At 43.1% G+C, this 143,321-nt stretch overlaps 4 protein-coding genes across 5 annotated transcripts; 1 reads left to right on the forward strand and 3 right to left on the reverse strand.

Moving 5' to 3' along the window:
* The first annotated feature begins 1,283 nt into the window (after positions 1–1,283).
* Positions 1,284–74,401, forward strand: USP24 (ubiquitin specific peptidase 24). The gene is made up of 67 exons (XM_028733354.2): positions 1,284–1,773; positions 13,129–13,294; positions 17,820–17,887; positions 18,536–18,679; positions 20,139–20,261; positions 21,049–21,084; positions 22,087–22,152; positions 22,527–22,592; positions 23,780–23,854; positions 24,821–24,979; positions 25,696–25,810; positions 26,582–26,685; positions 29,984–30,091; positions 30,256–30,351; positions 30,445–30,606; positions 31,057–31,164; positions 32,969–33,118; positions 33,293–33,424; positions 33,768–33,879; positions 34,093–34,169; positions 34,836–34,976; positions 35,915–35,968; positions 36,581–36,696; positions 38,593–38,659; positions 40,098–40,208; positions 40,763–40,861; positions 40,937–41,107; positions 41,866–41,951; positions 42,087–42,180; positions 43,226–43,381; positions 44,659–44,756; positions 45,932–46,027; positions 46,138–46,366; positions 46,589–46,748; positions 46,906–47,061; positions 47,338–47,408; positions 47,926–48,086; positions 48,869–48,930; positions 49,745–49,936; positions 50,721–50,838; positions 51,801–51,945; positions 52,187–52,306; positions 53,353–53,478; positions 53,938–54,036; positions 54,144–54,226; positions 55,673–55,814; positions 56,289–56,408; positions 56,842–57,062; positions 57,916–58,040; positions 58,695–58,836; positions 59,778–59,928; positions 60,738–60,833; positions 62,068–62,171; positions 62,271–62,384; positions 62,989–63,085; positions 63,852–63,968; positions 64,474–64,566; positions 65,393–65,495; positions 66,938–67,059; positions 67,218–67,331; positions 68,280–68,345; positions 68,717–68,783; positions 69,314–69,395; positions 70,013–70,088; positions 70,179–70,265; positions 71,145–71,255; positions 72,624–74,401. Exons 1-67 carry the CDS (start codon positions 1,423–1,425, stop codon positions 72,684–72,686), a joined length of 7,842 nt encoding a protein of 2,613 aa, XP_028589187.2. The 5' UTR covers positions 1,284–1,422; the 3' UTR covers positions 72,687–74,401.
* A 932-nt stretch (positions 74,402–75,333) lies between these two features.
* On the reverse strand, positions 75,334–99,741 carry PCSK9 (proprotein convertase subtilisin/kexin type 9). Its single transcript, XM_028733355.2, has 12 exons — positions 99,064–99,741; positions 95,426–95,617; positions 90,378–90,501; positions 89,244–89,377; positions 86,520–86,661; positions 85,611–85,807; positions 83,994–84,177; positions 80,453–80,623; positions 80,036–80,184; positions 79,725–79,905; positions 78,349–78,530; positions 75,334–77,887 (listed from the first exon to the last, which is right to left on the reverse strand). The coding sequence occupies exons 1-12, from the start codon at positions 99,259–99,261 to the stop codon at positions 77,690–77,692; spliced, it is 2,052 nt and encodes a 683-aa protein (XP_028589188.2). The 5' UTR covers positions 99,262–99,741; the 3' UTR covers positions 75,334–77,689.
* Positions 99,742–114,848: 15,107 nt separating this feature from the next.
* On the reverse strand, positions 114,849–119,688 carry BSND (barttin CLCNK type accessory subunit beta). Its single transcript, XM_028732019.2, has 4 exons — positions 119,206–119,688; positions 118,440–118,534; positions 116,640–116,894; positions 114,849–115,553 (listed from the first exon to the last, which is right to left on the reverse strand). The coding sequence occupies exons 1-4, from the start codon at positions 119,380–119,382 to the stop codon at positions 115,130–115,132; spliced, it is 951 nt and encodes a 316-aa protein (XP_028587852.2). The 5' UTR covers positions 119,383–119,688; the 3' UTR covers positions 114,849–115,129.
* Positions 119,689–129,925: 10,237 nt separating this feature from the next.
* On the reverse strand, positions 129,926–141,184 carry TMEM61 (transmembrane protein 61). Of its 2 annotated transcripts, none has more exons than XM_028733356.2 (3): positions 141,021–141,184; positions 132,066–132,494; positions 129,926–130,648 (listed from the first exon to the last, which is right to left on the reverse strand). In XM_028733356.2, the coding sequence occupies exons 2-3, from the start codon at positions 132,419–132,421 to the stop codon at positions 130,357–130,359; spliced, it is 648 nt and encodes a 215-aa protein (XP_028589189.2). In that variant the 5' UTR covers positions 132,422–132,494; positions 141,021–141,184; the 3' UTR covers positions 129,926–130,356. The 2 variants fall into 2 exon arrangements, with proteins under 2 accessions (XP_028589189.2, XP_028589190.2); XM_028733357.2 differs by lacking the exon at positions 141,021–141,184 and adding an exon at positions 140,814–140,928.
* Between the last annotated feature and the right edge of the window lie 2,137 nt (positions 141,185–143,321).

Here is a 143,321-nt window from a genome sequence, read left to right on the forward strand (position 1 = left end):
GCCTCTAAGAGCAGCACTTTAAGCAGAATTTGAGCAGGTGCAGGTTTTTCCATGGAGTGGTGAAGAAGTGATGGGGAATCTGCACTAGTAGCAGAGGATGAAATACCTGATAGAAACCAGTATTTGATTATAAATTTGAAAAATTGTCCAGTAGCACATTGGAGACCAAGAATATGAAGAAGTGTGCATGCACACAAAAGCTCATACTCAGAACAAACTTAGTCGGTCTCCAAGGTGCTACTGGACAATTTTTTTATTTATTTTGACTGTGTCAGACCAACATGGCTAACTACCTGAATCCAATATTTCATTTTCTGCCTTTAGAAATGTCACATGGACCAAAGAAATATGGAAAAGCAAAATATGTCCAAAAGCTTCTGATGACCAGGGAGGTAATTTATGCCTCTTTAGGAGGGGAGACTCGTCCTTACATGCCTTAAAGGCATCTCCAAACAAGTTCAGGACCTGCATTGTCTTTCCAGGTACTGATGGAACAAAAAGACAAAGCTTGGCGTTGTTTTTTGAGACTTTGGCTCATGGGGATTTATTTAAATATATTTACTACCTGCCCTTCACCAAAAGGTCCCAGGGCAAGTTACAAAACAGAAAAGAACAATGCCACAATATATTATATACCGGTATATGGCATACATATAAATGAAACAACCCAGCCACAAAGTCACCGAACCCGAAGGCAATATTTTTTTATTTATACGGGGAGCTTTTCTCCAAAACGGTGAGATCGAGGTCTGGAAAATAACAACACCAGCAAGAAGTAAATAAGCACGTGGTGGTAGATCCACCCATGGGCGCAGCCAGGATTTTCGTTCGGGGGTGCGGTGGGCGAGCAGCCAAGGTTGTTGAGCTTCTTTTAGGAAATCAAAGTTGAGCTTTTCTTGGTAAAAATACCCCGTAAATAGGACATTGCGCGCGGGGAGGGAGCAACAGGCTTCTTCGGGGGGGGGGGGTGAAGAACCCCAGATAAATGAATACTTTCAATGCTTTTCAAGCTTGGCGGGTGACTGGGGCTCAGTATAGTAGCTGCTGCTTCGCCCGAAGCGGCATTTGCGGGATTCCACCGCCTGTTGCCTCTGACGTTTCCATGACAACCACACCCCTCCTCCCCTCCATTCACGTTCGGGCATTGGCCTCGCCTCGCCTCCCTCCGCACGTGATCGCGGCGGCGCTCTCCCCCCCCCCCCTCTTTCCCAACGCTCATCCGGGCTTCAGCAGGCCGCTTCCGGGTGGGTGTGGGGCTCGGCGTTGTCCTGCCCTGAGGCGGCGGCGGCGGGAGGCGGGCCAAAGGAGGAGGAGGAGGAGGTTCCCGTCAACATGGCGGCGCGCAGAGCGGGCGGCGGCGGTGGCGGCGGCCGCCGGAGCGGGAGCAGCGGCAGCGCCTGAGGCGTCGCGGAGCGAGGCGCCATGGAGAGCGAGGAGGAGCAGCACATGACCACGCTGCTCTGCATGGGCTTCTCGGACGCGGCCGCCATCCGCAGGGCCCTCCGCCTGGCCAAGAACGACATCAACGAGGCCGTGGCGCTGCTCACCAACGAGCGGCCCGGCCTGCACTATGAGCCCATGGACAGCGGAGGGGGAGGCGGCGGCGGCGGACAGGGAGGCCCCCAGCAAAGCGGCGGCGGCGGCGGAGTCTCCCGCGGCGGAGGGGACGGCGAAGGCACCGGTGGTGGAGGAGGAGGCCAAGGTGGAGGCGGCGGCGGCAGCACTACCGGCTTCGACCCGCCCCCTGCCTACCATGAGGTGGTGGAGAACGAGGTAACGGTCTCGGGGCGGAGGATGGGAGCGGGCGAGGCTCGCCTGTGCTTCGCGCCGCCGTATAGCGGGATCCCAGCCTGACCTTTGGCCCCACCGGCCCGTTGGAAACGCATCGAAAGGGGGACGGGATCGCCTTAAAATACCGCTTTGGTTTTGAGAGAGAGAGAGAGAGAGAGAGATTGCAAGGATAGGAACCGCGCAGCCCTGGATCCTCACCTCGATTTCTTCTCAAGGGGCCCCCCTCCCCCAGTTTCCACCAGTTAATAGGGACCCCGCCAAGCGCGCCTTGGGGGTCTTGGTGGAATTGACCCCCCCCCCCAAAAGCAGGCGGGTTGTCCTGGGCGTCTTGTGCATGAGCTGTCAGGTGCATAACTCGAGCTTCAAATGCGATCTGCGTTTGGGTGCCCTGGTTTGTCACCGGAAGAGGAATGTAGCCTGGAGCCTAGGAAAAGGGATTGCTGTGTTATGCCTAGGTTGCAGTGGTGGAGGGTTTGGAAGCTGGTCACTTGTGTGTGTGCAGACTCATTCTTTCATTATGAGGTGCCCATACTAATACTTTCCATGTCTACTCCGATGTAGGCCATATTGCTTTCCGTTGAGTTTGCTCCCATGTGTGTATAGTTTTGCAGCTTTTGTTAACCAAGGAGTTCTTTGAGCACCCATGCAATTCTTTATTGCAATTCTGCCCTGATTGTCTTACTTGAAAGAGTCTGGGTGGCTTACAAGCAACGAAATCGGTAAAATGATCCAATTAGGTAGGAAGTTTAAAAACTATTGCATCATTAGTGGTTGAGGTAGAACTGGATTTGATGCTTATCTAAAAGTGATATTGATAGGCCCAGGTGCACTTATTTTGGGAAGCTATTCCAAATCTTAGGCACCACATCTGAAAATACTATATCTCTGGTACTATCCTGCTATACTTCCGATGGTAGAGAGACCCAGCAAAGAGTCTCATTAAGAAAACAAAGTTCTCAGTTATGTTCATCTGGGAGAAGGAGATTTTTGAAATATTCTTGTCCCAGATTGCTTAGAGCTATAAAGCTCAATAATTCTGTGCACTATATCACATAGGTAGCTATGTTGCATGAGCAGCAAGTCATAACATATTCAAACATGGGCAAAAAATAAATAGAGGTATAAAATACACATTCTGACAAAACCTCATAAAAGCATATTGTGTCAGGAACTTAAGAGTTATAGTGAGTTAACTTTTACTCAGAGTGGACCCATTTAAATGAATGGCCGTTTAGGTCTGTTAATTCCAGTGGATCTTCGCTGAATGCAATAATGAATGTTTGGATCGTGTAAGCTGATCCAGACATTCAGTAGCAACTTGCCTGGTGAGCAGTGTAGAGGTTGGGGCTGTCTGGGCACATCCAGGTCTGCCAGTACACCTGCACAGTCTCTGCCACCTTGCCCCTCTTCCTCTTGGTAGTGATGCGACTCCCCACTGGGTGCGCTGCTTCTGACTATGTTGCAATAGGTAAGAAAATGAATAGCCTTCCTACAATTGAATGGGTTTGGGGATAGGAATGAAAGGTAGGCGGCTTCCTCAGCTGCTTCTTGGTGGAGTCACTCTGAGCACTTCTACCAAGTGCATATTCTCTGCTGCCTACAGGAAAGGTGATGGGGGCTTCCTGGGGAGATACACTACCAAATATTGGCCAAGGACAGCATGGACTCCTTTGACTTCTGTACAAGATAGGAATTCAGAATGCATCTGGGACATCATCCAAGCTGTCAGTGGAGAAGCAGCATGGCAACATTGTAGACCTCTGATACAATCTTATTCTGATCCATCATACACTGAAAGAACTAACTTATACTCTACTTTTTCTTCCATACTTTCTGCTCATTCCAACCTGCAATGCTTATTAGATAACATTCAGGTTTGAATTTGTGGTTTGTCTCCAGTAACGTACCAGCACGGTTCACCTAGCATAATGGGATTGTTTCTTCTAACCCCCCCCCCCAAACCTCTGAAGCTGAATTTGACAGCAGGCAATGGCCTGAAGGGGACAGAAGAGGAAGCTCCATTGCTTGCACGGAAGCACATTGCACTGGTGAAGCTGCAGTGTTGGGTACAGCCCTATGTTTCTAGTTGTATTTTGTAACAAGAGCAAGTGCCTGAGTTTGTTTTTGGCTCCTCCAAGGCCACTTTCCTTTTGAGTCAAGTAAGATTGTAAGCTTTAGGTCAACGACTGTCTTATTACTTGCTTTTCTAAGTAGCAGCCCCCCCTTTTTTGGCTGAGGAGTGAGATAAAAATCCTTCAAACAAACAAATACTACTTACATTCCTTATAATATTCCCACCCCAAGACTCCAGAAGTGATGTTATTGTATGAAGCATTTTAACAGATAAATAAAAAGTTTTCAAATTTGAAAAGCTGGTTTTTGTTGTGAAGAAAGAAACAGATGCATGGGGTATAGAACTTGGACCTGTCTGCTATAGAGCTGAGAACTTTGGCTGGGAGGTCTTTTGGCAGGCTTGGCTGTGTACGAACTCCTTCCTTTCCTTGCTCCCAGTTCTCCTAAATTACATGCTGACAACTGAATCATGACTGAAAAGGTAAATAAACATAGGAATCCATGAGCATATTCTTGTAGTAAGTTGGGAATTTTAATTATGTTGGGAACCAGCACAGAAGTCTTGTTTTGATTCTTAAGCATTTACTATTCTTTGCAGTTGTCATTACTGTAGTGCCACATCAGTGATTAGTGCCGCATAACCACCAAATATTTACCTACTCAGTTTTTGGTGTGCCATGTAAGAGCCAAACTATCTATCTATTTATTTATTTATTTCACAATGTTTATATACTGCTTGAGTGTAATGAAACCTCAAAGCAGTTTACAAAAAAACAACAACAATAAAACCACCTACGTAGGACATTGGTGACTGGATTAGCCAACATTTTGATTCTTTCTTTAAAAGCTGTCACAGGAATCACACAATTAGATCTGATCAGTAGTGCTGAGGAAAAGAAGAGACTTTCTCTCCTGTGTCCATTTCTGTTCTGTTTGACTCTCTTGGGAAAATACAGATATCTAAATATTTGGTCCTAACAGAGATAAGCTGCCTTTACAGTTTCCTGTACCTAGTTTTGTTCAGCAGCTATGCAGTGCCAGTACTAATAATCTAAAATAACACATTGGCCAAAAAATAACGGGACTATTCTTTTTCACAAAGAGTCCACTACTAGTACTTCTGCACTGTACACCTGTTCATCACAGATGAGTTGCTATAACAGGCATATTCAGAGTACGCTTCCCATCCATCCCATCTTGGGTGATGGAAGACTTGAGAGTAGCAGAACACTTCACCGTAACGTGTGTTCCACTGTAATCATGTTCTTTATTTTTGTGTGTGTTCACACATGTACAGTTGCTGTGGCAAACTATGCTTATGCATAGCTTCATATATTTAAGAGCATTGCATCATTCACTAAACATTCTGAATCATTTTATGAATGCTTAATCCTTGTCAATAAACTAATAATTTAAGATATAGTGTGTTTAGAGTGCAGAAGTGATATTTTTTATCCGTGAGACAGAAAGTTGCTATCTTAATTTTAAGTTGAAGGGACTTGAGTATTTTAACCAGAGTTGGGCGAGCTTCTCTTCCCCCACTCCTGTGGCTTACATTGGCTTAAAGGTTAGAGCTAGGGGGCTGCTTCAGAGGACTACTCTTAGGGTAACTGGGATGGGCAGGTGACAGAAGCTTACCATACAGGTGGCTCTGGGAACAAGAGGGTCTCTTTATGGGAGTAACTGTCGTAGGGCAGTCTTTCAGGGCAAGTTGTAAAATGGAAAGTCCTTTCTGGCTTGATTTTTAATCTGGGCTGGGGAAGAGTTTGGGAGCTTCTAATGGTCACCTCTCCTTCCAGTTATAGTGTGATGTAGTGCTAGAATTTAGTTGTCTGTGTTCATGTTGCATAGCTTAGTACTACATCCTGAAGTGCAACAAGTTAACTTAGAAAGTTTGAACAGCTATTGTATAGAATAAATATATACCCCACAGATTCAGATGTTATATTTTCAAAAACAGGATTGGATTGGATTGATCTTTATTACGGCCATTGGCCCGTCACACGACAGTTTCCCATACCAACATAATGTACTTGAACCTCCAAATTTAAAACCGTCAAAACTTACAAAAAACAGACAAGAACCAAAGCAGAACAAAAACAAAAGACCAACATCATACATTACAATAAACTTGTAACATAAACATCACCCTCTGCTCATAAATTAATAGAAGACATCAGTGGTGATATCACCTAGTTTCCAAAAACAGGTATATTCAGTTATGTGGTACCTTCTCTGAAGGTAAAGGTCTGACCACAGCGTATCAAATTTCAGAACTCATTGGGAAACGCCGAAACAATTTTCATATTCCTATCAGGCCAAGCACCTGATACATAGTGGTCTGACACATGTTTGCCAAGTGCAAATTTTTACTTGTGCACAGCTCTTAAGAGTGTTTGTTTTTTATGGTTTGGCTTTTACCTAGTTGCTCCTCTGTTTTCCTGTATTTTATTACTCAGATTTCTTAACTTGCCCTTCAAGTTGCAACAGTTTAAAAATATAGTATTAAAAACAGTTGAAGCAGATTACAATCAAGAATAGGATGAGTTCTAGTTGTATATATATTAATGGTTTTGTCTTTTGGTTATAAATCAAGTGGGGGAGCTGAAGCCTGAAAAATAGTGTAAAAGCTTAAGAATACAGTACTTTCTTCACATTCTCCATAGATATGTTCATTATCACTTTTGTGCCAACTTCATAGCTTTCTGAAATTACGGGTTGCAGTTAAGTCAAGTGATAGCATTGATTTCATTGTTTAACTTTGTCATGCCTGTGTTCTGTTGATTTTTAAAGGAGGAGTTCTTAAAATCTTAGATATGGAAGGACTGTGCCACCAGCATGTTAACCCTTTTGTGTAAATTATAAAATACGGCCATATGCATTTTGTGTATAACACGTTTCAGGATTAAAGCATTTTTCTATGTGGTATTCTTGGGTTCCTGGTTCTGCAAAACTGGAATCTCAATATGCTTTCAGCACTTTTATTTCTTGAATAAAAAATATTTATGGACTTTGTCTTTTTAACCTTCTCCGCAGCTGTTATAGTCTTTAGTATATTTCTTACTGTTAACTTCCACCTTTAAAGGGTTTCCAAATCCCATGTGAAATATTTTTCTGTTTACTGAAGCAACCTCCAGGCGAAGATTAACACTTGATGTGATCTAAATGTTTATCATTGGTGGAAGTGGGAGGCCATTTATGCATGGAACAAACAGCAGCTCAGCTGGGCAGGAAGTGTCTTTCAGATAATGTTCAGTAAAGACATTTTCTGGTCATCTTCCCAGTCAGAAGTTCTATTCAATGACAGCTGCTTAATAAGGAAGTGAAATGCTGAAGGAAAATGAGGCCAGTGTTAGAAGTTAATTCTACCAAACACATTTTGAATGTTTCTGGATAAGAACAGGAGTCTCTTATAAGAAAAGGCCTGGGAGGATCCTAATCTTTTATAGGTTTTATTTGAAAACAACTTACTTATACAAAAAAGTTTGTCTGGGATAGCGGAGGCAGAGGTCTGACAGTTTATAACAGATCCTCATTTGGTGTCAACTCTTTTTCACCTGTTTTTTGCATGTATTGTTTGCTTTCCTTTGCTTAATATCAAAAACTGTCTAGATGAACTTTTCAAATTCAGTATTAACTGACAAATATAAAAGGGAGCTATAAAATTGTAACTAAGTAGATCTATGCGCTCTGAGTTATTGTGTGAATCATTCGATGCACCTATGTTTCAAATCATTTTCCCAATGGCTGTCAGGTATGGAATAAAATGTCCTGTCTATGGCAGCATCCTGATCTGGATGCTAGCACCTGACAGAAGGACAGGGGGAGGCATTCCTATTACCATGCCATGGAAAATTATCCTTGTTTCACTATGAATGTATTTAGCTGGTATTATAGGATTTAAATTCTGAATGTGTTATCTTTGTGAATGTACAATCCTGGGCACCCCAAAGGAAAAGACAGTGGTGATTAGCACTTTTCCCGTGGGAGTGGGAAAAAGAAGTAATGCTAGAGAGAGCTGCTAAAGTACCCATAGCTTATATAATCCTGCAGCAATATAGATGAACTAAAAGAAATAGGCAAGTTGTGGTTTAATGTTCAATGAAAACTGTGCTGTAGAAAATGAATCGCACTGTTGTGTTTTCCTAGGCTTCCATTAAAGAACTATACCTGCATTTGCATTAAGAAATGCAGGCAACAATAATTCATTCTATAGAGGAAAGCATAACTTGCAGGGCTGAGCTACATCCAAATATCCCTCAAATTTCACACTTCGTTTGTGCAGAATCGGAATACAGTGGTACCTCTGGTTACGAACCTAATTCGTTCCGGAGGTCCGTTCTGAAACTTCTCAACATGAGGCACCACTTTAGCTATTGGGGCCTCCCGCTGCCGCCACACCGCCAGCGCACGATTTCTGTTCTCCTCCTGGGGCAAAGTTCTTAACCCGAGGTACTACTTCCGGGTTAGCGGAGTCTGTAACCCGAAGTGTTTGTAACCCGAGGTACCACTGTATCACTTGCATGTACATGCTTGCTACTTTGCTGACTAGGTTACTTACTTACATGATTTTCTTCTAGGATAGTGAGATGTTATTTTGCAGTTGCTGTAGTCGTCCACACACTGGCTACTTCCAGGCTAGGCTGCTGTAATGCTTTTTATGTAGAGCTACATTTGAAGGCAGCTCAGAAATTTCAATTGGTACAGAATCCAGCCGCCAGGTTGCTTGGAGAGCAAAGAAGTCTGTATATAACACCCATTCTGCTTCAGTTACTTTCGTTGCCTGTTTCTTCTAAGCTCAATTCAAACTGCTGCTAAGTTTAACATTTAAGGCCTTTAATGGTTTTGGAATAGGTTGTTTGAAGGACTGCCCATGCTCTTATGAGTGAACTCTAGGTGCAAGATAATCCTTGGGGACTGTGTTGTCTGGCCTACCATAAAGAACAATCAAGTTTGCAGATACCAGGGACAGGGTTTTGGGGGATGAGATGGGACACCACATCTCTGAAAGTCTTTCCCCCAAAATGTGTTTGAACCCTCCACTTGAGTAAAAAACTTTATTTTGTTCTGTCAGGCTTTTTGTGATCTTGTTGCTGGGTTTTTGTGCTATTTTTTCAGTAATTATGTAGTTTTATTGTACTAAAAAAACCACACCTTGGGAGGGCACACCTTGAAAGGTGACTTATAAATGATTCAGATAAATAAATGATGTGTAGTTTTGTGCTCTGTGATTTTGCTGTCATGTGTAGCATTGTTTGGTATGCTAGTTTTGCAAATAATGTGTGTATGATGGATAGTGTGGAGACTGCTGCTCTGCTCTGAGCAGCAACCTCTGACCCTGTACTTCTCCTACTTGCTCTACAGTCTAACCTCAGGAGGCTCTTCTGCAAAACCTCAGAGGTTTATGCACTGTGCCGGAGGTCATGGGTAGTGGCTCTGTCAAAGATTGGCTGTATCTTGTTTTAGCCTAGTTAAGTAGATGGAGCTCGGGACATAAATGGGGATATATGAAGGGATTGGAATCTGTGTTGAAACTGCGTTAGGGCACTTCTGAGCTTGTGCAGTCTTTTTTCCTCTTGAAGGGAATATCCCTTTGCAAATATTAAGTGTTCTCTTTGTTATCATCAGGATGCCACTATCACCACGCTAAAAAAAGCATTCCTCCCTACATGTATTCCATAACCCACAGTATATGTATTGCATCACTTAGCCCAATAATAGCATCATTTCATGAAATGAATTTTCTAGCCTTTACTCAGTTGAAATGATTGTCTTTATTTTGCCTCTTCTCCTGTGCACATCATTGAGCTAGGCCAAGGGGCAGACAACTGCTAGGGAATTTCCTAAAGGGTCTACAAAAACATCAGAATATATGAACCTATGGATGGCATTATGGTTCAAGAACATCACTCCCCCTCTACATATATAGTGTAGGACCTCTATAGTCTAGGAGGGGTTCAGTGGTGTCATTTTTATAGAATTTCCCTTCATAGTCAAAGCTCCCCCTGTGTTTTAGGTTAATTGATAGAGGCATTGCCATACCACGAGCCCAGATGCTCTCATGGAAACCCAGATGAAAGCTTGATCAATATGAGCAATCATCACTTGATCTCTATGGGAATCAGTTGAACCACCATACTTAGGATGCATAATTGTGTATTTGCAAGTGCATGTTCTGAGAGTATAAATGTTGAGAGATTATGTAGCGTGTGGTATCACAAGATAAAGATATCTAAGAGTTTTCCTTGCTTTTCTAGCTGTTATCTTGAATAAAAGGGCTATTTTCATGTGATGCACTTTGGGGCGGGGAATCCTAAATGGTGACTGGTCAGAAACACAATTTTGAGGTTTTGACGGATAGCACAATGAAAATTTGACCCTGCGTGTGGATATTGTAATGCTGAAAAGGGTTCAATAAGAGGAGGGGTGTGAGGGAAGGTTCCAACATTTGCTTAGAAAAAAAATGTGAAGAAGGGGAACATGATAGAGATGCATTCATGCTGCAGGGTTTTTCTCAGAATATCAGAGCCCATGGCTGTCCAATGAAGCTGGGTAACAGAAAATTCAAGACGGACAAAGGGAATACCGTATTTTTCGCTCTATAAGACGCACTAGACCACAAGACGCACCTAGTTTTTGGAGGAGGAAAACAAGAAAAAAAATATTCTGAATCTCAGAAGCCAGAACAGCAAGAGGGATCGCTGCGCAGGGAAAGTAGCAATCCCTCTTACTGTTCTGGCTCCTGTGATAGCTGCGCAGCCTGCATTCACTCCATAAGACGCACACACATTTCCCCTTACTTTTTAGGAGGGAAAAAGTAAGTCTTATAGAGCAAAAAATACGGTATTTATTTACGTAGCACACTGTTAAACTAGCGATGGCCACTTATGAACTGCTCCTGAATTTCCCATAGACCTCTAGCTGACCACTGTGAGAAAATGCAGCAGGACTCTTCTTACATTCTTACTGCAATGCTCACCATTCTCAAATGCTGTTCTATAACCACAATGTTGTTTTCTATATTTCAATCCATTGAAAAGATAGTATTTAATGTCCGTGCTTTCAGTTTGTTGTTGCTTTCCTAGATAATAGTTTCCTGTTCCACAGCACTTAATGTTCATTCTCAGATAGGAAGCATTATTTTATGAATGTGCAGTTGTTTTTAATACAGAGAGTGTGCTTGTTAGACCAGGAAATGAAAGCAATAAATGAGACAGTGGAGTGGTACTGGAAAAGCAACCTGTGACTACTAGTTCACAAGTTTTGAATCTTGTCCAAGTACATACAATGATCGAAAATAGCCTGCTCACTGACTAGCCAGTGTGCAGTGAGTCATGGTTTTGGTCTTTTTGTGGTAGCTATGTGTGTCCATGAGAGTTTTATTGTTAGATCCATGCTTGGCATCAATTTGCATCCTGTTGGCACTTTTAAAAAAGGTTAAATCTCAAGCTGAACAATGGTCAGTGCTTACTACCCAATCTTGTACATGGTGAAGGATTTCATAGGCTCCACTGCTTTGAGCAGCATTGAATGCCTTTAGACCTAGGGTGTTCAAACTATTTGTTTGCAATAATAATAAAAAAGTTAAAGCCTCTCTTCATTAATTGTAACAAATGATTTGAATTGTTAGGCCTGCTAGATGGAAGTAGGTAAATTTAAGTGGTGTTTGGGGAATGGGGAGAGAGCAGGGATTTATAAAATGAAATGTGGGTTATGTGCTTTCTGTTTGTAGAAATGGTGCCATAGGAAATGAAACTGATGAGAAAGTGGCATAAATGACCTTATTTGCTTTACTATAAATAAGTTGAATAAATGTGCTGTCCACATGGGCTACATTAGTTGGGGTGGGTCAGATACCATCTTGCTCTTTGTTTGCTTTTATTTCCCCTTATGGGAATCCACCTTAGCCTTGTAGATCTGTACCTATGGATTTCAGAATCTTTTGCTGAAAATGTGAAAAATAATTAGAGAGTAACTATAGTAGAATGGTTTATAAACTAGATAAGGCACTCCTACGGTAACCTAAAGAAAAAATAGATGCCTGTAAAGATTCTAAACCAAACTTTGTTTTGAGATTATGGTGTACTCTGTTTCCTTATTCACTGCAGTAGTGATGATTTGGTTATTTAGATATAAAGGAGAAGATAAGTTCAAGGCCAAATAGATCAATATTGATTTGTTTGATATGATTGTCATATCCCTATGTAGATGCAGATGAGATAGCTGTAAGCCTTTCAGCGTGGAAAAAGCTCTTCACAAAGTTGTAGGTCTAGCTGCTCTGCTGCTGGTCATGCTTTTCTTTCTTACCTCAGAAGTGGTGCACTCACTTCTTGTATGCATTATGATCTTGGACAGGTGAGTAGTCCAGTAAAGGCAAAAAAGAGAGGCACAGTCAGTGTACACATCCACTGTAATGCAGAACTATGGTAGCTGTATATTCTACATCTCCTCCTGCCATAAAGCAGAGGTTGATACCAAGGTAAAACTATTAGTAGTTGCTCGTTATAATCGCTGTATAGTTATTGTCTCCTGTATGATTGGCAGTATGCCTCTGAATACCAGTTGCTTTGGGTCATAAACCGGAAAATGCTCTTGTGCTCATGTTCTGCTTGGGGGTTTCCATAGGTATCTGATGGGTCACTGTAGGGACAGAATGTTGGCATAGATTGACTTGCGCTCTTATATTATTAGAAGCTGCATTTTTGTTGCATAGTGGGGCAGCAGAACCTTGCTAGAGTGGCTGGCTTGTGGGTCTGGTATGATCAGATCTGTGGATGGGTAATTAATACTTCATTGTTAGCATGTTGGATCAATTATGTGATTATCAGAAGTTGTATTCTATATCTTTTAAATAATTAGGTGATTTCTTTTTGGTTTGAAAATGATTGGAATAATGTCCTTCAATCCTTTCCAGACTTTTGATTCAGTAATCTAGGAAAACTTAAGTCAATGATGGTAGTACATCTGTCTCACCACTGTGCATATATATATGTCACAGTGCTAGATTCTGCATTAATCCTCCCTACTTTTTCTGGCAATTCCTTATTTTTCTGCTGGGTGCAGAAATGGTGGGAAAAGAGGACAGCAAATAGGCTTTGTTTTCTGAGTTAAGAAGTAGACTTTCTGTTGCACAGGAGTTGCTTTGTAGTTGGAATGTCAGGTTTTCTGGTATGGGTCTGCTACAATCCCTTTTTATAACAGCCAGGAACTAGAACAACTAACTGTGGCTTCTTCACACAGCTAACTGTGGCTTCTTTTCAACAGAAAAATGATGAAAATGGGAACTGCTCTGGAGAAGGTATCGAGTTTCCTACAACAAATCTTTATGAACTGGAGAGCAGAGTATTAACAGATCATTGGTCCATTCCATATAAGCGGGAAGAATCTCTTGGCAAGTGTTTAATTGCATCCACTTATCTTGCAAGGCTGGGTAAGTTGCAACCTTTTTTTTAAAAGTAGCATCATAGAAATGTTGACTTTTATGTTAATAATGATGACTTGACAGTAAAAACTTGTCTACTCAAATAGCTTTTGGCTTCACCTTTTTCCACGTTGCATGTTGCTAACAGGTGTTTAATTAACAAAATATTTTCTTGTTGGAAGTAGTATGAATCTCTTGGCTTCAGTAGAGTGCTGTGCATTTTTAAGTTGATGCTTTCACCTTTAATAGAATGTTTCAGAATCACTTTTGAATTATAGGTGATCTTTAGAACATGTGAAGACAGGCACAGATATATCCCTTCTTAAATATTATTTTGTTTGGTGGTTAACAAACTGTTGAATAGGCTGGTATGCTCAAATATTGGGGTGAAAATGAAATTTTATTTTCTAAACCTGCTTAAAGATATTGCCAAGAGCAGGGCTCTTCAGGCAATTATAGAAAATTAACTGTGTTGTTTTGTTGCAGCAAGAACAAATGAGCTGCTAATTTAAAAAGGCTAGTAGTAATGCTTTTTTATATGGAAATGCTTGTAGTATAATTGCAGTATAATTACATGGCGGAAACACTAGTCTGCAATATTTCAGTGGAACTTTTGCACACTTGGAATAATGTATACATGTAATGCTAAAGGTGATTATTTGGTGTTAGTTAAGTTGCGGTGGGGGTGTGGAAAGAGATTGGTCTTTTCTCATTATGAAAAAAATCACAAAGTCTTCCGAAAACCAATTTCTCAAACTGTGGAATACCCAGCAATTAAAAAAGGTAAAGGACCCCTGACAGTTAAGTCCAGTCATGAACGACTCTGGGGTTGTGGCGCTCATCTCGCTTTACTGGCCGAGGGAGCCGACGTTTGTCCACAGACAAACACAGTCACAGTCCACAGTCATCTGGCCAGCATGACTAAACCACTTCTGGTGAAACCAGAGCAGCGCACGGTACCAGCCCAAGCGGTACCAGTTTATCTACTTACACTTTGACATGCTTTCAAACTGCTAGGTTGGCAGGAGCAGGAACTGAGCAATGGGAGCTCACCCCGTCGCAGGGATTTGAACCGCCGACCTTCTGATCAGCAACCCCTAGGCTCAGTGGTTTAGACCACAACGCCACTTGTGTCCCTTAACCACTTCTTGAAGGGAACCGTGCCCAGCAATTATTTCCTAGTTATTTCTGCTCGGCACATAGAAAGGGAACTTGGAAAGGTATTTGCAAAGGGAGGCACAAAAATGGTTCCAGTGGCATCACTGATAACTGTGGCTTAGATCTGTATATGCGTGCACACCTTCTTTTTCCTCATTTCAGGAATCTAAATCCTTACTGGGGTCTTTATTTTATTGGAGCTTCCAAACTCGTAGAGCCCCTGCCTCGTAACTTAGGTCTCCAATGAAGTCTTGGGAATCACTTTGCTTAGCTGGTGTGGAGGGTCTAATTGACTACACTTCTGGGGTGGTATGCAACAAATTAGATTGTGCAACAGAGCTTCTCTGCCTGTGTGCCCCTTAAATGTGTTCTGGGGATAGCCTGAACCCTCTGGAGCAGATTTGGGGAGATAACATGGGGAGACAAGTTCCCTTGAAAAGAGGAAATCTTTTGTGTCAGCAGAACTGCTTATTTGGATTTCACCCCTGAGCTTTTGATGATGCTGAAAGTTAAAGGGGGTGGGTGAGGAAGTAGCATGGCATCCTTACATAAGGGAAGGACCAAAAGTTATTGGTAGAGTATGTGCTTTGCATGCAAAAGACCCCAAAATCAATATCTGGCACCTTTCAGGTAGGCTGAGGAAAGACTCCTGTAACCCTGTAGAACCACTGCCAGACAATGTAGACGTTACTGAGCTTAGAGTGTTGTTGCATATGGTCAGAAACAGGCAACGAAAGCTGAGAAAACTTGTTTTATTGTTGACAGAGGATAACGTGGCTTTTTGGCTTTTTGTGTGTGTGGTGCACAGTTGGGGGTGATACAGCTGTATAGAATGAGCCAATGACTGTATAAGCTATCTCCCCACACTAAACTGAACATGTTTGGAGACTGCCTGCAAGCACTTAAGGGTGAGTGGAAGGCTCACTCAGATTCCTTTTATTGCATCACAGGAGAGTAAAGGTGTTGAGCCTTCTTTGTAGAAGTGGAAGTGAAGAGGGAGAGAATAAAGTGAACCTTGTATGACGAGGAATGCATGTTATCCAGCCTTACAGAGTGTGCCAAGAGCAGTGGGGCCCTGCTGAGGTTCAGACCTATATAGGACTGGAGTTGTGTGCCCTAGATTTCCCCCCTCCCACTGATCACATACATTCTTAATGAAATGTGCCTTAGTTAAGGGATAAGGGAAATTAACTGTTCATGTACTCAGAGGCACTTTCCTTTATTATTAAATCAGAGCAAATGCAAATTGTTGGGATAAAAAAAATATTTCATCTGAAATGGGGTCTCAGAAAGAGGAATACATTGAGGAGGGTGCAAGTGGACAGATTAAGAATTACTGTCTTACAGATATGGGAGCAATCAGCTGTCTGCATTGAATTACAGCAGGGCCCCTAGCTTTCATGGGCCCATGGGCATATTTGGCATTTTCAAAAGGTGTTGTGAATAACACCACAAAATTGCTGCTGTGGAGCGGGCAGGGCAGAGAAGGCTGCAGGTCATAACATGACTGCTGTGAGTGTCATGCCTAGTCACAAATTTTGGAAAGTACGTCTCTTGCCCCCAACCCCACCCTGCGACTTACTTACATTGTATGTCTCCTGGGAAGGAGGTAGGCAGGCCTGGAGGAAGAAAAAACAAGTAAAGGCTCACAAACCCCGGAGAACAGGGGGAAACAAACAGTCAAATGCAGACACCGGTGGCCAGGAAAGTATGGGAAACAAACAAACAAAAAGGTAGATGACCAGAGAGGAAAAGGTTGGGAAGGGGAGAATGACAAATACAGACTGCTTCAGAGAGGAAAGAAGTTGAAACAAGAATTTAAAAATAAAAATGCAGAACCGCCCCCCCACCCCCCCGAGAGAAGGACAAAACCTACACACAGTGTTCTGTTCCTTCCCTTCTCTCCCTCACTAGGTCCCTCTTTTCTTAGCCCCCTCTTACTTCTTTTTTACAAAACACTTTTTCTCCTGGTCACTCTGTGTTCTCCTTGGATAGTGATTTCAGGCTAGAAAACAAAAGAGTTTGAAGAGGAAGTGGGAATGGCACTCCTCCCACTTCCTCTCTCAGCTTTCTTTTCCAAGCAGAAACCACTCTCTTCTTACTTCTGAAGGGGCAGGGAGTGAAGTCATAGCATGGTATGGGGTATGGGGAGTGCAGAGGCTTTCACTGACGTTGAGAGAGGCTTTCACAGGTGCGATTGCACACAAAAACCACATTGAGGACACTGGCATTACAGCCGAAGCTTTATAAATAAATACATTCTATGCATGCCTGCACATATTGGCTCTTCTGATTTTACATGCTGTGGAAAATCACCAAGTCACAGGATATGCATTGGGCCTCCATTTGAAAGGAAGTTCTTATAGATGCTGGTTGAATGTGTAATCTTTTGTTTACGGTGCAGATGTGTACCTCGGTCTAGTGCGGCCCTGTAAATATAAGCATTTGCACCCTTCAGGTTTACAGCATGTACTTTGTGCAATGATGCTTACTCAGGATGATAAGTGATGCTGCAAGACCTATGCTTCAGGGAACTATTTAAGTTGTCTGTGCATAATCAGTATCATCATGAAATTATAGCTAAATTGCAGCTGTTTCAGCGCGAAGCATTGCCTGCTTACTTCTGCCGCAGATGGTGTGTGGCACATCTGATGTGCTCAGAAATGTCTGTATCCTTTCCCAAGGGTTTGACAGTAAACACCATTAAAGAAACAAAATAGTTCCTAGGTTGGGGATTGAGTCTTCTGCTCTTGAGTATGATCTCTCCCCCTTCCTCGTTTTTCATCTTGATGCTTCAGATGAAGTGAAGAGCATTTATGTCACTGATAACTGCATGCACTCCAGCTGGAAGCATCTGCATCCACAGAGAAAACAGAGCAATGCTTACCTTTTATTACCTTTGCTGTAATGTTCTACTGTTCCAGCCAGCAAACTCTGCCTGGGATCCATAGAGCTGTTCTGTCTCATGTGAACTACCCTCATAGCATTTCTGACTCCAGTGCCATATCATAAACTACTTTTGAAAGTCCCTCAGTTGAATAAGAAAATATCTAAAGTCTCCTTTGTTCATAGTATTCTGGATCCTGGCCTTTGTGAGCAATACCTTGCCCCTTCCTTTTAAGCACAAAAATATGGAGCTTTAGAAAGGATTGTTGTTTCTGTGTTGACTTTTAGAAATCTGCACTGTTTTATTTCATTCATTTCTCCTTATTAAAACTATAACTTCTTTGAGTTTCTTCATTATTAAAAGAATTGGTATGCAGTAGTGGTGTTTGTGTGAACCAACAAAAATCTTGTTTGGGTAGCCCTGTGAGCTTCAGTCCGTAGCTTGCAAAACTTTGCAGGATCCTAACTCCTCCTTTTTTCCCTAAATAAGGGCTTTCGGATTCTGATGAAAACTGCAGGAGGTTTATGGACAGATGTATGCCTGAAGCATTTAAAAAGGTAGGTGTAAGAGAACATTACAGTGGATTCTATCTAGTACTGTAGATAGGAGAGTAGGTGGTATATAACTCATAAAGTGGCAGCTTGCTACATTCTGATACTGTAGCAAGTAAGGAGGAAGAGGGCAAGTTACAATAATGGACATGGTTGACAAATACTATTGTGCTATTCCACTTCAAATTTGCAGAGTTAAGAGCTGCATTTGATTTTTCTTTTGCATGTTGCAGCAATTTTGTGGTGTTCTACAAAATAGGTCACTTTTTATTGGGACAGCAAATGGGGACAGGAGAATGGGGCTATTGAGAAAAGTTTGTAGGAATAAGGACAGGAGTTTGTTTGGGGTTTTTAAAAGTTGATTAGTGAGGTTATGCCAAGTGAAGATGTTCTCCTAGCCGCCTCTGGTCTTGGAATGTATTGAAGATATTGTGTTCTCTAAATATTCTATGCCTAAAAATGGAATCTTCTTAAAACTGGGATGGGGAGCTAAGGTAGATGCCGGCTGTTCTTTCCAGGTTTAAAATCTGCCTTCAGAAGTTGTTTGTTGCTAAATAGATAGCTCCAAAAGCATTTCAAGGCTAGCAAAAAGGTACTCTTTTCCCCCTTGTAGATCCATGTCAGCATTTTAACACATACTGTGCTCCTTTGCAGCTGTTGACATCGAGCGCTGTTCATAAATGGGGTACCGAAATCCATGAGGGAATCTACAACATGTTGATGCTACTAGTAGATCTGGCTGCAGAGAGGATAAAGCAAGATCCTATCCCTGTTGGTCTTCTCGCTGTACTCACAATGGTATTGCAGTTACTTGATCTCAAGGCTATTCAGCATGAAAATCTTACAACTGAATATCTGTTCATCCTAAACGCATGGCTTATTAAAATGTAAACTCTAGAAAAGACATTTCTTGGTTATATTTGCATACTGAATACATTCCGCCAAATCATGATTAAGGAAGCTTTTAGCTATGACTTAATGTGATGTTTGAATTGACAAGGCATATTGAATTAACAAGACATACTGAATTGACAAGACATCACCCGTTGAATCAGAATAAGAAACCTGGTTTGAAGTGGTTTTTTAAACCATGGCTTGTACTATTCTGGTTTGCCATGTCTGAACTGACAAACCACAGTTATGGCTGTTGTGTCATTTTCCAAGAACTGCTCCAAGCCTTGGCTTTCCTGTATATTTGGAAATTCAAACCACTTAGGTTCTAAACTATAGAGAATGTAATTAATTACTTAGCAAGATGTATGTTCGTACTTTGCTTTGACACTTGGTATTCTACTGTCTGCAATGACTTTAAACTTGTCAATTTACTGTTTTTAAGAAATGTGAAGAGGGAGTGACCATATCTCAGTGGTAGAGCACATAGTCTGCAATCTGAAGATCCCAGGTTCAATTTCTGGCATCTTCAGTTAGAATGATCAGGTGGTAGGCAATGGGAAAGATCTCCCTCTGTCTGGGACCCTGAAGAGCTGGTCCTTGTCAGAATAGACCATACTAGAGCAGTTGAGCAAACAGTCTAACCTGGTATAGGGCTGGTTTTTGAGGTTTCACTCACAATATTTCACTTTTCATTTTAAAAGCCAAAGTTAAGCATCCATGTTAATATCTACATAAACATAATCCGAAGCAATGCATTTCGCCAGTCTAGGCTCCAATAGCCACCCAGTGTTTTGTCAAAGAAAATTGGTTTTGAGATACAGTGGTGCCTCGCAAGACGAAATTAATTCGTTCCGCGAGTTTTGTCATCTTGCGATTTTTTTCGTCTTGCGAAGCACGGTGTCGGGAAAGTTTTGGAAAAGCTTCAAAAATCACCAATGTCTTTAAAAACCCCAAAAAAGGCTACCACACCGCGTTCTATGAGTTGCTCCTTGAAGTCGTCGCAACTGTATTAACGGTGTTAAGAAAAAGGAAATAAACTTGCAAGATGTTTCCGTCTTGCGAAGCAAGCCCATAAGGAAAATCGTCTTGCGAAGCAGCTCAAAAAACCCTTTCGTCTAGCGAGTTTTTTGTCTTGCAAGGCATTCGTCTTGCGAGGTACCACTGTACTAAAACCATGTCTTCTATTTCTTCACTCTGAAGTTCTGGTCCTGCTTCTGCAAAAGTGTGTGTACTTCTTGATGTTCAAACACTTCTCTTTCCTAGGAAGGAAAACCTGATGAAAAGCCACTTGATCCAAATGTGTTTTACATTGGAAAATTGCTAATCCTATATGTCTGCTTTCTTGTCACACCTTTCACTGTAGGCTCTTAATCCTGATAATGAGTACCATTTCAAGAACCGAATGAAAGTATGCCAAAGGAACTGGGCAGAAGTATTTGGAGAGGGCAATATGTATGCTGTCTCACCCATATCTACTTTCCAGAAGGTAAATGTGTACACTTCAGGTCTCTTACTAGAAGTCAGACAGAATTTAAGTTGTGTTTTAGTGCAGTATGTGTGTCACTTGAAATAAACATTGCCATTTCCTCCCCACCCCCTTTCCCATATCTAACAATTTATCAATCTGTCTCATTGACAGTAGCCTTTCGTGTGCTATTATTTCTGCTACTTTGACTATAATAAGGGTTTAATTACCACTCCAACCACAGTGCTCTCTTCTAGATCTTAGTGGTGACCACACTGTAGCTGTGGTTTAGACTGTCGTATGGGTGTGATAATTTCCAGTCCTTTTAGATCTGAATAGTGGCTAAGGAAGTGATAAATGGATAAATAAAAATTCGGTCATGAGACTTTTTAGACACTTTTGCAGCATTGAGCTTATTGGTGCCAAAATCTTGCTTCTAATTTCATTCCTTTTTTAAAAAAAAACACAACCCCTTCTACTCCATTATGGGTTATAAATATACATGATTCTGTGTCACCAACTCCATATCCTAATCTTGCCATAGAATCATAGACTCATAGACCATAATACATTATAATAGGTTAGGCAATGTTTGGGAAGTGGATAGTGCTAACAATCTCATCCAGAAATGTTATGTGCCTTATCTGAACAGTTGTTGGCAGGCAGTGCCTGTGTTGTATTTGCAGTGACCGGTCATGCATGAAGTAATCTCGAGCTCTAAATGAAACACACAATTAAAACACCATTATTTTAGAAAGTATCCTTGAGGGGGAAATGCTACTAATTTGTTAACATCTCTGTTGGCTAGGAACCACATGGATGGCTAGTGGACTTAGTGAACAGGGTAAGTAAATGATAAAGCATTATTTATTCTGAACCATCTGCACATGTAAGAAACTATAAAGACTTTCACTAAACAAAAATAAAACCAGTTCCTGGGGTGGGGTGGGGGACGACAAGAATGACTGTGAAGAAATACAGTTACAAATATTTAAGCTGGGATTAAGTTGGAAATAAGTGTTGGTCAAAAGACATATGGGAAAATAAGATACATTTGAGGAAGGATCTGAAGTGGAAGAGTTAGCACCATGTCTATATTCAGATAGATCACAAAAGAGAATGAATGGGTTGTAATTTAAAGCAAGAGGACTTCTGTCAATGAAGGATGTTAGCACTGGAAGAATGAGGATCATATATAGGCATATATTTTTAAATGAGATCCAGTGGATGAATTTATAGTGGTACTGAAGGGAATGGGAAGTATTTGAAGGGAAATGAAGAGCGGTCATCACTTGTACAATGGGAGAGGTGAATGTTTTTGTCAGCAGGATGAGTATTTTTAGCACCAAATATGAGGCTAGAGTTCTGTGGAGAGGCTTCCAAGGCTCATTTTGTATGTGTGCGCACACATGTTCATGTATGCAGCATTATTCTTGCAAAATGTTCATGTGGGAGTTTTCATCATTTATCTGGAGCTGTAATAGAGTAAGAAGAAATGGATGATGCATATGGAAAAATAGTTTTACCTCTTAAAGGGATTTGTCATCAATTTCCCTGTGAAATGCCATTGAACTGAGTTTTCTAGGTGAACTTCAGAAAAATATGAGTCTTTGACAGAGAGAACTGCAATAGTAGTTTTCCTATTCTCCTATGAGAATTGTTGTACCTTTACCTCCATCACTGAAGTAGTAAAATCCTTAGACTCAGCATACCTTACTGATACACTTTCCTGTGGTGGACAACTGAAAGAAATGTTCATCTATTCATGCCTGTTTCTGAGATCTATCACACTACTTTTATTTATATAGTCCATGTCTTTGACGGTGTTGTTTGTATATTTTTTTAGTTTGCAGAATTAGGTGGATTTTCTGCAATTCAGTCTAAGCTTCATTCAGAAGATATTGAACTTGGGGTAAGTTAAAATCCCGATCATTTCCCTTTGTTTTATGAATCTTTTACAGTAGATGGCTCTTGTTCAATACTTACAAATTTTCTGTTGTTGTGGAACGGAAGTAATATTTTAGTCTTGAGATGTGCTGGGTGAAGCAAACACAACTTCTAAAACTGTAGTGTGAATTGGCGTGCTTCATTGCATTACCTTTAGGCTGTATTTGCTGCTGCTGTCATCAAGCAAAACTATACTAGCCATGTTCATCTGTCTGTTTTATCAAATACCATTCTCTTGTCTTAGCCTCATATGCTAGGGACCAGTTTGGGCATCCTTCTTGTGGCATTTGCCTCGGGTCTGTTCTGTGTATGTTCTTAAATGCTTTCTCTTTCTTCTAGGCAGTATCTTCTTTAGTTCAGCCTTTGGGGGTTTGTGCAGAGTATCTCAATTCTTCGGTAGTACAGGTAACAAGCAGCACTTTCTCTTTAAAATTATGTACAATTAGTAACTTGCTCTGAGATTTTTTTAAATAAGTGAAACAAGTGTGGTTCATTGCCCTATGCCTTATGTTTGTTTTTCAGGTAATGCATTTGCAAAATACTTGTTTTGAAACTCATAATATTATAATAATATAATAACACCAAATGATGCTCACATTAACATTGATGCTATTATTGTTAAAAACAACAGTCAGTTTGGGATAACTCTAGATAATCTGTGAGATACCTTTATAGGACAGATTGGAGGTGGGCGGTCTGTGAGATCCAATTTGTATACTTAGAATTAAATAATTCTGAACCCTGGAATTTGTGTTTAGTGACAGAACCAAACTGAGTTTGCAGTCCTTTGACATAAAAGCCTACTCCTCCAGCAGTTGAATGGGGGGGGGGGAGTCATTTTGCTGCCATTGTTAAACAATTGGGAGTTGGAAATCCTTGTTCTACTTTACCCACCCAGAGCTCAATCAGTAGGTCCTAATCTAACATTTGCCACCCCAATATAGACTTGTATTTATTTTTACATTGGGAAGTATCTAACAGTCACATGTGAAAGTTGCTTGTGCAACTGATCTTTCTCCTCCTCCCTACAGACACTTAAAAAGCCTTTCTGGAGGACTTCATTGAACAGCGTGGGCTGTTTACCTGGAAGGCGGGTGTTGTCTGAAACTGGACACAAAAACCTTGCTTCCTTTGCCCATTTTAGGGAGAGTTGCCTATGCCACAGCCCATAATGTTTGATGTTTTATTGTTCAGGGGTCTACGGGGGGCGGGGGTGAAAAGATTGGTTGAGTGAGCAGTTTACCACTCAGGCAAGCAGTGGATACAACACTTCCAAATTAATTTGTTTGTTTCCTTACTTCACATATACTCACATCAAATTGGCTTACATCTATTTTAATTGTACCTAGTTTGTGTCAAATAATGGAACACTAGCATAAGTCTTAGGTTCTGAGCATAAGTGGAATATACTTTTACTCAGGGGAGAGTGGTTGCAATTTTTCTTTCCTGCACCACATTAAATCTCACTTGGGGAAACTTCCCTGATCTTCAGAAGGGTGCAGGAATAAAAGTTTTCCATTTCAAGAAAGCCCTTGGAGCAGGGAGATACATTTTCTCTTTAACATACAGATTGCCTGTTTCTTGTTTTATAGCCCATGCTGGATCCAGTAATTCATAATATGATTAAATATGTACAGAATGTTGAAGAGAAGGACCTGAAAGACAAGGTAAAACCTGATTTTTTGGATATGACCTACAACTTGAACTGCAATTTGAAAGTGTAAAACTGACATTCCGTTAGCTAATGCTGCTGCTCCCATGCTTAAAAGCATGTGTGTACTTAACTAATGCTTGGTGAAACACTTGTAATGACACTTGACAAATAATCAGCCTTAGAAGATTTAGCCATTAATGCTGTCAGCTGCAGTGTGCTTAGTACACACTTTCCTTTATAAAGTAATTTGTTCTATATTTATGATTTATTTAGAACATGTTTACCCAGCTCTTCAGCTGGGTTACTTACATGCAGTCAGTTAATACAGGAAAGTGCCTTCCTACAGACTTACAGTCTATAACACATGATGCACAAGAAAGAAGGGCTTGGAAAGGAAGAAGAAACTCAGGATACCCATTTAAAAAATAAATGATAATTTCTATAATGACAGCATGGAATAGAATTGTTCAGGGACAGGAAGAGCTTGATAAAGCAAGTATTTTAGTGGAGCTGGTAGAGTGGCCCTGCTAGAATGGTTGCTTCCGTGTAGCAGTCTACATCAGGCATAGGCATCCAGATGTTTTGGGCTACAACTCCCATCATCCCTGACTACTGGTCCTGTTAGCTAGGGATGATGGGAGTTGTAGTCCGAAAACATCTGGAGGGCGAAGTTTGCCTGTGCCTGGTCTAGATCCACAATAGTTGCAAATCTGCACTCTTTGTTTTAGGAGGCTAGAATCTTGTATAGCTATTGCTTTTTCAAAGCTTGTTTGATAGACAATGCAAAACTTTAAAAAGCTTAATAACTTTTGCCCAAAAAATGCTCAACAACTTTTGTGTCCGGATTTTCACCTTTTGAAATATGGGAGCCCTACCTGTACAGTTTCAAAGGCTGCCTGAACTTAGGTGGTATCTTCCTTGCTGCTTGAATTCTTCTCTGAGATCTCTAAAAAGCGCTCATAATTCTTATGTTTTGCAGAGGCTGGTCAGTATCCCTGAACTCTTGTCTGCCATCAAGCTCCTTTGCATGCGATTCCAACCTGACTTGGTAACAGTCGTAGATGACCTGCGCTTAGATATCCTGTTGCGTATGTTGAAATCGCCACACTTCAGTGCAAAAATGAACTCTCTCAAAGAAGTAAGTTTGCTATGCTAAAATCTTCAACTGATTAGATTGACATTGACAATCGGGTATTTTCAGCTTTCACAGATCTAGGACACACTTTTATCCCAAACACTCATTTGGCGATCATTTTATTGATCTTTTACCATATATGTGCATGGTGGTAGTGCTCCTCTTGCGAGCCACCTTAAATCAGGCTGCAGCCCACGAATGGGTCCCGATCCAGTAGTTAAAGGATAGTTCTCTAGCTCATATTAACCGTAACAACTTAATGATAACCATTGCTGATTTGGATCATAAAGCTTTCAAAGAGAAAATTCAGAGGCATAGGAGGAATCAAAAGATTCTTAGATTCTATCCATGGCTATAAATCCATTTGAAGTTCACTTATGGAATAACTGGCAAATATATGGTGTTAGTGTACATTTAAAAGGCCTAATAAACTTTTCATGAGGCCATTGAAATATTAATGATTTTACAGAGCTGGGCACTGCTCAGTGCAGTAATGAAAAATAGAATATAGTTTTACTTATTCCCTGGATCTTCAAGTATTTAGTGTTTCAGGCCTTGCAAACCTTCACAGTGAAGACACGTATTTACAGCCCTCCCAAGAACCACCCATACATACAGCAACTGACTTTCAAGTTTATATATTTTATTTCCTACACACTTTGGCTATTGATATATCTAGTTGTTACAAATCCTCTGAATGACACTGTGTTAATTTTTAGGTAACAAAACTTATTGAAGACAGCACTGTATCCAAATCAGTAAAGAACGCAATAGATACAGATCGGTTATTAAACTGGCTAGTAGAAAACTCTGTTCTTTCAATTGCATTAGAAGGTAAGTTTTGAATATCCTGCTGCGTTTCTGAAATTCTTAAACAGAAAGAAAGTTGATATTGTGGTTGCAGTCAGAAGGAGTGCTAAACTATGTTTGGTATTAATGAAAGTGAGCCTTGTACTTGCATGCTGCCTCACTCCTCTTCCTCCAGGTTGGCTGCAAGGAAATGATGTGAAGCTTTCACTTACAAGATTAAAATAAATTCAGAATGTTGTCCAAACCCAGGCAAACTGTGGTTTATCTTAACAGTGGTCGATTGACACAAACCATAGTTTAGAAAGTTGGCTTGTTTCAATTAACCATTGTTAAGATGAAGTGTTGTTTGGCTTTGGATGATTAAAAAAACCGTGGTTAATACAAGATGGAAGCTAAAATTGTGTACTTTTTGCAGTAAGAGAACAAAGTATATGAGCTAAGACTCGTAATGCTAAACCACAGCACTTTGTCTGAACCATTCATGTATCTGAATATTTTGGTGTAGATATTCAAAAGTTCATATTTTAGTGAGTCTTTCAAATTCTCTGGTATTTTTAGAAGTATCTTGGGTGCTACCAGCACCAATCCATCGGGTAAGAAAGGGCATTTTTAAAAATACTAAGGGCCTTAGTTGTGTAGTGAATGAGATGGAGAGGGTTGTTAGAAAACAGATCTTCATGTTACTGAAGCTCCTCTTAGTTGTTTTGAAGGAGTATATATTTTGTTATTACCATTTCAAAGACTTGATTAAGGCATTCCTTCTGGTTAGGCTCACTGTCCTGTTTCTTTCGCTAGGTAACATAGACCAAGCACAATATTGTGATCGTATAAAAGGAATTATTGAACTCCTGGGCAGCAAGTTATCATTAGATGAGCTGACAAAAATATGGAGAATACAGGTGAGGATGTGCAGCAGTATGTCTCAGAGTTTGAAATTCTTTTGACAGCATTTGTGGAATGTCTTTTTCAGGTGCATGTATAAAGATCCCAAACCTATCCAAACTTAGCAGATAATAATAGTGTGACTGATCATACGGTAGATATCCATGGAGATGGAGTATGTGTTATTCTACAGAATTAGGACTCATGGCAGGAAGTTGTGTTCATGGATGCTAAATAGATGCATCAATCCTAGGATTGGAAGGAGGCCAGTAGGTCATCTTGTTAAACAACTTGCCCAAGGGAAATTTGTTGCTTGTAATACAAACAACACCTCAATGAATCATTATTTTATTTTATTTTATGTTATTTGCAATCACATAAATATGCCACATGGGATGCGGGTGGCGCTGTGGGTAAAACCTCAGCGCCTAGGACTTGCCGATCGCATGGTTGGCGGTTCGAATCCCCACGGCGGGGTGCGCTCCCGTTGTTCAGTCCCAGCTCCTGCCCACCTAGCAGTTCGAAAGCACCCTTAAGTGCAAGTAGATAAATAGGTACCGCTTTATAGCGGGAAGGTAAACGGCGTTTCCGTGTGCTGCGCTGGTGCAGGCTCACCAGAGCAGCTTCGTCATGCTGGCCACATGACCCGGAAGTGTCTGTGGACAGCGCTGGCTCCCGGCCTCTAGAGTGAGATGAGCGCACAACCCTAGAGTCTGTCAAGACTGGCCCGTATGGGCAGGGGTACCTTTACCTTTACCTTTAAATATGCCACAAGCAGAGAACAGGGTTTGTTTCAATGCATGCTTCTCAGTACTTTCCTATCACCATATTAAGTCCTGATATCTTTATCTTGTGTTGTGACTTTCCCAAACCTCATAAGACATACCTTGTTCATGTCCTGCTGACCAGTAATCTGATTTAGGCAAGTTTCCAAGAAGATGCGTGACAACCACACTCTGATGCTATATGAGCAAGAGAGCAAACAGTATGGTGATCACATTTGCTGAGGCCCTGGAAAAAATTACGCTTCTAGGTTCATCTCTTTTGTTTCTAGTTGTATCTCTCTTCAAATTCTGTGTGAAAGAGAAAACATTGAGAGATGTATGGTTTTTTTTTATCTTAGTTTAGAACTGCTAGTTTTTTTAATTGCTTTGCTAAATTTGTTTGACACCCACATACCTTTGCATATCTGTACATTTTATTCAGTCCATCCATCCTCCCACAAACCATTACATTATTTGGTTACTTAACTTAGTTATTGCACTTTGATAAACAGAGCTCTAGTAATTCATTTATCTTCAAGGGCACTTCTGTCACTTTTCTTTTTTGCAGAAATGATGTTCATTCAAATTTCACATAAGTGTTGAAGGCTGCATGTTCTCTCCCTACCCTGCCTCCTCACTGCTTAATTTTAGTACTTTTATATGAAGCAACTATGTCAAATCTTCCTGTGCGCTGAATATGTTAAGAAACTATGGCCTGCTCTATACCTCAGTTTATGGTCATTCATAAATTTAATGGAAAAATTCTGCCTGAAAATTTGTGCTGGAAAATTTCTGGAGTGCAGAAATGTAATGAGCACAAGGATCACCACTTCAATTTACTTTATAACTAGATATGGTCGTCTTTAGAATATCCACACAGCGTTAAGCTTATAAATATGCAGTAGTCTGTAAAATGGTGACAAAGCTCTTTATTTCTGGCATTGTTGCAACAATGTGACGTACTTCTTCATTTATTTTGAGCACAGTCATTCTGCTGACAAACCTGTGGCATGTTCTAAAAAAAGAGATCTTAAGGCTCTGTGTGTCTCTGAATATCACACATTATAGAATGTCTTTGTAGTCTATCCCTTTCCATGGGTGGGTTGTGACTGACTAAGGGGAGTTGCAAATCATTGCCACAGCGTAGCAGGGATGCAGGTTGAGTTGACGTAGAAAGTTGTAAAGTCCAATGCTTTTAAGCACACAATTTCCAGTATTCCAAATGGATGATTTCTGTGGTTCAGTGTGTTTTCAGTCTCTCAACATTACATAGGATACTTATAACTAAGAATACTGCTACAATATTTTAAGGTGACTTCATTTCTTTAGATTTGGCTGTATGTTAACTTCAGTTGTGGGACGCAGGTGGCGCTGTGGGTTAAAGCCTCAGCACCTAGGACTTGCCGATCGAAAGGTCGGCGGTTCGAATCCCTGCGGCGGGGTGCGCTCCTGTCGTTCGGTCCCAGCGCCTGCCAACCTAGCAGTTCGAAAGCACCTTCGGGTGCAAGTAGATAAATAGGGACCGCTTACTAGCGGGAAGGTAAACGGTGTTCCGTGTGCTGCGCTGGCTCGCCAGAGCAGCGATGTCACGCTGGCCACGTGACCCGGAAGTGTCTGCGGACAGCACTGGCTCCCGGCCTATAGAGTGAGATGAGCGCACAACCCTAGAGTCTGGCAAGACTGGCCCATACGGGCAGGGGTACCTTTACCTTTACCTTTAACTTCAGTTGTATATGAGAACAAATAACATTTGCACACTGCCCATTCACAAGTATATTTCTTGTTGCAATATGTAGCACCAAGAGTTTGGTTGATAAATTAGCAGCTCAGTATTCCATACCATCTTCATATTTGCATTACCTTTAGAATGTTTATTTCAAATACTGTGCTAATCTGCATTCATATGAGGGTAGTTAGCACCTATGTCAGCAACTTCTTTTGATTTCGAACAAATCAATTCAGCCTTCCTGAAGGATTGTGAGTCCTTTTTGACATGACTTGAGCATTTATTTCTGAAATTTTACCTTCCAAGGTTCTCAAAAGCACCATCTTTTCTTAGAGATGAATGATTCATCTTTATTTAATTATGTAGTAGTAGTTACACAATGCCTGCATTTCTACTGGTTCCATTAGCCTCCAGAATACCCAGAGCCTGAAACAGAAAGCACTTCTGAATTAGTAATCAGTTTACTCAATGACACACCTTGCAAACGGTATCTGCCCTTTACACTTAGTATAAAACCTTTCACAGAATACAAATACTTCCTTTGTTGTGTCCAAAACCTGAATGTAAAACCACAAAGTTGTCAGTGTGGTATTTCTTGCTGTGTCTAAGATGAGGCTACAGACTTCCTCATTCTTGCTTGATAATACGCAGTGTGAACCTAAGCATATTTAATCAGAAACATCTATGTTTTCAGTGGGATTTACTCCAGGGTGAGAATGCCTAAGATTCCAGCTTTTCTGTTTAATATACATCTATGATCATTTTTTCAAGTTCACCTTTTTTCATAGCTGTCTCCTTACTGCTGTTTTCCTCTCCTCTTTAAAGTCAGGACAGCCGTCAACTGTAATAGAGAACATCCACACCATTATTGCAGCAGCTGCTGTCAAGTTCAGCTCAGACCAGCTCAATCATCTCTTTGTCCTTATTCAGAAGGTGAGGCAACTACAGCAAGAAACTGAAATATATATTTTGAAGTCTGTTTGGATCTAAAGATCATAATATGGATAACCAAAGCTTGGCCCAGTTGAAACTCAAATTGTTTTTTGTTTCTTGTTTTGTCTTTACTCATCCCCCCCCCCTTCCCTCCCCTTTTGTAGAGTTGGGAATCTGAGAGTGATAGAGTGAGACAGAAGCTGCTAAGCTTGATAGGACGTATTGGTCGGGAAGCACGTGTAGAGACAACTACTGGAAAGGCATGAGTAATAAATTCCACTTTTAAGAATTAACATGGAGGCTAACTTCAGTAATGAATGTTGATATTTATCTGTGTGTGTATATCCTTGTAGGTTCTTGAGGTTCTCTGGGAGTTGGCTCATCTTCCAACATTGCCCAGCAGTTTGATTCAACAAGCCTTGGAGGAGCATTTGACAATCCTTAGTGATGCATATGCAGTGAAGGAGGCAATAAAAAGAAGCTACATAATCAAATGCATAGAAGACATCAAGAGGGTTAGTTTGCCCTATCTCTCAGAATGTATATTCCGCGCACCCCACCCCCAAATCATCTAGATATAACTTTATTTGATTAGAAATGTTGCAGAACTTGAAGCTTGCACATTCATTAGTTCTCAAGTTTCACAGGACGCCTTGAAAAGGGAGAGTGTGTGTATCAGTTTGCTTCTTGTGAGAGTCATAGCCAGTATCTTGCCTTTGTTTCTGCCAAAAGGAGTGACTGTTTGCTGTGGGGAAGCTGCAAGAATGAAATTTGCAAATAGATCCACGTGTCCTTCACAATGTAATCTATATATATTACATAGAGAACTAAATATTGGATTTTGTGAAATTGAAGGAAAGCTATAGTACAGACTACAAAAGTAATCTAGAATGGGGAATAAAACTTGGAATGTTTATGCAGTCATTGTTACTAAGCATATCTATTACTGTACCTTCTCCTAATAGTCATCCCAACATAATAATCCTCAGTTTGTGTGGGTGGTACCAGCTTTACGTCAGCTCCATGAAATCACACGCTCATTTATTAAGCAGACCTACCAAAAGCAAGATAAGGTAAGATAATTTTTGAGACAAAATTGTGTCTTGTGTGGATTGATATGATCAGGAGGGGGAAATATCAGGAGGGAATGAATCTAAAAAATGGGATGCGTTCAGGGACAACATTGAATACTGAGGGTTTGGGTACTTGGGACCTGAAAATGTTTGTTTGTTATTTCAGTGTATAGATCAGTGATTCCCAGCCTTTACAAATTTGAGGACCACTTTTTAACCTCAATTTTTTTTGCAGGCCCTAGCATACAAATTGTTGTAATTTTAGGCTCTGTTAATTGAGAAAACACTATTATGTACTCAATACAGCATGCAACTCACTCTCTCAAGCTAGATTTTAAAGAAGGGGGGAATGTGTAAAAGAGGGGGGGAATGTGTTTCTTTGGGTGGTCTTAAGAGCTGTCAGCAGTAGGATCTCCCAGAAATACCGTATTTTTCGTCCTATAGGGCGCACCGGCCCATAGAACGCACCTCGTTTTGGGGGGGGGGAATGAATAAAAAAAATTTATTCCCCCCCTCAGCCGCAGCTGCAGCCCCAAGTCTTGCACACACCTGCCCGAAGCAGGGGGCGCCCTCCGGAGGGCGCCCCGTGCTTCGGGCTGCAGGCTGCTGCCCGCAAGCCTTGTGAGCCCGCGGGAACTCCCGCCGGGCTTGCAAGGCTTGCGGATAGCTTCCTGAAGCCTGGAGAGCTAGAGGCATCGGTACACACCGACCCCTCTCACTCTCCAGGCTTCAGTGAAACCCTGCATTCGCCCCATAGGATGCACACACATTTCCCCTTTATTTTTGGAGGGGGGAAAGTACGTCCTATGGGGCGAAAAATACGGTAGCTATTTCCCACTATTCAGATTGTGTCCAAATATTTGGTCTGGTGTAACTCACAAGTTCACATACCATGTTGTAAACTCTGGCGTGGTCAGATATATTAGTTCTGATTAAAGATGTTCTTCTGACTCTTTTTCTCCCCCCCCCCCCCCCGCAATAAAGGCTGTCTTATATTGATCCGCTCTTCCTCAGACCCTGCCTTCCATCAGCAGGATCTTCCATTATTTCCCATTTTATCTTTGTATCCCCCCTCTCCTCCTAACATTTTTTAAAAGAGTCATCCTTTAGAAAGCTTGTATCAGACTCTAGCCTTACTTATTTTGTTGATCCAGATAATTATGATTTAATTAGGGTTTTTCAGCTCTGCATCAATACTTTATTTTTGTAAGGTTACCCTGTGTTTTATCCTTTTAACCTTATTAAACTTTACTTGTGTAATTCTTGATTAAATTCTACTAAGTAGAGGAAACGTATTGGCTGACACTGTGGGCCTAAAGCCTCATCCTTGAATCCAAAATTTTCTTTGTATTTAGCCCCCCTCTTCCTAACTTTCTCCCTTTAACATGGCACCTGTGGTGTAGGGAACTGATGTGAAAAACAGCTATCAAACCCTGGGTCTGCTACATAGAAATCAGACTTAGACTTCCTCTTTGAACAAAGCAATCGCTGTCACAAGGCCATGCCGTATTAGTGTCATTCTTAATGCTAAGTATTCATAGTAAGTTCAGATTTGGCTTTGGAAACGAAAGCGCACAATTTTGTGCTGTGCTAACTGAAGTATGTATTTGAAGTGCTTAGTACTTCCTTCTGCACGACTAGTGTCATGACTGGAAACTCTGGTGAATGAGGATAGAAATTATGAGACTAGATGGCCGGGGGGGGGGGGGTGCAGCGAGGGAAACTTGTATTCGAGCCTTGAAAGTCTTAATTGCGCATGTTGTAATGCTCTGCTTAACACATCTTTTCCAATACTTCTGCCAAGAGCATTATTCAGGATCTGAAGAAAAACTTTGAAATAGTGAAGCTGGTGACAAGCAGCTTAATAGCATGCCACCGATTGGCCGCATCCGTGGCAGGTCCTGGGGGCCTGTCAGGAGCAACCTTAGTGGATTGCCGATACACGTACCGGGAGGTAAGCAAACTTGTGGCGTTCAAACCAGATCATTTGGGGGTAGCCCTGTATAGAAGCAACTTCTCTCTTTACTGAGGTAGTGAGCTTCAATCCCTCAAACCTTAAATTTGCAAAACGTTTCCTAAAGGTCTTTTCGGAAATGTTAATTGCAGTTCGTGTTTGCTTCCTTTTCAGTACTTGGAGGCACATCTCAAATTTCTGGCATTTTTTCTCCAAGAGGCTACGCTTTACTTAGGATGGAATCGTGCTCGGGAAATCTGGGAATGCCTTGTGACAGGCCAAGATGTTTGTGAACTAGATCGAGAGGTGAGACGCTGTCCTTGGAATAAATGTAGCACTAATTTACTTGGAAACAATGTATCCTAAAGATGATCTGGGGCTAAAATCAAAACACACTAGGAAAACCAAATCGTTTCACAAATCTGTAAAAAAATAAGGTGCTGTTATGAATGTTTGAGGGGCTATCAGGAGTAGACAAAAATTGCTTTTAATTCTCAGTCATACGGATACTAGAGTTTTCTTAAATTGTTAGCAATCCTCAAACAAATTTTGGTGCGTGGAGTAAACCATAGTATGTCGGATATTTTAGAGCAGTGTAAAATATATCATTTAAAAACAGAATGTGAACCATAGTGTAAACTCTTTTCAGATGTGCTTTGAATGGTTTACAAAGGGGCAGCATGATCTCGAGAGTGATGTGCAGCAGCAGCTTTTTAAAGAAAAAATTCTTAAATTGGAGTCTTATGAAATCACTATGAATGGTATGTAAGTATTTTTGTTTTATCAGCCTTCTGTATAATAGTCAGATATCTTAGAATAAAATTTGGGGGGCTTGATAACGGCTAAAGATTGCAAACAGCTTCAGAGACTAATGAAGTCAGACTTTAAAGCTTTTATTTTGCATGAGTAATGTTTCTGTGTTTGTTTAAATGAAAATAGCAGAATTCCTTTAAAATGTTAATTTTTAAAAACAGGTTTTGGTTTGTTTAAGACCTTTTTTGAAAATGTGAACCTCTGTGATCATCGATTGAAACGTCAAGGAACTCAGCTGGTAAGCAGCTTTCTATAAACTTGTTCCAGTGCAGTTCATAGGTCACAGCTGGCAAGTTTATTTGGAAAATAGTGTGCGCTATAAAATAGTGACCATTGGGAAGTGGCAGTTAGAATGTGGCTCTTCAAAGCTGTAGTTACGGATTTTCCCTGATATTACTGGGATTTCAAAGGCGGAATTGACATCCAGGGGAATTTCTGAAAGACAGCACTTTGTCCTGGATCTTAGGCAAGTCAATTTTAAAAAATCGTGTTTTTCCCCCTAACAAAAGCTCAACAATTTTGGGGGTTCCTTTAAATAATCTCAACAATTTTGGGGTGCCCTGGTTTTTACTTTTTGAAATATGACAACCCTACATTAATTTGTCCTAAGTCAAGATTAGCTTTAGGGCTCAGATCACTTTTCTTTAACTTACTCATATGAAACAATCCATGAGCACAGTTAAATTCTTTGCTTTTACGTGCTTGGGAGGGAGGGGATTTTTCTAGGATTAACCAACATAATTAGAGGAGTCCTTATTTGTACTCATATTACTATTACTTGTTATTAATAATAGTATCTTCAGTTTGTGATAGGATAAAGCTCTGCAACATGTGAAATATTTCAATAGTGTACTCTGATCTGGGTGCTAACAATCTCAGTCTCTCTCTCTTTTATTTTGTCTAGCATGTAGAAAAACTGGAATTAATAGGAATGGATTTTATTTGGAAGATTGCAATGGAGTCACCTGATGAAGAAATAGCAAATGAAGCTATTCAGCTAATAATAAACTATAGTTACATCAATCTAAATCCAAGACTGAAGAAGGTAACAACTCTGAATTGTTTTGGTGGCTGTACTTGTCCCAGAAGATGAGATGTAGGCTGCCTTCAGACGATCCTAATCCAGCGTTCGGTATCTGTGTTAAAAGAACACGTGAGAGTAGGCAGCGAAGACTACCCTGGTAGCTCCTTGTGGGCACCCCATCCTCATTGCTGTCTCCATGACTTGGAGGGATAGCTGCTTCTGCAGTGGAGAGCCTGCTCTATTTATGTGGGTTCCTCATGTGATTTTCAAGGATTCTAAATCTCACAGATTGCCAAAATGAGTAGAGCAGGTTCTCTGCTGCAGAAGAAGTTATTCCTCCAGCTCAAGGAGGGTGACAAGGCTGGAGAGTCAGAGGTTGTGTCCCTGTCCTCACTCTTGCACCTTGCATGTTGTTGTAAACAAATGTTGAATGCCTCAGTATTACCCCTGAAATGTGCAATCCCACCTCTTCCTTTGCGTGCACAGGGAAAAGAGATTAGTAGCTTCCACTTGTTGACAATTGATAGTTTGCTGCATTTGTATGGAACTACAAACTATTAGCTTGTCACTGATTTGAAGTTAAATTGTCACTGATTGAAGTTAAATTGTCACTGATTTGAAGTTGAACTTCTTTCTCTGCATCTGCATGCTTCTTTGCACAGGAAGGAAGAGGGAAGGGGAAGAGATTGTGCATGTGTGTGTGTGTGTGTGCGCGCGCGCGCGTGTGCGCGCGCGCTTACTGCTGTTCATTCATAATGGCAAGCCATGGTTTTGGTTGTCTGAATAGAGACATGGACCGTGTACCTTTTTGTATTACCAACACTCTTTCTCCTACCCGTGCTCATGCTTAAATTCAGTAATATGTGTATAGTAGCAGTTCTCTGTATGTACTCTGGCTCTCTCTGCATGTGTGTGAATTAATGTTTTTAATATAGTTTAACACTTTTCATTCTTTTCAGGATTCAGTGTCACTCCATAAGAAATTCATTGCAGATTGTTATACAAGATTAGAAGTAAGTGTCAATCTTTTTTTAAAAAAATGTCCTGTTCTATTTTTTTCTCTCTTATATAATTGTAAAATAATTTCCAGCATTCCACCTTGTACTGTACAGAAAGCCCTTTCTCAACTGGAGTAATGGAGCAGCCACCATGTTGGGTTATATCCACTAATTATCTGAGGCAGCAGGGAACTGCATGGTAGACTTATGACCCTAGACAACTCCAGTTCTTTTCCTGTCTTTGCCTGGGACACTGAACCGTCTCCCACCTTTGACCCAAGTAGAGTTATTCTTTTTTTGGAATTGTATTTACCATCTCTCTCTTGCCATGGTTGGAACTGGAGCCAGGAGCCTAGAGTCAGAGATCTTTTACCTGTTTACTTGCTTTGGGTGTAACCCTCAAACATCTTAACTAGATAGAGTATTCACAGGGAGTAGCCAGTGCTCGTTTCTTGAATATCATTAAAATGAAGGTTTGTAGAGATGTCTGCCTGTTATGCCTTGGCACTAGCAAATTACTTTGCAGATAAAAGGCAAAGTTTAGGTTCTCAGTGCTGAAGAAGTTGCCGCACCATTACGTGGCCTTCCTTGTAATCCAGAAATAGCATGATGTTTCTTTCATTCTAGGCAGCCAGTTCAGCACTTGGTGGTCCAACGCTGACACATGCTGTCACAAGAGCTACCAAAATGCTAACAGCAACTGCCATGCCTACTGTGGCAACATCGGTACAGTCTCCGTACAGGTAAGGTTTTGGTTTAGGAGTAGATAAATATGATCTATGTTGGTTTGTTCTAGATAACCGTGATTTAGAGGACTGGGAATGTGCTGAAGGCTCACACCTTCCTTCAGTTTCAAGTTTTCTGTAACCATGCCTTGCTAAGGTGTGCAAAACCATGGTATGAAATCCTCTTTAAACCATGCTAATGTGGTTAGCTGTAACCACAGTTTGCCCAACTTGCTTGTGTTAAAAGAAAGCTCAGTAATGAGGAGTCTCATATCTCACATTCCTGATCCACTAAACTTTAGAATGTTACATCTGAACCAGGTATTCTTGTCTGTGTGTGAAATGGGTATGGGCCAAAGAAACTACCGAAATTAGAACTGGCACCCACAGCTTCATCATACATAAACACTTTACAAAGGATAGGTTTATTCAATGTATTTGTCCCCACAAATGAATGTTTCTGGGGTTTGTTTGTTTGGTTGTTTTTGGTTGTTGGTTGTTGTTTTTTTTAAATACCTTGCAAAGGATTCACTGCAGAAGGTAGTTGCCAGAAGGGTGGTGCAAGTCTCTGGTTACAAAAAGAAGTGTTGAGTAAACACTTTTTTAAGGTTTGCTCAACTTATGCTGGCCTGTGATGAGAAGGAAAATAATACAACACAGCACAATATAATATACCCTAAGTTCACCTTTTGGAAAATCAAGTGGTGCTCTGTTCCAGTTCCAAAAAAGAAGTGTTGTTCCTGTATTAAGCAAGTGTAGTAATCGTGGAACAAATAATGTGCACCTCCATTAAATTGATTTGGACAGCTGCTTAAAGAAGATCAAAGTTGGTACTAGTAGTATTTCTCAGGGAATGTACAACAGCATAGTAGTCATTTATGCAAGTAGGAGAAGTCTACAGTGAGGCTGCAGTTTACCAGCAACAGCACTGTAAAAATCTTAAATCTAAATGTTTTCTGTTGCTGATATGGCTTCTGTGATCCTTTTTCTACTGCTGTTTAGTCTCATCTGTATTTTTATTTGTAAGCTTCCTTGAGTTTACTGTTACCATGGAAAGGTGTGAGATATCGATACATTAATTAAATAAATGGAAAGATGAATTGGCCCAGGAATACAGCCAAGTGCAGAAGCTGGTGCTATTTCCCTAAAGCACTGACCACATTCCCCCTGGCCCTGAGGGGAAGGAGGGCAAATTGGAGGTATAAAATAGCATCAAAAACTGCAATAATCTGCAGCGCTGTCTTGCTATTGGCTTTTCTCTCACACCTTCTTCCCTGCTAACATTTCTTTAAAAAGTATGTTGTACCTCACTTTTTAAGCCTTTTTCAGGTGAAATAATAAAGTGTGTTGCCAGGTTTATCTTGAATTATGTGAGCCCCAAATAACAAAAGTTTAGGAAAAACTGGACTGAGTTTACTACTTATACTCCTCCATTCTTTTCTCTCGCTAGGCAAAACTAGGGTTGGAAGTATGTGTTAAGGATGATTTTTTTTCTCCTTGCTGCCACCGCCACCGGTACTTCATCACTAATCTGTGGTTACTTGGAATGCATAATATGATATGACCCAGTTCAGGAATTTCTCTGGCTCTGCTTCACTTCATTGTGTAATGTGGAGCAGGTACAGCAAAATAGTGTGAAGACATCACATCACACTTCCTCTTTTTTAAATCAAATGTTACTGAGGTGATGGTGGGGAGGAGTGAATAAATCTAACTCCTTGACTGTTGCCACCTTGAAACTTAGTTCCAGCTTCTGCATACTCCTTGATAGTGAGAAATTTGTTTGGGGCACCTATCAGATAGCGGCCACAGGCCATAGTGTTGGTGGCTTTTGTCAGGCTGGTAGGTATTTTGAAGGAGCTCAACTGAGGTCTCACCCAACTGTCTCCCATTTATTTTGATTGCAATCTCTAGGTCAACGAAGCTTGTAATAATTGAGAGACTGCTGCTGTTGGCAGAACGCTACGTCATCACTATAGAGGTAAAAAAAAAAGTCTTTGTCATTTTGGTACCCATTTCCCTTTAGTTTGAGTAGCCCAGTAGGTGCAATGCTAAGTTTAGGCTTCAAGTTCTCCTATTGTTATTGTTATTGTTCTTACTTATTTAATTTATATACCGCTCTATCTTCTTCTTCTTCTTTTGGCGATCACTCGTACCCAAGTAAGATTGTCTTCCATAAACATGGTTTTAACAATGAGTCTGTGAGTGACTGTGGAGGCCAATTCTGGACCCACACATCCTTCCACAGTGGAGACATTGGTTCCCAGGTGGGAGTTGATCATAGTGTGGATTTGCCAAGCGTGCCTTCCTCTTAGCAAGTTTCTCCCTTGCATCCTGAGTTTGGGTGTCTTCAAAGTCCATGACACCTTTGGTAAATGCTGTTCTCCAACTGGAGCGCTCGCAGGCCAGTGTTTCCCAGTTGTCGGTGTTTATACTACATTTTTAAAGATTTGCCTTGAGACCCAAAGATCTCAAGGTGGTTTACAAAATAAAATCAAAATATAAAACCACAAAATACATAATCAAAATAAAAACAACAACCCAATAACACACACATCCCACTGTAGACTCATTGTCTAAGCAAGCAAGTTTCTATTAACTTTGGGCCGCATCAGAGAGTGAGGAGGATGAGAACCAACGCAGAACTGGATTGAAAAGGCTACAGTTTTATTAGTGGTGGCTACTTTTGTATTTGGCTGAACTGTGGCAGGACAAGTGATCTAGTGAACTGGTCCTGGAGCCCCAGTCTCTCAAGCTTTGGGAAGAAATTTATACCTTGGAAGGTGACTAAGAAGTCCTAATAATAACTACTACTACTACTACAACCCCTTAACAGCCCACTGCAACAACAGTAGCATGCAGTGATCGGATCCTGCTCCTTGATCATGGCCCTGCTTACTACCCAAGTGAATGAGAACACTGAGCTTTACCCGAAATTGGGTCTCCTTTGAATGACCTAGGAGCAGGCTGGAGAGAAGATCTCCATTCTGGACCACCGCAACCCTCTCCACCCACAGGCCATGCGGTACCAAGCTGACTCGCTGAGGGACAAGACCCATGAACAGTGCAGTGGCAAAGGCATGGACTTGGAGCTGCATGGCCTCCACACTGACAGGCAGTGGCTCTTCATGATTTCATAGCAGGAGCATTCCCAGCCCCAGCTGGAGCTTCTGGGAAATAATCCAGAGACCTTCTGCACACAAAGCAGATGTTCTGCCACTGAGTCCCAGCCAGCATGGGCAGCGATGATGATGTCCAAAATATCTGGAGCACACCAGGTTGGGGAAGGCTTTGCCATATAATAGATGGATCATTGTGACAGCTAAAACACAGATAAAAATGTTCAGTTGATCAGCTTACGCCAGTTTGTTCCTTGATCATTTGTGTCAAAGGTCACTTTTACCACTTTCTTTCCATAGGACCTTTACTCCGTTCCACGTACTATTCTACCTCACGGTGCCTCCTTTCATGGACATCTTTTAACACTTAATGTTATGTATGAATCTACCAAAGATACCTTTACAGTAGAGGTATGCTCTTGCAATTTTATTGCATTTTAAAATACTCAAATTTAAGGTGTGAAAATTCTCAGCAAAAAGGGAGTTGGGTGCTGATGCAAAGCAGGGGTCAGCAAACTTTTTCAGCAGGGGACCGGTCCACTGTCCCTCAGACCTTGTGGGGAGCCGGACTTCATTTTTTGAAGAAAAAAAATGAACGAAATCCTATGCCCCACAAATAACCCAGAGATGCATTTTAAATAAAAGGACACATTCTACTCATGTAAAAACACTCTGATTCCCGGACCATCCGCTGGCTGGATTTAGAAGGTGGTTGGGCCGAATCCAGGCCCCGGGCCTTAGTTTGGCTACCCATGATACAAAGAATATAATAGCATTGGGATGTGCTAAATAATATGTTTTGAGTGTGTTATATATAATGTCAAGGGTATGCTGAGTAAATGGGGATTGCAGGATAATGTGGAAAAGTTTCATGCGCTTGTCCCTTATGGGTCACTGGTTTCTATCTGATAATACTTCCTAGAACTGAGAACATGAATGAACTAACTTCCACTTCATTTTTGCAGGCTCATAGCAATGAGATCATAGGGAGCGTCAGATGGAAGATAGCAAAGCTGTTGAATGCTCCTGTGGAAAACATACAGATATTTGCAAATGACAGCTTGGTATGTTAGGATGATTTTATCAATATTCTAGATGTGTACGGTTTGCAGAAGCTAAGAAAAGATATTGTATTTCAGCTAACAGTGAATAAAGATCAAAGGCTACTTCACCAGTTGGGCTTTTCTGAAGAACAAGCACTTACAGTAAAGACATCAGGAAGTGGAACCCCATCAGCAAGCTCTGCTGATTCCTCCACTAGCTCCAGCAACAGTAGTAATGTCTTCAGTTCATCGTATGCAATGGAACAGGTACAACATTGGGGGGGGGGGGGTAAATATAGATTTCACACACACAAAGACACTTTTTCATTAATTAAGTTGGTTTCATTGCACTTTAAAAAAATGCTTTCCAGTATCTTCCATTTCTCTGTACTCTGCATTGGTCATTCATGATTCAAATCTTTATAAAATTAGTTTGTCAGAATTTGAAATTCAGTTGGAAAGACTGAAGTAAGCTAGTGCTACACGCAGTTACTTACACTGATCCTGCACTTTTTCCCAGTTGAATTGAGATGCTTGATAAATCCAGCAGGAACTGCTAGCACAGCTTTCTCATCTGATTTTGATGAACGCAGGATTTCAGTGATCATTTCAGAAATGAATGCATCTGAATTGTTTAAAGTAGTTCTAACTGTAAGCAGAAATGGAAAAAGTAGAAAGCATCCTCCCTGCTGCTGTTCATTATATTTGATGACACAGTTTAGAATTCCAAGGTCTAATGTTTTGGTTCACTCTGTACATAAAAGTTAAAAGTATTGGAAATGTGAAGCTGTGGTTTCTTTGGCAGAATTTCAGATCAACACTGCAGTGTTGTGTGTGTGTGTGTGTGTGTGTGTGTGTGTGTGTAGGGGGGAGAAGAAGGATACAGGATTCAGTGCCTTGTGTTGGCAAGTAGCTGACATCCCTAGGCCAGGTTTTAAATTTATATCACTCAATTTTTAAAAATTGAGAACCCTAACAAATTGCTTAAGAAATAGGGAAGTTAATTGTGTGTTCTTAATCCTCAGGAAAAATCCCTCCCTGGAGTGGTAATGGCTCTTGTGTGTAATGTGTTTGACATGCTGTACCAGCTTGCGAACCTAGAAGAGCCAAGGTAAGTAGTGTTATTGAAGACACTGTAGAAATACTGTGGCTGCAAAAATAAAGAAATTTTGGAAGCATTTACAAGCAAGCATAGTGTCCAGCCCAGCAGAAATTGAGTACGTTATATGTCTCTTGTATTCTTTAGGATTACTTTGAGAGTACGGAGGCTTCTTTTGCTGATTCCTACTGACCCAGCTATTCAGGAAGCTCTGGATCAGCTAGATTCTCTTGGACGAAAGGTATATATTTTTTTTGTTAACTACACAATCATAGTCTAGTTTTACTGATTGAGCTTGGGATTGAAAGGAATGGAGAAAGAAATTGGGCGTTAAATTTTAGGCATTATAAAATGCCGGGGAAATGCTAGCCATTGTGGAGCAAGAATTGAACCATCACTGGCTAAATTAATTTTATTTCTCTTATTATTAATGATGTGTTGCTTTGGCGGGGGGGGGGGAATTCCTTTGCTTAGCACACATTACTTTCCTTCTAGGGATTCAGATAGCATGGCTAATGTGCTTATCGCCACTGGGGCAGGGAAAATGCCATGTTAGCACAGCCGTGTATTAGCCTGCTAGCTTCATCTGTAAAGTTGGCACAGAATCTATTACTCGAAAAGTTCCTAAGCCGCAGGCCCATTTAACATTCACCCTTAAGGATGGCTGGCCTAGCTACCTATATAGGATAGTAGCAAATAGTCATTGGGTCCTAAACATGTTTCATAGAAGTTAGCAAACTACGTTAAAATTAATCTGGCATTCACAAAACATGTCTCTCCCATATCTCTCGCGCTGCAACCTTCCAACAGTTTTACTTCACCCCCAAAGGCACACTCCTCCATTGTCTCCCAAGACAGATGGATGCCAGCTATTAAAAATAATAATGCAAATTACAAAGAATACTAATTAAAGAGAAATGGTATTTACACTGGGGTGCATCGAAAAAGAAGGGTGTGGCATAAACTTTGTAAAAATCTACAGATTGTATTTTATAGTTCTTTATGGTATTGAATAGGGATGGGGAATCTGTGGCACTCCAAACGTCAAATTTCCATCAGCCTGAGTCGGCTGCACCAGTAGTCAGGGATGGACTTTTAATCCAGCGATATTGAGAGGGCCATGAGTCCTCTGTCCCTGGTATAGAGTATAGCAAAAGGTGCTTGCAAGAGATTTTATTACTTTTAGGAAGTTCAGGACTCCAAAGACTAGCTGTCATGGCTATATAACCATGTTATATCAGAACTGCCTTCTTATTTGTATTATTCTATGCTTATTCTTTTCTCAGAAAACATTACTCTCTGAATCAAACTCCCAGTCTTCAAAGTCACCTTCTTTGTCTACAAAGCATCAACACCAGCCTAGTGCTACTTCAATACTTGAAAGTCTTTTCAGGTCTTTTGCCCCAGGAATGTCTACTTTTAGAGTACTTTACAATCTTGAGGTAAGAGTAAATTGGCATGGAAGTGTGGGGTAGGGTCAAATATCAATTCTTTTGTTTTGCATGTAGAAGACCCCGTGTTCAGTTCCTGGCATCTCCAGGTAGAGTTGGGAAAGTTTTCTGTATGAAATCTAGCCGCCAGTCAGCGACCTGGTTTACACCATAATACTAAAATGTGACTTAGGCAAGTATCAACAAACTCTGAGGAGGAGAGAGAAAAGGCAGTCTGTGAACCCAATGGTTTGTTGAGGCTCATCCATTTAATGCCAAACTATAGTTTAGTGCTTGGGTCCTCAAATATTTTGAGTCCTGAGGCACATCTGGAAAACTAAAAAAATATAAAGGATGCCACAATATATCAATTCACAGAAGAAAAATGGGGTGATGCCAACACACACAAAACAAAGCTGGCAAAAGAAACATGCAAAACCCTCCATCCCCCAAAAGGGGAAAAGGCAAGTACCGTATTTTTCGCTCTATAGGACGCACCCGACCATAGGACACACCTTGTTTTAGAGGTCTGCACATCGGAGGCTTCGCGTTGCTGTCGCTAAAGCCAAGGAGCCTGCATTCGCTCCATAGGGCGCACTTACATTTCCCCTTAATTTTTGGAGGGGGAAAAGTGCGTCCTATAGAGCGAAAAATATGGTAATAAAAAGCAGCCCAGACTAACAAAAATACACAAAACACCTGCAGCCGCATGCCAACATGCAGAATACACACAGTGCTAGCAAACAAAAAGGAGTCATTGAATTCTCTTAAGATGAAACTCTGCTGTAGTGACACTGTGTTTCCAGTTGTCCACAGTTGGGTTATTTTTGCATGGTTTCCATAGTAGTGATCCTGCTCTCTTGCAACCATCTAAACATCTGTTTACCAGGTCGCATGGCACTCCCTCACCACCTTGTGGTTCCTTATCTTCCATTCTTTTTACATACTATCTAAATATACCATACCTTCTCTCTTGAAATGACAGGAATTGTCATGGGCCTTGAAACACACTTCGTGAAAGCTTTGTTAGTATTCAAGGACCTCTGACTGTGTTAATGTTCTTAATTATATGACAGGTGTTGGTAAAAGAATTAATTAACATTATTGAAAGGTCTCATTGAATTCAGATGACCAAGTGCCATAGGATGGTGAGTTAATTCTGAGTAGCAGTGTTAGAGTGTAATATGAACTCTTGCCCAGCTGAGCATACTTTGCCTGTGGGTGAGAGAGGGGCTTAGTGTATTGCTCCATTGAAACTCTGCCACTTACCAAGTCTGAATATTTTTCAGGTCCTGAGTTCCAAGCTAATGCCTACAGCGGATGATGAAATGGCAAGAAATTGTGCCAAATCTTTCTGCGAAAATTTTCTCAGAGCAGGTGGCTTGAGGTTAGTTGAAAGAAATACTCTGAAGTGGAACCTTCCAGCTGTGCGAGAACTAGCCTTTAAGCATTCTCAACTCAGTATACATTTAATACTAGTAAAAGTATACATTTAATACTAGTATAAGTACTGTAAATGGTGCTCTCAATAGTAGTATTCGAGCAGCTATTCCAAATACTGTGGGGACAGCATAAATTACACTAGGTAGTTTGCCTTGTTTGTGTGTATGATGTTGAATAAATTGCAGCAAGGGTTTCTTCCTGTTTTCCACTTCCATAAGCCTTTCTTCGCACATCCTACACAAAGAGGTGCCAAAACTGCAGTGCAACCTGGATATCCTTGCTTTTTCAATACTGCTTTCAGTGGTTGGTGCTGTCCTCCCAAAATCTGTTAAGGTGTTTGCAGAAAATGTTTTGTCAAAGAGTTCTGGATAATAGATAGTACTATGCCATTGACCATTGAATTTGCACTTAACTTTGGATGGGAGTAGATAGTTTGAGGCACTGAGATGGCATTGACTAATAAAGTAATAATGAATTTAAATAGTTGATTAGAATTTTTAAAAATAAGCTGGAGGTTGTAGGTATTACATCTCATCTCTTAGCATATTTGCACTTGACCGGCAAATGAGAGCTGCTTATATTTCTAGTTTCCAGTGGTGTGTGCTTAGAATCATAGAACGGTAGAGTTGGAAGGGACCCTGAGGATCATCTAGTCCAAACCCCTGCAATGCAGCTGTTCCATACAGGGATCGAACCTGCAACCTCAGCATTATCAGCACCATGCTCTAACCAACTGAGCCATAACACGCCAACAGAAGAGTATGCCTTTGGACCACAGAAAGGAAGGAAGTGACAGGTGCTGCCATTATTCTGATGGCACGGTCATTGGATCGGTGTCCAGAACATTGTGGAGTGCAGAAAGAAGTTAATTTACAACAGAGCCCTTGCTTTCCCCCTTTCACCAGCTGATACAGTCAGAATTTGGTGGAGCCTGTCAACTGACCCCCGGATTTAGTGATGGTGTTAGTGAGGCTGCTCTTTTTTAAGTGATTAACACATTATATTAATCCTCATCAATACAGGGAAATATTTTCAACCAGCAGACTTCTACATGCATTATATGTGTCTTGTTTTAAAAATAATAATTTTGAATTAAAAATCTCTAAATTTATTTTCCAGTTTGGTGGTGAATGTTATGCAGAGAGACTCCATCCCATCAGAAGTGGATTATGAAACAAGACAGGGAGTTTATTCAATCTGTCTGCAGCTGGCAAGGTATGTGATTGATTTTTCAAAGGCATGACCCTAATCTGCTCAGTGTTTGATCTTCCTAAGGTACATAGTGCCTTCACTGTTCAAAACAGCACAATTCTTTTTACGTTTAGGTTTTTGCTTGTTGGGCAAACCATGCCTACCTTTCTTGATGACGATATTGTTAAACATGGAGTAGAAACACTATCGTCACGCCCATTCCGTAATGTGAGCCGGCAGACTACCAGGCAGATGTCAATGTGTGGAACCCCAGAGAAGTCCTCTTATCGCCAGCTATCTGTGTCGGACAGGTCCTCTATCAGAGTGGAGGAGATCATTCCTGCTGCACGGGTTGCAATCCAAGTAAGTAGGTCTAATGTGGCACCAGTAGCCCTGCTAAAGGCAGAGCTCAAACATCCGCTCTGCAGAATTTTAGTACCTTTTTAAAAAAATGCCACACTGCCAGAAAACCAGAGTTTTTCTCCTGTTTCCAACTATGTTCCTTGGATTTGGTGTCACGTGTAAGTGCTTTTCTGGCCTAACACATTGGTATCTTGAACAATAATTCTTTTTTTTTTCCCCCAGACAATGGAAGCAAATGACTTCACTTCCACAGTTGCTTGTTTTATGCGACTCTCATGGGCGGCGGCTGCAGGGCGGCTTGACCTGGTGGGAAGCAGTCAGCCGATCAAAGAAAGCAACACGCTGTTCCCTGTTGGCATTCGTAACCGTCTTAGCAGCTCAGGTACACCACTGACTTAACAGAATTGAAACAGCTGAGATTGGGCAATGACATCAGCTCTGTGTTGCTCATAAGACTTTATCACAACTGTAGCTATTCATTCCTAACTTGAGAGATCTACACTTCTTTTAATCTTTTGTCACTTGTTAACATATTGCAGGAAGCAATTGCAGTTCAGGGAGTGAAGGAGAACCAACAGCTCTGCATGCTGGGATCTGTGTGAGGCAGCATTCTGTATCCACCAAAGATGCACTGATTGCAGGAGAGGCCTTGTCTCTCTTAGTTACATGCCTACAGCTCCGCAGTCAGCACCTAGGTAGGTTTGAGAGAAGTGGATGAAGCTTTTCTGTTGTTTCCTGACCCTACATACAATTGTGCCACAAAGACCCAGTCCCAATTTGTTACCATCCAACTCTGTTTTCACTTTATCTCAACCTCTGCTTATATCTGGCACCCACATTTTACTGTAACGCCATATAATGCTAATGATTCTATTAGATTTTCCCAATGATATTTTAATACTAGGAGTATTAAGTACTATAGTGCTTTCTTACGAAACAAATTGTGACAATCCACATTGTGTTTTTCTTAGGATCTTTTTACAACCTCCCATGTGTTGCTGACTTTATCATAGACATACTACTTGGCTCGCCAAGTGCAGAGGTAAGGTGCTTGCATTTATATTCAGAGCAGTTCTCTTGCATGCTCTGCCCTGTAGCATGGACAAAGTGCTCATGCCAGTGGCAGCTGAAAAAACATTTGCTACAGATGAAGTTACTTAGGATATGCCACTGACTTTCAAGCAAGCAAGTTCCTAGGATGAGAAAGCTGTGTTCTTTAGAGGACCGGACTTCTGGGAATTAAATTAACTGCAAGCATTTTTTATCATAGTTTATACAGATGTGCCAGTTTAAAACTGAAACTAAGATTTGCCTCAAAAGCAGCAATGGATTGATGATATTTTTTCCTGCCTCAAGTGAGCAATTGGAGGATGACAACCACTTTGTGCTGTCCTAGTGCCCACTCGAGAAAGAGCCTGCATGGTCACTTCTGTTCCTTACATGCTTGTCTGTCTCAGCTAGCTTGGACAAATTACGATAGTAACTTGGGTGTTTTAAGAGTCTTCTAAGACAGTGGTATTAGGTTTTGTGATCTGACGTGTGCTTCTTCCCTGTTCCAGATTCGTCGCGTGGCCTGTGACCAATTGTATACCCTCAGTCAGACAGACACATCAGCTCACCCTGATATACAAAAACCAAACCAATTTCTTTTGAGTGTCGTCCTTACCGCACAGCTGCCGCTCTGGTCACCTACCAGCATCATGAGAGGCGTCAACCAGAGGCAAGTTGGAGGCATGTTTGTTCAATAGAGAATGTAAGAATTAAAAATAAGCATTTGTCTTAAATGCTTATTTAAGACAAGTGCAGTAAAAACTTGTGAAACGGGGGGGAAAGAGTACTAGAAGTGAACTGAGAAGTTATGATTTTCCTTGTGGTTGCTTGAATAGGAACTGGATAGCCAGGAAGTTACTGAATCATAATGCAACACTGAACCACAATCTACCCAGTACAAAGAGAGGATAAGCTTTCGGAGGCAGTAGCATCAGCCAGCATACTATGCTAACTTACTTTTAGATTTGTTGATCATAGTAAATGCACAAAAAACCAATAGTGCTGTGGGGGTTTTTTGTTCTGTTTAAAAATTACATACATGCCAATAACAAAATTTCAGCCTTCTTCCTGTTACCATTAGATTTCCAATAAGAACATAAGCATCCATGATGCTGAATTTGCAGCAAAGTTTGCTTTAAAAGTAAAACATTAAATATGAACACCAAATCCTAGATCTGCTTTCAGAGAAGGGGATTTTAAGCTGATAGCATTTCAGCATATTATTCTGGGATGAATGATGATCATCGTTACAAACAATTCACTACTGTGAACTTAAAATAAAAGCAAACCTTTGTTTTATAGCATAGAATGTAAGTCAACATGTTGGCTAGGTCTGAATAAACATCTTGCATGTGTACATGGTACCTGGGAAAGTAAAGGTTTCTGTAAATATTTTGCATGCTTCTGAGATCCCCCCCCCCCCCAGTATTAATTGCCTGAATTTGCTTTTAGGCTTTTGTCCCAGTGTACAGAGTACTTTGACCTTAGATGCCAGTTATTGGACGATCTCACATGTAAGTAATAGGAATCAAAACTGCTTGAAACTTAATGTACCATAAGAAAATGTCCCTTATCCACATGGTAAACAGTGCCATCGAAGTTGAGTCAAGAATTAATATTGATTGCGCTTATGGAGAGAGAGAAATGTGTTTGTCTTGGATTCTTATCCTTCCTTCATTATTTGTGTCCTTGTAGTTCTGTGCAGGACTGTATTTGCATGGGCTAAAAACTCTGTTTCAGAGGTCAAGTGAAAGATCATCTGCCTCTCTCATGAACTTTTTACCTGGGTCTTCTCTTTAGTTTTAGTGTGCAGTCTAATTGTCTCAAGTGATTAGTAGTTGACTCTGAGCACACAGGTGGGTAGCAGTACTACCCCAGCCAGATGGGCGGGGTATAAATAATAAAAGTATTATTATTACCATTTCCTACCTTTTCAAGACCATAAGAAACTACACACTACAACTACCATAGCATTCGACTTTCTTGCGGATGGAAATAACATACAAGAGCCACTTTGGCTTTTTTCACATTGTTTTATAGAACTAGGAAAAGTGGCCAGGATAATGCTTGCATGTTCTTTGCCACTAGGGGATGTATGTAGGAGTATAAGCAAGTGATAGAAAGGCAAAAGAGCCAAAAAATGCTATTCGCCTTTATAATAACTTTTTTTTTTTTAAGGAACGTTTACCTGTGTCTTGACATTTCATTTCCAAAAAGTAATTCTGTGTTCATTTTAAGCTAAATGATATCTTTTATATGAAACAAAATGTTAACCTAAGTTTGTCCATCTGTTCTGTAGGCTTAACCCATGTGGTTTTTCTTACCTAGCTTCAGAAATGGAACAACTAAAGATTAGCCCAGCTGCTATGTTGGAGGATGAGATCACGTGGTTGGATAACTTTGAACCTACCCGTGCAGCTGAATGTGAAACCAGTGAAGCTGACAATGTGTTGTTGGCGGGACATTTGAGGCTCATTAAGACCCTCCTGTCACTTTGCGGAACAGAGAAGGAAATGCTAGGTAACTTGCTTTCAGTGCTTAGTTGTGTCATTACAATGTTAAACCTAGTGATTTCTTCCTCGCTGCTGAGATCGCTCAGGCTTCAGGTCACCAGAATTCCTAATTTGTCAGGTCAGGCTGCTTGCATCTGGTTGCCATGGGCAACAAGAGTTCTAATTTTCACAGTGGAAAGAGAATGGTTCTTCACTTCCTTTGTGGAGCAAGGTTTAAGCTTTCAGGCAAATAAGCAAATGCAGCAAATTTGGCAGTATGAACAACTATCTCTTAGGATAAGACCTGAGTGAGCAGAGGTTGTCTCACTTTCCTACCTGCTTAGAACATACTTCAAATAGCAGTGGTCTTAAATGAAAATTATTTGCTGTTTTCCACATTTGATTCGTAGTGCTTTGGTCATAAACTAGACAATTAGAACAAAAATAACAGTTATCGGGGGTGCTGATAGCTATATGTGTAGCTTACAATAAAACAGGAACAGCATGTGATGCCATTTGATAATCATTCCTTAGTTGTTTTAGTAAAGGGAGGGTAAACTCTGGTGGTGGTGCTCTTTAAATACAGTGAAAGCTGCTATAGTCCAGCTTGTGTTCTGCCAAGGTGAAGCTATCTGTTCTGACACTGGCAGCAGTTATCCAGTAAGACCGTTCTCAGCTCTGCTTCCTATGACCTGTTTAAATGGAGATGATAGGAAAAGCATGATCCCTCACTGGACACCTTTTTCTTGCAAGATCATTTGTTATAAATCCTGTAACGGTCAACGTTGAACATAGTGTTATTCCCTTTATAGGTTCGTCTTTGATCAAACCATTATTAGATGACTTCCTCTTCCGAGCATCTAGGATTATTCTGAACAGCCATTCTCCAGCTGGCAGTGTGGCTGCCACTCAGCAAGACTTTCATCCAAAGTAAAGAGTGCATGAGGACTTTTGTTGTATTAAACAAAGAAGCACAGAGGGCTCGGATCTACCATCCTTGAATAGTCAATCAGCTTTGTGCAGAATGGAACAATTTCCTTTTTAAAAAAAAAGACATTAAAGTAAACTTCATAAGCAGTGCTTGAGTGTGCCGAGAAATTAAATAACCGAGAATAAATGTGGTTCCTGAGAGAGGCTATTAAGAAACATATTGAAATACTACTCAATTATAAATCATCTATATTGCTCTCATGTCCTTTATTACATTTTTAGAACATGATGTTCCATATCTGTGGAGAATCACATTTCAGATTCTTGAAGATTATTAAGCAATGTTTTAAATGTTCTTCCAGAACTATTTATTTTTACTGTGCATAATTTGAATGGGTATAGTCGGTCCATTACAAAATCCAAAGGGCTCAGTTGTTTTAAAAAGCAAAGCTCAATTCCTCTTTCAGAAGCAGAAAGGCATCTGAACAATTTATTGGACCATAGGGCTGGTGTAACTAACCCGTGCATTATCACAGTCCATAACTCCCTCAAAATGTTGAATGCCATACCCAGAAACAAAGAAATCGGGTTAACTGTTTTCGTAAATTTCTCTTATGGGTGTAACTTAACTTAGCCACTGAGCTTGGGATTTTATGCAGAAATCTAAGTACTTTTCTGCTTAAGTGTCATTTTATTTACATCCCGGAACCACCCTTTCTTTAGGAGGGAATGATAAGCACACAGACTTTTTTTATTCCTTGCCTTCCTCTGCAAAATAAATAACATCCACTGGTCCAGGAAATAAAAATGCCCTGAACGGTTTTAAAATTGGACTGCACAGATGGGCATTAAACTTTACTTGGATTCCCTTTGGCAACTATTGGAAGTAGGTCATTTGATATATCTTGCTAGTATGAAAACTGAATATGCAGCATGAACAAATTCTTTTTGCTCCCTTCTAGGTGCAGTACAGTGAATAGCCGATTAGCAGCATATGAAGTGCTGGTGATGCTGGCAGATAGCTCGCCTTCAAATCTACAGCTTATTACAAAAGAGCTGCTCTCTATGCATCACCAGCTTGATCCAGCTCTTTCCAAGGAATTTGATGTAAGTGCGTTGCTTCAATGGAAGTAATTTTTTTCACTCCAGCTATGTATATGTGAAGCTAAGTGTCAGATCTTCAGAATGGATTAAATAATGAGAGTCATAGAATTGTAGCGTTGGAAGGAACCATAATGAATACTTTCGGAAAGTCTCTTGGATATTCAGTTTTTCAAATAATTATATCCATTAATGCTTTAAAACTTCTTTGCTACAAATTTCTGCTCTCTGCCTCCCTATCTTCCAGTATCTCCCACCTGTAGACGGTCGATCCATTTCAGGATTTGTGGGGCTAAAAAATGGAGGTGCAACATGTTACATGAATGCAGTCTTCCAACAGCTCTATATGCAGCCAGGACTTCCCGAGGTAATCTTTATTTACTGTTCTTAAAGCAAATTCTTTTGGAATGCCTGTTAACTTCACACATATAGTATGGACTCTGGGAAGGAAGGAGTGCTGAATCATGAAAATGGGCCACAACTCTGAGGTAAATCCAAAACTGCCTAGTTCAGAAATTACAAGGCTGAGAGTCATATGCAGTAAATGAGGGGATCTCTAACCTTGGTGGTGGGGTTTTGGCTCAGGCACATTTAGAAATCCAAAACTTTCTGGGACACCATAAAATGCCCATGTCACAGAATAAAAACTGTTGACGCTCACACAGGCAAAACACTTGTGTAGATGACAAAACAAACATGCAACACCCCCAGAAAAACACATACATCACAAAATAAACACAGTAAAAACCAGGCAAAACACGCATACCCCAGCAGTGACAAAAAGCATAACTTTGGAAATAATTAAAAGCAAGGAGAACACCCAGCCCCAAACAACAAAAGCAAATTGCACACAAACACAAGCACCTAAAACAAAACAACAGGAGAAGCACACACACAATTGGTCCATCATCCCCAAGCCTCCCAGACAGCAGCAGGATTCCTTTTCTTCTCTGAAAAGGTTTGGAGGCTAAACACAGAGCTGGAGCTTGCCTGCCCTCTTTCCCCTTCCTTTGAAGAATACCTCTGAGCCCACCTGGGCCATAGTTGGAGCACATGGGCATTTGAAGCCCAGGCTCTTGCTCGGCTTTGCTTGGAGGACAGATACGGGAGCCTTGTGATCTCTCCTCCATCCAGTTCCTATAAGGGGACAGAATGAATTCCAGTCCTTTGAGGTAGTGCAGTTTGGTGAGAAGCCTCTCAGTGAGGCCAGCCATGTTGCCCTACTTTTCGTCCCTTCCATCTTCCTAACCAGTATGCTTGTTGAAGTTGAGAACAGCTAATAAGGAAGCTCTGGGTATGTTGAATATTAATATTAAATACCTTGGTTACTGTTCTTACCAACTCTTGACGAAACTGAACTGTTCCTAAGTGTGATGCATTTTCAATAACTTTCCTTGTCAATTGTTTCCAAAGGCATTGCTTTCGATTGACGATGACATGGACAATCCCGATGACAATGTGTTCTACCAAGTTCAGTCACTCTTTGGTCACTTAATGGAGAGCAAGCTGCAGTATTACATACCTGAAAATTTCTGGAAGGTAATTCTCCCCACCCCCAATTTTAACATGTAGATTTAGGTCTAAACATACTGAAACGCAGCAATACTAAAAGGGCTCTTACCTGTTTGAATATCTACCTTGGTTTTCGAACAGCTTAGTTCTCAAATGTTTTGGCTCCCGAATGCCGCAAACCTGGAAATGACTGTTCCAGTTTGCGAACTATTTTCCTGCAGCCAATCAGAAGCTGTACTTTGCTTTCCGAACATTTTGGAAGTTGAATGGACTTCCAGAACTGATTCCGTTCAACTTCCAAGGTGCAACTGTAATATATAGTTCTCCCTATTGGTCACAATCCAGTGGTGCTGATCACTGGGATGTTCTCCTCTCCTTCCACTGGGTGGCAAGCTTTTTCCAGGAAACTAAGATGCATCTGCTGCTTTCCTTAAGAGTCTCAGTATCTTAAAGCAGTGACTCTATGGAATACGTTTTATATTTTAGATCTTCAAGATGTGGAACAAGGAGCTCTATGTTCGTGAACAACAAGATGCTTATGAGTTCTTCACAAGTCTTATAGATCAGATGGATGAGTACCTCAAGGTTATTTTTATGTTTGTTATGGTGTTATAATTACGCAGTAATTCTTTTCATTAACAGCTGCTTCATGTATAAGCCAGTTGCTATTAGCATTTTTTTATCTCTTACAGAAAATAGGGCGAGACCAAATATTTAAGAACACTTTCCAGGGAATCTACTCTGATCAGAAAATCTGCAAGGACTGTCCTCATAGGTGGGTGAATTTTAACTAGGTTATTCCTAGTTACGGGTAGCCTACTTGGAAAAAAGAACTCTTAATGTTAACTACTGGAACATTGTAGGAGAAGTATGGTACTTTATTTTCATCTTTGTTTAGTGCCATTCAGTGACTTCATTTTAAAGGAGTAAAAGCTCTTGATAAGTACACTGCCAATATCCCCCCTCAACTTTTTCTCTTGCAGATTAACATGATTCAGGCATGGAATTCTCCTTTCCACAGGCAGGGCCATGTCAGTCATTCAGCAGCTTTCAACATTCCATGGGATATGGCCTACCCAGTCCTAACCCTGCCTGCTCTGCAACAGCACATAGCTCTTTCAACCATTTCTATCCTCCGTTCTCTGGATTATGCGGGAGAGGAGCCCAATCATTTCTCAGTCAACACATTACATTAGATTTCTAAATTAATTTCTCAAGCCTTGATAATTCTCATAGGTTAGGGTTTATACGAGCCGTTGCCAATTCTTCATTTTTAAAAATAGAAATAAAACACAGCAGCTTGGTTGCAAATACGGAAAACATGTTCCCAGCAGATGATGTCTGACTGGGAAGTCTCTTGTCCAGCCCTTTCCCAACCTAGTGCCTTCCAGGTGTTTTGGGCTACAACTCCCATCATCCCTGATCATTGGCCATGTTGAGTAGGCCTGATGGGATTTGGAATCCAAAACCTCTGGAGGCTGCCAGGTGAAGGAAGGCTGCCATAGATCTGTTTCTATGGCACCTGCCTCCCCTATCCTGTATGACACCCCCAACCCCATTTTCTTGTCAATATGGTTAGTATTGCATCTGTAATTATACTACTTCTTAATTCTTCATAAATAGTAACCATGGTTAGTTTTTAAGCAGCAAACCCTCACCAGGATTGAAATTGCAGGGAGGATGGGATGGAGCCATGAGTCTATAGCCTGCCATCTTACAGCACAATCCAAACTCAAGATCCTCTGGGATGAATGGGTTTGGTTCTGGCAGATTTTTGGCTTCCTCAGCTGGGGATATGTTGGCAGAGGTCTTTCACCCTGTCTGAGGTAGGGGGTTGCCGACAGAAGTCTCAAAAAAGGGAGGCATTCTGAGGGCCTGGCAGAGGTGGAACAGGGCAAGGAGAGACTTAGACCTTTTCCAAACCCCTTGCAGTTAAGTCATGTGGCATCACAACCCAGCAGAACTTAGCCAGCAAAATGGGTGGTGTGAATCATATTCTTCCTTTACAGAGCTGGAAATAGGCTTAACTTAAGCCAGTGTAAATTAAGATTTTCTACACTTAAGATTGCTCTGTAAACCATCAAAGGAGATGATAAGCCTCATGTCTGCAGTGGGTTTGACTGTTAAAGATATTGCCAAAAAGAGACACCTCTTAAACCATGAAACAATAGAGTTGGTAGTATTGCAGTCTAACCCTTTTTCATTATCCAATTTGGTGTAGGTATGAACGAGAGGAAGCCTTTATGGCTCTCAATCTAGGAGTCACTTCATGTCAAAGCCTGGAAATTTCATTGGATCAGTTTGTTAGAGGAGAAATTCTGGAAGGAAGTAATGCATATTATTGTGAGAAATGTAAAGAAAAGGTAATGCTTCCCCCCTCCCCTGGTGACAGTTAAAATACCTGTGATATTCTAAGGGAGAGACAACCCAGGGTGTGTTAGTACACTTAGAGATCTGGAGAATGAGTCTAGTCCAAGCCCTCAAGTTTAATGTGTTCTTGTCTTTATCACATTGATATTCTGCGCTTCCTTTGATGAGTACTAGGGTAGTATATATATATATATATTGGGGGGGGGTGTCACTTCAGAATATTGGTGTCCTAGGCAAAGCAGAGACAAAATATTTGTATGTTTGAAAGTTTCTGCCTTTGAGAAAAGGTGTGTTGTAAATGATTTGATAAGGAATTAGTAGTTAGTCTTTAGAAAATAGTTTTCCTGCTCTTTGATTCTATCAACCGAAATCCATAATTGTAAGAACACTTCTCTACAGTGAGCAGGAAGTATGCATTCCCTGATGCTAAAATGAGTAGCTGGAGGTGACTCTCTTCTATTTTTAAGAGAACTACAGTAAAGCGGACATGCATTAAAGCTCTGCCTAGCTTGTTGGTGATCCACCTCATGAGATTTGGATTTGATTGGGAAAGTGGACGTTCCATTAAGTACGATGAACAGATAAAGGTAAGCACAGCTGCTCTTTTATTTCTCTAAAGGCATTTTCTGGAATGGAATCTTTACTTCTCACCATTATTTATTCTGTTCCAAGTATGCATGTTGCCCACAGTGTATCTCTGTCCCTGTAATAGGCCTTTGACATTACCTGCCCTAACTACTAATGGTGCTTGCAGAGTTTCAAAAGAAGTGATTGTGACTTGCTTTCTGAGCTGAAGTCCATAATCTTCCTCACTGGAAAAAATTGGAAGTTCCATTCTGAGTCCTGGAAAAACAGACAAACCTTCTGGTTTGCTCTATGACTCTCTGCATCCCATAAACTATTTCCTGTGTTCAGCCTTTAAAGGTCAGCCGCCCTGTGTTTTGGGTAATTACAGGAGGTTTATAAACAAGTAATAGGGCTCAGGTTTAAATTTAATCGGAAGTGTTTCCTTTCAAACAGTTCCCCTGGATGCTGAACATGGAACCCTATACAGTTTCAGGAATGGCCCGGCAAGATTCTTCCTCGGAAGTTGGCGACAATGGGCGACACGTCGATCAGGGAGGGGCAGGATCCCCACGGAAGAAAGTGGCCCCTACAGAAAACTATGAGCTGGTTGGGGTGATAGTGCACAGCGGTCAGGCCCATGCAGGGCACTACTATTCCTTTATCAAAGATAGAAGGTAAAGAGAAAGTCTGCTCTGGGCGGGCTCTACTAGTTCTTTGCTTGAGTACTTTAAAGCAGCTAAGACCATGCAGTGTTAAAATTGCAAACTCCTATTGGCAAATGCATCATTTTTGTATAGCACTTTTTAAACCTCTGTATGGCACTGTGGGTTAAACCACAAAGCCTAGGACTTGCCAATCAGAAGGTCGGTGGTTCGAATCCCCGCAATGGGGTGAGCTCCCGTTGCTCGGTCCCTGCTCCTGCCAACCTAGCAGTTCGAAAGCACGTCAAAGTGCAAGTAGATAAATAGCTACCGCTCCAGCGAGAAGGTAAAAGGCGTTTCCGTGCGCTGCTCTGGTTTGCCAGAAGCGGCTTAGTCATGCTGGCCACATGACCCGGAAGCTGTACGCCGGCTCCCTCGGCCAATAAAGTGAGATGAGCGCCGCAACCCTCGAGTCGGTCACGACTGGACCTAATGGTCAGGGGTCCCTTTACCTCTACCTTTATGAAAGTATACCAGAATGCTTGAAAGTTTTTGCAAATGTAATGGGGTAGCTCTGGCTTAAAACAAAACCAGAATCTTCCTTTCAAAGGATGTATGTGACAGGAGGGATGATCTTTATAAAGTTTGAATCATTGTATGAAACAGACTGGTGGTGAATGTGTCTGCCATCTTGTTATGATTTCTAATCCCTTTATATTCAGATCTGTTTTGTTCCATATTTGATTTTAACATGAAATCATTCTCAATGCAGATTATCTCTTTGGTAGCCATGAGAATTGGAAAGCTATTAGGAAACTTTGTTGAGATTTTTAAGCCATCATCTTTGACAGTCAACATGGCTTGTGTTTCTGTGTGTTTCCAACAGGGGATGTGGAAAAGGAAAATGGTTCAAATTCAATGACACAGTTGTTGAAGAATTTGAGTTGAATGATGAAACTTTGGAGTATGAATGCTTTGGCGGAGAGTATAGACCCAAAGTTTATGACCAGTGTAAGTATAAATTTTGTGTTCCATTATCACTTTCCCCTGCATTTAAATCTTACTCACTTCAGGGCTGAGTTACAGGATCACAGTTGCTGATGTGGAAGTTTGGCATCTGTCTTCAGAAAAAATTGATATATTACTGACATACTGTATGGCTGCTGTCCTGTTGTTTTTTATTCTTTTCATATGGCTCCTTAACAAATTGGGAACTGAAGAGTGTAACTGGTGTGATCAGAGTTGCTACACAAACACATGCTTTTTCTACACAGAAGGCATTACCATGTAGGAAGCAACATGAAACATGTGTGTGATGTGTAGTGTATTGCTTCTGTGCATGTACATACACACACACACACACACACACACACACACACACACACTGTGAAGCATGCATGCATATCAGTGCTGTGCTGTTTCCTGCCCAGACCTGCTTTTCTTGGCTCGGGGGGAGAAAAATGTTTGACGTGAAATGGAAGTGAGCCTTTGGAAAATAAAACACCATGGAAAATGTTGCTTGTTGACCCCCTTAATCAGCAATTTATTCTTTCCCCATTGGAATGTGTAGATTTCCATTAACAGCTCCCTGAAAGTTGTAGTTAGGCCAGTATTCCTGCTGCAAGAATCAGGTCAGTCAACTATAAGGATATCTCTTCTTCGCAGCAAATCCATATCCTGACGTTCGCCGCCGCTACTGGAATGCCTACATGCTCTTCTACCAGAGAGTCTCTGACCAGAACTCGCCAGTTTTGCCAAAGAAAAGCAGAGTTAGCGTCGTGCGTCAGGAAGCTGAGGACCTGTCTTTGTAAGTTTACCTGCCTCTAACCCCGGTTATTTGATCCCTGCACAAGCAGAACATCTTGCTTCCCCTCCAGTCTCTCTCTCTCTCTCTCTCTCTCTCTCTCTCTCTCTGTGTGTGTGTGTGTGTGTTTAAGCTACTTAACCAGAAGCTTATTCCTTCCATGAGGGACCTCTGCAGAATTTATAATCTTCTGTTCAGAGGAGTACTCTTGAGGCTATAATTTGGTTACGCATAAGCTCAGGACAGCTTCTGTGGGTATGTTTATGACTAGGGGCATCCAAGACACTTAGGAGGTGGGTACTATATGAAGGAATAGGACTGTACAAGCTACAGTATTGAAACTTTTTAAAGATATAACCTTGAAAAAGATATAACCATTTGGGGGCGAATACTTGCACCATTAAATCCTGCTAAAAAACATTTAGTCAGAGAAACCTTTGGTTTTCTCTTTACCTTGTTTCATTTTTTCCCATTAGCAGGGGGCTGGCCAGCTGACTCTATGAAGCCTATTTTCATTATGAAAAAGAAATGGTTCAGTTATGAACATCATTGGGTACTACAGATACAGTGTATTAGTAGTAGCAGAAGCAGAGCTGTGAGAGAGAGGGCTTGGCAGGTTCTTGAATGCATGGGAGCATCTGTTTAGAGCAGTGTACTCAGCACCACAGCAGTAAACAGCCCTGGAGACCTGATGAAGGAGGAGAAGCTACACTGGCTTCTTAGAAAACACTGCTCCACAGCCAGCTGCCCTAGCAAAGGATGCAGGATTGTAGCCACAATCAGCCATATAATGAGTTCAGGCCTTCCATGCGCAGAACGTAAAGTTATGATCAAATGTGCATTGCTAGATGCACAACATACTTGAGAACTTTGGCTTTGCACTTTGTCAAGCAAATGGAAGAATATATTTTCTGCATTGAGCTTACATGCGTTTTATTTCCCAGGTCTGCTCCATCTTCACCAGATGTTTCACCGCAATCATCGCCACGGCCCCATAGACCCAGTAGTGACCGCTTGTCCATCTTGACCAAGTTGGTCAAGAAAGGGGAGAAGAAAGGCTTATTTGTAGAGAAAATGCCAGTTCGGATATATCAGGTAAACTGTGTTAATGGCAGCTAGATAACATTATAAAAATGTCAGGTATTCACAAGCTCAAAAGATAAAATTCTAGGTGTAATGGATATAGGTATATCTTTTACTCTCTGAATTGTTCTGGAGCAAAACAAAAATCAAAATTTAATCTCGTAGATTTAGAGGTGACGCTTCATTTTAAAGCTATTCAGTTGAAGACCATTTCCTCATGTTGTAAGAATCGATAATCGATAAATTAATCACATTTTGTGAAGAAATAGTTCTCTCTTGTAAGCCTATATGTCTGTCATTTTCAGTGGACAACTCAATTGTAGCTGCCCCTTTGTGTATCTTTGCTAGCACTATAACATAGAATAATAGAATTGTAGGGTTGGAAAGGGACCCCAAGGGTCATCTAGTCCAACCCCCTGCAATGCAGGAATCTCAGCTGAAGCATCCATGACAGAAAATCATGTGAAAGTTTAGTTACTGTTTTATGGCACTGTAATAAATGTGAGTTCTGTTTTCTATTTATTTTGCTGGTAATTCTTCACATAGAATTTGCTATTAATCTCACTCCTGCAGCACACTGAGCCTGATGTTTTCAGTGAGCCTTTCCAGTATGACTTGATTAGCTTGGTGATAATTACAGCTAATTCAGCCCAAATCGTGCCATTTCAAACATACAGTATGAGATATACATTGCTTCTAACATCCTGCTTTTAATGATGCTTTTGTTTACAAAATGTCATATTTTCTGTAAGAAAGATTTAGAAATTCTAAACATATCATTGACTTTTATTTCTAAAACCAGACATGTGTTGTCATTTCAGATGGTGAGAGATGAAAACCTGAAGTTTATGAAGAACAGAGATGTCTACAGCAGTGACTATTTTAGCTTTGTTTTATCGTTAGCTTCATTAAATGCTGTGAGTGATGAATTTTATCTTTCAGATACTAAGTGAAGTGAATTGCTGAGGCTCAGTGGAGCCAGAACAAGATAAACTGTCCTCATTGGGAAGAGGGGGAGAAATTAAGACTATCCAGCAGCAAACTTCTTTTTTAAAAATGAATGCATTGTTGATATAGCATACTATGGCCTCTTTGATTACTTAACTGCAGTAAAACATATGTTCAGTCTCTGATTATATCTTTTAGGGTGTTCACTGCCTGTGTGTGGGCCAAAATACAGGGTGATTTGTGGGGCTGTCCTCCACCAAGTTGGATGAAGGATCCCACAAAGCTTTATGTTGTTCTGTCCTATTGTTTCTGTACTTTTCCCCTCATATATCTATTTTTTCCTACATCTCTTTGCAAGAAGGCTGTCCAAAATGTTGTTGAAGGGCTCTAGATTGTGTTTTTTGTCAAAGCACAGTGGTGTAGGACTTTTTAAGAAGTTAGAAGCTACTCACACATATATATATTAGCTCCTGTGTTGCTCTGCTTTAACAAAGAAAACTGAAACACCAAAACTCTGCGGCCAACATTTTAGACACGCTAAGGCTGTATGGCTTATCGTAGGCCTGTAAAACCCATCAGAGGACACAACCACTGGAATGAAAAGGCTGGTATGAAGCATTTAATACACACACCTTTAATTATTGTATGAAGAGAAAAGGCAAGAGACAAATACCTGCTTCCCTCGCCCTTGTAAATTTCATCCACTTTGGTCAAAGGGAGGGGGCAGTTATACCATTTTTCAATTCTCCGTTATAGTGAATGGGAACCTCAGAATTTTGTTTACACAAAACCAAATCAAATAGCAGGAAGCAATTTGAAAATGGATCAGAATTTTAAAACACATACAGTTACAAGGCAAATATTGAGCCCACTGCACACACTCATAGTTTGGTTTGAGCTAAAGAGGAAGGTCCAAAAAATGAGAAAAAGTTTGTGCTGGATTGCAGCTCCCAGAGTATAATCGAAGGGACAGAAGCTGTTTCCCCCCTTTCTTTAAACACCAAGGAGCTTAGCAGAAGAGTGGAAGTCACCAGACATTTGACAAAGCGTTTTTCTGAAACCTCAGATAATTCTCTTTACCTTCTTGTGCCGTCCTAAAACTATTTTGGCACCATCTCAGTTCCAGTCTGAAAACGGTGTTTAAGAATCTTACCAGAAAGGCCAGTACTTGTGGTGTTATGTGATACACTTTCTTTTTCTTAGACAAAGTTAAAGCACCCCCATTATCCATCTATGGCAAGAGTAAGTTTACAACTAGCAGTCCAGTTCCTCTTCCAGACGTGTCTGCGAACCAAGAAAAAACTCAGGTAACACTTTTAAAAGCTTTTTAAAAGAGAGAAAACGTATATTTCACATATTGAAGTCTTGCTGACCTTATTGTGATTGTTTTTTGGTGTTTTTTTAAGGGTTGACATAGAAGAATGGATTGCAACCATTGATGCTTTGGTTTCTAAAAGTTTTGAAGCTTGTCAATGGTTGGTTGAATATTTAGTTGAGGCAGAAGGGCGAGAGCTCATAAAGTAAGTATCAACATAAGTACACAGGTCTAACTATTATATACTACTCGCTTATCTTCATTAGAGGCATGTACTCAAAAATTTGTATACTTGGATGAATAAGCCATATGAGAGAATGATCTACTTGTGGAGAGGCAGATAGCCTTTTAGATATATATTTTTGGCAGGAAATATAATTTATGACATGAATATAAAAATTGCTTGATCCATTAAGTGCACAGTGAGTGTGTGTGTGTGTGTGTGTAGGCATGTGTCTGCTCCAAATGACAAGCTCTGTCACACTGAATGACTTTCAGTGGAAAGCCTATCTACATTGCTTTAGGCAGTCAATTACTGCTTCCTTTTAATCTGTCTATTTTGTTATGGTATTAAGTCCTGCTGATTTGAAGAATTCCTGTCAGACGCACATAGATATCATTTACATTCTATGAGGCACCTTCAGTTTGGCTATTAAGTGACCGTATCCAGTCTTTCTACTCTCAAAGAAGTGTAAATATTGGATTTCACACTTGAGTAAAAGGCAGGGATTGCAGATTTCTACTAGCACATGAGAGAGATGGATTCTATCGTGCGCATCTTCATTTTATTGCATGTGTGCATTTTTCAGGACTTTTCTACTGGAATGCAGTGTAAGAGAGGTGCGAGTTGCTGTAGCCACCATTCTTGAAAAAACCTTAGACAGTGCCTTGTTTTATCAGGAAAAGGTCAGTAATATGTAACTGCTGGTATGCGAAACATTTCATTGCACTTCAGAAAATTGTATGCTGCTGCTTCATTAATGATATATGTTAATTGTTCCCCACCCCTCTGCTGCCCTTGCTATTCTATCTTATTTCTTTAGTCTGTTCACTGCCAGAATCTTGTAACTAGTTTCAGACCTTCGCAAATCCTATGATTCTGTGATGGTTTTGTCTAAGTGCGGTATTAAGTGTTGTGAGAAAATCCTACTTGAAAAAATAAGTTTCTGTTCTTACAACTGCAGAGATCCATTTGAGAATGTATGGTCGACGTTTGGTAAAATCTCAGGAGGCGGTTGGTGGTCAGAGGAAGAGGCTTAAATGTCCTGCCTAGCTCCTTGCATAGACACGCACCAAAGTTGTTGTCGCTGTGCTCAATACAGAGCTTTTTAAGCTTGAGTGTTTTTACTTAAATTTGCTGAGCCAGTGGTCAGACTTGAAAGTGTTATAGTCCTTCTATTCTAAGAGTGTATACACTGACGCCCTTCTTAAATAAAGTTATTTTGTTCTAAGGATATGTGTGAGTCCTGAAATGTATGTAATAGAATTGTTCAGCAGGGTGTTAAGGAAGCAATGCCCAATGGCCAGCTGAACCAAGCTGCCTGGCATTTGTCTTAAGCAAGCCTAATAAATCCATAGGCAGTAGGTGCATTTTGTACTTATTGTTAAATGCGCCTTAATTAAATCCACCTTCCTGATCATTCAAGATCTTCCCATCTCTACTTTTCAACAGTTGAAAAGCCTGCATCAGTTAGTGGATGTGCTGCTTGGTCTGCTGGACAAGGACGTCCCTGAGAACTGCAAAAACTGTGCCCAGTACTTCTTCTTGTTCAACAATTTTGTACAAAAGGTAAACCAAATACTCACTCTACCACTTCTCTCTTTATTTTCCCTATGTCCCAGGACAAATTTATGTTATGGGTAAACATTACCATTATCACATAAAGGTAGATTATTTTTCTGGATTTCTTATATAGCCATTTAGAGTTTAAACCTGTTACAGGTGCTCAAATCAAGCCCTATTGACTGGATAGCATGCCTTTCCCCAGGTGCTTTCCAATGGTCTGCTGCAGTCTTTAGGGCATGTGTTTCCAGCTGTCAGGACTTCCTTTGTGTTCAGGGCATCCTATTGTTAAACTGGTAAGCAAGCAAACCTGAAAGAAAAAACATCTGCAAATCACAGGGAATCTGGTGCTGTGGAGCCATTCAAAACCCTGCCAGTCAGTAGTATATAATTTAATCATATGTGCTTTTGGAAAGTACGAAGCATAATAAGGAACCATAATCTAAAATGTGCAGGCATGCTCTGCATATGGAAACAGATGTGACCCTATGTTCTGTTTGTCCTTTCACAGCAGGGTATAAGAGCTTGCGATCTCCTTCTCAGGCATTCTGCCTTGAGGCATATGATCAACTTTCTCCTTGGTCCTAGCCGTCAGAATAACCAGGTAATGAGGTGCTTAATATCATCCAGTAGTCTAGGTAGAATATTTGTGTTGCCTTCAAGTTCATATACTCAGTTACAGAAACTACCCATTGGGATTAAAACCATTGTGAACTCTGTCTTCCGATTGCCACCGCTGCTCCTGTACCTGAGAGCCCAAGAGAAGCAGCCAAGGAAATTTAATCTGTGTGCTCCTCTTCCCCCTGCAATCGTATGTGCAAGAAAACAGCCAGACTCCCTGCAGCTGCTTCCCTTGGGCCCAGCTCTGCGCTGCCAGCAGCATTTGAGGCAGGAGGGAGGCAGAGCCATGTTTCTGTCTTGCCTTGGCAGCTGCTGGTACTGACTGCCTCAAGCCTGTAGGTGATTCAGCTCAACTTAGCCACGTTCTGAACTTGCTGCATGCATTGCTTCTCCCTCTTGGAACACCCTGCCCATTGTTGGGACAAGTTGCTGATAGAAGGCTTTTTGCATTAATCAAACAGAAACGGGTGCCTACTTGCAACATAACCCGATTCATGGTGCGATATGCCTAGGTTCTGCTGTACCATAAAACTGAGTCTACCTTGGAAACTCAAAATGAGTTTTCCATATACTTTGCTACTAGTATATGAACACAGTTGGCAGGGGGTTGGACTCAATGGCCCTTGTGGTCTCTTCCAACTCTATGATTCTATGAAAGCAAGCATATGATTGGTTTTAGAAATGCTCTTCCCTTAAATAAAAGAAAAGAAAAGACACAAAACTGAAAAGTATGTGCAGGCAATGATGTTTAAGCAGGGCTTGCAAAATAATCTTCTACTCTTTTTTTTAATATTACCTAACAAAAACAGAATCGCAGATGGAGTTCAGCACAAGCTCGAGAGTTTGGGTTCCTCCATAATACCGTGGCACTGCTTGTTTTGCACTCTGATGTCTCATCACAAAGGAATGTGGGTAAGTATTTTATTTCACAAAACTAAATGGCCGCTGTTAATAATGCAGCTTGGCAGATCTTCAGTAAAGAGATTAAACTTCCTCAGTTTACCCACCAAGAGCAACTCCTGGTTTTCAGTGACTATTTGGAAGGAGTGTACACCAGCCACCATATTCAACTTTTAATCTGCAGCTTTGGGAAGCAGCCTGATCTGTTTGGAGCCAGTCTTTCCAATTCAACCCATTGTTATTCAGAGCAGAGCCAATTTAGATCTGTTAAAAATTAAGCTCTGTTTTCTCAAAAAGTTACAGCTGTAACTTTCTTCCCTTTTCACAGAAGTGGGTTAAATTTGCCAGTGGGTCCTTGCTTGGAGGACCCTCCAGAATGGATTAAGACTGCAAACTAGGCATTTATATCCAGGGGACACCTAAAGGTTAGATTCTTTTCCCATCAAAGGACGAGTTATACTTTTTTTCATTTTCTTCCAGAATTGGGTGAAATTTGTATGCACAGTCACCCTTTCTGTGAGGGAATGAAGCTTCACAGCGCTTCTCCCTCAAGGACAGACTTGACCATTTTAGGGTGGGCACACTAGGAATTGCGGGCGAAGAAAAAAGTGCTAGATTCTCAGGAAATATCGAGTGTGGGGAATGTCGCCCCTAGCAAAGACCCTTGTGCCCAAATGGTTGTAGATAGGGGGTTGAGCTTCTGCCCCCCACAGACATTTGGAGGCAAATTCTCTTCTCCCAAGGAGACTTGCATGGAAAGGGGTTGCTGCAAAACAGCACAAATCCGTAGGAAAAAGGGGTTTTCTCCCAGCAAGGACCTGTTACCGTAAGGGTCAAGGGGCTGGTCTTCAGCCCCTTTCCCACTTACTTTGAGGCATACAATGGAAATCTTTCCATTCACTGTAAAGAATGGAACATGTAAAGAAATAGCTTTCAACCCCTCCTCTAAATATCTGATTGGAGTGCTCTGGGAAAAGAAATCAGTGTTTCAAAGCTAGACCTGTTTCTCAGATTCCACCACCTCTCCACCCTTCCGAGTTTTGGGAGTTTCCCCCAGTCAGCTTGACTTAGTTTCTGGGAGGCTAGGGGTGGGAATCAAGGGCACAAAGCCACCTGGAGGCTTAGGGAGTCCCCAGTCCATCTGGAGCCACCATGCTAGTAGCACAGTCTGATGTGGGAATCTTCCCCATATCACCCTGATTCACCTTGTAATTTGCAGTACACAGAACCAGTGCACACCCCTGCTATTTACTCTCTGCATATAAAGTTGCTACTCAAAAGAAGTAGTGGTTCAACTATTTTCTCAGGAGGCAGGCAGGTGGGGGATGTCTCCTTGTATTTGTTCAGGAAGGCCGGAAATCACGTGGATCGAAGTTTTTGCTATCCTCTCCTCCACTCCTCCGTCGTGTGTGTTTCCTGCCTCCATATTTCATTTCATTTCGTTTATTTTTCAGCTCCTGGTCTGTGTGTTCTGCATTCACCCCTTAGCATTACCACCTCTGGGCCACTCCTGGCCCTCCATGAAGAAGTGGAAGCTTTACTGTTCCTGCCTGAGGGGAAGCCTTATTTAATGGAGGTAAGCTACTGTTTTAGGCCTATAAATTATGAGGCTTGGGTTGGGTCTTAAATGTGAAGAACATTTAAAAAGAGCAAATCTACAAGCTTCCCAAAGCTGGCTTTTTTATTTTAAGAAAGAACGGCTGCCTAATCTGACTCTTTGTGTTTCTTCATTAGGTGATGTACGCATTAAGGGAGCTAACTGGATCGCTGCTGGTCCTCATTGAGATGGTGGTGTACTGCTGCTTTTGTAATGAGCACTTTTCCTTTACCATGCTCCATTTCATCAAGGTAAGGAGAAACCAGTCAGGGTACACTTTCAAAACATGGCCTGTTCTACGTTGGTGCCTGAGGCGTGCGTGTGTGTGTGTGTGTGTGTGTGTCCGTAGCAGCTCTGTGCAGTACAGAATCGAATTGCCTATTGCATAATCTCCATATTGGCAGATGCCAATTCTTCAGAATGAAAGAGCTTATTTGCACTTCACCGTACACATTAGCTATTGTAGCACATGAAAAGGCTCTGCAAAAAGGTACAAATAGCCAGAGCTTCTGGCATATTCCTCCATTCATCCATGCACTCCGTGCATGCATATCAATTGCATTTCTATCCCACCCTTTTTGCGAAGGAGCTGAAGGTGGCATGCATGGTTCTTCCCTTCCTCAATCCCCACAACAACCCTGTGAGGTAGGTTAAGCTAAGAGACTGCGACTGGCCCAAGGTTACCCAGTGAGCTTCATTGCCAAGTGGGGATTTGAACCCTGGTCTCCTAGATCATAGTGCAGCATATTTCATATTTATAAACGTAACTTGCTTGCTTTTATGAGAGCAAAATGTTTATATTTGAAATAGCAAAACAAATAAAAATTGCTTAGTTTCCAGGAAGCAGGAGATCTGTATATGTTTTAGCCCATAGTTTGTACACCTCTCACTTCTCTAATTTTCCTATTTTATATGTTTGGTTCCTGCTGCCTGTCCTCCAGCACCCTAGCCTTTGAACCAATGCTCTTCAGAAAAAAACACAAATAAAGAATTCTTCCCCAGAACAAATTGGGGAAAAAATGTTTAAATGTATTTCTCTGATGACACAGGCTTCTGATAAAAGTGTAGATATCTAGCCCCCACCTTGTTATAATTTAGGGGTTTTTAAAAATGCAAAATCATATATGAATTATTATCCTAAATCTGATATTCATGTACGTTCCCTTCCACCTGCTTAAATCTGCGTCTTCAACTTACAGAATCAGCTGGAGACTGCTCCACCCCATGAATTGAAGAACATCTTCCAGCTTCTTCATGAGATATTGGTAACTGAACACACCTTAATAACAAACAGGGGGTTTTTTTTTTGCTTGTTTGTGTTATGCTGTTCACTCAGTCGATATGCATTGGAGTATAGATGAAAATGCCAAAAACAAAACTAATTTATACAACCAATGTATCTTATATCCATACGGATTTTCCCTTATCTGGTTTTTGCAGTGTCATAATATTATTTATCTTGCTAACATAACAATGGATATAATCTAGCCAAGGTAGAATCGAAAGAAAGCCCTTTTGTGCAGGCAGAAGTTCTTGTACTAGTGGAAAGACTTCATTGGGTACAACCAAGAATTGTATAACTATACGATAGATTCCAGGTGTCTGTATAAACTAATTGTTATGTTCCTTTTCGCAGATTATTGAAGATCCTTTGCAAATAGAGCGGGTCAAGTTTGCATTTGAGACTGAAAATGGATTGCTGGGTGAGTAAAATGGATTGCTGGGGGAATGTTGATAATCAAGTTTCATCATCTTTAAGTGCTCTATTATAACCTAGGTTGTAATCACACAGCTCATTGCATGTTTTAACTAGAAAGGGGGGTATAAATAAAAATTATTATTATTATTATTATTATTATTATTATTATTATTATTATTATTATTATTATATTAACATTTTGTTGTTGTTAAGTAAGACGTGAATCATATGCTAAATTCATACGTTGCACCAAACTATGCTTTTGTCTAAGTTAGCGAACCGTGGTTACAGCTATTGTTTGCAGAAGCTGGTGCTGCTCAATGAAAGTGAGAAATATTTATGAAAAACTTCTTGAAATGATGGTTTGTCTGTGGAACGTTTTGAAACTACAACCATGGTTTAGATTCTACACTTTGGTTAGTAGTCTGACATGAAACCCAAACTAGGATGTAGAATCAAATCTCCCTGCTTTATGGCAGGGCCCACTCCTGAAGTCTTTAATACTGATTAATCTCCTTTCTTTTTCTTCAACAGCACTGATGCACCACAGTAATAACCATGTGGACAGCAGTCGCTGTTATCAGTGTGTCAAATTCTTGGTCACTCTTGCTCAGAAGTAAGTATAACACTCAGTGAAATGGAAGTCGGTATGTTCTGTTTGTATTAAGTCACATGATTATAAGAAGCAGCTGTGTCTTCAGCAAGCCTTTGCCAGTTCTCTTTTATCCTTTTTCAGGCCCAAATAAAATGTGTAGGATCCATTTATAATCTAGATAAAGGGTCTGCTTCTTGTGAACCAGGATCCAGGAACTACTAGTTGTATGGATACCTAAAGAATGCTCAATGCTGTGCCTTCAGTTGCATTGTAATAGTAGCAGGCTCAAAGAAAACACTGTACAGAACAGCAAATATGAAGCCTGTGCTGTTTGAAAAATAGTGATGTTGTCATTTGTAAAATCGTCCTGTCACTGCAATGTATCATAGCCGCTCAGCTGACTGACTGTGACAAGAAAGAATTGCCCCATGTGACAAGGAAGGAAAGGTTTTGTAAACTGGAAGAATTTGTACTTTGGAGACGTTCTGAAACATTGGACTCCAGCCTGCTCTGTATCGCAGCACACAAGCAAAGGCAGTGAATTGCACAGCCAGACAGTTCATAAACTATGAAAAGGGAGTGTGATCCTAAATTACCTTTAGATAAATAGTTTTAATAATTTGCTTTGGATTTCAAAGGTGCTCTGCTGCTAAAGATTATTTCAAGGAGAATTCCCATCATTGGAGTTGGGCTGTACAGTGGCTTCAAATAAAGGTAATTTAAACCCTTTTGTTACAAAAGTTTATTCACGTGGCTATAGTACTGTTCCAGTTTCCATTAATGGACGCTTTCATATTTCTCTAGATGTCTGAACACTACTGGGCTCCACAGAGTAATGTATCCAATGAAACCTCAACCGCCAAAACCTTTCAGCGCACTATTTCTGCACAGGTCAGCCTGAATTTGACATGCTTTACACAGAATCTCTGTGGGCTGTAGTTACCGTGTGTGTGTGTGTGTGTGTGTGTGTGTGTGTGTGTGTGTGTGTGTTTATACAAATATAATGAAAATGGTAATGCTGTCTAGCATTTTTGCTGCCGTGTGCAGAACTCTCCTGTCTAATTACTATGTAATATTGGCCGATGATTGCCAAGTTTTATTTATGAAAAGCACAGCAAGCTTGGTGCACAAATGCCGCAAGCTACATGCATGTATGCATACATTGCCAGTCTTCATAGGCTTGAAATTCATTAGCATGACTAATTTTTAAATAATTTCAAGTTGCCCATTGCTTTAAACATTGAAACGGGACTGAAGTGCCATAACTTTCCAGTTTGCTCTTTTAAAAAATAAACCTCGTACGGCAGGAGTGGGGGACCTTGGGGCCCAGGAGCCAAATCCAACTCTCCTGCCCTCTTTGCATCTCACCCTTTTGCATCTGGAGTGCTTTGGCCCGGCAGTGTCCCTGAACAGAAGATGAAGACTGTGTGAACTAGCCTACTATGCAAAGGTGAAAGCTGTGTTTGTTGCTCCTCCCCCTTTTGCTTCTGGCTCCACTACCATGCGGTCTTCCAAGGTTGCGCAGAAGGGAATATGGCCCACGGGCTAAGAAAAAGGAGCCCCTGCCATGCAGTATAGCAAGGGATTTTTGTTAAGTCTCCTATATGAGATCGCTACCATGCTCTTTTTAAAACAAAAAAACAGTTTGCCATATTTGAACCAGTGCCAATTTATGCCTGTTTGCATGTACTGCATTTCTTATTCCTGGTGACCAGCAACATTGTGTAAAAAGTATTTACTTGGCTCTTAAGTCTTGTGGATTTCCTTTAGGACACACTGGCATATGCCACAGCCTTGCTGAATGAGAAGGATCAATCAGGAAGCAGTAACGGATCCGAGAGCAGCCCAGCCAATGAGAATGGTGGCAGACATCTACCACAGGTAAAGGACAAGGTTGTGCTGAGTCCGTTACCTGCATGCTTGCTGCTTGCAATGCCTTACTGGCATTGCCTCTTCAAAGCTGATTTGATTTCCATTCACCGTTCTTGCTTTGCATAACCTGATGCTGAAAACTTTCGAATTCCACCCCAGAAGCTCACCTGTTTTATAATAGTGGTTGTTTCCTATAGACGACCATAATTCCCAATCATGCGTTCAAGAAGCTGTGAGAGTGGTTGCTTGACTTGAGAGTTTCGCAGAGACGGCTTTATATAGAAAACCATTTGTGCAAGTAGCTCCCCACGTGGTTCCAACTAGTTTTAAACCCCACCCAGTGCAAATGAATTGAGCTTGTGCATTCTTCTGTCAAAAGCTGAAATGTAAACTTTGGTAAGCCTGGTAGGGCCTTACCACCTGTCTTCCTCAAGAACCATTTGCAGTGTTCTTTGTTTTAAAGGCCTTGTTGCCCAGCTTGATTTGACTTCAGGCCAGTCTAGCACCAAAGAGTGATAAGCACAAAGCATCAGAATACTGAAATACTTAGGTAACAGGCACAGAACAGTTTCACAATATAGCCAAGATAGGTTTGATTCTAGCCTGGTTTAAGATGCATCTGTTTCTAAGCAATATAGTGGAGTTCTTAAGCACATTACTTTCTTAGATGAAATTCACTCTCTCAGACTTTAAAGAACTCAGGCAAGAATTAACTCTACCAGCAGCATCTTGGAGGCTTAATTCGGTTTGGCATACATTTACTGTAGTGCGCCTTCCTGGTGACTCTTGTGCCATTCAGATCAGCAAAATAATTGCTGAGTAGTTCTAAATTGCCAGCTATGCGGTGATAGTTCACAGTGCCTGGGGTCTACGATGTACTGCCCATGATCTCCATAGCATCTTGAGACACTTCACTTGGCACCTGCTAAGACCCACTGCCCCTCCCAATACTCTTTAAAGAGCATTTGGCTCCCCCCCCCCCCCACTTTCCATGGGTAGAAATAAAAGGGCATGCATCCAGCCACACCTTCATCTTGTCTCCTTTTCTCCAGAATGCTTCTTGCCCACCCACTTTTTTGTTCAGTTGCTTGTTTTGGTTTCGTGAAGGTTGCCTGCTTGCTTGTTTTGAGGGAGGTAGTTTTCGTGCTTTTTGTTGGTTGGAGGGCGTTTTGCTTGTTTTGGTGAGGAGGTTGCCTGCTTTTATCTGTATCTGTTTTATTTGGGAGAGGGTGGTCTCGGCACTGCCTATTCCTTCTGTGAAATGCCTGCTTCAGATTTCCAAATGTGCTTTCAAACCCCAGAAGGCTAGGGACCCCTGCATTATGTGATACTTGGAAGAGTACATATGCTTTCCTAACTCTTTTGTGTTTTTGAAAGGGCACAGTGTCCCCAATGATGATTGGTGAACCTAAAAGTGACCTTGATGATGTGGATCCTTAGTGGTTAGCTGCAAGCTGAAGAACAAGCGTTCAACGGAAGCATTGAACCCCTGGCATCTTTCTGATATTGTTAAAATCCCACCGCTTTCATCTTTTAGAAGTGAAGCTTTCTAAGAAAAAGTGGCCATGCTACTTCCTAAAGAGAGATTCTCCAACTGAGAAGTTTAAGCATCAGGCTGTGGGGGAAGTCCCAGCATCCTTTGTGGTTCTTGTGGGATGCTGGTCCAAGCATGAGTTTAAAAATCTGTCACAAGATTTTACCAATTTAAGGAAAAATATCAAGTGGTTGAAATTTTTATTATGTGAACCTTTAATGAGTGAATGTAAAAAAAACTTGCTTTTCTGTGATGCTGCAAAAAAAAAAAACTTTCAGTTTTTATACAGAAGAAGAAAAAAATCTGACTGCCTTTAGGTATGGAGGGCAAATTTTTAATCTTTCTGAAAATATTGAATAGTGATATTCAAAATTATGTAAAAATGTGTGACTTACACTTGGCATTGTAAATTATTAGTTAAGAATCAGTTTACACAAGGACCTTTGTATTTAATATGTCTCCTAGGTCATTTGTATAGCGCTTTGCAGAAAGGGTTTGCAGCCCTTTTGTGTAAGGATGGTTATTCCTTATGGAATGGTTTTGGTACAAGGAAGTCTGAAATTGGTAACTTTTTTTCCTGATGCTAAAAGTAAATGGATAAGAGCAATAAAGTAGCTTTGTTTATTCCAAGAATACATTTATGTATTGTGGCATCAGTGGATCTTTTTAAAAAAAATGTTGATGAGTAAGTTTAACAAAAAACAAAAAAAGCACTTTAAGACAGAATTTTATTGCTGTTTTGCCTCCTTAAATCATCATTCTAACACTTGGAGACATATTGAATAAATTGTAGTCTTAATGATGTGATCTGCAATCATTTGCTTATGCTTTTGAATTTGAGAGTTGGAATTGGCTGTATATGATTCCTTGAGTGACATGGGGACATATGAATCTTTTTTTAAAAAACAACAATAACACAGGCAAAGATTGTAGGCTTTTGTTTTGCTTGGCCAGGCAGCATTGAAAATACAACAGGTTCATTTGTTCCTTAATAACTGGAAACCAATTGAGCTACATGGGTACAATTTAGTTTTCCCATGTGAAATGCAGTTAAGTGATGTCTTTAGCAGCTCTGGGTACTAGCTTCTTCTGTGCCAATTTTTAGTTTTTAGTTTTGTCACATTTTTTTTTCTGCACTGCTTTTGCCTTTGTTCGAGGATTTTGCCTTAATTTAAATGAAATGCACCATGCACATGAATTGAGGGGAAGTTGTAGAGTGCCTGGGTTACCTCCACTGTAGAAAGGTTTGCCAAGTCAAAGGCACAAACAGCCAAAAAGTGCCTCTTTTTTCTTTTCACTTTTATGTACTATTGCAAAACCTGATCTGACACAATAGCTTTCTTCACAGTTGTGCACTGGTTGTGAATATTACAGGTCACTTCACTGCTGAAGGAAACAGCTATACATCTTCCAGCTGGAATTCTCTGCCATGTGCTTTGAGTCAAAGGAATCGTGTTGGTAACACTGCATGTGCAAAACAATGAGATTTCAGTTGAATTTGCTTCTCTCAAGACACGTGTCTTCTTTGAAATGTGGCAGAATTCAGATATTTTATCAAAAGCCTCCAAAATTTTAAATGTGGTGTTTTAAAATTTTGAATAAATTTTGATGTCCCACCCCATTTTTATCGCAGCACCTATCTTCACTTTTAAGTTGAACCAGAAGCGAGTGTTAACAGAGGTGATATTAAGAAGTATCACTCCTGTTTGTCCAAAGGCATTGGCGCTTCCATCATTTCCTGTGGAAAAGATGGTCTCTTTTCAGACTGAAACAGAACGTTCAACCCCAGGAATGTTCTGTTTTACCACCATACATTATAACATTATTGCAGGCTGTTTTCTGGTCCTCTTTCTGCTTGTACAGAGTTGATGGTTACCGTTTTCAATTACAACAATTGGTTGATTATTGATTTCTGGCTGCTATCACTTGAATCTGCTGAAGAATATTTTTTTAAAAAAACCAAATGCAACAAATCTAGTTTGCTGTGTAAATTGTGACATGTTTCTATGTTGTGAACACTTTTACTGCCAGTCTTTTTGGATGAAAAATGGATATGATATATGTTTAATGGAATGTTCTATGGGGTGGGGTGGCAGCTGCGATTCAACTGTGCACTCTTAGCTGTGTGTGGATTTGTCCAACTAATTCCTAAGGCACTTGGTACTGGAAAAGAAAAGGCAGTTCTCATGGGGGGAAATCCTGGTCAATGGAATAAAGTTTATTCCTCTCACACACAAAAAAGGACCAGTCTGATCATTAGGTTGTGAAAAGAGGTCAGATGTCATTTTGCTGGTGTTTTACTCAGGAAATTGCCCTATACTTCAGATTTCCACTGAAGACTAGCAGAAATCTGTACCTTTGTCATGTCAGGTAGCTGTCTAACAAAAAGAATGCATCTAGTCAAAACACATTGGGTGCAAATGGTTGGCAGGACTGCCAGGTTTTTGTTTTGTTTTGGTTTTTTTAAAAAAGCCAAGCTGAATGCACACAAGTTAAATGTGCGTAAGTTGTGTTACCTGTAGTTAATATTCTGCTTAAGCGGAGGCTACACAGTTATGCGTTCCCAAGAAAATTCATATGAAAGTTTATTCCAAAAAAAGATGGCATTATAAAATGTTTTATATAAAACAGAATAAATAGTTTCCAGATAAAAATGTAAAACCCACAGCACGAGGAAAGCTTTTCTTTACATTAAGCACCTATCAATTACAGTAGTTAATATGTGTGTTAGTTCAAAAACACTTACAAAGTATAACATGCTGTCTACATTACTCACGAAAAAGCTGTTTAGACTGCAGCCCTATGCAGACTTACCTGGAAAGTAGGCCTCACTTCTGAGAAAACAGGGAAGGATTGGTCTGTCAGAGTACTTTTAACATACTATTTCAACATACATCAACAGATAAAGTTTTGATTATGTAAGCAGTTGGGAAACTTGACTAAAAACCCAAAGGAGGGAAGGACTTGTGCCTGCTTAAAACAAAAATTAAAATTGTAGCTACCAAGTGCTTTATCAGTAAACCAAACTATTTGGCCTAAATTGCTGACAGTGTGCTTGACTTCACAGTATCTCATGTGTGGTTTATGGCCAATAATAGTTCATGGTCTCCTGAATCTTAAGTGCTTTGGGTACTTTTATCTAAAGAAATGTTCTTCAACAACTCAGTAGTATTCTTGGGGGCCAACAATGAAATCTGAACTGTTCCCTCTACCTCGGCTGATGACTTTTGCAGTGCCTTCCGCAATTACAGGTAGGGGCAACAGTGGCCAATTAAATATGGCCGCCTTAACATGGGATCACAGTAAACAGCCCTTGTAGATGGGGCATTTCTAGGTTAGAAGGCAGCATCAGAAGTCATCCTGACCACTCCCTGTTTTCAGGGAGGAGGGTTTTAAATTTGCAAGGCTCTCTGTTAATTATTGCAAATGGGGTCTGTAAGGCACTTTAGAACTTGAAATATTGAAGGAATGCAGGGGTGTGTTGGTATGAGCTGAATGCTGCCCCTCCATGGGCATGACGACTCCCCCAATCTTTGCTAAACCACAGCAAGATACTGAGATCCCTCAGCCTTAACACAGGAGAGAATTTTTAGGCACTGGAACTTTTTCTCTGTGCTTAGGCAGGGGTGGGGGACCTGTGGACCTCCCAAGACTCCCCAGTTGCATGGCCAGTGGTCAGGAAAGATGGGGGTTGTAGGTCCAGCAACAACTGGAGGACCACAGGCTCCCCTTCCCTCCTGTAAAAGGTTATGGCTTAAGAATCCCAGGAGAGGGTCTTCTGGACTAACCTTATTTTCCTACTCTGTCTTGGACAAGTAACCTTGTTAGCCATGTTTGGTGGGGAGAGAAGGTGAAAACAAAACGTTTACAAAACAAGACTGGCCTGATAGGTACAATGCTATTAACATAGTAAATGGTTTTTTAAAACAAGGAATGACCCCTTTGAGGGGGAGAAGCTGAGCATACAATGCACGACATGGAGTCTTAGGAAACTTATTGCGCGAGTGGAACAGCTTCCGTTTGCATAATGGGGCCGCCTTCCCCCCTGCCCTGCACCCTATATCTCTTCTGAGAGTTCCCTCAGCCCTCTGCAGTAGATTTGGGGGCACCACAGGGCACATATGGAGGAGGGGCAGTCCCACTGCATAAGCTCTCATGCAGTTACTTAGTTGATTATATCCATCCAAAATCCTGCTTCAGCTACCAGATTAAATGTCTTAAGGGGGATACTCAACATTTAGTTCAAAAGCTGCTAATTACTGCAAAAGGGGAGTTGCTGGTTACACCTCAGACACCATGAAGGGGTTGAGGTCCCACAAAAACCTGTTGTCCCCTCCAAAGCTCCCATTCTTCTTCTTTATCCCCAGCTTTTGAAGAAATACTGAACAGTTCTTCAAAAATCATAGAAGTCAAACACATTAAGTGAATGCATGTATGTGCATTAATGTCACTTTGAGCCCAGAGCACTGCCCAATCCATGCTGTTTTCATGAAACCACTCTGGGTGGTTCACATCAATGAGTATGGTTGGCTACCCTGCAGTTTTGGGACAAGAAGAAACTTGGAAGGAGCCGATGCTGTCACACATCCTAAAGGGCTGGAAGTGGCTGGCCATACATATAAAAGGCAGATAGGGGAAGTATTGACTAACCTACTGTCAACATCATTCTGTGGATGCATCTCAATTGGCATTACTGAGAGGGCATCACTAGAACCATCTCCCCATAGTGAAGATGGTGGTACTATTGGCAAACTGGTAAACTCGGAGCATTCTACTAAGGTCACCCCAAATGCTTTCTAGAGTCCCACCTGGAAGAATATCTTCTTCACTAGGGTGATGTTATGGGGGTGTGGTCTTAACACAGTAGTTCCAGGGATAGATAGTAAAGGGTGGGGTGGAAACAGGTCTGTCACTTATAATTGGAACCATGCTTATCTTCCAAGAGTCTCTTTCTGCAACAGATGGCCAGAGCTGCTGCTCCTTTGCCCCTTAGGCTGCTCAGGACAACGCACGTGTTGTCCACAGAATACGCCCCAAGTGTGTTGGGGCCATGGGACTGGGCACTGCATCCTGTCAAAGTCCAGCCATCATCGCAAGTCACCATCACCTGTGATGGAGAAGGCAAGGTTAGTCAACACCGACAAAGATGAAACCTCTAGATAAGGCAGCCCCAAAGGTGGCATCCCCAAATAAGTCTATTCATTCTCCTTTGCAGCCTCTTATACAGAGAATCCCACAACCCTGCTGCCACTGCGCCTGGTTCAAGTATCCCTGCCCAAAGAAATGGACTTGCAGCTAAAAGACCACAAGATCATTGTGCAGAAGGGTCTTGTGGTCTCTTAGTCAGCTTGGGCATGGAGCAAATTCCAGTAATCATATGGCAAGTGGCCTCCACTTGAGGCCCAAAAGTGATTAAACTCTGCCAGAGGTTGAAGTTAGGCTTGAAAGAAGCTGGCTGTCATAGCCAGCAGAGTAAGTTGTGGGGTGCATGCTTCTCCAGGTTGCAAATGAGCCCACGGACCCACAATGGTTGGTGACTCATGCCCTAAAGGAACGACACCCACATACCTTTGCTGTGTACTCCAGAGAAGAGTATTCCTGCACCTTGCACTCTAGGCTGGGCGCATGGCAGCAGGAAGCATGCACGGTTGCACCTGCCTGGCCAACACACTGGTCACGATGGCTTTCTGTCCCCAGTTCAGGTCTGATGCTGTCACTGAAATCTCCAGCCAGAGAATGAGAGCTGCAACCTGCCAGTTTAGATCATATTAGGGTATGTGCTCAGTGACACGGGTGTGTGTAGATGAATGCAATCATGGGTACAAGTTGATTTGGAATGTTCACATTGGGAATCTCCATTTTTGTTTGTTCTGTTTGCTTTGGTTTATATTGCAGGTCAGAAATTAGCTGGGGTATGGAAGAGGTTTCTGCATCAGCACCACATCCCATTGTCTGTCCCCACCCACTCCAATTCACATCATCATCCTACCACATGTTGTTTGCAAGAACCCAAATATAAACCCAAATCACCCAATTTGCTGTCCTTGAAAAGACCAAGCAGTAGTGTGGGATACAGCCTTGTCTGTTCAGACCTACTGAAAGGCCTGTTTCCACAAGCTGTTTTGCCCACTTGGGTGTGCATGCACTGTACTGCTCATGGGCATTGTGCATGCATAAGCAATGTGTGCGGATGTTGCCATGACCATGCAATAGGTTTACATGCTGTTTTAAGGATCCTTGACCAGTACTTGACTTTCCCGCTGCTTTAAAAAAAATAAACTCTGCTTGTGTGAGTTTAGAGAAAGGTGTTAGTCAATTTCCAAATAAATTCTATCCAGCTTTGAAGAATTCCCCAAGTGCAAATACAGTTGTACCTTGGAAGTCGAATGGAATCCATTCTGGAAGTCCGTTCAACTTCCAAAACGTTCGGAAACCTCAGTGGTGCTTCTGATTAGCTGCAGGAAGCTCCTGCAGCCAATCAGAAGCCCCGTCGGACGTTCCGGTTCCAAAGAAGGTTCGCAAACTGGAATACTCACTTCCAGGTTTGCAGCATTCGGGAGCCAAAATGTCCAAGTACCAAGGCGTTTAGGATCCAAGGTACGACTGTACTTATAAACTGTTCCATTTTCATTACCGGTAGTTATTAATTGTGCAAACTATGCAAGCTCAGAAAGAGTTGCTTGCAAATGTCACACAGTGGTCCCAAGATGGCAGGTGGGAAAGCCCATCCCAACCCACACAGTACAATGCTGATGGGGCTGTGGCTGCATCAAACTACAAGATCTGCAAGTGTGCCACAACACATTATTGGCCACATAAGTCTGGGTCCAGTAAGGGAGTCCTCTTCCCTGCACAGAACCTTCCTTGGCAACACAGAGCCCACGTGGGAAAGATGCTTTGGTACGACAATATGGATTGCATCCATCATAGCTGTCATCACATACCTGTCAATACATGGCCGTCCTTGGTGCAGCTGACACTCTGCAGTGCCGTGCCCTCTGCAGTCTGCGAGTGGGCATGAACCTGGCAGTCGTCTTTGGGCCAAATGCAGCACCTGGCAATGGCATAGACGCCTTGGCCCCCAAATCGATTATGAGCTACGCACTCCTTCTTGCCTCCGTAATCCTGGAATTTGGAAAGCACAGCAGTGAGACACAGGGAAGTGCCAGCAAGCCTCCATAACCCACTGAAAAGCTTGTGTCTGCATGTAAAACAGCAACTCCAAAACGTAGCCTCGCCCCCCACAGAACATCACCTCCATGCGCTCGCCTCGCCGCTTGCCATTCTTCGATAAGCTTGAGCAGCTGAACATTTCTTCGTTGCTGTTGCAGCGGGCGGCAGCTATCGACTTGCTGGTTGACCCCGACAGGGAAGACCACACGGAACGACAGTACAGCTGCTCATCTGAAAGGAAGTGGCTCATGGCCATTAGAGGTGCCTAGCAGTGCCCCACAGAGTGCAGCTCTTTCCCTGGTCCAGCCAACTGGAGAACACACGCGCATTCACAAGACCCATCTCAGGGAGGTGCTTCGGAACCAGTCAAAAGTTGAGCTGGAAAAGTGGCATTTTGGAAGGCAGGGGGAGGGGAGGGGATTGTCAAATGGACCCTTGTCATGGCCTGTCAAAGCTCTTCTACTAAAGCATGAAGCCAACGAGAATAAGGATCACTCACCTGCTACCAGTTTGGAGGGAAGCCCAGCTACCCTGTTTGGAGTTAGTAGCCTCTGGTCTTCTGGAAACCAAGCCTCATTGATGAGGTTTTTTCTGGAGAAGTGGATCAGCTTCTGCCTCAACTCAGAGATGGACAGGTCAGGGTTGGAGTTCAGAAGCATGGCTGCAATTCCTATGGAAACGTGCATATTACTCTGCATTATTTGGCAGCGGCTGTGTATGTGTGTGTATATATATATACAAGTAGATTGGGTGATTATCTTTTTCTGTTTTCTGTTATCATATAAGTGTGTGTGTGTGTGCGCGCGCGCGCTGTGTTTTGGCTCTCTGTGTGCGCAGCTGTTTAGATGGAATTCACGTTGCTCTTCCACTCATCTGGGCACGTGCTTGAATCTCTCCCATTGACCTCAATGAGACATAAAAGTGCTTAACTTTGGCTGGATTGTACCCTGTAGTCTGTTAGACATCCAGGCTACTTAACTGAGTCTGATGCTCTTGCCAAAGAGAGAGAACAAGAGGCAAACACAGGCAAATGTCTGCTTTTTTAGAAAGGCCCCACAGAAGATACTTGGCCCAACACATACATTCACTGTGGGCAGAGGGGTTCTCTGATGGGTGCACTGCTTTACTCTAAAGAGCTTCCCCATTCACTTCAATGGATGGAAGAGCCAGTTTCTCCATGGAACGGAATGGTGCACACACCCAGGTGGTCTTGGTCAGGATAAAGCAAACAGCAAGAACCACCTTCTAATCTGCAAATTGCTTTGTTGTTCTTGGACGTTTACTTCTGCCGATAATTCAGAATACAAATTATTCAGCCATCTGGAACTCCTTTCCTCCAGTATAGCCTAATCGGAGGGGTTATTTCTGCGTTAAGTAAATGCCTTTTCCTTTCCTCCCCTTCAAGCTGCATATTTCATTTCTTAAAAATATCTGTTTTTACACTAGCCACAGGCGCCCTCCACGATGCACAGAACCATTTAGTAAGGAAATGTGTTGGCAGCAGTTAACTCTTCGATGCATTCAGCCTTCGGCCCAACAGCCCACGAGGCATGTCACTATCAGACCATGACACACACGCTGGCATTCCCAGCTGCAGCCGCACAAAGCTGCCAAATGAGCCTGAGGAGCGGGGGAGGGCGAGAGCATGCGCATGTGCACACGCCGGGAAAACATTCTGTGGCGTAAAGGTCAGGCTGTCATTTCACATGGATGTGCCCTGCCAAGGCCACAGCTTTCAGACACTGAGGATCTGATGGGCCACAGGGCAGCTTCCCAGCTACTTACTTGTTATTTATCAAAGTATTTATATGCTGCCACCCATCTCGTAAAATATCAGGCAACAAAATGCCCACCATGCAATATGAAACACCATTAAAAACCCTTTCAAAATAATCGTGAAAATGACTGGCTGATAACCCCAAAAATTAAGCAGATGCACAGGTCTTCAAAATTTGAAAGCCTAACCAACTCGAGGAGTGTTCCACAGGATGGGACCAGCAACACGGCATGCTCAGCTTCCAGCTGAGTCCAGTCAGGGCTCTCTGTAACATGCCTGGAAGCATGTGGGTAGCCAATGCAGATGTTTTAGCAGAGGTGCCACATGCAGTCGGCCATCTGCCTCCATTCTGCACCAGCAGGAATTTCTGGACTAGGCCCAAGGGCAGTCCTACATGCAGCATATTGCAGAAATACAGTCTCGAGATTACCAATTCGTGAACTACAGTGGCTAGGCTGACCCGATCCAGATACAGCTGTTAGCTTGTGTACTGGATGAAGCCGGTAAAAGGCACACCTATAACCACAGAGGTCACTTGCTTATTTATTATTTAGGAAATTTATATCCCGGTTTTCCTCTCTCGTTACAGAGGCTGTAATAGCACAAAGATGTATCCTCTAATGCAGGGTTTCTGAAACTTGGGTCTCCAGCTGTTTTTGGACTACAACTCCCATCAACCCTAGCTAGTAGGAGCAGTGTCCAGGGATGATGGCAGCTGTAGTCCAAAACCAGCCAGAGACCTAAGTTTCAGAACCCGTGCTCTAACGGGTTTGAAATGACAAATACATACTTGGGAGAACCCTCAAGCTGTGTACCTGCTCCTTTAGAGTGCAATCCCAACCATAACAGGCAACGGCCCTATCTTCCAGACATGGAACCACCTATCCACCCTGTCTTCCCAGGATTCAAATTCAGTGCATCAGCCCTCATCAAGTCCACCATTGCATTGAGGTGCCGGTCCAGGGCTTGCACAGCCCCTCCTATTTTTAGATGTTATGAAGAAACAGAGCTGTGGGTCGTCAACATACTGGCGGCAGTGTGCTCCAAAACCCCTAATGAGCACTCCCAACAGCTTCATATTGATGTTAAATAGCATTGGGGACAAAATGGCTCCCTATTGAGCTCCATAGCATTAGGACCAGGCCAAAAAGCACTTCCCCTGATGTTACTTTCCAGGCTTGAACACACAGGTAAGAACAGAACCACTGCAATATAGAGCCTCCAACACACACACACACACCCCAATTGGTCCATCTAGGAGGAGACCATGGCCAACCTTTCCAAAGGCAGCTGAGAGACTGAGTATGAGTAACAAGGTTGCCCTCCCACTATCTCATGATAAAGGTAATCCATCAGGTCAACCAAGGCTGATTTAGTCTTGAAACTAGGCTTAGACCCATGGAGACGCCCTATGTACATAGGGTCCCTTTCACACTACTGCCAAATGTGGGATGAATCCAGCGGGCGCATTTACATCCAGGGCACTGGCAGAGGGCCTTCCCAGTAGTGGCACCCACCCTGTGGAACGCCCTCCCACCAGATGTCAAAGAGAACAACAACTACCAGACTTTTAGAAGACATCTGAAGGCAGCCTATTGTATTTTAATATTTTGTTGGAAGCCGCCCAGAGTGGCTGGGGAAACCCAGCCAGAAGGGTGGGGTATAAAAAATAAATTATTGTTGTTATTGTTATTAGCTAGTGCAATCCTCCTCCTGCCATCATGCATGTGCTTAATATGTGGGACGGGGGGGGGGGCTATCTATATGGAAAACAGCCATCGATGAATCATGAAGCTGCAGAAGTGGAGGCATATCTGTAATTGCATCCAGTCCTGAGTGATGGGGGCCACTATGAGGAAAACTTTCATTAATTCACTGTTCTGTGTTAGGGTTTTGACTGCTTGATGAGATAGAGAAAATGAGGCGGGAGAAAATATTTCCCTTTCACCATTGAGAATGGGAGGCTCAAAACGACAAATTCAAAGATCACATCTGCACCAGGCCATTTGAAGCACGTTTAACACACATTTAAAGCACACAGCTCCCCCCGCCCACACACAAAAAATTATAGGAACCACGGTTCACCTCTCACACAGAGCTACAATTCCCAGCATCCTTGACAAACTACAGAGGATTCCTTGGGGGAAGCCATGTGCTTTAAATGTTTGGAGTGGGTGTGACCAGAGACACAGAGCGATTCCGTGAGTTCGACCCTGCTGGGAGCCGTGCAGCAGTCACACAAATTCTGCCATAAGGTCTTTACCTGCCACATGCGCAGCTGCTTGGGATGTCCCGCTCTGCGAGGTGAAGCAAGTCGTGCAGTCGCTGGAGGCACCGATGATATCGTCTCCAGGGGCGAAAACGTCCACACAACGGCCAAAGTTGGTCCCCAAGGAGCCCATGGAAGCAGGCTGGTCCTGAACATTGGTGGCCCCCACCGTGATAACCTATGACAACACGAGACCTAATCATGGCTGGCGTGGAGCAAAGAAGAAAGGCAAACTCCTAGAGGCACAGAGGGTCTTAGATGGCAGAAGCCATCAAATGCAGGAAACCTCCAGCAGATGGACTGTCTGGCCTCTGCAAGAGACATCCCACTGCCAATTGGCCTGAGTAATTAGTTCCACTGTCAAACCTACCTTTAAACTCTAGTGTATATTTAAACAGCACAAGCACAGGGTGCAACGTTGATGGGGAAACACCCAGAAACACCAGGAAGAGGTCCTGTCCACCCCAGGTGTTTAGAGCAGGGGTGGCCAGGCTTACTGGGCATAGGCCGGATCACTCCCGCGAGATCCTCCGTGGGCTGGGCTGGCGCAGCGCAACGCCGGAAATCACGTCTGTGCATGTCCGCGGTGCCAGAAATCGCTTCTGCGCATGCCCAGACGCCGAAAACCGTGCCTGTGCAGAAGCAATTTTCAGCGTCTGGGCATGCCCAGAAGTGATTCCCAGCGCTGCGGAAGAGTCCCCACGCTGCGCTGCTCTGGTTTAGCACAGCGCATGGGGACTTGCCGAGTGGGCGGATTGGTTCGGTGGCAGCTCATAGGCCTTAGATTGCCGACCTCTGGTTTAGAGCATTCTTACGCTGCTTCAACAGTTGTGGCTTCCCCCAAAGATTCCTGAGAACCGTGGCTTGTGAAGGGTGCTGACCTCACAGAGCTACAACTCCCAGCACCCGAACAAGTTTTCAGGATTCTCCACGACTGTTATCATCAAGTGGTATAATAGTGCTATAGGGAGAGAGCATGGTGTGGATGTGACCAGAGACTCCAGAAAATATTAGCATGTGTGTTTTTAATGGCTACTTTCCTCCCCAAACCATCTTTTCCCCAAAATGTCACTAGAGATCCCAGTTAATTTGAACGTTCCTCTTCAGCCAACTCTATAAGTGGGCTGTGGTATAGACCCTGCTCTGAGAATCACAACCCACAAGGCTAAGTGCCAGCCTCCCCCACTTTATATCTGGAGTCAATGTAGTCGCAGAAAGGAACCTGTGGCTTGGCCAAGATATCCGCAGCATGTTCTAGGGCAGCAACTGAATCTTTCTCCATCTGTAAGCTGCCCAGTCCTTGGTTTGGAGGATGCAGGTGGCAGCAGTCGCCCATCTTTCCATGCCTTGCCCTGGAGTGCTAATATTCCATCAAATGGCAGGTAGGCTAGCCCAGGTGTGTGCACCAGTCAGTACTTGGCAACCGCACAGTGGGTGAGTGGCAGGTCCGTGCGGCAAACTGTCTCAATGGAAGAGCGCTGTGTTTACAACCATGTGAAAGATGTACCCGTGATGCGATAATTTGGAAGCTTCCTTGGGGCACCACAAATAATTACTGGGCTACTTTACTACGGGCCTAGAACAAGGGAGCAAGCTAACCCTCTCACGTACCTCTGGTTCTGATGCCGGTGAATACAAGCAAGCATCTTCCTTGTAGTTGCCCGCTGCAGCGATGATCACCACCCCCATCCGGACCATCAGGCGGCAGGCCGTGTTCAGGATGTGGCTGTAGCCACCAGCCAAGGGAAGCAAGACAACCAGAGGGCTGTAGGGCTGGATATCCAGGGTCTTCTTAATGAACTCCAATCCTGTCATGTGAAAAAAAGGAAATGGGCAGCTGAGCTGTCTTGCTCAAAAGAGAGAGCACAAGGCACGACTCTTCACAGTGTGTGCTTTGCCCTGTTTCTGAGCTGGGGAGACAAACCAGTAGAGCACATGTGAAAGAGGGAAAGGAGATTTTTGTACACACACCTGTCCTACTATGCAGAAAAGGAAGGAGAAGAAAACGTCTTGTTTGTTTTAAAGTTAGGAACCATGCAAGTGCAATGGACCAAAGGGTCAGCCCTTGATAGCACAAAACAAAAAAAAACCCCAGAAGACTTTTGTGGGACTTGAAAGACAAACATTTGTTATGGCAGAAACTTTCTTGGGCTAGAGTCCAGCTGACAGGTCCATGCAACCATTAAAGTGGGCTGTGGAGGTCAACATACTTCCACTAAATCCGTAAGTATTTCTCCTTTGGGGTCCTCAAATATGAAACCACAAAATAAGCTCCGTCTCTCAATATAAATTAGATTTTGACCGCATTCTCTCTCTCTCCCCCTTTTGTTTTTAAACCTGACTGGGGGGCCAAACAAAGCGAGAGCTGAGTTCATAAGAACTGGACTGAATATCCATTCAACCTAACAGGCTCCTCCCCCAGGCGGCGGTGGATCAGCAACATCCAAAGTCTGGCTGGGATTTGACAGATTGGACTCCATAGTTCCGCTCCCCCTTGACGAACAGCTGCTGCTTACTCACCCATCAGAGTGCCACTCACAGTGCCCTTCCCCTGGCAGTTGAGGACTCGGAGGCTGCTCACGCTGGCTCCTTTGGCGATGCCGGCATCCCTCCCACTCACAACGCCAGCCATGTGGGTCCCGTGGCTGTCACACTTGCTGGCCTGCCACAAAGCATAAAGTTCGCCATTTATCACCTGCTTCTGCCCCCTCGCGCACACCATGAATGGCAATCCTTCACATCCTCGGGTCTAAAACCACCCTGCGGCCTCTGCGTGGCTAAAGAACCAAGTGGTTCCGTTGCCTTCAACAGACATGAGGAAAAAGAGGAACCCAAAGAATGTGAAGTACTGAATTATATTACAGAATTCTAAATTAATTTTTACTGAAAACTACAGTGGTACCTCGGGTTAAGAACTTAATTCGTTCCGGAGGTCTGTTCTTAACCTGAAACTGTTCTTAACCTGAGGTACCACTTTAGCTAATGGGGCCTCCCACCGCCACCGCGCAATTTCTGTTCTCATCCTGAAGCAAACTTCTTAACCCGAGGTACTATTTCTGGGTTAGCGGAGTCTGTAACTTGAAGCGCCTGTAACCTGAAGCGTATGTAACCCAAGGTACCACTGTATTTGGAAAAAGAGCAATGGTAGAATGTCGGGGTGACGTGAAGACATAATTCAGGACAGGAATTGATTAAATGCTACCATTATTGGAAGGCGCAGGGAGAGAAGAATAAATGCTCCCAATGTAAAAGGGTAGGCATGACTGGAGCCATAATTTCATACTTTCAAAGCTATCTTGAAATTCTATGCTGTCCAACGGCCCCATTATTCACCCCTTCGCTAGACAAAAACAACCGAACCCTTTTCCCTCATCTTGTGAAGAACTGACTGCTCTCCCTCCCCATTACTAACATGCTAAATCGAGGGGGGGCTGCAGAGGCTGAGAAAAAGATTAGGGGCTTTAAGCAGATCCAGGTTGTGCCGCAAATATGAGAGGTTGGAAGCCCCATGATCCTTCACATAAGGCGTGATTGCCATTACAGATAAAAAGCAGCTGAACTGCCTCTGGCCTACTTGCTCAACTGACACTTCCCGCTTCAAGAAAACACCATCCCAGTGGTGCCGCCAAACACAGTAACACGTTTTTATGAGGAATTCAGCAACGGAATAAGGGAACAAGTTGTCGGCATGACAGCTCACGTTAAAAAGCAAGTCATGAATGTTACAGGGCCTCCCCTGCCATACACATACGGTGAAAGCATGACAAGAGCACATGGGGCCTTTCAGATGCGACAATAACTCAGCAAAGCACAAAAACGTTGATTGATAATGCCTAACAAAAGCCTCACTGTGACTGAAGAATCCATGGGGTTGGCTCAAGGGGGAAGCCTGAAGAAGGGGGCTGGCTGAAGCTGGCTTTCACACTCTGCCCACCTTTTGACAGCCCCTCCCCCAAAACCTCTCCCTAGAGAAAGGGGACCCTGCTGAATGGAGTAGGCTCTGGTGTAAAGGGCTAAGGGAGGATCCTCAGAAGTCAGGTGGAGGTAGCTCCTGTAAGGTGCTTCTGCTCAATTTGCGAGGACTGGCTCCTTCCTCCTGAGCCCACTGCACCTGAAGGAGCGTCTCCACCCCCACCATTCTGCCCAGACACTGAGGTCCAGCACCGAGGGCCTTCTGGCGGTTCCCTCACTGCGAGAAGTGAAGTTACAGGGAACCAGGCAGAGGGCCTTCTCGGTAGTGGCACCCGCCCTGTGGAACGCCCTCCCACCAAATGTCAAAGAGAAGAACAACATCTGAAGGCAGCCCTTTTCAGGGAAGCTTTTAATGTTTAATAGGTTATTGTATTTTAGTGTTTTGTTGGAAGCCACCCAGAGTGGCTAGGGAAACCTAGCCAGATAGGAGGAGTATAAATATTATTATTATTATTATTATTATTATTATTATTATTATTATTATCAGCATCACATCCCACCCCATTCAACAAGGTACCCCAACCCAAAGGAGTGGCTTTTCTGGGGTGGAGGCCATCAGGGTTGAAAAGTCAGCTTCCACCAGACCCCTTCTGTGGGCTTTCCCCTCAATTCAACCCACAGAGGCAGGATGAAAGCCCAGCCTCAGGTGTCAAACTGCAGCGCAAAAATTAGTTGGTATGAAAATTTTGGTTCAATTTTATTTGAAAAATGCTGCCCTGGACCTTATCTCGCTGGCTTTAGGCCTCTTAAGATGGCACTGAGCATGTGCACAGATTTCCACCGCAATTGTGCCATTCAATCTGGAAATCGCCATGCAATGTACATATCTGAAACCACCTTAAGAGGCCGTTCCGCCCTGGAGGAGAGGAAGAGACCCAATGGGAAGGCTAGGACTCCAACATATTGGTCAGAGGGAATCTGGCTGCAGTCAGGTCTGTCCACAAATGGCATCTCACTGGGATGCACAGAAGCACATTCAGCACCCACAATAGTGAGTGTCTGTTAAGAACTCACCCACTTCCCAGCGGTACAGTTGCGAGCATCCCTTTTCAACATAACAAAAAAGCGGGCCTGAAGAAACTGACAGATTGAATTACACATGCTGCTCCCACAGAAACACCGTAACTAGTGCTTAATCCCACAAATCTCCTCCAAGGACTAAAGGTTTCAGGGTTGAGCCATCATAATAAACGTAGGGTTCTAGCAACGTCACTGGCCAAAGGGGAAGGTGGCAAGAAAGTCGTCATCGCTCACGAAGCAGAGCTGGCATACCTGTCGGTGGAAGCGAGTCCCATCTTCTTCTGGGACGTTCTCAAATTCAGTCATGAACACTCTGCCCTCGATCTCTCGGTGGTTGCTCTGGACCCCAGTGTCCAGCAGATAAACTTCAACCAGGTCGCCCCTGTCTAAAAAGAGACAGTTAGTCAGTGACGCCAAGAGGTAGTGAAGGCATTGCCCTCAACGCAGCATCCCAGCATGCCAATATACAATGAGGTTTATCTTGCGCAAGCAATTTATAAAGGGAGCTGCTCCAATTTTGTCTTGTACGGAGCAGGCAGGAAAGGAAACGGAAGATTGGACTTAACACGATTATCCCTTCTATTCTGGTGATCAAAGGCAATACAAGTGAGTTGGCTGCTCTGTTTCTGTGTCGTTAAGGCCAGATTTGCAATCTTCAGAAAGCGGAAATTGGGGTGGGGGTGAGTCAGTCTACTTCGCTATTTAAATTATAGTTGCTTGTCACCTGAAGGTCTCCATTTTGACACAACTTTGTTAATAGATTCAGAAACGTTTACCTGAGTACTTATGGTTGTTTTATTTCCATTTTAAATTTCATGTCATTGTTGCATGTCATATGCTCTAAAGTAAACAAAGATGTATCCCAATGCAATCATGTTGAACAGTTTAGAGAAGGAAATGAATAAAAACTATGTTGCAAAAAGAATACATGCAGAGCAATTCAAAGCAACCCTCACACCAAGCCGGGTTGGGTGTTCCTCTGCTCATCTCCACTGGCTCAGCCCAGCCCTGCATCAGCTGCCAAGCATGGGGATGAGAGGCAAGCTGGCAAGTTATTCGCCAGCAGAAAGCCCCCAGATGGAGTTCTCCTGGGGAAAAGAGGGGCAGGACTAAGCCAGCCTGAGATCCACTGGATCCGGAGCTGGTCTCGCTATTGTCATGTGACAGTCTCAGGCCCAAATAGGGCTGTAAGAGCAGCAAGCATGTGAAACAGGGCCTTATTGGTGGTGGCCCCACACCCATGGAATGCAGTCCCATGTGAACCACATAGTGGCAGACCAAGCAATCAGTGATAGGTAGCGCCATCCCTCTGCATAGGATTTTGTTGTTGACTCCATAGATATTTGGCATCTCATGCACACATGGTTGAATGGGAATATCACCTACTGGGAGGATTATATTCAGTAGATCCGTCTTGCACAGGGACAATCCGGCCCAGGTTCCAGGGAATGCTCTGAGCAAACACATAGGAGTCTTCTTCTATATAATCCACATGTGGTAGTCTCAAAGCCTGCACAAAAGACGACACGGGAAGAACGGTGCAAGTCATGCAAGAAATATCATCGCCATCATCCTACTCTTCTCCTAAAAGTATACAGAGCATATAACAGGAATGGGGGATCTGTGGGCCTTCAGATGTTGCTGGACTACAACTCCCATCACCCTGAGCAGTGGCCATGTTGGCTGGGGCTAAGGGGAGGTGGAGTCCAAAATCATCTAACGGAATGTGGAGAGAGGCCATTTGTGTAATTTCCTCTTCTCCCTGCAGCTCCTCCCCATCAATCAGAGAGCATCTGGAAATTCAGATTTATACAATTAGTGCCCTGGAGCAACAAATCCACTTTTAAAAAGAAACTGGTTTCGAAAGTGACCGGGAAATGCACCGAAAAGTAGGTCAACAGAGGATTAACATGCAGATGGTGGCTCAAACAGATCAGGACGAACGCTCAATAAAGACTGGATACAATCTAACCTCTGTGTAAACCTTGTGCAAGCAAATCAGGATGAATGCTTAACAGGTGAACTGGAGGAGCCATGAGTGCGGCTCAAATTGATCTCAAGAGAACTGGGGTGTCACCACTGAGAAGGCCCTGCCTTGTGTGGTGACCTGCCCATCCAACCTTGTTCCATATTCATTTGGAAGCATAAGCAGAGCCTTCCTTCCCTGCAGGAATCAGAAGCCAGTCTGGCTGGTACTGAGGAAGATGAAGAGACATGCTGGAATGAGGAAGCCTAGCAGGGTGGGAAGGTGCTGGAGATTTAGGGCAAGGGTAGGGATGAGAGAGGAAAATGAAAAGGTTGGTGGTGGTAAGGATAGGAGTGCAGCAGGCAAGGTGGAGGGGCTGAGAGAAGGACTGGGGAACCTTTGGCCCTCCAGATGTTGCTGGACTCCAATCCCTTCAGACCCAGAAAGATGGCAGGACAGAGACCAAAGACTTCTCTTCTTCTCTATGCACTCTATGTCCTCCTTACAAAATTGTGCAGGCTTCTGTTTCATGTATGTATTCAACTACGCCTGACATCCAGCAATATCACTTGCTCCCGTAACTGTTTCTGTGAGTCCATTCCCTTCATTGGGCAAAAAGATTCCTGCATTGCAGGGGGCGGAACTAGATGACCTTGGGGGGTCCCAGCTCTACAATTCTCTTAATTTTATAATCTCTGATACCTTTGTTTTTAATTTTCTTGTCATTACCATTACAAGTTATGCAGCTATTATCGAACTCAGCATTACGGCGGGTACTTAACAAATGAAAAAGACATACTCCTCCAGTTCTGGATAATTCTAATAGCAATTCCAATGTCTGACAAAATTCCTTCCCACGTCTGACATCTAGCTCATATTTGCTAATTTCCCCTTTGCCACCATTTAGGGAGCCTTTCCAGCCTCTTTTTCTCAAAGCAGCTCAAACTGTTGTAGCGGCAAGTCATAAATTCTCCTGTGTGCAATGAGCGCTTGAGGCCTTTGTTGGTAAATATCTACTGCATGCAGGAAGCACACCATTGACGGACTGTGGGAGAATCTCCTTGCTGCAGGCTAACTCTGTGGCCGCTGCCCCCCACAAACATACACCAAACATGCATACACAATCTCAGTCTCTCTCGTGCTCCCACACAAATTCTAATCCTCTCGCCCATTCTCTCTTTGGGTATGTGCATGCATGCACACACATCCATCTGTGAGCGCCCCTGAATATTTTCCCTTCCACTTCCCTTATGCGTGTGCAGGCAAGCCTTTGTGACCGCAAGCACAGCCAAACAGAGGGCATGAGATGCTCTTCCCTGCACCTGTCGCAACTTGCACATGGGTGTCTAAAACCCTGCAGAGAGAGCCGTGTCAACGAGTTGTTTTAGAAAAGCCAAACCAGGAGTGTTTGCATTCTGCATCAGATGATTTCCCCTGAGCAGCGGCACACCTGGCATCATCTTTAGCGTTGCAACGCTCTTAAGTTCTCTGATTCGCCGACTTTCACAGAGCTACCAGCCTGAAGCGTATCTGGCATCGTAAGCGGCTAGGAAGTGATTAAGCAAACCTATTTGCCTCCACTGAGTCTTGCATCACTTTGGATTTCTCAAATGGCACCTGCCTTATCGTAAGATTATGAAATGTTTGGAAAGGACCACTGGGTTATCAGTTGTCCTGTAAAAAGCCATAGGAGTCCATGCAAATATGCCCTTCTCAGAACGCAAGGGGGAAAGCCATCACAAAACACCTCCCAAACACTTCCCATGGGGACAAACAGGAAAGCTGCTTCTTATTTGTATCTTGCCAAGGAGGTCAAAACATTAGCCGTGCCGTAATCTCATAAAGTCAACACAGCATGCACTCCTGCCCAACAAGAGAACATTGTGGCTGAGCAGGGACCTGAACCTGGTATTCACATCACCATAACAAACCCAGCACTCTGAGCCAAAACACCACACTACAGTCATTCAAGGGCTGTTGGGGAAATTGGGAAGCATCGTTTGGTGGCAAAAGAATATCGTTCCCGGCAACGCTGTGATCACTGGATGGAAGAACGCTTTTAAAGCAATTGCTTTTAGAATGTTTTAACTATAACTGCTTTTTAACCAAACGTTTTTAACTGAAACTTTTAGATTTTTTGTTACTATTTTTTAGAATATTTAAACTGCTTTAGAATGTTTTTGCTTTGCTTTCAAATTGTATGTCTTTCTGAAGCCCTGGGGCTCCTTGGGGAGGAAATAAATTCAGTGAACAAGTTAAGTATTTTTCTGCAGAAAAAAAAGATCCATTTTAAAAAATGCATTGTTTCATAATAAGGAATGAGTACAATGCCAGTCAAATTGTTCGGTTTCAAAGGGGGAATGTGTGTGTGTGTGTGTGTGTGTGTGTGTGCGCGCGCGTACAGGTCTTTGGCCATACAGTAAGCCCACAACTTATGTTAGGGTTATTTCCAGGGAGACCGCCGAAAGCCAAAGTCACATATAGTGAAAACAGAAACACAGACTTGTAGAGTTGGAAGGGAATCTTTCACTCACTGTGAGGCTCAACCCCATGAGCCTGAGATTAAGAGTCATGCTCTACCGCCTGAGCTATCCAATTCAAAGGGGGAGGGGGGGTTGCCAAGGTCATATAACCCCAGAACCACCTCCCTTTAAATTTTATTTTATTTTTTTACCACACACATAAAGCTGAATGCCCACAAGTTTATGTTGGACGCTTACTGTACCAATATTGGAATGTTAACTAGTCCAGCTTCCAGTATCTTCCATTTTTGTTCTCTTTAATATTTAAACAATATAAAGGAAGAGCATGCTGCCGAGTTGTGATGTCTTAACTTACTTTCAAGCATTCCAACTAAAGCACATTTTTCAAGCAAAGCTCTTAAAAGTGCACTTCCCTGATTTATTTATTCTTACCCCAATCATATATTTTAGTTCAACTACACTTGGCCTACCGGCAGTACCGGTTGCTAAGGCTACACAGGGATGGCGGCCTACATTGACCCCCAGTTTTCACAACTCTGTGCCTCGCTGCCACTCACTGAGAGAAGGAGGCGTTCAGTATGGTGTGGGAGCAGAGCAAAGCCAAGCTGCTCCTTCTGCCCCTGCGCCATGTTGAGCTCCTGCGGCCTTGCTCCCCCTCCCTGCCTATGAGCGGCGGCCATGCGCAGCCCCAGGAAGACAAGAGAGCAACACAACCACACAGCCTTCCCACCACTGGTTATGGGAAAGACAATTTGAGATATTTATACAACAAGCAGAATTCACATGGTGTACTTGTTCAGTTTTGTGGACTAAAAACAACTCAAACACCACTCAGTAGATCCTGGTTGATTTCGGCCAGTCGCACATTGCCAGAAGACCCACATCATTGCCCCACACAATGGGGAATAGGGACTTAGTGAAAGTTCATACAACAGAGATGATTAAAAAATAATAATAACTGTAGGGATGACAAAAACCAGAAACAAAAAGCAGACAGATGCACAAGTATTAGCCCCCCAAAGTGTTTTGGGAATTTTTCCTTCTGCACACTTAAGCATTCTGCTTAGTGCACCAAAAGAAGAGTCTGAAACTGAAAGAAATCTCACTTGAAAAAGAAACATCTGTATACATGCAGCTGGTTTTAACTAAGCAAAAGATCCCAGCAGATTCTGTTCCTCAAAAGCCAAATTCTTAACCTTTTTTTTCCTTTACAGATGTTAACAGCTGTTGAGATGATGGTGCCTTGCTTTTACTAGCCAGATTTCTTAAAAATATCTATATTTGTTATTGATATGGCATTGCACAAAATATATTCAAACACAGCCTAGACAGCCATCTTTTACAAGATAGTCTTGCTCCATCCTTAGCAGGGAGGTTTCAACTAGATGGCCTTCAAGACCCTCCCTCCCAGGGTTTGGGTGGCATTTGGCATGGCGTGGGCAGAGACTTTCACTTGCAGCATGGGTCCTCCCCTTCTCCCCCTCCACTTCCCCCAGTATAGCTCCCCTACACCTCTCCAAATGTCTCCAACCCTCTGGAGCAGTTATTTGGAGCTGTGGGGAGCCAACAATACCCAATCCACTGGTGGAACCTCACAAGGTATATTTTATGCTGCATTTGATAAAACTGTAGAGCCAGGGGAGCCTTGGATGAGAGACATGCCAAGATCTGAACGTAAATAAGTACCTATTGTGCTTGTAAATACTGCTGGGCTCTGTCAGGGACTAGGAGGAGAAGATAGGAGACTGACTTGGAAATGAGGGGAGGCAACAGGACTGGTGGGCCTGCCTTTTCCCAACTTGTAAGCATACTTTTGACAATAGTTTCTTCCATACTCTGGACATTTCTGATAGCACCGTGATGGACTATAACTCTCCTTGTCCCCGCCCACAGGCCATGCTGGCTGGGGCTGACGGTGGTTGGGACTGAACCACGTTTGGAGAGATCCTGAGTTCCCCAGCCCCGATGCTGAAAGAGGGACTTACCATGTGCAGCACGTCGCTACTCATCTTCACGAGAAAGCCCTGGAACAGGTCCTCAAAGATATGCAGGATTTTCGTCAAGTAGCCATGCCTGGCTGCTCTGGCCTGAAGGCGCTTGGCGGTCCTTGACGTCTGAGATTTGTGGGTTTCCTCCTTAAGCACCACAATGTATTGCCCTGGCAGGCGCCACAAATCCTGCGTTTAGACAAAACAGAAGTAGAGAGTCGGTAGATGATTTGCAGAAGCACGTGCCCCACTAGGGGGGTGGCGCAAGCACAGGGTGGGGCTCTGGTGCCCTTAAGAAAGTGCGAGATTATGCTCCCAGTCCCACATACTGGGCACTGCCTCTTCTGCATGCTCACTTCTTTTGACATGCATATGAAGTGAGCCAGTGGTGTGGCAGAGAAGGAGCAAAGCACCACCAATTTCATAGCAGGAATGACCTCTGCGTGCCAACCAAATAAAGCTTTTCTAAAAGACAAAATGACCAGATAACCAACCACCCTCTATTATGGCTAATTAAAATAGCGAGCAAGCTTTAGAGGTCCACCAGAATTCTCCATCAGGCTGCAAATTAAGCAAAACTTGGAAAGGGGTCCCTGCATTTATCCAAAAATCATTTTGGCTTTACAGCCTCAGAAGAGATGTGGGTGTGCTGTCACGAAGAGGGCCTGCATTTCAAAATTAACTACTGCACCACTGTATTTAACACCTTACTGGAAAGGAAACAGATTCCACTCAACTACTCCTCTGACTTAACATTTTTTGGCTCAACGCAGCCACTTTAAGAAGCAAACAACACCTTGTTAAGCGCACACACATAAAGCAGCACAATCTTTATTTGCGTAGTGAACGACAACTGAGAATTGATGTGGTTTTGAAAGTGAAGGAAAGATGTGCTGGTCGTTTTTCCAGTTCAAAATCTCTCCCTCCTAGCAATTCCACCCACAGATATGGATATAAACGTATGGAACTTTGTGTAAGAAATAGCAGGAGCAGGGAGAGATTTTGAATGAGGAAACTGATCAGCAGAGAAAGGATTGCGCAAACACAAGCTCACACACCTCTACTAAAAATCTGCTTTTTATTTTTTAAAAAATTTGGAGTTTGTTGCACACATCACCATGTCATGTATAATCTGCCCCTTAGAAGGAAGCTGATTCTGTCAGAGGCAACTATGAGAAAGGGGGAAGGACCAGGAATTTTGTGAAGCAAATCTTGCTGAATCCAGCAAATTATTCTCCCATCTTCTAGTCAATCGCACAGGGCTGAGATGAATGGGACATGGGAGATCCAGAATCAGACCTCCCAACATCTTTGCTCAAAAGCAGTCACATCCTCCGATTTGGATCAGGGTTGGATGCTGAGTGAATTGGGGCCGGGGAGCTTCTTCTCTGCACTGCTTCCGTGATTTAAAATCCCCACCTCCCAGAAGCTGCTATTAGCTGTGGAGCGTGGAAGACATAAACCATTACTGGATGTGCTTTCTCTCGTCTCTGTAGCAGCGTTGGGCAGAGGAAATTTAAACTGGGGAAAATGTTTAAAAACCGGTCTTTCAGCACTAAATCCTGATCCAAATCATTTCCCCACCCCACCTATAAGTGCTTCTTAAGATGCCGAGAGATTCAATTATAGATCTCCTGCGTTGATCACATACAGATGCCCCCCCCATCTTTTAGCAATCTCCATTTGTGTTCCTTTCTCTTTTCATTTTTCACGCACCCCTACACTGTTCTGATTTTTTTAAAAGAAGCCAAAACCAAAATCCAGTGACCCTTTTTTTTTGGGGGGGGGGGGGACCTGCATACACATCTAGGAAATCCAGATGCTGACTGCTCACTGCTTCCTATATTGACCATACCACCTGGTTCATCGCTGGGCAGACTCCACCTCTAAAAGCCAGGGAAGTGAATTTGCAAGAGCACCTTGACTCTTCCTGACACTCCCTTGAGAGGAGGTAGGTCAGCCGTGCACCCTGCACAGCACAAGCCAAGGCAGCAGATATTCTCTATCATGGCTGGAGCTTGCAAGGCAGGTGGACTGCACAAAGGCATCCAATCAAAAGAGGCAAGGCTCAGAAGTGCCCCAAAGACAAAAGAAAGACAAGACAACGCAGAGTGCCAGGAGAACAACCCCTGCATTTCCCAACCGCTCCCTGGATGCCAGATCTTTCAACTCACATGCAAGACAAAGCAGGCATTTTTTAAAATGAATAGTTCCAATAGAAGCCATGTCACCACAGATCACAAGACCTTAATAGGCAGATCTACCTTTCAGCAGACGAGGAGGTTCTGAGTGAAGGCAAAATGCAACAGGTGTGCATTCGTTGCAAAACATCCTGGAAGCCTTTAAGGCATGTCCAACGTTACAATAGTATATGACTGGTGCCTGGCCAAATTTCCTAAAATGGACGCTTCACAAAGCCTCTTCCTCCTGCTGCCTGAACCTAACATTTCAAATGTCCCTTCTTCAAGAGACAACACCCCCCTCCCCAAAAAAGAGAGCATTACAGTTCCATAGAGGATAGAGGGGTGACTTCATAAGGAAACAGAATAGATCCAAAATAACAGGAGAGGGGGATATTGAGTCCCTGTTCCCACAACAGCCTTTGCTTCATGAATGATGATGATGATAATAAGCCCATCCCAGGTCCTGACCCACCGCGGGTGTCTGAATTTGGCAGCAGAAATCCCAAAGCATGCATTAGTATCCTTCCAAATGGGGAAAACAAGTTTCCAGACAGGGGACGGGGTTGGGGAAGCAGTGCCACAGAAACAGGGCTTCAAGTCAACCTAGGATCCTCCCATGGAAATGTTTCTGAATGCCAGAGCCCTGCCCAGAAACAAGTGAAGCTGACTATAATGATGAGAGCAGCCTGGGGCATGTGCAAAGAGACAATGTGCAGAGAGATTATTTTCCTTCCCGCCCAAGAAAGCACAGCCCATTTAAGAAGCCGCCTCAAACTGAGTCAGACCCTTCTAGCTCAGTGTTGCCGGCACGGACGGGCAGCGGCCCTCCAGGGTTTTCACGCAGAGAACCATTCCCAGTCCTGCACGCAGATGCTGGGGTTGGAAGCAGGCACGCAAAGCTTCCCAATAATGCACACTCGGCTTCAGGTGGGGCAGGGGGGGGGGTTCCAGAGGGCAGGGAGCAAGGCAGCGCCAGGCAAGATCCTCTCTGGTCTAGGTGCTGACTGCCCGCAAGCAAAGGAACGAGCATCTGTGCAATGCGAACCCGGGGCCTCTAAGGGGTCCTTTGGGCAATCCTTATATTGCCAATCCCTTCAGAAGTCCAACGGAATTCGCTGGAGCTTATACTCCCGGGCAACTGCAGCCTAAGGTCCCAATCTATTTTGGGGGGGGAAATCTCTTCGATGTGTTTTTTCGGCAGTCAAGAGGCATAATATATACATTTTATGAAATAATAAGCTCCATTGCAGTGCGTAAAGCTACTTTTGCGCTCGCTGCCCCCCAAACCCCGCCTGTCTGGAACGACCAGACTCCTCAAACTACATCCCGAGCCCCGGAGAACGGAGGTGCCCCTCCAGGCCACCCCAAGGCGAGTGGGAGAGAAGCAGCAAGGGCACCAGCCAGAGCCGGAGCCTTCCGAGTCCCTCTGGTCCTCCTCTCCGCCACGGTCACCTTATTGCTCCGATGGAAAGCGGCGGACCCGCTCCGGTATTTCCCCAAGTCGGCCTGGCTCTCCTCCTCGAAGGCGAAGGACGCCACCAGGTCGTCGTCCTCCTCGTCCGGATCGTCGAGGTTGGCGGCAGCCGGAGAGAGCGCGCCCAGCAGGAACAGCAGCAGCAGCAGCGGAGAGCGCAAGCAGCGGCCGCCCATCGTGTCCCCCGCTTGGGAAGAACGCGGGAGTCGGCAGAGACCCAGAAGAAGCCGCCGCACGCGGAAAGGCTCGGCTCTGGAGCGCCGCGCGACGCCTAGAACCCGGCGCGGGCGGAGCCTAGAACCCGGCGGGGCCCTGCACTCAGCGGGCTGCTGGCGCGAGCTGCCCTTGGCGCGGCGGCAGTTGCACCGGGCGAAGGATCAGCAAATGGGAATCGCATCCCACAGCTCTCTTGCACACACAGCGCGCGCGCACACCCCCCTCGCCCGCTTCTTTCTCGCCGCTTCGACTTTCCCTCCTCCCCTTTGCCTTTCCATGTGCTCCTCTAAATCTTTTTGGGGCGTGGATGTGCCGGATCACGCCACTATTATCCCATCGGACCATCCTATCTCGTTAAACATTAATTGGAGTTTCTCTCATCCCTGGAGATCAAGTTGCTGCCCCGTTTTGCTTTTCCTGGCGTCAAATTACAGGATTACTTTCGCGTGGGTGTTTTTTTTTTCCTTTCCCTTTCTTTCTTTCTCAAACGCATTCCATTGCATAGCTTCCAGAAGGAAAAATGTACTGTATATATTCTATGCATGAACACGATTGGAGGACAGCGTCTCAAGGGGATAAGGGGGAGCAGTTGTGTATGTAAGGAATTCGAGAAGCAATAGGCATGTTATGGCATGGGTCTTTGGAAAGCTTTTTTGAAGGAAACCTGGAAAAAAATGTCTACAGTATTCCCCAGACTCTTGTTTCTTCGGGGTACGATAGTACTTCCATCCCAAGGAAGTACAGCTTTAATTTCCCAAGAGAACTAGAATGAACATAGCACACAAAGAAAGGCTGAAAGACCTCTCTATCCCCCACCTCAGGGCCCTCACTAGGGCACAGCCCCTCTCGCTGACAGAGTGCCTTTGCCTGGCTGGAATGTGACCTTGAACTGCCAGAATGTTTCTTGCTTGCCTCAGTTGCCTGGATGCAGAGGCGGGCTGTAGGGTTCCCTGACTTTTGCATGCCTGAACGCAGCCTGCAGAGTGGCATCCACTGAGCCACCTACCTTTGCCTCTGGCTCCGCCCACTTCTGACTCTGGCTCCACCCACCACTGGCCTGCAGTGACTCAAACAAAGCACGTATATAGCCCACTCCTGCTAGCTTATTTTCTCTTTGCTGAAAGACCCGTGGATTGAACCTAGTAACCTTAGAATCATAGACTCATAGAGCTGGAAGGGATCCCAAAGGTCATCCAGTCCAACCCCCTGCAATGGGGTTCGAACCCAAGACTGAGATTAAGAGTCTTGTGCAAGCCAAGCATGTGGTCTAACCCCAGAGCTATGGATCCTGCCTTTGACACTGTCAAATACAGGTGAGCCTATAGAGACAGAATGAATACTTTATGAAGCCCAGGTCAAATATTATGAATTATTATTATTATCATCATCATCATTTAACCCCCACCTTTCCATCTGCATATGTTGAAGGCAGATTGCAATATAATGTTAAAATAAAAATAAATAAAATTATGCCTGCAAATATCTCTGTTCTTTCTTTCTTTTTTTCGCATTCTTATTCTGCTTTTCATATTAGTTGCCTCTTTCCATATTGACATGAACTCACATGGCAGACATTTATAAAAGCAGATTAGATAACAATTAAAAAAATAAGCAAGGACGAAACATGAGGGTGGAGCAGCAGAGAGCCACGGGGAGCAGCCTTCCCGCTACAGACATTTCTACACCTTGCTTGGATGAGGCAGGTCAGGGTGAGGGCAAAGGCACTGGACAGATGCACCGGCAGAGCCCATCTGGTACACAGCCCCACTTTGCCGCCACCCCAGCTCCATTTCTGTAAACTGTTGGGCCACCAGTATTGGGAGGGTGACTCTGCCCCACACCACCAGCTGCTACTGCCACAGCTTCCATATCGCCTTATGTCACCTTTCACACTCAGTGGCATCACTTTGAGTCACCAAGCATGTAGCGCATACACTAATTAAGGCTGCAGCCTTTGATTGTATCCAACTATGTTCTAGACCCATTGGAATGAACAAACCTAAGTTAGTTCTGCCCATTAATGTCATTGGGTCTGCTGCTGAGTAGGTCTAACACTGAACACGAGTCCTAGCCTTTCTTTCTGGAAGGGCATTGTGCCAAAAGCATAATCAGAGAAGCATAGTATTGTCCACCCTCCTGCAATGCAAGAATCTCAACTAAAGCATCCATGACAGATGGCCACCCAACCTCTGCTTTAAAATCCCCGAGGAAGGAGAGCCCACCGCCTTCCCAAGGGGTCTCCTTCACTGTCGAACAGCTCTTACCATCAGAGAGTTCACCCTGATATTCCACACATCCTATGCCAGGACTCTTTCAGTGCTTCTGGATCTCTTGTGCAGAGGCAGTGCTGCATCCAGGGCTTTTGGCAGCAAAGAACAGCTTCAGCTTTTCTCTGCTACAAATGGGACATGAATCCATGGTCAGCCTTAGAAGGTCATTCCGGCTTAGAGTTACTGTGCAGTCCTCACCTGAACACAGAAGTAGAGAGAGCAAAGGAATTAGAAGCAGCTTCTGATCAAATGAACCAGCCACACAATCGAATTACTTTATCAATGCAAAGAATGTAGATTTGGGTCAACTGTTAGGAGAAATGTATTTGTGGTAAGAGCAATTTGACAGAAACCTAATCTGGGTGGGGTGGCACTCTCTCACTGGAGGTCTTTGCTCAGAGGCCAGACGGCCACCTGTTAGGGATGCTTGAGATCTCCGACTTTCTTGAACTGATTGGGATTGGACTAGATGACTTATAAGACCCCTTTCAACTAAGGATGAGTGAATGTGTCAATTTCATTTTGTCTCAGTTTCTCATTTATCCTTAAGTTTAATTCTCCACATTGCTGCAGCAGTTTGTGGCTTTTTTTTTTTTAAAGGTCCTCAGGAAAATTAATCAGCCTGTTAGTGTCTATTTCTCCTAATATGCACAAGTTTGTATGCAATGTCCCCTTATATAATGCACTTTGTGTACCATTTTCATTTACATATATATATTCATTTCTATGCGCCTTGGTGTACAGATTTTCATCCACTTTAACTGGAAGGAGAACTGCGTTGCAAAATTAGGAGAAACCCATCTTTCAAAAGACATGCTTCAGTTCTCCTGTTGCTCTGGAAAATACAAATTAGGTTGATTCACCTTTAAATGCAAACTGAATCAAGTTTCTCCCCCCAAGCCTACCTCTGACTCCGTGGTTCTGCTGTTCTGCAGCAAATTGCTCTGTCACATAAATTGCGAGGCCGTAACAGGCCATGCCCGAAGGAGCTACACAATGTGCTCTCAAGCAAGTAAGATTGCTGTGGAATGATCAAAACTCAACTAAGTCATATTTTTGGAAGAATAACTGAAAAGAAAACAGCAGTGTTTTCCTCTTTTTTTAATGTTCTGGCCAGGACATTTTCAAAAGAGTGTTATCGTGAAACTCTGGGCAATCATTTCTGTGCGCTGGAGGAGGAGGGAGGTGGAACTGGCAAGAAAAACCACCAGGAAGAGCTCAGCGGATGACCTTGGTTGGAAAGCCTGTGATGTGGCTCCTCCTTCACATATTTGGGGCTTAATCCAGTTCAGCCCATTTCCAACAAAAACCACAACATGCTGCGGTGCCTTTGATTTTACCGTCTGTATGTTTTGTGGGTTGGCCGCCTCTTCAGACTTAACCCATACAATTTGCTCCCAATGGGACTACTCCGGAGAGAAGGGAAGGCCTAAAATTTTGACAAACCTTTCTCAGTCCAAGGACCCCATCGCCTCAGGGACAACCTTCTTGAGGAGAAGGCAGACCTAGAGGCAAAAGTGGGAAGAGCAACAGATGTACCGTAATTCTTGCCTTCGTACTGCAGGCTTCGTACCACAGGCCTTGCACAAGTCAGAGGTTTCTACACAACCCTCTCTCTCCATCCAGGCCAACAAGGGGCGTTATCATAGTTCAATGGCACATTTCCTGTCCGACAAAAGCACTCAAGGACAGCACAGAGATGGGGTAGAAGCAGTGCCGGATTTACGTATAAGCTAAACAAGCTATAGCTTAGGACCCCACTCTCTTGGGGGCCCCCCAAAAAATTAAAGAAAAGAAACTGGATGTACATTTCCAAAATATAAGATAAAAAACAAATAAAATAAAACCTACATACAGCAACAGTGTTTTGTGTTGTGTAGGCTCCTATGATGTAAGTAATGGGCACCGCCTGCTTTGATAAAATACATATTTTGTTATGTGCAAATGGCTTTAGATACCCATTAGGTCCATAAATTACCAAACTGTAGAACATATATTCAACACAAAAAACAGCGACAATTTGTTGTTGACAAAGGACAGCTGGACATATAAAGGGCCCCATTACCTTCAGTAGCTTAGGGCCTCATCAAACCTAAATCCTGGGTAGAAAAGAGGGGCAGTGTTGTCGCTGGGGGGGGGGCAGCATTTTTGCCTTGGGAAAGGCCGGAGGGTCACATTCAGACCACAGTCCTGAGGTTCCCCATGCCTGGGAGACATGAATAATTTTATTAAGTTGTTTAACGTTTGATTTTGATTTTTTTTAGAAGTACAATAAAGTGTTTGTGAATTGTGTGAACTGGCATGGGCTCAGAGGCGCACAAATGCGCCTCTTGTCACAAGTCATGCCACATGGTACTATCCAATCAGAATCTTACAGTTCTGTGAACCCACAATCCTCTAGACTGAATGAACTAGGGTTCAATCCTTGGCAGCTTCTTAGGCACCTGAGCTTCCAGGGACTCAGGCAAGGGCCTGGACTGCCTACAATCCAAGTCCATCCGGCTCTCACACCTGTGGAATGGAAGGGGCAGAAATAAGACACCTTAATTTGTTTCTGGGGAAGGAATATTCCTCCAGACAGTGCACTATTATGAGGAAAGGTGTGCGTGTGTCTCCCCTGCAATGGCTGTACCTCACTTATGACCACCTGGGAAGGTCTTTCACCTTTGTCCTCAAGCTTCTAAGTAATGTCTGGGCTCTTTACAAGAATGCTTCGGATAGCTAGTGAAGATGTTTATGTTGCATCTTTCGGACAGCAACAACAAAGGGCTCCTTTTCAGTGAATGAATACCAGTAAATAGCATGCATTCTTGCTCTACAGAATTCTGAACAGGGCGATTTAAATTTATCCAATTAGCTTAAAATGCACACACACACAAAATGGAAATTTGAACCCATCCCATGTTACATTTGAAATCGCGTTACATAATGAAAGGAGGAGGAAGAGAGAATCTCTGTGCCACTCGCGGTCAATTTCACACAGTCGCTGCTCTTGGCTTGATGCCTCCCTGAAAGATTGGCTCCTTCTCTATGGACTAGAGGCAAACTGGCAAGCCAAGGAAGCCGGCAGTTGGCTGGATCCTGAAACACATATGAGTTGTTCCAGTTTTTCACTGTGGAGAGCTGGCCATAAGGCCTCCCAGACAGCAGAAAATGGGATCTTGGGACCACAAGGAGCTGGGAGCCCCTGCACAAAGGGGGCCTGCTTAGCCTGTGTATGAGGCTTCACATCAGGGACTTCTTGGTGGAGCAAGAAGAGTTAATAGGCTAGATCTTTTCATCTTTGTTCATGAGCAGGAAGAAATCTTCTGCTGGCCACCAAACAGCAAAGGCTCCTTGTGCCAAAATAAGAGGAAAGCCAACAGATCTGGAAAGAGATGAATTCAGTGACCTGCTTTCGTTTATCCAAAAGACGAATTCCAATTGCTCCTGTCATATTAGAATATTCCTGGATTCTAATATAAATTGATTTAATTTACTTCACAGGATACATGGAGTAAAAGCGATCAGCATGTTTGTAACCTGGTGGGCTGAGATCCAGGGCAGGACAGACAAAGTGGGCCTGTTCCAAAAGGGTAGCCAATGTTAAGACTATATTGGGAAAAAGCAAATTAGGAGCCCTGTGGAATAATCCAATTAACACATCTTGCAGCAGCAAGAGTCTCCTTTTTCAGATGCATGAGTATTCTATATCAGAAGGCTAAATTAATATCTTCCAGAGGGACAAATTCGACTTGGGATGGTCAAAAGCAACTGGGGCTGGACACATCAAAAAAAGCTTCAGGAAAATGTGTTGTAAGCTTTATTATGGGAAATCACATTGGAGAATGATGGGACTCCACAGTGCCATCTGGTGTCACAGAGTTATAACACATATAGAACGCCTTTTTCTTTACTAATGAAGCTGAGCCCAAAGAACCTTGCGGCACCAAACCATTTCTTGTGGTAGGACTTTTCTTGGTTCAAAGCTTGCTTGCTTATGGGAATGTAAGGAAAGATCCAGAGAGCTGATGCGCAAGGCATGTATTTAGTACATAAGCCAACCATTCGTTTGGGAATCAAAGCATGAAAGGGTAGTGAAGGATAGGGAAAGAAACAGGGCTCAATAGTTGTATAGGAGAGACTTTAGTAGTAGAGTTGGGATGCACAGACACAGAAAGAGTCATCGCTGTGTTCTGGAAGCACACTCACATCATTGTCATGTGTACCTAATCCTCTCCAGTATTGATTGGCAGCTGTCTCGTGACATCACAAATGCTCTCTCCTCAAGAGTGATTTTGCAGTGTTTAAAAACTTGGCTGTGCTTGCTTTCAAAAAGAAGCTCCCGATTGCTTTGTCACCCAAGCAAAGCTTTGATAGAAAGACGAAAAGGCAGGCAGACAGCTCACCAAAAATATAGAAAGCAGGGCAAGACTCTTATCAGTGAGAGAGGGAGTTCCCAGGCGGGCTGATTACTGAGCATTCCTGCCGCTAACATCCGCAACTTGCATGGAGTTTATTTGATGTCTTCTGCTTCTCAAGCATTCCTCATGTGGAACCTAGTGGTTGCTATCTCACACTTTGCAATGTAGTTTTCCATAACTTTTCTTATCAGATTTTTTTTGCAGTTAAAAAAGGGGTGGAAAATTGCACTAGAAAGTGCAGGGTAACAATCACATTTTGTGCAAATAAACAGCCAGTCTGGAAGCACTGTAATAGTTACCCAAAAATGAGCATCAGTTCTAGCTAACCAGCTATATAACTGTATGTATGTATGTATGTATGTATGTATGTATGTATGTATGTATACAAACAGACATCTATACACATGCACAAACTGATAGAATCGGAAAATCAGAAAAGCAAGGGCCATAATACCAATATACCAATCTCTGTCTCAGCCTGTCATCCAGATACACCTATACAGAACACTGATATTTGGGCCAGGTCCATATTGCTCCCACAGGGGCATCTACAAATTCTGAACTTTTGGGGGGGCAACTGGGGGGCATTTGCCCCTTGTGCCCTCTTACAATGCCTTCTGACAGCCTCTGGAAGAGAATTGTTGCATCCTGCTCTCAATCCCAGATCCAGGATTTCTCCACCAGGGCCTTCATAAAATGGGCACACAGAAAAGAAGAATTGAACAGGAACAGCCCCTTCCTCACAGGCGGGAAATGACAACAAACAATGAGATAATGAGTATGTGTGATGAGCTTCCAGAAAAACAACAACAAAGGGGAAGGGGTTCTGTAAAAGCTGCAACTGAGGCAATAGAGAAGTGTGTTCTCCAAAAAGTGACTTCAGGCTCCAATAAATATTGTTATTTTTTGAAGGACCAGAAATTAAGAGTTTCTCCTTCATCTGCAGGCCACTGCAGACTGGTGTGTTTGTGGTTGTCTTCTGCCACTTGCCATTGACAAGGTGCATGCAATTATATGGGACTATCACCATTCACACACCATTCTGCTTTTTTAGTTCTGCGATGCTTCCACAATGTCACCGCACTATTGCCATCTGGAGGGGCAATTGCCCCACAGCACAAGAAAAACCAGAGAGAGAGAGAAGAAATTTCAGCAGGAAGAACAGGACATGCACTGATCAGAAACAAAGCAGTACATCCACCCCAAAACTTGCAAGCACAAAGCAGTTAGACAGTATTGATAGCAGGGCTGAATATGGCATCCTGAGTGCAAATTATCCTGAATGCACAATCCTAAGGATTTCTGGCAGGGCCCGATATGAGCGTCCAGATCCCCCCAGCTCATAGTCTGTCTTTTCCACTTCTGCCATCAAGCTCTCCATTCTACTACCTAAGAACAATTCTAGTCCTACTTATCTACTGCCTATGGGGGGGCTGTGTATCATGAGAATACATATACAGTACTGTATATCGGAATAAAGCTGTTATATCACAAGTGCTCCTTTTACATCTTCATTTTTTACCTGTGGTTTGAGGGGCAATTTGATGATCATCTGTACTTAGTGGTAACACAAATTAAAGCTAAGAGAACCCACTGTGTAGGGTTGCCATACAGTGGTACCTCGGGTTACATACGCTTCAGGTTACATACGCTTCAGGTTACAGACTCCGCTAACCCAGAAATAGTGCTTCAGGTTAAGAACTTTGCTTCAGGATAAGAATGGAAATCGTGCTTCGGCGGCGCGGCGGCAGCAGGAGGCCCCATTAGCTAAAGTGGTGCTTCAGGTTAAAAACAGTTTCAGGTTAAGAATGGACCTCCGGAACAAATTAAGTACTTAACCCGACATACCACTGTATTTCAAAATGGCAAATTTGTTGAGGTTTTTTTTCTTTTTGACCAAATTGTTGAGTTGTTGTTGTTTTTTTAGTTTTGCCCAAAATGTTGAGGTTTTTTGTGAAATATCAGGGGGGGGGGGTATTTTTTGAGCTATTTTTAAGGATGTTCGCCAAAATCTACACTATACGTCCAGATTTCCCCCAACATTTTAAGTGCTTTCTGCCCAGAGACAGTTTTTAACGGCCAAAACCCGGCTATGTCCAGGAAATTCCAGACATATGGCAACCCTACTACTGTGTAGCACAGTGGTACCTTGCTTCCCGAACTCAATCCGTTCTGGAAGTCCGTTCAACTTCCAAAATGTTCGCAAACCAAGGCGCAGCTTCTGATTGGCTGATTGGCAATGGAAACAATGCCAACAGCTGAAACAGACGTTTGGCTTCAAAAAAAAACTTTCGCAAACTGGAACACTTACTTCCGGGTTTGCGGCGTTCAGGAGCCAAGCCGTTTGGGAACCAAGGCACGATTGTACTGCATTATAAAGTATCCAGAGTGGTGTGTGTACAAATGTAGTCAGCAGAGGGCAGGCTGCTACAAGATTCCCAGTTCTGGAGTTCTGTGTGTTGGATCCCACTGAGAAAGATGGAACACAAATTATTTGTGTAAATAACCATATACTCTCAGATGTGTCTGCTTCTATCCCTGGGTACAGGCAAGAGCAACCCACTAATAAGAGGAGCTTTTGTACTCTTCGTATTTATTTCTCATACTTACAGCCCGCCCTCCATAAGCCCAGGGGCTGCTCCAGTTACCGGTAATAGTTGGTTAGGCTGAGAGTCTGTGACTGGGTGGCAGTTACCCAGCCAGCTTCATGGTTCTGCAGGAATTTACAACCCCACTCTCCCTCATACAAGTCCAGCATCTTAACCTCCATTTCACACAGTCTCTCTGCTTAATATAAGCAGTTAAATGGAACCAAAACAGGGAGTAGAATAGCACAGCAAAGATGCAAGTTCCCTTCTGAGTAACATGGCTACCTAAATAAGGCAACATAAAAAATATTTTAAGTAAATAAATCAAACAAGAACTATTAAGATGCCTCTTTGCAAATGGATTCTACCTCAATGCAAAGGATTGGAATAGATGACCTCTTACATTACCTCCAAATATTAGGCGCATATTTCCCGCAAGTCCTCCATTTTCACTGCACCGCTTATGTTCTTGGGAAGACAGGATCACCAGAGCAAAACTGGAGCTTCTTAGTAGGTTATATACAACCCTAGCCAAGTGCCTCATGCCTATTCCACAGGCAATACCCTGCAGTGCCTGAAAAGCTCAGCGCCTGGTTTTAATTTCCTCACAGGTGAGTTATGTCTGGTAATGCTGCAAAGTCTATTGCCTCCCTTGCCCTATGTCAAGGTTATTTACTAGGGCTCTGGGTGTTGCCTCAGCCTTTTCTACAATTAGGCAGCCAAAAGCTCAGGGATTTCTGTTTGCATGTTTTAAATTCATGCAGGAATGTCTCCTTCCCTGCCATATTTAACCCCTGCCAAAACTGATAATTCCAGGTTTGAGCTATGCAGCCAAAAGCAGCAGGACACAGAAGACTTAACAGGAATTATCACTCTATATAACAGGACAGTGCTGTCCCAATGGTCCAGGAGGCTGAATCCTGCTTTTCAGTAGCAATAAAACCACCACACTGATCTCATCTCACAAGTGGCCAACATCAGGTCCAGGAGAGGACTACTGGCCAGTCTCTAGTGGACCTTCTCACACTGGCTTGACACTGTGATTTTGCAAAGAATTAAGGACTAAATGGAGACAGACAACTGACTTGGCAAGACACTTCTTGCATTCTTAAGCCAGAGTCCATGTTCACTTAGCACAGATTAATTGTACCTTAATTGTTAAGACAAGGAATCCAATGAAAATATGTTTTTTACGGGTTGATGTAAACAATGGCTGCAACACCACTGTGGCTGTTGGGGTGAATGTACTGCAATAACACTGGTGGTTTTATGTCTCTGTGATGAAAATAGTGGCTGTTGGCATCTTAGGGGGGCCCAGACTTGTCAGTATTTTGTAGGAGGGATCCAGGCACATACCAGAAGAATTAGGCTTAGGTCACTAATGTGAATGAAAGTGCTCAGTCACCCTTCTGCAGGAGTGAATATGCCCTTTTCAGTTTCTCTCTGTTTCTCATTTTTCCAATCTTAAATTCAGTTCTCCACATTGCTACGTCATCTTGTGATGTATTTATTTTTAAATTGTCAGCAGTTCTCTGGAAATTTCTCCTGCACGTTTTTATGTGCAATGTTGCCTAATGTATGCATTTTTGCAAAGCAATTTCCCCTAAAATAATGCACATTCTTATGTTACTTTCCCTTATATACACATTTATATGCATGCCTTACCACAGTATATGCATTTTTGTACACATTAATTGCCTGGAGCGTTGCATTGCAAACTGCGGAGAAGCTCACATTTCAAAGGAGAGCAGTGTTTCAGTTTGCATATTGTTTTGGAAAATGCAAATCTTTCAAGTTCACCTTTAACAGTGAACTGGAGAGAATTTCTCCATGTGTGTGAAGGGGGGCAGGTTATACCAAATTGAACAGCGACAGGGGCAGGCAGTTTTTTAAACCCTACAACCATGCTGTGATCCCAATCCCACAGCCCTGCCTTTGCTGTTTGTTTAGCCTAATTCAGCTACCCAACAGCAGCAAATTCCATCTAGCTTGGCCAGTACCTGGAAACTACAACTAATCCAGAATGCGGCAGCTAGACTGGTGACTGGGAGCAGCCGCCGAGACCATATAACACCGGTCTTGAAAAACCTACATTGGCTCCCAGTACGTTCCGAGCACAATTCAAAGTGTTGGTGCTGACCTTTAAAGCCCTAAACGGTCTCGGTCCAGTATATCTAAAGGAGCGTCTCCTCCCCCATCGTTCTGCCCGGACACTGAGGTCCAGTTCCGAGGGCCTTCTGGCGGTTCCCTCACTGCGAGAGGCCAAGTTACAGGGAACCAGGCAGAGGGTCTTCTCGGTAGTGGTGCCCGCCCTGTGGAACGCCCTCCCATCAGATGTCAAAGCGATAAACAACTACCTGACATTCAGAAGACATCTGAAGGCAGCCCTGTTCAGGGAAGTTTTTAATATGTGACATTTTAGTTTATTTTTCATCTTTGTTGGAAGCCGCCCAGAGTGGCTGGGGAAACCCAGCCAGATGGGCGGGGTACAAATAATAAATTAGTAGTAGTAGTAGTAGTAGTAGTAGTAGTAGTAGTACATCAGTGAGAGCAAGCAAACCTCTCAGGACTTGGAAGGCCTGCCTTGGGGAGTCAGGGAGCTGGGAGCAGGGACATGAGTCAGGTCTAAACAAGGAGGGGGGTCCATTTTTCTTTTGTGTGCTGCTCTCACTTCTGAAAACAATGTTTAGGAAACATGTGCTTTTCTTCTTTTCTTTTGTTTTCTTGCTGTGACACCCAACAAGTGTTTCTTATAATTGTATAAACAATCCTCCTCAACTCCCTGACATTGTTTTCACCTTTGGCTGCTTATTTCTGTGTACGTGATCAGAGGGCCAAACATCTGCAGGGAAGGCGGCGTGCTTTCTTGTGGTAGACAATGAGCAAAGTACAAAGATACCTGCTAAATTTATAGTCTAGCTTTGAAAGAGATGCATGCAATGGAATATAAGAGGGAACCAGGGCACAAGGAAGACGGAAAAGGGCAGCACTATGAAACTGGACCACCAGACTATCTATTTTGGCAAGCTGATGAGAAGGTGGCATTGCACCTTGCAAAGCCCCCAATCTCTCTACCCCCTTAAAAAATCCATGCCTACTGCAGACTTCTTTCTCCCACCCAGCAAGGCTAGGAAAATACACAGATCAAGAGTTCTTGCTGGAAATTGCAAGAGGGTGTTTTCCGTTTTGTTCTATCCAGCCTGACAGTGCTCCAGAAGAGGATGGTTCCATTTGACACCCCTCAAAAGCTATTTTGATGGGCTAAGCCAAGAGTGGGGAACATTTTTTCAGGCCAGGTGTCACCTTCCTTCAAATCCAGCCTTCTGGGGGGCCACATGCCAGAGGAACAAGGAAATGGAATAGTGGGTGTGGTGAAAATGAAAGTGGGTGTAGTCAGAGCTGATATGGGATACATATAGGCACACAACATGTGGCACACACAACACATATTGACACAACGCGTGGGCACAAAATAGCCACGAGAGCCAAGATGGAAGAGTCATAAATAACTGTCCCAGTCAAGGAGGTTGGCAGGGATGTTGGTGGTGGGGTCACCGCTCACAAGACTTGTGGGAATAGAAAAAAGAAGAAGCGAAGGGGAACCCGCAGAACAGAACAAGATGGTTCCAATTATCTACTCGAGGACACATGGAATATTCATGAATACGGGATGTACCTTAGTAACTGGATCTGGGGCTGCAGCCTCTACAAACGTCAAGTGAAGCTACGAAGGACACCTCAGGGTCACGAACTGGGCTTTTCTATTTAGTGCAAACAACACATTTTAAATGGCTGTTGACATAGTACACGAGTAGGATTACCACTGTCAGGGCAGCTTATGCCAAGTACACAATGCTTTAGCAAAGTACTAAAGCTGGCGGGACAGAAGGGAACGAGCAAGAAAACCACCCACAGCCATTGAGGTCACTTCTGACATCATTACGCCATCATTTTCACAACCTGTCTTCAGTCCACGTTATTTCCTGCAGCTGTCAGGGGTGGGGAAGTGATGTATCAGAAGCACAAATGGGAAATGGAGCAAACTACAGAGCCAGGGGGTCGCAACACGAGACTGCTTCTGGCATCGTCAAGTGTTTCGTAAAAATTGAGGCTCCAGACAACCAACCTCTTCCAGGTCACGTCTTAAACCAGCTTCTGATGGGATATTTAAGCTGTGTGGAACTCTTCTGTTAGTTACCAGGAGCATTTGACTGCAGTCGACTTACAAACAAGTAGCGTCTTGTTCCGTTGCGGAATTGAAACATTAAAAATACTCAGCTTCCAGGTCACGTGAAAGCTTATTTGAGAAGCCAAGACATGCATGAAGACTCCTGAGATTTGCAGCACCCTTCAGTCCCTGAAGAAAATACGTTTTCCTAATGGTTGTGGTTTCTCTGCAGGGCCTGCAGTGTATATGGTCCTATAAACTTCTACAGACCCTCTAAGTGCCTCTTTTTTCTAGGGATAGTCTCAGATTTGCAGAAGCCATCACAGCTTCTGATTTGATTCCAGAATGTCCCACATTTCCTTAGGACATCCCTATTTTCACTTGGGAAATGTTGGAGGGTATGGCGTTATGTGACCCCCAAGCCAAGGAGATAAGTAACTCTACAATTTTTAGAAGATATCTGAAGGCTTTTAATGTTTAATGTTTTATTATGTTTTTATATTTGTTGGAAGATGGGCTGGGTATTATTATTATTATTATTATTATTATTATTATTATTGAATAGGGCGTCCCTATTTTCACCAGAGGGAGGGTATGCTGCTATCTTAGGGTGCAGGGGTTATTATTAAGATTCATTAATCCATTCAGAATAAAATATTTTGTGTGGTTCCCAAAGCTGTGATGCTAAGCACAAGTTGTTTGGCAGTAAGTCCTGTTGAACTCGATGCCATATTCCAAATGGTGTCTTTCTGCCCCCAAGGAAGAGGCATGAGCGCAACTTCTAAAACAGGCCCTACTGGCTTTATACTCAGATAGCCTAGTTAAGACGGAGCCAGCACCAACCCCTTTGTTGCCTCGCGCTGTCAGTTTCATGGAGCTGCTGTCCCACAGCTGCCTGGGAGCTTGGCTCCCTCCCCATGCGGAAGAAGCAAGCTGACAAGCTGAGCAGTTGGCAGGCTTCCGAAAGCAACATAAATCACTCCGGATTTTCCACTGCAGCAAGCAGACCTCCAATGGCCAAAAGGCATGAATCGGAGCAGAAAGCGGGACCTCAGAAGCAAAGGTGCTGAGGGCACACGATCCGCCTTCTGTCTGGCTGCTGCTGCTCCTGCACATCAGCCGCTCCATAGCGATCGGGCCAATTAATGAAGCGTGAGCCCTGAGCTGCTTTGGCACCCACACGCAAGCACTTCGTAAACTTCTGACCAGTTCTTTTCCATGTTAAAAGTGTCACTGTTTGATATATCATCCAATCCCCAGGAACCACCACCATCGAACATGTCCTCAGCAAAGCAGTCCATGGACATGAAGTACAATCACACCAATATACAGTCAGGTATCTGTGGATGATGGGGCAAGAATGCTAAAGGATTCTAAAAGACTAGAAACACATTTACGGTGTAATTCTGTGCATTTCCACTCAAAAGCATACCTTGCTAAATTCGGTAGGACTTGCTCCCAGTTTTGTACATTTAGAAAATGGTAGCCTTAGTAGGTAAAAGGTAAAGGTAAAGGACCCCCGGACGGTTAAGTCCAGTCAAAAGCGACTATGGGGTTGCAGCGCTCATCTCGCTTTCAGGCTCATCTCTGTCCACAGACAGCTTTCATGTGGCACAACAGAACACCGTGACGGAAACCAGAGCACACGGAAAAGGCGTTTACCTTCCTGCCACAGCAGTACCTATTTATCTACTTGCACTGGTGTGCTTTCAAACTGCTAGGTTGGCAGGAGCTAGGACAGAGCAACGGGAGCTCACTCCATAACAGGGATTTGAACCGCTGACCTTCTGATCGGCAAGCCCAAGAGGCTCAGTGGTTTAGACCAAAGCGCCACCTGCATCCCAATAGAGTATCATTTCATAAGTGGCAAAGAAGCGCCAAAAGATGATGTTCAGGCGAGTCATGGATCCTCCATCCACACTCCCAGGGAAAAGTCATGACTCTGCCTCTTGGGACAATATATATGTTCTCAACAGGGGTGCCGTTCTCATATACAGAGTCTGTTTCCATTTTATAGAGTTTTTCTGAATCATCTCTCTGGCTGGTGAGAACTTTTAGGGGTTCAGTGCTACCCAGATTTGATTTCCTTTGGAAGAAAACCACAGGGGGCTTATGGGATTTGGTGATATTTCATTTTATTTACAAATATACAGGTTGAGCATAAGTGGAGGGACAGCTTAAGACACTTCAACAAACAGCCAAACTTTTCTTCTTCTGCTGTGGTCCTAACCCTTATTTTCCATCACTCCCTCCAAATCCCCAGAGAGCAGGACAAATTTACCATTGCTTGGGCATCCCTTTTGTTGTCTGAGCCACTCCCCACCCCCACCCAACCTTTCATCTCTTTGGATTTGGACTCCCATGAGAATGTTCCCGGGCTCATTCCTAATTTTTAATGCTTAGTGCTTTGGTTCAGAGACAGCACGGACCGATGAGGGGACATCTCCTGCTCCCTCTTTTATTCCATAGTACATGTCATCCTCTTCTACATTATGCGTAGCTCTGTGTTCCAGTCGTTCAGGCCCTACTGTAGCCAATGCCCCATCTCCTCTGGGGGCAGGAATAGGGCAATGGCTTTGGTTAGGTGCCGTTATCCTTTCATTGTTTTGACCTTGACCTTCCGCCGTCAGGGAATCGATCAGGGCAAAATCTTCATAGGAAGGAAGCTTGAATCTGAGCTGGCTTTCTGTTGGAGACATAGGCTTTGAGACATTTTCCCACCTCTGTAGAAACGGACTGTTGGCTGCAGATTCCACGGAAGAGGCGTCAGCTTCCTCTTGGAAAGAAGCCAGTGGCGCCTGGTTAGGAAACTTTTCCGATTCACTAGAATTTAAAGAGAAGGTTCATTGAAGGACATAGCTTCCAAGGCTGATTGTTGAGCTGTTTTGTGTTTCTACTAGGACGTTTATAGTAAATCAAGCCGGGCAGATGCTGTGCTTTTCACCCTGGTTCTGGAATGACCAGCTGTTGTTGATTTATTTAACTTGGTTTCTAAGAGTAAATTAAATATTATTGACCATGCCAGCCCAACAGCATTGTTTTGATCTTGAACTCAAGAGTCACCAATGTGGTCCCCTCCAGATGTTCTTGGACCCAACTCCCATCATCCCCGGCCAGCATGCCCAATGGTCTGAGTTAACAGGAGTTGCACTCCACCCGGAAGGTATTGGGCTTGTGATGCCTGCTTTAACTAGAAGGAACAACACCGGGCAAAACAGACTGTGTTGGCTTTTCATTGATACAGAGCTAGCATGCATCTTATATTTAGCTCCGCCTTCTATGGGGATGGTAACATTAGCTGATTAATCTAACAGATTAATCAACTAATGTTGCCAATCTGTTAGATTAATCAATTAAAGAACATATAAACGTAAGAAGAGCCTTGCTCTGGATCAGGCCAGTGGTCCATTTAATCCAACATCCTCTTGTCACAGTGGCCGACCCCTGTTCAGTTTTGTTCAGTTCGAAAGGAGCTCCCAGATAAACAATCAGTGGTGCGCTCTCTCTCTTTCTCTTGCATGCACTTTATATATATATATACAGTGTGTGTGTGTGTGTGTGTGTGTGTGTGTGTGTGTGTGTAGTACATATATATCATTGCACCATATCTCACACATAGAAAAGGATATAATTTCTAACATAGAATATTACATATTTACAAAGATTGTGTCGGTTCTGACACCTGCATTAGTAACATTGTTTTATGCAGATGTTCATTTATTCATTTTGTTTAATCAAGCAATGAAAATGCATACAACCAACTAATATTTATATAATTTGACAACCATCCCACCATTGCAAACTTTTCTCTATCCAGGGTGCCTAATAGAAATCACCAAGAGTGACCATAAGGTTCAGGGTGGTGTGCAATTCAAACCAGCCCCTGAATGCACCGCATGAGCTACTCACCAGTACAACCTTGTAGTGTCCTTCTGGGACATTGGGTCCTTGCAGGAGTCTCCATCGCTTTCTGAATCCCTGTGGACCTCTGCCTTGGCCTGTACAACAGGCTGGGTACATCCTTCTGCCCTGACCGGTGGGACTGGGGCAGACAGAACACCCACAGATTCTGCACCTGCCACTTTCATCTGGATCTGTTCATAAGACGGCAGGCTTTTCTCATAGACTTCAGCTTCTTTCTGGTTGGTGTAAGGTGTCTGGGAACTGAGCAAACAACATGAGAAAGTGGAATATTACTTCACCAGATTTGTTACATCTGTTATTAACAGGGGACAGGAATCTGATTATTTGCTGATTCAGAAATTTGAGCAGCTTCAGAGGACCTAGCATTTCTCTAGTCAAGTTTGCTTCCTCTTAAGCGTGTTGCAGTTGTTCATTATCTGGATATGAGCTGTCAGGAGACCTGCTTTTCTTACCTGTCCTCCATTCCCTCCTGGCTGACTAGGAGAAAGGGACATACAAAATCCGTCAGTCATGCTGCCTTCAGCTACTTTAGTTTCACTTTCCTTTCTGTTGTTGGCAATTGGAGTATTATGGAAAATTGTCTCGCGCTGTTTAAGGGAAGTTGATGGATGGAGTGTGGTGGGAAGGGAGATATGAGCAAGTAAATGACATATAGCCAGGAATGGAGTGGCCCATGGACGCCTCTGAGGCTGGGCTAATACACAGTAGGCTGGTGCCGGGTCCAGGTTTTCAATCAGAAAAACAACTGCTTATGAAGTACAATAAAATAGGCCTTCTGGCAGCAGGCTGTGCTCTTGCCCTTAGTCAATGTTGAGAGGAAGGGAAGAAGTGACTAATGAACTTGGTACAAAGCTCTATACAGCTTGGGACCAGGATAGCCAAAGATTATCTCACCCCTGGGACTCAGCTACATTAGTAAAGCAACAACTATTTGAATGTGCTATAAGCATGCAACACCAGATGGTGCCAGAGAGCAGAAAAATTTTATATGCGATTTTCCATAGGGTTTTATCTTTCTTTTATTATAACGGATCTAATTTCTGGCTTATTTATAGCGGTTTCCCCCTGTGTGTAGATCCACCCTATATATACCCAACCTGTCACTGCACTCTGCAGGAGACCACCTACTACAAATACCATTTCACCAGGATTTATCCATCTCTAGGGTGAGAGAGGCACTGTTCTGAAGAAGCTTGGATGTGAGGTGGAGAATAAGCTCTTTTAAGCTGCCATAATTTTATCTTGATTAACCAGTTATAGCTTCTGCACAGCCCAGAGAGACAAGGCCAAAGGAGCTGCTGTTCTTATGGCCAGTGCAGAATGAACCCTAAGGAGGCCCACATTCCTTTTCTGGATTGGATTATATATAGCAGGGCTAGACACTGAAATGAGATGGAGGTTGCAATCCTATACACACATCTGAGAGTAAGCCACATTGAACTCAATGAGATCTATTTCCAAGCAGACAAGCATAGGATTGTGCTGCAAATACTGCTGCCTTTTGCTTTCCTATGCATAGGTCTCCAAAGCTGTTCCATGCTTTACACACAAACACACACACCTCTGAGGAGCTTTATATTTTCCCTAAAGACACCGCTTTTCTCCTGCTTAAAAATACACTTAAATTGTGCAATTCACTGCCCTGTGCCAGCGTTTCCAGACGTTGACCTTGTCCCTCTGCGGAACACAGTTTGCAATATGCACAGGCGAGTACTGTATTCTAATTAAAAAGTAGATTGCAGACTGTTGAGTTGAAGCTTACAGGCTTGGTTTCCGCAAACATACCTGTTCTTCTCGGGAATCTCATTTTGAACAGATGAAGCAGCAGTGTTCTTTACAAGAAACTTCTCAGACTCCACGTCAACAGAAACTACTCTGATCTGGGGAGGGAAAGCGGGGAAGTAAGGGAAGATAACTCCTTGGAACAAGGGGGTTAGTTCCTCCCATCAAATGAGCAGCTACACACAAACACATGCACAAACACTGAATTTAATTAAGAAAATGTGATGTATCATTTGGATCTCAAATAAAGCTCAGGAGGCAGTCCACCCTAGGCAAAGTGATTCTTTCTCATCTATCTCCAAGGAGATGTAGGGGTTCCCTGGAAGAAAGGCATTTTATTTTTATTTTTACATTCCGAACTGTGTCTTCAGTCAAATCCTAGATTTCCAGAAAGAAGATTGAAGCTGCAACTCCAACAGGGAACAGCCTTAGATTCGCCATTCCCTAACTTATTCTTTCTACAGTTCCCACTGCATTATATTGTGACATCATTCTAATATCTATCCTGCGACGGCAACATTATTTTTGTGGCAACAGTAAGGAAACCAATGTGTAAAGTAAAGGATACCAAAAAATTTGATTGCTTTGCAAGTAAAATATTTGTAAGTTTCTACTTCTTAAAAGGCTAACAAGCTCAATAAAGAGTAGGGAACATATAATCCCGGCGTTTCCAAGAGCCCAAATATATTCTTGGGAAGTCTGATACCCCCAAAATGCAACTGTTGAAGGCACATTCTTTAGAAAAAAGGAAAAGTAGACTGTTTCCTACCTTCGGGTAGCACTGACACATGCTCCAAATGATCCCTGTAGCGATGACTAAGGCCCCTAAGGTACAAAAAGTGATGTAGATCTGGGGCTTATCGACACTCATGATGAACATTCCGATCATCACCAGAAAAACTCCCAAGACGATGAGCCCATGGCGAAAAGTTTTCTCTTCAGCCATTGGGATCCAGGAAGAGAGATTGAAATCGAGGCAAGTTCTGGGCAGGCTAATTCATGGAAAGAACTTGCACTGGAAAAGTGTGGGTGGTGGTGGGGAGTCCAGGAAGGCTGGGCAGCCCTTCACCTGTCCCTGACCCAGACAGCAGCCCTCCTCACTCTGGTGCACTGCAAGGAGATGGTGCAGAGAGCCAGCAAGGGGACAAGTGTCAGCTGCAACCTTCAGACCAGTCCTGCCCAGGTCTCAGCCAGCCAGCTTTTAATGGGTTTGTAATGAATGCAAACAAGATCCTTCCATTCACACATGAGTAACATTGCCCAGGGACACTTCACAATAACCTTCCCCCTAGGTATATACAGCGCAAAAGCTGAGCATGCTTTGCCAAAGGGGTGTGGACTCAGGAGGGGAGGTTTTAGGACCCTTCTAGAACCGGATCCCAGTTGCCAGGTTTCAGAGGCTCACTGGTGAATTAGGAAAACAGTACCCAGAGAGCCAACTGACTGCTCCACAATCTGGTCCTTTGTCTAGACCTTAAGGGGACTCTCTGATGGGACAATAACCTTCCTGCCCCTGTGTGTTGTCAGATGGCCTTTGCAGTGTGCAATCTTGCACGGATGACAGTGGTGGCTCCCCCAGGCTCTGGATAATGAAGTTATTGCTTATGAAAGGCAAATAGGAAGGAGGCTTCACAAGATCGCTTATTTCCCCCCCCCCCCAAAATGTGTTCTTTCAGTCAGACCAGTTATCACAATGGCTACATTTTGCTCCTGTCACCTCCCCACCTTCCCACCCCATTGCTTTCACACAGGCTTTCACAATAACTCAGTTATGTGGGGCAGGATAAATATAATCCCTCACGGAGATGAGCCATTCACTATCAAATGTCAATCATAGCCCCACCCTTTAAAGTGCTTTCTCAAAATCATTCATTTGCAGTTATATTGACAAACTTCAGGCTGCATTGCCTGTATGCATTTACCTAGGAGGAAGCCCTGTTTAATTCAATGGGACTTACTTCTGAGTAGACCTGTATAGGATTCCACTATAAGTCATTTGACTAGCTTTAATAGTCTGCTAATGCATGTTGATAGAGTGGAAGTTTCTATTCATCCTCATTCTATTCATCACACCCCCCCCCCCAAAAAAATCTCTCTCTCTCTCTCTCTCTCTCTCTCTCTCTCTCTCTGTGTGTGTGTGTGTGTGTGTGTGCGCGCGCGCGCGCGCGCCTGCCTGCCTGCCTGCCTGCCTGCCTTAGGAACCATTCTCAGTCCTTGTTGGAGCTTGCTAGTTTTGAGTTTATATGCAGGATTTTAGTAATCGGTCCATTTTTACAATTTTCTTCTTGGATGAATGAAAAATCACCACCCTTTTCTTGTCTCTGCGTGGCTTTGAAATGCAGTTCCTCGTATCTTCTTTCCCACCTGTCAGGGGATATATTAGTGAAATCAGAAATAATACGGATTTCATTTTTTTATGTTATAGTTAGGAGAATGGGCTTGGAGGCAAGGGAGATTGCTTAAGTTATGGCTTTTTCTCCTCAAGCAGCTGATAATATTCTGCTGGGTCCCGTCCCCCCTTTCCTTAAAACCTTTGAGATTTGTAGAAGGAAAAAGTTTTGGGAGTAGGTTGCCATCTAGTGGGCATTTTACACAGCTGCGCCACCAAAAGTGCTGTGGAAAGCTGAAGAAAGCTAGCCTAATGTAAGAAAGCCAGCCTAAATTATGAACCTGCAAAAACGGAAGTTGTTCACAAATCAGAAATCTAAATAATCCTCCCCTCAAACCTTTCTTCTTATTGTTTCTCGATTCTTCAAGTGCATATATACCCTTCCAGTTTATTAGCAACCTACATTGACAGTGGGGAAAACCCTGGAGAGCCACAGCCAGTCAGTCTGAATGATGCTGAGCTGGATGGACAAATTGTCTGATTTGGGGAATTTCTAAACTTACCAATTATAGATATAATTGCTGGGGGGAGAAGTTTGCAGATATTTTGCCATGCTGGCACATGGTGTCAGTATTATTCAGCCGAGTCTTCCAGAACAATGAACTCACAAACACACATTTCTTTTCTACCACGAAAAAGCCCTGACTTTTCTGAAAGATCTGTCATGGATCCCCAACATCTTCATTTGTGCGGTATGTAAACAAGAACCATCCTGGTTTCTGGGTTGAGGGAGTTGGTGGGTATGGTTTGGAAGACATCAGTTTTACACCACCTCCCTCTGACCAGTGCAAGCTGTCAGTTTGTGAGCTCTGTTCAGAGGAAAGGCATGGCCTATGAAGATGATGCTACTGAATCCATGCACTGTTCGTGACAGCAATTGTAAGCTGCAGAAAACAACATTTCATCACAATAACCAGGTTCACCAAAAACATGTAGTTCCTCTTCTAATCTCCCATACTCCCACAAGATTAGAATCCTGGAATACTAGGCATAAATTTGTTTTAAGCCATGAAAGGGCTATTCCCCCTGCTCATGCTCATAACTGCCAATATTTACTGACTGGATGAATATAGGGGTATGTAAGAGTTGCGATGACAACCATGGAACTTCCCTCAACTCAGGCAAAACCCTCCATTAGTGTGGAGGGAAAAACCCCACATTCACTCTATTAGCAGCGGCGTATGACCAAAGGGGCAGACAATCAGCTACAAATTCACTCTTAAAAGAATCTGATCACACAGCAACTTTTCCACCATAGAGGTAAATGTAGAAAGGCCCCGAGTAAGGTAGCTCCCCAAGCTCCTAATAAGTTATCTTTATTTGGCCATCCATATATTTTCAGTTCATATTTCTGGAGCTTTGGCTTCAGTTACGAGCCCTCAGTGGAAATATCCTTCTCTAACAAGAATAGCTCTTGAGAGAGTCGACACCAGATGAGGCATGAATCTTGCTCCAGTAGTCATTGAAACACACCATTATCAGCTGTTGACATTACTCACAGCTTTTACAGCACACATTAGATACGCAATAGACCCTGAAGAGCAGTCTGGGAAGTCCAGCTTTGATAAAAGATGGATGCAACTGAGCCAATATAAGCTATGTGTGAAGTGGTCCTCAATCTTGCATCCCACCATGACCAAACATATGTCTCTAAGGCAGGGGTGAGAAACCTGTGGTCCTCCAGATGTTGGATATCTTCTTATCTTTGGCGATCACTCGTAGCCTAGTAAGATCGTCTTCCATAAACAAGGTTTTAACAATGAGTCCGTAAGTGACTGTGGAGGCCAATTCTGGATCCACATGTCCTTCCACAGTGGGGACATCTGGGGCTGATGGGAATAGGAGTCCAGCAACATCTGGAAGGCCACAAACTCCCAATCCCTGCAAGCAGGGCAGGGAAGCTATAGGCCTTCTCCACAAGTGTTCCTCTGGTTATGCAGTGGTGTGCTTGTGTCCAAAAATGGAAATTCCACAGAATCATGGATTCTGTGGCCTCTCTCCAGCCCTTGAGGTGCCTGCACATTTCATACCACTCTGTCCCAGGTTATCAAGCGGTGAACAAACCATCTAATGCACCTTAGGAAAGAGACATCATAAAAGGAATTTCATGCAAGCAAAATCAATCAATCATGCGGCTAAGTTTATAACCAGATTCAAGTGAGTGGTGAGCAACTGCCAATAACAGCAGTAGTTGCACTTCAGTTGCTTCAGGTTGTTTTGCTACGTTTACAGCTTTTGGATTTGGGGACTGCATTTGGGTTGTACATGTGCAGCATTTTTCAGCACAGTATATCATATGTGTATCATATCTCAAGCAATCCTTTCAGGTGTATGGGAGGAAGGAGTGGAATACATCTATGCCACGTAGGGTGGGGGATGCAGACTTTGGTGTAGTTGTTGGCATCTGCCTGTCTCGAGAGACAATGGAGTGTGCCTCCAGGGGTGAAGTCAAACCAATGTGTTAGCAGCACTGAAGTGACCTTCCCAGGACACAAACCTGGGCAGTGTGCATAGAGGTCTTGGGCTTGCTGATGTGGTACAAAGGAAAGAAGAGCAATACTTTTAGCAGCAGCTTGGCTGCAGGAATTGCCAGAAGGATGTGTACAAGGCGCCATCCAACCATCTGCTCCTGATTGTGTAAGGTTTACTCCTTAGCCTTTTCTTCTCGCGAAGGCAGCAGAGGTTTAGGATCAGAGTTTTCCTTCTCTTAGATGAGCTACCTTCCCAGGTTGACAAACCCCATCCGTACCTCGCTTTCCTCTATAGCACATGAAGACACCACCTTCTTGACCATTGGACTGCTCTTGGTCTTGTTCACTCAGTCTGCCAGAGCCTGTCTTCACATGCAAGGGAAATCCCTAACTCACCAAAGGTTTGAGGCCAATCGGTTACCCTCACCTGGTTAGCTGGCCAGTTGAAACCATTTCCTGGGGCTGCTGTTGCATGCTGACTGCTTCTAGGAGCCATAGGTGAGAGCTGAGTGCAGGGTGGGGACCAAAAGAGGACAAACTACCCCAGAAGAAGCATGACGTGTCCCCCATCAGAGGTACTACCCCTCCCCAGCACCCCATACCACCCTTTGGCGGAGTACAGGTTATGCAAATCCATCCTTAAATCTTTTCCAATTTTTTTCCTGAATCACTTTAAGGGCAAAGGAATTAAAGTCATTGTCCTTTGTTTCCCGCAAGGTTAATCCTCTGTTTTAAAAGCAAGCAAAGTCTTATCTTAAAAAAGTCTCTTGAACTTTTGCTTCTTGAAAATGTGTGTAATCCAGCACAATGGAATGCAGGAAACTTACGATGAACCGAAAAGTTGGCTGCCGGCTGAGTGCATGATCCACAAGAGGCATCTTTGCAATGTGTGAAGTAGTCACTCCTCTGCACAGAAAGCTGAAAAATCAAGATTAGACGCTCCTATAATTATTTTCCACTTGATCTGAGGTTTCCCTTCTCACAGTTTATGCTGCAAATGGCTGTCCCACATTCCCTTTCAGTAAGGAAGCATGGGAATTATTGTTGATGAGGCTGGTCTAGCTGGATATTTCACTCAAGGAAAAAAGGAGTAATAATTACCGTATTTAGGATTCCAGAACTATTTGTACCAGCCCTTTAAAGCTGTTTTCATAAAGTGTTTCACAAATCCTGTTGATCTTCATGATAGTTAAGTCAGACATAACACCTCCAAGCCACCGAAGAATTACCAATCCTAAAGTGTTAGGAGAGCTTTCAACAATAATTACAGCAACAAATCAGGAGTAAAGTATCACGGGAAATGTTATGTACTGAACTGAATCCTAGAACAATAGGATCCAGAATGCAGCAGTCTGATTGGTCCGCAGGAGCCACCCAATCCAGCTCCAGGTGGAAGTGAATCAGCGACTGATTGGCCTGCAGGAGCAGCCAATCAGGCTTCTGGAGGAGGTGAATCTGCAAACTGATTGGCCTACAGGAGCAGCTCGGGATTAGCCAATATCGCAGGGCCCATTGTGTAATTAATGTATATATAGCTAGACGTTTGGGGGAGATTCATTCATTGCTACTATGAGCTGAATAAAGAAGATGAAATTCACACTCAGGAAATGTATCCACGCTAGGTTTATGTGGAAGCCCCTGATAAATTTCAGAGCTGCATTTAAAGTCAATTTCATTTGAAATGATCACTAGCAAAATCCAGCATGTTTTAAGAGCCGATGTCCCCCTCCCCCTGTTCAGTTTTTTACGAAGAGATTATATTCTGTCTCTGAAGCACTAATGTAATTTTACTGCAGAAGGATTAACTTTTCAATGAAATTAGAGATGGTAAATCAGATGAAGAGAAGTGATTTCACTGGCTTGGCATCTTTCATGTCAGGGTTGCCAGCTTTTCTCCTGGCCCTGATCTTGAGCATTGAGCAACAGCCCAAAGTGAAGAAATTAAACAAGTTATGCTTGCCTCATAGAGAGACAAAACAATGGGGAAAGGCACAGGAGCGAGGGCTATTAAAACACTGGCAGCCCTTTATTCATGGATGCATAAGGTGGTTGTGGTTGCTGCTGTTGCTGTTGTTGTTTTATACCCTGGCCATTTGGCTGGGTTGTCCCAGCCCTTCTAGGTGGCTTCCAGCACATATAAAAACATAATAAAACATCAAACATTAAAAAAAACTTCCTGACACAGGGTTGCCTTCAAATGTCTTCTAAAAGTTGCATGGTTAATTATCTCTGACATCTGAAGGGAGGGTGCTCCACAGGGCAGGCGCCACTACTGAGAAGGCCCTCTGCCTGGTTCCCTGTAACTTCGCTTTTCGCAGTGAGGGAACCGCCAGAAGGCCCTCAGAGGAGTTCAGGCTGAACGATGAAGGTGGAGATGCTCCTTCAGGTATACTATGCCAAGGCTTTCTGGGGCTTTAAAGGTCAGCACCAGCACTTTGAATTATGCTCAAAAACATATTGTGAGCCAGTGAAGATCTTTTAGAACCGGTTTTATAAGGTCTAATATCAAACAGAGTAGACTTTACTTCTGGGTAATCTTGCATAGGATTGTGCTTTACATTTAACTAGGTAGCACGGGGAAAGATTAAACAAGAATACATATAGAGAAGATAATCTAATATTGTGTGCAGTTAATTTCAGAGTAGAATATTTCCCTTGAACCAATAAAAGGGTGCAACCCTGCTAAAAATACCAGACTTAATTGCGTTCCCGATGCTGCCAGATCCATTGTCTAACACCCACATAACCTATTCTTTAGTTTGAAGGAAGAATTGATCGAATATGTGACAGACAATACCACGCTGCACACAATGCTGCCTTTCCCCGAATTACCTGAAACTTAATTTGAGGGTTCCAGATGTGAAGTTTGCCAGATCTTTGGTTGCTGAAGGCACTTCTTAAAGGAACATTAGTATGTGTCACCTTGCCCCTTAAGGAATTATAATTTCAGTTATTTATTGTAAGCAATCCTCAAGCTGAGGCGGAAAGAAAGAAAGAAAGAAAGAAAGAAAGAAAGAAAGAAAGAAAGAAAGAAAGAAAGAAAGCAAGCTTTGTAAGGGTTCTATTTTATGTGACAAAATTGGCAGGCTACAAATATTGAGTAATCCAAGCTGTCTTTTATGTGGTAGTGATGCATCCTAGGATAACTTCACGCTTGGCTCCCAGATCAACCCACATTTACTATCCACTGCAGAGCCACCCAACATGGCTGAGGCATAAACGTGGGTTGATTTGTGAGCTGAGTGCGCATATTATGAGATGTCCGCAGACTCAGTGCTGCTTTACTTCCTACTGAATTCGGCCACACTCCACTCAATCCACATTTCTCATCTTGGCAGGTTGATCATACACACTGACCTAATTCTTAAAATCAAATCAACTCCTTCTTAACATTGGGGGTTTCCCCCCCTCCCCTCTTTTGCCTTCAAACCTTTAATTTTGTAGTTCTGATCCCAATTGCTAAAGTCTGGATTCTTTGCTTGCAATTGTTTTTGCCTGAGCAATTTTTGTTGGAAAGTTTGCTTTCCTTTTCCCCCCCCCTTTTTTTTTTTTTTTGCTGTCCTCCTTAACCTTTCCTCATAAATTTGCACCCCCACCTAAGGTATACTTATGTTTCTAATGTTGGGGTGAGCTGAGTTGTACACTGAACAAAGACACCCATAACTTCTTTACACAAGGAATCATTGTGGAGTATTATCACCCAGACACCTTCTCCAGGCTGGAGAGCAATGGTTGCAGTGTATTGTAACCGCTCCATTGTTGGTGTTGCAAAGGGGAGGGGACTATCTCAAATTGACATTTACAGGCAGATGACATAAGAAAACCTGAATAGCTGGGCCGTCTATATCCCTCACAGCGATCTCTTGTTTCTTCACTATTTAGTAAACAAACATTTGGAAAAAAAGGTGTCATGCGAAAAGGTTACAACTTCCCCCTTGAGACACACACAGGAACAATTCTGTTCTCTAAAGTGGTTCTTGGCTTCAGGATGATTCAACACCAGCATTGTCTTCCATGGAGCTAAGTGACCTTAGGGTTGCAAATGGAGAACTCCGTCCCTTCTTAGGCACTGTATCAACATACAACTATTGGTTATATTTTTATGTATAGCGGAGGGAATCTTTTTCTCCCTCTCTCTCTCTTAACATTTAGACCACCTTTTGGCATAGTGTGGGAGCAACAGCACATGTTCTGTTTCATTGGTTTGTGTTGTGGCTTAAATATTGCGCTATGCCACCCACGCTAGCTTACTTTTTACAATATTAAAGCAGGTTTTATATCAGTAAAGTTTGTTATGGTGTCCTATCCAAAATAAAAAAAGCAGCAGCAGACATCCTGTGCTCTGAATTCCTGAACAAGGTTGCTACCTTTGTTTCTGAGAGTCTCTGTACTTTAATAACTGTGCGATAGCAACATTCAGATCAGGTGATTTCTTTTTCGCACTGCGGAGATGTAGTGATGTTTCACCTATTGAATGCTTGCCTGTCACCCGCCCAGTTAACTCTTGGATGGAGGGGGCTCTTCACAACATGACCTGTTGGGTTGGTTCCCTCATCCGCCTGTGGGTCCTCAAGGGCTTATCTGGTGGGGAGCGGTGTCAACAATAACTCAGGCCTAGCCGCCATTTTAATTTCTCACTGTAGCCTAGATTCATGGCTTCCATTTATATGACCAGTAATTGATCCTAATTGTTTGCATCTGATCACGTAACACACAAAAGCCAGGTTTATGACACAAACAAGCTCTTACCATTTTCCTGTCTTGGGTAGGGAAGGGCAAGGGTTCACAGCTAACTGGGAGCAAAACCGCAGCCTGCCCACTTCCAAATACTTCCTATCCGAACTTCCATAGCAGTCACACTTTAGAATCAGGAGTGAACTATTGTAGAATAGGCATAAATTCAACTGTAACTTCTTTTGCCAGCATGGAGATGCAATTGAGAAATATTTACCTGCTGGATTCCTGCCTGTTTTGCAACTGGTAAAAACACAGAAGTCTTGGTGTATCCTTTGTCCATACACTGACTAAATAAATGTCATTAAACATTTTATGAAATAAGGAGATTAATAGGAAATAGGTATTTGCACAGAGTACTGGAAAACGTCCAGAGGTCTTTTGTAGCTTAAGGGTAAACAGACTACTGTTAATACTTTGGGGGGAAATAAAAAGGGGAGTAATAGGTGGAAATGAGTTGAAGAGAGATAAGGCAGGCTAAGAGAAGAAGAAAAAACTTCTCCTTACCCATTATAAGATTCAAGGAATTGGTTTGGGTATGGATAAATCCCCTGCTTGTGAGATTTTGACCACCTCATCTTCACATGAAATTGAAATTTCTCCTGTGTGAGAATCACCAAAGTTACCGTGTCATCAGAGAAAATGTTATTTCTAAACGGTTTCCTTTTACGTAGTTATCTGGAGATTTTCATGTGGGCAATATTTGAGACAAATAACTTCCCATGTGAAAATGAAGCAGTAAAGTCATTGCTTGAAGACTTCTATCACCTCAAAATAAACATGTGACTCAGTCCTAATACTCCCCCGTAACAATTACTTTTTTTAACATAAAAAAACCTAGGAAAATAAACTGTTCATTCTCATCTGTTAGATCCTCACCGAATCCAAATATAGATGCACGCAGTGGTTCCACTAAATCGTGTTACTTCCAGGGAAGGCAATCCTGCTGCCCTCTTCCTTCCCCCCATGTTTCAGATGACATGGGATTCTTCCTCAGCAGCAGCAGAAGCGTATTATCTTTGGTAACTTATGAGTAACCATCCTAATACGAATTGGGGATTGTCTTCCCTCCCACACCTTCCCTGGGCCTACTTAAGACTTGTATGTCCTCAGGCAGAGATGGGCAATCTCAGCCTAGGGGCAAATGCAGCTCTCCAAGGCCTCTCTAGCCGGCCCTTGAGACTCTCCCCAGCCATGCCCTCTTCTCAGGCTATGCCTCTCACTGGGCTTGCTCTGCATCCTCCTGCTTTTTGCCTGGATGAGGTGTCTCTGAACTTCGATAATGCCTCTTGCTTGCCTGCATAGAGAGGTATATGCATAAAAACCACTGAAACCAGCACCAACACCCTCTCCATCCCAGCTCACAAAAACATTCTCAGGAACTCATCAGCAACATTTGCAAAGCACCCCCAGAAACAATCCTGAGCCCAGACCTACTGATGACCATTCACTCATCATAACTATGAAAGATAATGTGGTCTCGATAGATGGTATTTATATTCAAGACTGGGATGCTGGCTTGAAACTGAATTTTGTCCCCGTTAAGTATGATCTCATTAAGAGTAACATTTGGCCAAATATAATCAAAGAATGGCTTCTAGGGGCTACTTAGGAAACCTTTCAGCACTGAAAGAAACCTTTCTCTGCCACATAGGGTTGTAATCCAGCAGAGTTGTACCAATGCCATGGGACTTCCATTTCCTTTCTTCCTTCTTCCCCCAAACCCTCCCCAAAAGAAATCTGCTTCACAAGGTTCCCACCCCTCTGGAGGAGATTTTGAGAAGCTGGAGGGCACAGGAGAGGAAGAGGAAGTTTCATTGCATGCACTGGATATTGCCTTTGGTGTTCAGAACTCAAACACGTTTGCCTATATCCCCGCTATGCATATAAAACAATTCAGAATTGATAGTAATTTTATTAAGAGCATTTCAGAACATTTTCAAAATGTCATATATCCACAACCTGGTTACCCAAATTCGCTGTGTACTGTCCTTAAAGGCCTGCAGCAGTGTAACCTATGAAAGCAGTTCTTTCATTTAGCGCAAGTTTGAATTTTCTATGCACTTAGTATGTGCTTCTGAAGCATCATTCTCGGCACATGAAGCGTTGTATTCACATTAGTCGCACACTAAGAAAGCAATGTCGAGACTGACCTCCGACAATTCGGCAGGGACCCCTACGAAAAGACAAAACAGTTGTTCGTATTTTTAATAGCTATCTAGCTTTTCCACTCCAGCTTGCCACAAATAACTAATTTAAGAAAAAGGCAGGTGTCAGCTCAATAGTAATCTAGAGATTCCCAAGACAGATGAACCTGATCCCAAGGTCATCCGTCGCACGAGCGAACACTCTCATAGCTAGGGGGCGGAGTGTCGCAGGCGACGCTCGAGTCGTCCCACGATGCTGACTCCAGCCTTGGCAGAATATTCCGGAACAAAACGCTATCAGAGGAACTGCGCCTACGGCTGGCATGGCGTGTGTCATTTTCGTCCACCACTTGATACAAGGGGGGTCTGCTCTCCTTCAGGCTGTTGGGCTGTGTGCCGTTTGGGGTGTCTTCAGCAGGCTGGCAATTCAAGGCTTCTTCATAGGAGGGAATACTGCTTGGATCCCAGGTGCTGAAACAAACCAAGGCAAAATAAAAACCAATTAATCATTATTTTTAAAAAGAGGTATCTCGATGCAAAATAAGGTTTGCAAGGGCATATGCAAGCAAGATTAATAATTTTAGCACAATTAGCAATCTTTCAACTCCATAGCTGTAGCTATTACTCTTGAAGTCTCAATGTCAAATGTAGAGAGAGAGAAAGCCAGAGAGAAGCGAGAAGGAAAAAAAACCACCACCCTCTTTTCATGTGTTCCTCAAGGACAATGTCACACGGGACGTGTAAATGCAGCTGCAATTCTATGCACAGTTACCTGGGATATGCATCTTATTGACCTTATTTCTTAGCGGGTATATACAGGATTGCACTGTGGGTCTCTTGTGCATAATATAAGAACATAAGAAGAGCCTGCTGGATCAGGCCAATGGCCCATCCAGTTCTCAGCAGATGCTTGGTGGGAAACCCAGAAGCAGTGCCTGAGCACAGGAGCACTCTGCCTTCCTGCAGTTTCCAGCTACTGGTGTTCAGAAGCCTATTGCCTCTGACAGTGGAGATGGGACACAGACATCAGGGTTAGCGGTGACAGACAGCTGCATCCACCACAAATTTGCCTAACCCTCTTTTAAAGGCATCCAAGTTGTTGGCCATCGCTGCCTCTTGTGGGGAAAACCCACATGAATAGGTATAGACAGTGCTTTTTTCTGGGGGGATGCAGGGGGACGCAAACCCCTAAACATTTTGTGAATCATTGGCCTCATTGAGTAGGAAAATGAGAGTTGGAAAATGAAAGTACCCCTAAACATTTTTTTTAAGGAAAAAAGCACTGGGTATAGAGAAAGCACAAGAGAATTTTCTTTAGTCGAATGTACCTTCTGTGGGTATATTAGAATTACACAGGCAGGAAGTGCAAAAAATACTAATAAATGTATACAACATCAATTTAAGTGAAGAATTTGTCCCTGCATCAGATGCCTCTAGCACTTTAGCAGTACCCATACACTACGGAGACTTGTGCCCTTTCACAATATTTAGAATATCAAGTGTCAAACTTGACCACATTCCCACTGGTTAATGTGCATTTCATGGGCCACTGATCATCACCAGGCCGCAGCGATTACTTTTTCCATTGTGCTTTGCTAAGCAAACATACAGGTGAAACTTTCACATAACCTTTGATCATTTGACTTCCCTTTTCTTTTCCAAGGGGTAAAGGGTTTATATGTGGGAAGCAACAATATACTGAGATCACAGAGTTCACCTTGAAACAGTGCTAGCCAGGGAAGATGCTACGCTGTAGATCAAAAGCAGCAAATGGGAAAAAAATGAAACCACAAAGCAATATTTTATCATTGTATATCATAGACGTATCCTAGTTTTAGCTAAGCACCAATCTACCCCCATCAGGTTTGGGCGCAAAGATTGTGCTGACCTGCAGGTCTGTTTCTCAAGAGGCTCCACGGTGGAGTAATGAAGGTCCCTTGAAAAATGGTACTGATAGCGGCGAGAAATTATCCCTGCATTGGCTGACCACAGAAGGCCAAAAAGGAGGAGGAGACCGCCAATTCCACAGCAGAAGAAGCTTATGGACCTGAGCATTGCATTAGATGAGGAGGAAGAAGAGCTTGCCACTGGTCCGACCTCTCCATCAGGCATGATCTTTGGCTCACTGCTAGATGGGGCGGCTCCCATCTCACCATCACTCCACCAAGCAAAACAGAGAGTCCCCGTCACCAGCAGGATAGCTCCAGTGATGGTCACTCCATGGCGCAAAGTACCACTTGCCATTTTAAAAACAGAGGCTGAAGATACAGGTCATCTAAAGTTTCACCAGGAAATAGGTCTGATGTCCTGATTCATGCTGGGGGTGAAAAAAAGGGAAGGGGAGAAGAGAATGGGGGGGGAAATAAAAAACACAAAGCATGAACTGAGGACGAAAGGAATGCTGTCCTCCCAACACACTAGGAGCAACGTAACAGCCAGTTAATTATTGCAGATAGCAGTTTTTGTCACAACTTTTCATTAAACGTGTTGATGCCGTCCCTTCTGTCAAACAGACCACGGTTAAAGCAAACCATTTTGCTTGTTACTATGTTATGTATTCTTGCGTTTTTATATTGTAAACTGCCCTGTGATGCTCAAATGAAGGGTTCTATAGAAATGTAATAAATAATAAATAATAACAATGACTGATCCTTCTGTGTGAACATCAACCAAACGCTATTTGGGCGTTTCCAGACTAGCACTGTCTTCAATCACATACTGGCAAATTTGGGTGGCCCATTGAAAGCTGATTTGGCCATCTTGCTCAAGAAACCCACTGCCCCCAATATTGGACAGGAAAATGCACTGGAAAGTGTGGGATAACAACTGTTTGATGCCACATGGTATAACCTCCCCACAAACAAATCAGAACAAATGCTCAATGCCATCTAACCTCCCTGCAAACTTGGTGCAAACAAGTAAGGAGGAATGCTCAATAAACAGGTCATCTGGAAGCGACCCAAATTACCAACCAGGTTCCAATCCTAGATTACCACTGAGCTTGCCCAGGCATTTATTGTTTAGAGTGGTGCTTAAATGGTTTGTGCCTATAGCCCTGACTCTCTGCGCTGCTGAATTTCCATCTGTGACTATATTTTATTCATTTCTGGCCCTGGGATTTTATTTTATTTTTTACTTGATAAAGGGTGTGTTAGAAATCCTATTAATAAATAAAAGAGTTTTGCAGTTCACAACTAAGATAGATTCATTGTGTGGAACAGACTGGACGAGTATTAAAATAACCCTAATCTACTGGCTCCCATGGGAGGCAGTGACAGGTCCCATCTTGGATGCCTTTACAAAAGGATTGGAGGACAAGGCTATCAATGGCTACTAGTCATGCTGGCTGTGTTTTACCTGCACCGTCCCAGGCAGGCTGCCTCTGCATGCCAGTTGCTGGGAATTGCAAGGAGGCAGATGTGCTCCTGTCTTGTTTGTGGGCTTCCCACAGGTGTCTTAACTGCCAACTGTGAGAACATGATCCTGGACTTCCATGGATCATTAGATGGACCATTGGCCTGATTCAGCGGGTGGTTCTTATGCATGAGCTGAAGGCCACTGCCGTTACCAGCAGATTCACACATAATGGCAACTGACTACTTGTCGTCTATTTATGACATGAGAGCCTTAGCTCCCAGGTCTTCATAATTCCATAATTACTGATGCCACTCATGCTATCTAGATTTTGGAGTGGAGGCTGCACAGGATGTACCCCTAGATCTACAGTGTAATAATCACTGTAATTGCACAGTTGAGTCGATAACCATGCAAAAATGAATATGCTTTGTATGAATCAGGTGTTAATCATAATATGCAAGGTTTCGAGTGAAGGGAAAGCGCAAGATGAAATGGGAGAAAAACGTATTCCGAGGACTAAGTGATTTAGCAATTATCTTAAAAGGCGTACAAGTTGTATTGCTGCGGGGAGCCTTAAAGATTTGTTTGGCTATTAATTTTTTTCATTATAATTTTCAAACACCTGCAACAATTAGACAATGCACAAAAGATTACAGTATTTCAAAGCGTGGCCCAGTCTGAAGGTTAACGGCAACCTATAAAGAGAGAAAGGGGAGGGAATTGTTTTGATAAATCTCTAAGAGTGTTTGTTCTGAAATATGCAATCTCAGATCTGATGCAGAGGCAGAGAAACCTAGAAACTGGGATTAATTTGTCATCTTCAGGACGAGTGGAAACTGCACTTTTCACATGAGCTGGGCACGCTAATTGGGAAACTGAATTACGAGGCAGTGAAAGAAATCCTGGATGATCTTATCCATATTTAATGAAGAGATGTGATGAAATCAGATTTATTAAAGCTGCAGACAGATTGGATGAATCTGAAGTGTCTTAATCTAGTGCCTCTTTCAGCTTTGGGGAATGCATCCCTGGCACAGCCCAACGATTCTTGAATCACATAAACATGGGACTACTCTGGAGCTGAGTCTGTCCCATATGACATGGCCAAGTCAATGGTCTTTGTCAGGAGTGCAAAAACAAAAATGCCTAGCCATCGCTGGTACCTAAAAAGCTGGGTCTGGGGACTGGCATCTGGGCTGCTGCAGAGGTCACCTCCAGACTCCCTTTGCAAGCGTGCTCAGGTCTTTCTCTCTACTCTGAACCTGGCTAATTTTTTACTAAGATGTTCTAGCGATGCTCTACATTTTGGATCCTCAGTGTGGGCCAGGGAGTCTGGTGGCCCTCCAAGTGTTGATGGGTTACAATTCCTACCATCCCTGACCATTTGGTCATGCTGGCTGGGGCCAAGGGGATTTGGAGTCCAACAACATCTGAATTCTGGAGAGCCACAGGTTGCCTATCCCTGCAGTAAGATTTCCCATAGAAACGTACTTGATGTCAGAGAGAAATTGAGAGGGGAGATGGCGATTACTGTCAGGGACTCTCAGGTTTGTACCTTGCAAGGTCAGCAGAACTGATGCATTGTCTGTTGCAGTCTCTAAGGCCCTGGAAATGCACCTTCCAAGTCTATGAAAGGATCTCCCGCAACACCAACAATTATATTAGTTTGTGCCCCTGTGGGAAATGGTGGTCTGAGACCACAGAGACAAGCTGTCCCAGAAGACATTGCCTTGTGCGCTGCTGCTTTTCAACAGCCTGAACAGCCAAAAAGGGGTATCGCAGAAATAATAATAAGGTGGTAAGATTGTCTGATATTCAAAGGTTCTTTGGAAGACAGGCAATAGATTTGAATCCAACCCCTAGAATGGAATAGTCCTGTGATCAACAAGTCCCAACTGTAGAAGCCCTGGGCAAGGTATTCTACTTGTGCAACTGGGCTTCCCCCCTGCTCCCCCCAAAAAACAGTTTTGGGGAAGGGTCAGGAGAACCCCGAAAACAGCACAGCGAAGAGGGGAGGGGGATTGTTCTGTCTGGCAAGTTGAAAAGTTTGCACTGACAGAATGTTCAACAAAGCACAATGCTGAATTCATCCCAATATTTTTAAATTGCTGCAACCCACCCTGGTCCCTTTTGGTAAATAACTGAATTAATAATATTCAGATATGCTGCAAATATAAAGAGATGCTAAAATGTGAGCTACCTTTGTTTCTCGATTCAAGATCTAGCTTCGTCGCCAACAACTCACACCGGTTTCAAAGGAATATCTACCTACCTGCTGGGTCTACAAAATGTGAGTGAGTCAATCCTTCTTAAATCCACTTGAAGGATTATAGGGGGCTTAAGCCGTGGTACGCTGCCTGTCTTAACAACACCAATTAATTAACCTCACAGAGACAGTCTGCTCACAATAAATTGGATTACAGGATCAGGCTCCTTGCATACCACACATTTCGTGGGATGCCTCTGTGGCCACCAGGAGCAAAGCCAAGAGATGCGACTCAACCATTTTATTAACTAAGATGCTTCAGTCAATGCTTTCCACCAAACAAAGAGGGCAAAAACAGGTCATATTGTTATGAGTTTGTGGGTGCCAGACACTTGTAATCCTAGCCAGCCAATCAAGGGAGGCTAGCTTCCTGATGAGGTAACTGGCCATTAAGACAGCAAAGGAAAGGGTTCTGTGCCAGATGTGAAATGGGGGGGGGGCTTCTCCTCCAGCTCTCGGATAGTTAGAAGGACAAAGCTGGGGTTTGAGGGCAGAGTTTGCTGTGGCCTAGAAGAAAAAGTGGCAGGCTGGAAAAGCAGAGAGAGAGCGCACCATGGCTGATTTCTGCAAGAATCCAAGGCTGTGGCTATGGGAGAAACAAGACCCTTTGGGGTTGTTGATACTGTGAACCCCTCCATCGCAGGCTCAGGTTGCATATATGTGTGAACAAACCATATATCATCAAGACACTACCGTCTCCACAGTGCCTCATTCCCAAAAGGAAACACAAACCCTGGGCGAGTGCCTGGAACTCCTCAAATCTTGTACCGCTTGGAGATTGGGGTGGCACGCAGCAATATATTATATCATTTACAGACTGGAGGAAAAGGCTTAGAACCCAAGCCTTTAACCACTATATAAATGTGGAGGGATTGTGATGATAATTATAATAAATGCCCATTCTTTCTCTCAAAGAATACAGGTCACTGTAGTTTGTAAAGAATTCCTGGGAATCGTAACTCTTTGAGGGGTTAACTACAGTGCCCATAATTCTTTGAGGGAATGATGTTCTTTGACTGTGTTTTAAAGGTATGGTGTTGTGTACACAGCCTGTTGGTTACTGCTAACACTTTGCATGCCAGCAGGTCCCAAGTTCAACCCAAGTCCCACGTTCAACAACAAAATCAGGTGGTAGTAATGGGGAAAGATCTCTGCTCAAGATCCCAGAGAGCTTTTGCCAGTTACAGTGGACAGTAGGCTTGGTGGACAGTCTGAACTGGTATAAGGAGGGTGAAAATATTGATTAAGCAACCACAGAGGCATGGGAGGAATCCATCTTTGTGGACAGGAAGGATGGTGACTCAGTCAGGTACGAGAAGTTAGAATCAGAGAGTTTTTCTACGAGTCAGCTGAAGACCAGCTTGCCATTTGTTTTGCATCTGAGGCAACACAGCGAACACTTTCCAGTTCAGCCTTCTAGGATGATTTTTGTGGGGGAGGCTAACAGCTTAACGCAATTTTTATCGCTTACAAAATAATAAGCGAGATTGACAGTTTCATAAGGAAAAAAGTCCTCTCTTCCCCCTTGCATAAAAGCTGCAGCAGTGACATTTTCAGCATCCTCAGCCCACGCTTCCAGAAAAGGAGGAGGGGAATTGTAGTGGATCCCTCCTCACACCAATGGCTGCGAGATCAAAATCCCAAAACTTAGCAGCGCGATCCTACACTTACTTCTCAAGTCAGTTCTACTCAATCCAGGCCTTAGTTGCTAAGTTACATGTATTTAGAACTGCACCTTTACAGTCTTGTTTCTGCATTTTTTTATTTATTTGTATTTCATCTTGTTTTCACACACAGAGAGAGCTATCCACACACATACTCATATCCATGTGTTTTATTAGCTGTCTTAGGCAGCACCAGATGAACAGGAAGGGTATACATTTACTAAAATACGTAAATACAAAGGCTGAGAAAGTTCAAAGCTTTGAAAAGATATGGAAAGGGAGAATACTGAAAAACTGGGGGGGTGGGGGTGGTAAGAGCATCCTTGAAAGGGGCTGCTTAATGGCAGGAATGGCAGGTCCACGGGTCCCCACTTATGTGTCAAGAGACTAGCTAGTAAGGCTGCAATCCTAAACCCACTTAACCTGGGAGTAAGTGCCATTGAACTCAATGGGTCTTACTTCTGAATAAGGCTGCTGCTGCCAGGCTTCCATTCCAAACGCACTTACTAAAGAACACTGAGCATAGTTAACATGCATGAAATTGTGCTGTTGCAGATACTAGGCTTAACACTCAAGGGCAAGACTTAAGTTGCAGGGTGGGGGGCCTCAGGTTTGGGCTGATCAGGGGCATAGGAAGGGGGGTGCAGGGGGTGCGGCCCGCCCTGGGTGACATCCCTGAGGGAGTGACAAAATGGCACACCAAGGGGGGCGGCACTTACTGCGGGGCCTGGCCTGCAGCACGCCTGAGCCACACGTATCTCCTGGGAGTGACGCAGTGGCTCAGGGCCCCGCAATGCCCAAAATGGCAGCGTGGGGCTTGCGTCCGCCAGGCAGACTCCCTGGGCGGATCGCCGCGGCGCCCCGTGAGTTGCTCGCCCTGCCCCCGCTGCTCCGGGGACTGGAGCAGCTAGCTACGCCCCTGGGGCTGATGCCTTTGAGGAAAGAAAACTTTTCTGCCACCAGGCAGTACTTTTTACACCTTGTAAGACTCACCTCCTGCCGCAAATTCTGGATTGAAGTAAACTTTAAAAAGTTTTCAAGGGCAGGGGGTCTCAGGAGAACATATTGGGAGCATCTAAAGATGGGTTGCACTCAGGCTTCCATAATCGTTATTACAGGCATAGGCAAACTCGGCCCTCCAGATGTTTTGGGACTACAGTTCCCATCATCCCTGATCACTGGTCCTGTTAGCTAAGGTTCATGGGAGTTGTAGTCCCAAAACATCTGGAGGGCAGAGTTTGCCTATGCCTGCATTATTAGTTGTCACTTTTCATCAGCTGACAATTACGTGAAATGCCACTCCTGTGGAGGCATTTCTGGATGGGTTTTGTCATCTGCCCGTTCTACGTATTGCCCAGTCAGAAGCAACACATTGCCACATTATTTTCTTGATCTCAAGGAAGAAGAAAAACCTTTGCTTTGGGGGAGGTGGAAAGTGAAGGTGGAGGGCATGCTGGGGCTAACATATTGTGTAAAATATAGGAGCTACCTTGTAAAGAATCAGGCTATGAGTTCCATTTAGCTCAACATTATTGACACAGACTGGCAGCACCTCCCCAGAATTTCACTCAGGAGTTTTCCCCATACCTACTTGGAGATAATAATAATAATAATAATAATAATAATAATAATAATAATAATAAATCATTTATACCCCGCCATCTGGCTGGGTTTCCCCAAACCAAAAACTGAACCTGGGAACTTCTGCCTGTAAAGCAAGGCTCTACGACTGAGCTACTGCCCTCCTCTAGTGTATGGCTTCTATAAACAGCTACAGGATCCTTACTATGTAGGGTTATCCCCCAGATAACACCATCACAGCAGGGGAAACAAAATATTAGCATGCACATTTCTTTATTTGGGGTCGCTCCAGTGTTAGAAACTGAGATATGAAAGCTAGGAGCTAAATGGAACCTTAAACCTAGGTTAAGGGCGCAACAACGGAATGGCTAGGCACACTTTTTTATAACAAGAATACAAAGATGAAAATGAATGAACAGCAGCTAAAATCTTAGGTTCATTTTTCATGTGCTCTAGTCCTTCCCCTGCCCACTCCTCTAATATTCTTAGGAGGGTCTCTTCTCCAGCCTTCAGAGAGTAGCTGGAAGTGGGGAGGCAGAAAAAGGTCCTCCTTTCCTTCCACTCTGCAGTTTTAGTCTGAAATCTTAGGCGCAGCACTGCTCCCGGAGCTCAGAACCTGCTCGCACTGATGAAATTCCCTGTCACAAAATGTGCCTAGAACAATGGGAGTTTTGAACACTGGGTGTTCCAATCCCACCTTTTGCCATAAAACCGTCACAGAGCAGATCACACAAAGCCAATTACAGATAATGAATCCAACACACAGAATCAAACTGAACTCAATCTGCATGCTCCTCCACCACCCATTAGGTACCTGAAACAAACTAAGCTTCAGGTGGCTTACCTGTGTCGGTGTAAGCACTGAGCAGTGATGAACCCTCCTTTCTCCACAACCTGAGGATACACCATTTATGCAAGTTCAGAATATTGGATATATTCAAGTACACCATGCAACCACCTGTGTGCTACGCGTTTAGGAACCCTAGCTCTGTATTTTACTAATTACAGCTCTGTGAGATGCTTTCTGTTACAAGTGTGGGCTATTCTTAATGGGAAATGTCTTGCAGGAATAGATCTAAAGTCACTGTGTGCATGGCAGGGAAGGAAGAAGAGATCTGGTCGATCCAACAAGCTTAATAGTTGTTGCAGGGTAAGTGCACAGAACAAGTTGTGCAGAATGTGGTCGAGAGGCTCCGCTCAGCTTTATGATTCATCAGCAAACAGATTAAACTGGGTTTATACAAATATGGGTCTAAACTGGCTTCACCAGGCTGGAGGATCGCACTCTTTACTAAACAAAATCTAAGGACGCGAGATTCTTGGCTCCTCCGTCCCACTCAGAAAACGCAAGTGTGATGATGGCATCTTCCCCCGCCAATCTTTCTGCTTTCTGCGTCCATCCAACGCTATTAGCAACCGCAGAAATACAGCAGGGAGGCGAAGAAGCGCGATGCGAAAGCACCCATCAAGCCTAGATGGAAATGGGTTCTGTATCCCCCCCCCCTTCTCACCCGCCCCAGCTGTACTCAACTCTTACAAAGAAAATGCACTGGGCTTTTAAGATACAGGATGAAAAAGCTCTGTTAATGCTATTATGATCTCCGCGAGTGCCGTCTGGAAGCAAACATGCAAAACAAAACACACACACACACACACACAAACGAATGATGTTTCGAGCAAAATAATCGTGCTTGCAAAAATAAAATAAAATAAATTGCCAGAGTTGCCACTGATCTGGGAGACTTGCAGACCATTCTGAATCCCTTACTGGTTGCAGCGTCAACGACGGCTAACTTTTAAACGATTCGAGCCAGGAGCAAGGAGCAACTACCGAAGCGGCTGGTGCAACGTAGCAAGACAGCGTAGCATCGCCTGCAACGCCCCGCGCAATCCAAGCGTGCTTCAGCTTGCGAAGTACGCGTGCAACTCCTGGTCGCGCTTTGTCCCCTTGCAGCCTCGGCCCTGCGATACTTACTTCGCTCGGCGGCAGCTTCGCGGGTTTCCCCCATGCACTTCAAAGGCAGGCAGCGCAGCCGTGCAAAAAGGCGACTCTCCCGAGGGGCAGAAAGAGAAAGCGCCGCGCGCGCAGCAGCTCGGCTGGCGAAAGAATGCCGCCTTGCAAACGCAGCTCCCGCGGGGAACTTGCGTTTAGCAGCAGCGCCCTCCGGAGGACAAAGGGAGAACTTCCCCCGAAGTACACCTGGACGTGTTTTCTGCCAGGCAGGCGGATGGCGGTGGTGATAACGCCTGTTTCTGGCGAGTGCCTCGAGAGGAAAGGAGAAAGGGCAGCTGCCAGAAGGATAAGGAGGTGCTCGGCTCCTACTCCTGTCAGCCCCAGCCAGCCCAGCCATTGGTCTGGGGTGATGGGAGTTCCAAAATGCCCCCTGGAAAAGTTTCTTTCCAAAGTTTCCCTCTTTCCCTACCATACTAAAAGACCACACGTCTTTGGTAAGTTTTAAAATGGTTCACTTACAAACTCTCCAAAGGTCAGGTTCGATTGCTTCAGAAAGTTGCTCAGAGGCAGTAGAACTTGGCTTAGTTATGAAGTAGTGAAAGTTCCTAAAGTACAGTGGTACCTCGGGTTACAGACGCTTCAGGTTACAGACTTGGGTTAAGAACTTTGCTTCAGAATGAGAACAGAAATTGTGCTCCAGTGGTGCGGCGGCAGCAAGAGACCCCATTAGCTAAAGTGGTGCCTCAGGTTAAGAACGGACCTCCGGAACAAGTAAAGTACTTAACGCAAGGTACCACTGTATTGGCATATAGGAACTCAAGAATGGCTGGTGAAAGCCATGTGGCTGAGCTCAAACCTCTTCAAACCTCTTCACACTATGAGGCTCTTAGGCAGACTGGGGGAGAACAAAGGCTTGGTTACCTCCCAGGTGAGGGGAAGTGGACATAGCTAAGCCTGGCAGGACAGCTTACTCTATGGTATTAACCTCTTCATGTGTTAATTAAACTTAAGCATGTTGGTTATATGAGGCTGGTAATCCCATAGTTTGGCCCTACACTGTATGTTCCAAGCATCTTTGATGGGACTGAAAATAAATAAGAAACTTTTGGGATAAAGTTATTAATGTAATATACAATGTTAAAGAGAATAAGATATAAACCAATCCCAAAGTTATTTCACTTGGTAGATTGGATGGGTGGGATACTATCTAAACACAAACAATTTGTAGGGAATAAGTTAGCTTCTGCTGAAAGATTAGTTGGCAAAAGGCTGGAAGAAACAACTCCCATTACTAGAATGTAAGAATAAGCACATAATAGTACATAGTACTAATGCCCAAGATTCCATATTATAAGAAACTGTGGAAAGGATAAACACAAGGATATTAAAAGTAGCTATGTTGGTCCATAAGAAAAAGTCCATACCAGGGCAATATCTTTATTACGCCAACAAAAATGTCATAAAATAGTGTACAGTACATGCTTTCAACAGGCTCTCCCACCACCACTATTAAGTTGGGTCCTCCACCACAGCAAAGCCTTCCCCCCCCCCACCAGCAACAGTTCTCTCCCCCAGCCCAGGCTGGCAAAGAAAAACCTATGTAGGAACATAGGAAGCTGCCTTATTCTGAATCAGAGAAGTGGTCCATCAAACTCAGTACTGGCTGCCAGTAGAGTGAACCTGGGACCTTCTGCATGCAGTGCAAAAGCTCTGCCTCTGAGCTAGGGCCCTTCCCCTGCAACGTGTTGTGTGTCATCCTAATGCACACACCCAGCCATCAAAGGGATGGGGAAGGCAGAGCTGCCCTCAAAAGTGTTAAACCAGGACCATATTCTCGGTCACTCGCTATATGACAAGCCAGAGAGAAGGCTTCATGTTGCATAATCAAGCGTTCTACTCAGCAATAATTCTTACAGCTTTTTTAATAGATCTAAAGGACTCTGCCTCCTGAAACTCATATACTGTACCTTCCCTCCCCGCAACCTTCTCTGCAGCAAAGAGCTCTATTTTGGGAAGTTTTGTGTGACAGGCATTATCTCAGGCCCTTGCAGTGATGAATTGAACGGGGACACAAATGCAGCGCTTTTTCCTCCCTCCTTCCTTTCACCCAGCTCCAACTAACTTGAATTTATAGGGGGGGTTCCCCACCCCCAAGGATCAAATGCCTCATATGTATCAGTTTACAGGAAGGGAAGCGGCCACAGACTACCCTTGCAAAACTTATTTCATAAAAGGAGAATAATGTAAATAAGCAACCTCAAGAAGAGTCTCCGTTGAACTGACAAATCTCTAACTTGTGAATGCTCTGCTTCCATGGCAGAG

The sequence above is a fragment of the Podarcis muralis genome, chromosome 5 (assembly GCF_964188315.1).
Source record: "Podarcis muralis chromosome 5, rPodMur119.hap1.1, whole genome shotgun sequence".
NCBI lineage: Eukaryota > Metazoa > Chordata > Lepidosauria > Squamata > Lacertidae > Podarcis > Podarcis muralis.

What these genes read in the sequence shown, in the direction of transcription:
- TMEM61 (XM_028733356.2), bottom strand. Translation starts at nt 132,421, where the DNA reads ATGGCAAGTGGTACTTTGCGCCATGGAGTGACCATCACTGGAGCTATC. An exon ending in CTTGAGAAACAGACCTGCAG is followed by an intron (nt 130,649 to 132,065) that starts GTCAGCACAATC and finishes GGTTTGTTTCAG; the next exon opens with CACCTGGGATCCAAGCAGTA.
- USP24 (XM_028733354.2), top strand. Translation starts at nt 1,423, where the DNA reads ATGGAGAGCGAGGAGGAGCAGCACATGACCACGCTGCTCTGCATGGGC. An exon ending in TCTTTGTCCTTATTCAGAAG is followed by an intron (nt 30,092 to 30,255) that starts GTGAGGCAACTA and finishes CCCCTTTTGTAG; the next exon opens with AGTTGGGAATCTGAGAGTGA. An exon ending in GCTACGTCATCACTATAGAG is followed by an intron (nt 38,660 to 40,097) that starts GTAAAAAAAAAA and finishes TTCTTTCCATAG; the next exon opens with GACCTTTACTCCGTTCCACG.
- BSND (XM_028732019.2), bottom strand. Translation starts at nt 119,382, where the DNA reads ATGGCTGAAGAGAAAACTTTTCGCCATGGGCTCATCGTCTTGGGAGTT. An exon ending in GAGATTCCCGAGAAGAACAG is followed by an intron (nt 116,895 to 118,439) that starts GTATGTTTGCGG and finishes TTGTTTGCTCAG; the next exon opens with TTCCCAGACACCTTACACCA. An exon ending in GACACTACAAGGTTGTACTG is followed by an intron (nt 115,554 to 116,639) that starts GTGAGTAGCTCA and finishes TTTAAATTCTAG; the next exon opens with TGAATCGGAAAAGTTTCCTA.
- PCSK9 (XM_028733355.2), bottom strand. Translation starts at nt 99,261, where the DNA reads ATGGGCGGCCGCTGCTTGCGCTCTCCGCTGCTGCTGCTGCTGTTCCTG. An exon ending in TACTGAATATAATCCTCCCA is followed by an intron (nt 89,378 to 90,377) that starts GTAGGTGATATT and finishes GTCTCTTTTTAG; the next exon opens with ACAGGGGCGACCTGGTTGAA. An exon ending in AGCAGCTGCGCATGTGGCAG is followed by an intron (nt 80,624 to 83,993) that starts GTAAAGACCTTA and finishes ACGTTTCCATAG; the next exon opens with GAATTGCAGCCATGCTTCTG.